General features: G+C 40.0%; 1 protein-coding gene across 1 annotated transcript; it reads left to right on the top strand.

The window, feature by feature from the left end:
* The first annotated feature begins 26,548 nt into the window (after positions 1–26,548).
* On the top strand, positions 26,549–120,639 carry MED27 (mediator complex subunit 27). Its single transcript, XM_055720715.1, has 8 exons — positions 26,549–26,788; positions 29,456–29,600; positions 63,074–63,204; positions 91,921–92,014; positions 102,234–102,341; positions 108,708–108,749; positions 117,469–117,546; positions 120,142–120,639. The coding sequence occupies exons 1-8, from the start codon at positions 26,583–26,585 to the stop codon at positions 120,274–120,276; spliced, it is 939 nt and encodes a 312-aa protein (XP_055576690.1). The 5' UTR covers positions 26,549–26,582; the 3' UTR covers positions 120,277–120,639.
* The last annotated feature ends 4,356 nt before the right edge of the window (positions 120,640–124,995 follow it).

The following is a 124,995-nucleotide window of genomic DNA, read 5'->3' as shown; positions in this document are numbered from 1 at the left end:
AGAGAGATCCAAGATTACTGCCAGAATAATAACCAGGCTTATAAAGGATCTTTCATTTGAGGATACATATTGCTGTATCACCTATAATAGCAATACGTTCTTTTTATAGTCCTTATCTAGCAATGTGCGGCCAAGGATGTCAAAGTGCCTACTGCGAGTGAGTAAGCATTTTATTAGGTGGAAACGCCAGGCTCGTAATTGTGCTCCGAGCCCGGGAGAAGGCGAGAGACCCCTGTGCCGGGGAGGGTCTCAGGTAATATTCGACAAGCGCGGCTCAGCCTGACCCCTTGTTCCAGCGGTGGCTTTCTCCAGCCCACAGGGAACCTCTGGGGAGAAGTTTGCAGGGAAAAGGGAGGAAATGACTCCAGGTGCTTTTGTTCGGGATGTTACGGATGATGGAGAGGAGGGCTGCCTGAACCCTGCACTTACCCGGGGGATTCGTCTCATCTCACCACTCTTGTACTGCCCTTTTATTCTGAGCCAGCTGAAAGCAAAGAAAGCGCCCAGCCTGATCAGAATGGGAAGGTTTGCGCTCCCCAGTTCCTTGTGCTTGGTGCAAAGACAAAATCACTGAGTCTTAAAAGGAAGAGAGACATAATATTTTGTAGTTAGGAGAAATGCTGGAAAACCCACACAAAGCCTGAGAAACTGAGCAACAGACAGCTTTGGTACAGGCAGTCCAGGAGGGTGGGTGGGGGATATTTATTTTCTTGCCCTCCCCGCACACTGCTGCTCTTAGCTGGGGGCCAGGCTAGCAGGGGCTGCTGGTCCCCTGCTCTTGGGGACACATGTACCTCAGTGAGCAGGAGAGGGAAGAGCTGAATGCTTCAGTCCCCGGAGTACTCTACATATTTTTTTTTTCTTTGTGAAAGCTGCTGGGGAGATGGCAGAGAGCATCTGCTCTGGGAGGGGAGGCTTCCCCCGGCTCCCTGCCTCACACCCTCCCGCACAAGACCTCAGATGCATTTTCTGCAGCTCAGACAGTTTTACGGGGCCCTGGGTGAATTTTGCCCTCCCTGATTAGATAACCAAAGGAGCAGTGACTGTACTCTCTGGAGAGGAGATGCTGTCTCTTTCCTGCCAGAAGGACAGCTGGAGGGAGGGTGGGATTTTCAGCATGCAAGCACTTAGCCAGATCAAGGAAATGGGATGCAAAGCATTTTAGGCTAAGAAAGGTTGTTGTGCAGGGAAACATGAGGCTGCTGTTCTGTTCGGGAGATAACGCTTCTTAAAATGCTTCTGCGTGCCAAACTGCAAGCCTGAACTACAGCAGGTCATTGCCTCTTTAAGGAAAACAAGCATGACAAGTCAGGAAAAAACCCATCACTGTCTTTGCTGAAAAACTTTGATCATTTAAATATTATTGATGCGCATTAACCCCAGCAGAGATGGGCTGGGTGATGGGAAGTACTTCACCTTGACACAGGGAAAATATGTTGCTTTCTGTTGCCTCGTCTTTTGTTTCATATATCAAATCAGAGCTTAGCCATGTGAATCAGCTCAGGAAGCATTTAAGATTTATTTGATTTTGGGGAAGGTAGAGCTTTCCTTATCTTTATCAGCTGTGGGGGAGTAAGTATGGATAAAAACAGGAGGAGCGTTTCAGGGAGGGATCTATAATTAACAACCCCTCAGAAGGGGAACTTTCCTTTTAACTTACTATTAAAATGGAAGTGTTGGAGAGTAGACGGTTTTGGCTCTGGGGATCTCCTCCGTATCCTTGACAGAGCCCTGCGAATTCCTCTAATCCCTGCCTGGGAGCACGTCTGTGCTTTCCAAACAATCCTGCCCCCACTGAGGGCTCGACAGCACTTGGGGGGCTGGTGCCCACGGGAAGTGCCAGCGTTGCCCCCCAAGAAGCCGATGGGGAGATGGGGAGAGGAGCTGCCTTCCCAGCGTGGGGCTGTGTTTCCTCAGCAGCCCTGAGCCTCACACCGGGAGGAGACGCCTTCCCCAAACGCTTTTTAACCTGAGGAAGGAACATGTCACTTCTAATGGAGCTGACAGCAGCGGGGAGGGTTTTTAGGTTAGTGGTTGAAGAACACACTTGTAATGAGTGAAGTAATTGAATAAATGCTGACAATTTGATGTGGAAAATGCATAATCAGCTAGCTGTGGAAGGTTGACTTGCTCTTTTTTCTCTCTTTCCCTAGCACTGGGGTAAACACGTTTATTCCCTTCCAAGCAGGTGATGCGCTCAGCAGCACAAACCCAGCAGACACATGCACATGCTTCCCTCCCAGGCACACATGTGCTGATTGCCAAATAATTGACCCAGTTATGCTAATACGCTATTTACATGACTGGAACTTAATAAATACATAGACAATCCATCTCAACACTCCACTTTTTCTTGAGTCACGTGCTCCTCGAACGCTCCAGCAGCCTCACTGGTCTCGCCCAGACCGCGGTAACTGTGCCTGCACCAGGGAGAAGGGTGGCAGTCCCTGGGGAGGTACAAATGAGGCCATGCCAAGTAGTACCAAGGGCTGATCACGCAGGCATAACCAGGAGTCTAACTGGCTTTTCAGATCCCAAACACAGCAAATAAATTGTGGATGTAGACAGTGGAGCTGATATATGCCAGTGCAGTGACTTTCCCTACCCAACCATCATCCCAGCTCTATGCAGATGGGAACTTGGTGAATTTCTTGTCATCAAGCCCCCAGTTTTAGTCTGACAATGGGAACAGCATCATCTGTGTCATGTATGTTGGAAGCAATGAATAAAGAGCTGAGCTCACTAGTCTATTTGCATATTGAAGATATGGAAAAAGCTTCTTTTCTTGCTTACTCTGCTGCCTACTCAAATATCTGTGAAACAGGGAAAGGAATATGGTCCTCTTTGTACTTCAGATCTCAGTGCCCTTGAATACAGGAGCGATTGCTCAATCCAGCCTCTGGGATGAGTGTAAGAACTAGCTACGGTGGTAGAAGCTCTCCATACCTGCAGGCTGGTGGGCAAAAGGCAGTTCCTGGATTAAGAACACTCATCAAGATGGATACTTTGACTTTATGTCACCAGGACACCTTCCCCACTCCGCATCCAAATCAGCAGTTGTGTTATCTAGGGCACAGAGATTTGACCTGCCAACTGTTAAATACATTACAGCGTACTCCCCCCAAATTATTAGCATGGAATGGAACACATCCAAGGGAGAGACAGGCTAAGGACACGGTGGTTCACAAGGACAATGAGCCATAGGAGCTCTTCCTTTTGGATAGAGCTGAAAGAGTTATTGCAGAAGAAGGGCAGTAGCAGCGCACAGCAGTTCATCTGTATCCTACGGGGGCACTGGGCTGTGACTCCGTATTCAAGGCTGAGTTGACGTTTGGGCTTGAGACTCTGTTCAGCAGCTCTGGATTATCTTCTTTTTAACCTGAACAGATAGTTTTCCTCTAGGTTATAGCTGTCTTAAGCAGTAGAAGTGAGATCCAGATCAGGCTTTAAGGGTTGGAATTTACATGCTTTTTCTTGTGCCTCTGGTATTAATTTCATATGCAGTGGAAAAGTAATATCCTGTCTGTCACTAGAGAGGAAGAGATGTGCGTGCATGTATACGCACAGTCATTGCTAACTGTTGAGCTTTTTCACTCAAATTTCATTTTTGTGAAAATTTCTAAATTAAAATGAAAATCAGCTGCAGAAACGATGAATGTGAAATACCAATAAGGCAAAAAAGCATGAGATGTTTTCCCTTGTTTTTGTAACTCGTGGTCTTTGTGTGTAAGAGTGTATTGCATGGCAACTGCATTCACACTTCTCTTTAATAAAAGATCCTAGCAGATGGACCCACTATTAACGTGTATCCCCCAGATTTGCATATTTCATATTCATGCCAAGATGGCACTAAGCACACATGGGATGAACAAGGCTGATATAAACACAATTGCACCAGATTAATGCAGTGATCAAAGGGTATTGTCCTAGCATCCCTGTTAGGAATCCAGTTTAATATTAGTTATTAATATTGTTAAACTCCTACTGGAGTCAAACTAAGGTCTTCCAAATACAGTCAGACAGGGCTCTTAGGTACTACAAGTTGATGAATATGTTATGAATTCCTGAGAGAGAGGGCTAAGAAACAGCATTTGCATCTGAGCTGTGAAGAAGCCAACGCTGGAAATGTGCAGACCTCAAGGTTTGGTCCAGCGTGCTGTGTAATTAGGACTCACTTGAAATTCAGATCTTATCCCAGATCCGTATCCGAGTTTCTCAGAATTCAAGTGCGATTGCATCTAGTCAGAAGACAAGCCTATCTGTAAAATCTTATCAAATATTAGGCATTACGAAGTGGTATTCCGGAGCCCAAAATATATTTGATCCCATTGTTCTAGTCCATTAATCAAACACTGGGCTGCACATACTGATAGGATCAAATATTCGGAAATATTTATGAATGAGCATTGTTGTGACTGCAAAAATTAAACACAGCAGGATTTAAACACACAAGATCTCAAAAAGGAAAACTTTATTATCTCCTATATATCTGGTGCCAAATTCAGAGCGAATTTTAAGTGAATTTTAGGTAGTCTGTGCTTGAGTAATTTACACCTTCTTCCGGCTCCCTTCAGTGTGCAAATTATACCTGCTTCCACCTATATTGAATGTGACCCATTGCACCAAGGATACTAATGAAATGATGTAGCACCAGATAATGCAGTTCCAGAGAGGCAGGGGACTGCATGTGCGCAACGTGGTGGTGCTCAGGGTGTACAGAGCTCAAACCCATGTACGATATCCTTGTCCTGTGTCCTGCATCTGCAGCCCTCTGTAGAAATAAACCCCTGCTTACCCATGTGAGCACTAACATGACGGTATTCCACCGCTTCTGCATGCTGGATGGAACCTGGATGTGGTAAAATCCTTCTTGGATGCTCCCTTACTTCAGTGGGGACAGAATTTTGCCCGCTAGATGCAAAGGCAAGGCATGGTGTTGGCATAAGGTATACAGTAGCCCCACAAGCCGTGGGTCTGTCAAGAATAAATCATGTCAAACCAATCTAATTTTCCTGTGACAGGGCAGCAGGTCTCAGAGAGGGGAGAAGCTGGAGATGTGATACATCTTGACTGCAGTAAGGCTTTTGACACCGTTTCATCTGGCATTCCCAGGAGTAAGTGTGGGAATATGGTCAAGGAGAGATGCTGTAAGGTACCAAACCAACGGGGAAAGCCTACTGAAAAGCTCTCAGCTGTTTATTGTCAAAGTGGAAGGATGGCTTAAGTATGGTGCTGCAGGGGTCTGCGCAGGGTCTGGTATTACTCAATATTTTCATTAGTGACTTGGGTAATGGAATATGGAGTAAACTTATTGCATCTGCTGACAATACCAAGCTGAGAGGGGCTGCAAGTGCTCTCAGAGAACAGGAGAAAGATTAAAAAAATCTTAACAAACCAAAGAAACAGGCTGAAAGAAATGGACTGAGGTTCGAAAAGGACAAGAGCAAAGCAGAATGTATGAGAACTACCAAAACCTGTGCCAGGAGATGGCTGTGTAGGCAGCATTCCTAAGGAAAAGGGGTAATATTGTGGGCAAGAAATTAACCCTGAGCCAACTGTGGTACCCTGGTGTGAGAAAAGCAAAGCTGACACCGCTGTGCCTAAAGAGAGTGTGGTATGGTCCACTGCTCCCATCTGTACTGCATGTTGGGGAGGAGTGGTTTTGGCCAGCAGAGTTCCAGAAAAATACAGAAAATGGAATGAATGGTCACAGTTCTAGAAAACAAACCTACCAAGAAGGAAAGAACAACTGCGGTCAATTACTTAAGGCTGATGAAAATACAGTAATAATCTCCCAAGATGTAAAGGATGCTACAAAAGTAATGAACTGCTGCCCACATTCACCGGATAGGGCAGAAGTAGTGGGATTAAACTGCAGCAAATGCAATTTGGGTTAGACTTTGGGGAAAATGTTCCATCTGTAAGAATAGCTGACACCCAGAATAGACCATCTGGGGAGCTTGTGGAATCTCCTTGAAAACCTCCAGGGATGAACAGGTTAGAGAAACTCCTGTCAAGACTGATTTAGGCAGGGTTGATCCTACCCTGGGGGAAGGAGATGGACTAGGTGACCTCTCAGGATCCCTCTTGCTCTTATTCCCCATGGTTCTACATGTATTTTCTGTGGCGGTGATATTGTGAGAGCCGAGAGCTTTATTCTGCATATTGGGTAAACATTTTACATTTAAATTGGGAAGTCTTGTTTACTTGTCAGTCTGTTGTTGTTTCAGTTTAAATCTTACTAATTTAAGTTGAATACTGAATTATAAATTACAGTGATGGGTGTATGAGGACTATCTGAGGAGACAGAACTTAAGTTGAATGCTGAATTATAAATTACAGCGATGGGTGTATGAGGAATATCCGAGGAGACAGATACTGAAACCTATTAATCTATTGATAACATTGATTGGAGTCTTGAATTTAGAATAGCATATTCCTAATTTTTAATATGTTTTAAAAGACTTTTAAAAACAGCTTTGTTTTATTGCAGTGCAGAAATTCTCCAGCTCTCGGATAGGTGTGTATTCTTAAGCAAGTACACAGAAAATAATTGATGTTGGCATATACAAAAGACACAGGATGAAACCTTGCGCTACCACAGTAAAAGGAAACCATCAGGGTTTTGAAATGAAGTCAGGCAGCGGTCTGGCTGCCGATTAATGAGCACATTACTGTTAAGTGATAGCTTTAAAAAAAGTTCCTGAGTTCTTATCGTGGTTCTTGCTCCCCTTTCCTCCACGCATCATGCCACCAGCTCGCTAACGGGGAGCGGAGCCCCACCAGCTCGGGATCCAGCAAGGAATAAGGGCCCTGGACTGTAAGCATCACGCGGGGGGGGCATCTACGACAGCTGAATGTAATTCCACAAATTAATTTGTTCAAGACCCAGGGGTTAGCACTAATTTTGCACTAAGTACCAAGAGAGCTTTAATGACCGCAAATAGCAAACACTTCAATTTTTACTTCGTCCCGCTCCGAAGCCCGAACTGCCAGGTTTGCAGTGCCCTCTAGTATCGCACTGGAGCATTAGCTTTGCTGTGCCACCTACTGAACTGCCACATCGCTGAAGCATCGCTCACTCCAGCGGGTTTTTCCCTTCAGGATTTTTGCAGAGTGGCCGCAGCCGGTGGGAGGGCAGGAGCCTGGGCCGGCTGGAGCTGGGCTCCAGCACCACCCGCCTCTGCTTCCATCCTGATGCACCACTGCTTTGGGATAAAAATGCATGTGGAGATAAAAACCCAGCCTCTGCTTAGAGGGTTGCAGCGACCAGGCTGCTTGAAATAATGATATTCCATAGTTTGTGGCAATTTGGCTCTGTGATATTGAGAATAATTTGCCTTAAAAATGGTACTTTGCAGCTGTTGCTGCATAACCACTAACTAGCAAGATGCACGCCGGTGAAGGAGAGGGAAGGACAAAGGAGAAAAACCTGAGTCATATGAAACCCATTAGACGTTAGCGGGACCACATCCTCGCCAGCTGAGGTCACTTAACACAAGGACTTCTCAGAGCTGTGACCTTCAGCCTTGCATGGATTTCTCTGTGGAGCAGACGCAGGAAAATTCCTTGGTGGAATAGGATATGGTACCTGCTGTAAGAGTGGGCATATTTATAAAGCACCTCTAAAGATTTCCAGCTGCTGAAGTAGCCTTTGGAGGCTGCCTGTGTAAGAGCGAGCTGATGTTGTGCAGCGTTATTGCTGCTCTGAACGGTGCTGTGGGAAAGGCATCGTTCCCATGGAATCGCGGAGGCAGAAGAAAATCTCCAACTCCTGCTTGCCTCCAGAACAGCACTGGGCTGTACCCGGGAGGTCTCCCCCAGAAAAGCCTTTTCCTAGGAGCTGAACTTCTACTGATTTGTAAAAAAACTGCCTAGATCATTGTTGTAGGAAATCTTGCCAGTTCCTGGCAGTGAATGAGCTGGTTCAGGTGATGTCTGTGTTACCCGGAAGTTTTTGTTATGGGGAGAACTAATTAACTAGGGATCTTGAGCAGGCACAACCAGGCTGTTGGTACATGGACATTATTAAGTTATGTTAACTAAGCAAATGTAGAAAATGAAATGTGAACGTCCCTTTTCAGATTTTTCACGTTGATTTTTTTATATGGTGGCCTGTGAGATTGCCATGGACAAAAACCTGCATGAAGACAGAGCTCCTCTAGTACCCAGCATGGCTTGGAAATACATACTCCTAGGAGCAAGCTTCCTGTCAGCCTAGGCTCCGACTTCTAGTTACTTTGGTTCCTGGGTTGTAAGCTACTGAAGACACTTGAGTCAGCCCTTCTTGACTGCACAGCAGAGACCAAATTCTGGTTACAAGCAACCACTGTTACTTTTTGAGAAGATAAATAATTTTTTCTGCTTTTAAACCATGTGTGAGGGTATCACACACATGAAAAATGAAGCTATTCTATGGAATAGTACTCAATGTGTCTGAAGGACAGAGAGAAGCTAGGAAAAGTGTTAGTGAAATAAAAAAATAGGAAAAGTAGGAGGTGTAAAAGGTAAAGAGGAATGATAAGATGAAACCATTGGTGTGTATCTAAGGGCTGAACTAAATCTTATTATTCTTACCGGCTTTCAGGAATCAGCCATTTGAGATAGTTTTCTGTCTTCCATATTGCAGGTCTGTATGGTATACACAAATGTATTTTCTGTAGTGTCACCGCTGAACCGCAGGACAAAGAACAAAGGTTGTATGGGGATAACCTGCATCCCAAACAAGTATGGTCCCTTCACACACACACCCCCCAAACCCACAGCACGCTAACAATTTCTGAAGTGCAGGATGTCTAGATGGGTTCTTTTTCATCAAAATATTTCCATGCCCTCTCATGTACTATGCATTCAATGTAAATGCTGAACTTCCATTATTGCTGGTGTGATTTCCACACACGGAACCACAAAAGCCTGAAATAAGAGGTCTAGAGTGCTTCGGCTTTAAATTCTGCCGCCTGCAACTAGTGCGCTAGAAATGAAGAGCTATCTCATTGTATATGCAATATGTAAGTAGTTTGACAAGGATGTTTCTTTACAGCTTAAGTGTCAGCTCTGAATAGATGGATTGGGGGTCTTGAAAGACTCACTACGCATCTCTGCATCATTGTTCGTAAAAACTTTAGTAAGTATCTTAAATTCCTTGCACGGCAATATAAGCAACTGCCTCAGCTTCTCAAGGGCACTATACCTTTGATAATGAATATATTTAAACAAAAGCGGGGGGAAAAAACCCTTTGCTGAATATAATAGGATGCAGCTTTTTACTTCATATTTCATGGGACATAAAGGTTCATCATTTATTGAAAATAAGATGTGGACCATCAGTAACATCCTGTCTAGATTTCCTTTTCAGAGTAAAATGCCTTTCCAGTAAAATTACAGGAAACTGCTTTTCTCAGACAAAGCCCTTGTATTCAAGCTGTGGTGCAGTATTCTTCAGACTGGTTTCTCCCTTTTGCTCTGCTCTCTGTTAGAGCTTGTTCTGCTAGCTGAGGATCTTCCTTGGCAAATCTGTTTTCTCCTTTATATTTAAAAATTATACGCTCGATGTGGGCAAATTTCCATAAGCCTTCAGGACTTGAGATGTACTGGCCAACAGACAAATTAATCTGATTAGAACTCAACCCTCAAGAAAGAGTTTGGAGGGAAGCACAGTCCAATCAAGGAATACCTGGGGTCAGCTAATGAGCAAATGCCCCTTTGGTAGTACATTCCCCCTCTTCCAGGAGCTGAATTTACAATACAAGAGCAACATCTCCAGTTCCAGCTGTCACAGGACACACAGGACACAGTCACTGCAGTTGAAGGACCAAGTCGTGGGCTGCTGGAGAGCTCATCACCTGCAGTGATGGGTGCTGCTGAACAAACCCTGCAGGAGGTATTGGTGAGCTGATGTGAATGTTAAATGTCAAATCCCAGGCACCAGCACCCAAGGAAGAGGACTACAAGTGACAACCAACTCATGCCAGCCAACGCTGAGGTCTTTGAATGAGGAGTAGAAATGGCAAATAGCATTTTCTAGCAATAGAAAAAACAGGAAAACTATCATCTGCTTCCAAGGCACTTCTCTTGCCTGCAGTACTTCTCTGATATCCAGGCTAAATCGGGCAATGGATGCATTCCCAGAGGATAAGGATGAGACCATCAAATCAATGGGCTGCACCTGCATCACCTTGCAGTGTGATATTTGCTGCTCTCACAAACTAACAGGACTGCTGGGTCAGTGGCTTGAGGGCAGATCTCCCTTCTGTGCTGCAAAACTTTGGGTGGCTCAGAAGCTCTGTTTCCTTGGAATCAATATCAGATTAATGCAGTGGCATTAGACTGGAGGCACCATGCTCTGGGAGATGTTAGCTGTAAGATGAGATGGGGAACTGAAGTGTACTTGTAATACCTACTTGTAATATTTTAACAATTCAGCAACAACTTTGTAAGGCAGGTTATTAGCCAGACTGCATGAAGCAATTCTAGCCAGTGTAGCTGAGTTCTCTCACTATGAACCTTGCCCCTGCATTTTTATTTCTGTATAAAATTTCTGACTTGAGTTCTTGCATGGTGTTGCTATGCATTATTAAACTCCCACTATTTTCCACTCCAGAAATGGCTTCATTTAGATTTAGGGGAATTTTTCATAGAGAGGTTAATCTGCAAAAATGCTATATAAGTGCAAACTATTAATTACTACTTCTGTATTTTTAAGCTGAGAACCCATGGCTGCCAGGATAGAGTTGGTGCATTGGCTCGCTAAGTTACTAAATACTCATACTCTCCCTGTGGAAGAGAAACTTGCTCCCTCTCTCCATTCTCTGACCCCCCACCCCCCACACACACACACAAAGCAATGACCAGATTGTTCATCCTTTTTCTCATTGTGAATGGTCTCCTAAACACTGAAAGATGGTTTGGGGAGTTTGTTCAGAAGATTAGCATCTCTTCCCAGAGCTGGTCTCCAACTGTATTCACATTTATGAAACCATATAAAGAACCCTGTAGAGTAATATATAACCTGATGATGCAACAAGCCAGGAGACAAAAAGAATAGCCCATTAAGAGGACAAAGCTAATCAATACTAATAGCAAAGACTAAGATTTTAAAAGCCTCTCAATGAAGTCAGGCACAATCTTACCAGTCAGTCAATGAAAAATGAAACGTGCCTGGAGGGAGGCTGGGGGGCAGGTCAGGGAGAGAGAGGAGACCCTTGTTTAGGAGGGACTTGGATGGGTTCATTCCCCTGGATGGCACAGCAAGTCCTGGCTGCAGCTGGGTGCAGTGGAAGGAGCAGCAGGCTTGAAGGGGTACAATGCTGACAGTACATGGGAGAGAAGGAGGATAACACACCTTGTGTCAATGCGTCTGTGCTCAGCCTTCCTCTCCTCTTCCCGATCTGCTCATTTTGCCAGGCAGAAAGTATGGTGGTTTCATTCCCTACCTGGCAATAACTAATTCACCCAGGAAACTGGCAGGCTAAAGTGGTTGCTTCTCATTGCTCATCTCCACAAGGACAGTTATGGATTCAGTATTCCCCAGTCATGGAAAAACCATTTTGAATGGTCTTCTGTTATTTTGAGTAATTTTTTTTCTTTTGGCTTCCAAAATTCTTTGACAATTTTCCTAGCCTCTTCTTGCTCTAGGTTAGGATCTTTGGTACATGTCCTGTACAAATTCCCTTTCATGTCATTGAAAGTTCGTCTGATGTTCCCAAAACACAAGTACTGTGGAGTTCCCTTCATCCCAGCCATGGCAATCCCTCACTCCCGCCTGCCACGGTGCCCACCTGTCTGGCATCTCCCACCCTTTCCTCACCTCCGCCTTAGACTGTACAGCTTTTTTTCTATGTAGCACCTCTAAAATGCCACCTCTGATATCCATCCACACAGATGAAATTCAGGCCTAGGCTTAATCTAGTGGTTTGTATCCCTGTGTGTCGCTAATGCCAACGTTATTTCTCTTAGGAGCGATTCCTACCTTTCTTTGCACCATTTCCCTAATTTCCCAGTATATCCCCATGGGGGAATTCCTCCATGAGTATTTAAGAAACCACCTCAGACTCTTTCAAATCCCTCCTATATGCTCATTTTCTATCCCACTGCTGCTCCCCGTGCCTTGTGCCCTCCCTGCTGCGTATTGCGCTCACTGCCTTTCACACCCCAGCTGGAGGTAATTCCACACCCAGCACCACCCTCTGCCTCTCCCCCCAGCCCTGTGAGGCAAACACTGGCCCTGGGACTCAGATCATCCTCTCCTTGCAGCCCAGGTGAGCTGGTGGACACAAGGGAGAGCAGCGTCCTCCTGCAGCGATGGGCACCCCAACGCAGCCAGCACCTCAGCCAGCCCCACTGCGTCTGGAAGAGACATGTAAGCAAGAACTTATCCCTCAGAGAAACTCTGAGAGGACTGAGCATCTCTTTGCCCCGCGTTTGTGCGGTTCACAGCAGAGCAGAGCCCAGGTCTAAAGGCATAGGCACTGCAGATTTAGTACCGATAAGGTAAAAAGGCAGCTAAAGCTTCCTACCCTGTGCGTCAGCACTGGTGCCTGACTGTGAGCTGCCTGCGAAGGAGCTCAGCTGCTGTAGTTCTGCCAGTCCTTGGCCCCTCTACCGAAACTGCTACAAAGGCAGAAAATCACTTCAGGCCAGGACTAAAGCAAGCAGCAGTGCTACGGAGTTGCGCTGGGATCATTAGGGTGGTTAATATTCAGCAGGCATATTGCTAAAAAGACAGGGCACTCTAAGAACAAAAAAAAAAAAAAAAGCAACAAACCCCAACACTTTGCATAGGTCTTTCTGGCCGAGATATTAGCAGTGACAACGTTGTTTGTACAACAGACAACTTGTATCCCATAAGACCAGAACCACTGCCATGCCACATCTCGCTGAGGCCAGCGCGGAGGAGTTGTGAAAACACTCCTGCGTAACCTCTGTAAGCTGCTGAATTAGAGATTAAATGCTTTTCACTGCTTTCCTGGTCCTCCAAAGATGACTTCTTTACTTTGGAACAAAATATTCCAGTCAAGCTGACATTGTGGCTTTGGTCAGGGGTCCAAAATAAATGGTGCTAACCAGTACCCAAGCCTGCCTGTACACATACAGATCTATTTTGCAAGAAATCTCATTTAATTCATTTAGGAAAAAAAGTAATAAATCAGTACTCCAGGAACTCTTTGAAAAGGCCCTCAACTGGAGATAAAGGCTGTCCGTCATCATAAATGCAATATAGCTGTAAAAGGAAATTTTCAATGTATATAGAGACTCTGTAGTCCAAAATGTGTTATCAGGCAGAAAAACCAAATCCCTGTAAAGGGCCACCTCTTGCTATAATGCAGGTCTTTTCTATAATAGAGTCAGCTCTGATATAGGACTATTGCTGCACTGCAAGCTGTAATAAATATTAATGTGTCAAACAGTACGACACCTCTATTCCAGGGTGGAGGCAAAAGACAGCCTTACAGAGGATGAGTCGCAGCCCTGCCAGGGAGCTAGTGCATTCCCAGGGCTTTTGGTAAAGAATTTTTATCTTTGCAGTGATTGCATCCTGCATTTCTCTAAAGAATCACTGAAAACTCCATTTTACTCTATAAGAAAGGCATGAAATCTGGCTGTGCTTGGGGCTATGCCTTGGGGGAGTGATATTTGCACTTCATGCTGTGTTCATTGGAAATCTGCCCTCATGCCAGTCCAGCATTTTGTAATGCAGCCCTCAAGGTCATTCCCTATCACCTGACAAGTTGTATGTTAAAAGCCCAACATACATCACCTTGTAAAGAGATTCTGGTATTTATATTGCATTTGTTTCTCCTAGTGCAATTACTCTACAAAGAAAGCTAAATATGTATATAGTTGTGTGTCTGTGTGTATATCTTATAAACTAATCCTTTCATTTTCTTGCCTGCATCATGACACTGTATTAAATATCTTACCTAAGCACATGTCTATGAGTAGTATTACCAGACCAAACATTTGAATGTATACTGGTCTTTAGACATAATGTTATTCTAAGCATAGGATATAAATGTAAATAAATATTATACCAAATATTTATGTTTACTATCCCATGCAACAACAGTTTATTAAATATTTACTAGCCTACTTACCTGTGCTCTTGTGGGCATAGCTGCATAACTACTTATGCTACAGAGTGTTTTTGTGGTTGATTAAAATGCATTTGTGTGTATAGCTGCAATGTTTGGTAGGCCTAGTTAAACAGCCACTTACAGAAGCAATCAGCAAACGCTCCTCCTTTAAAAAACCTGAAGCTTGTTGTTATAGATTCTGCAACATCCCTTATACGAAGCTATTAGCATCATATACAAAGCTCTTATTAGCATCATGCTAGGTACCAGTGGAGCAGCAGGTTATTTCCAAAGTGTTGGAATGCCACACACAGTGTTACTCTGAAGAAAAAAAGAAAAGCAGCCCTGATGAGCCCTGATCATTAGTTTCAGCTCAGAACATGTTGAAAGACAACTATTTTCCTTTCACGGAAATGTCTGCTTCTGTCCAGGAATAATCCTGTTAGGTTAGGAGACAGGAGGGAATCAGAAGAGTATCCCAATGTTTTCTTCAGCAGAAAATGGAGTTAACACTGAGAATAGGATAACAGTCCCACTCTCCCATAACACAGACTGAAAGGAAAAGGGGAAAGGGAATTATATACCTCGACTGCAGGAGGATTCAGGCAGCATTTAGTGTTTATTCCACCCTTGTGAGACTTACTGCTCTACAGGCAAGCACTGTTGCTACTGGTCACTCAATATACATCCCAGCAGAAGCAATTTGCCTGCAATTAGTCAGGGATGAAATTCAGTTCTTAGGCAATCTCAGGTGGCAGCAATCACAGTTCTCACTCCCCCGCTCTCTCTCTGAGCAGAGTTTCATATTCTTATCGTGCAAAAGGACTGCATTTGCCAACAGGAGATGGCCAGCCCTACTTTTTGAAAAGTCGTTGTACAAGCCTCCCAACAGAAATGACTGCTTTCATTTACATTTCCTGGTAAAAAGGTACTTTAAAACCTTGTTCATGAAGCTCACTGATAGCTAAGCTATTCACAGAAATATAACAGTAATAAGGAAGAAGCACAAGTCTTTGCTTTTTATGGTAGATTCTAAGCAAAGAACCTTAAAGGCAATAGGTTGGGTGCGGTTAAAATTTGATTAATTTCAAAGAAATCAGCTTTTCTGGGTCAAGTTATAGCCTGATGGCAGCTTGTTGCACTGGAGAAAATCTGGCCAAGCACTCCACAACCACGTAGTATCGGCCAGCAGGGCTGAGAGAGGTGAACTTTATAAGGAAGAGGAGACTGCAATGAACATGAAAAAAAAAAAAGACCTCAAAAGAAAGCCATTAAGTGCTTTTTCATCCTAACTAAGTTCATTGTGAAGGGTGGTTGGGAAAAGGGGTAATGTGAGACTTTCTTATTGAAAAGAATATTGATTGTCAGGAATCAATAGCATTAAAAAGCTGTGTCTTAAGCACCAAGCTTTGAAGGACTCCACAAGCCTTTCCGTTCCCTGTCTATTCTCCTGCCAGAACTTTGATAGATTTAGCCTGCAAACCAGCAAATGCAGTGATTTGATGGTGGCCAATATATATTAAAAAATTAAGGTGTCAAGCATGAATTTTATTACATCTGCAATCAGATGTACTTCCTTCAGTCGGCTCATTTGCAATTAAGTCCAGCTGTTCTCAGTGGAAGGACTCTTCCAAGGAAATTGCTGTAAAATTTAATAGGAGTATTTTCTTTGGTGCTTTGTTGTAAATATTGTTTCCCTAATAGGCCTGTAAGGGGCTTTGCTTTTTGTTCAATGGGCAAGAGAAGTTCTGTAATTTTTCAGGCATTAGAAAATTAATAGGTCAGTGATAGAGCTTATAAAACTTAAAAAAAACTTGTCATTGTATAGTAACAGAAAGAGCTGTAAAAACTTGAAGAAGAGGAAGGTTTTGAAGATTATTTTTTTTTGATCTGTGTAGTTTTTTGTTTACATATGAAGGGCTATTTTTTAAGTGACACATCAGACAGAGTTTGATCAATATGCTTTATCGGGTTTCTTCTGTCTAGAATCGGGTATGATAGCCAGAGAGGGGCACCAGATTGCAGACTTCAGAGTATGATCCTTCATTTCAGTATTGCAGTATAACATCCCACAAGGGCCAAAATATTACACCACGAACTCACGATACTGCAGTGCTTTAGTTTACCATCACAGAATCCTGTTTGGCCTTTAAGCAAATGATGAACATTAGAAACTTTTTTATCTCCTTGCTACTGTGTCCAAAGAGCATCTCTTTCCTTTTTACCACTTAGGCAAAGCTTGGATGTGTTTTTCCTATCTTTCAGCAATCTTTTCAGCAACATTTTCAATCTGTGAGCTTCTGTCACGCCAGGAGAACACTGCCTAAAATAAAACAGTGAGATCTGTAATTATTGACATTATTTTAAGATGTAATGCTGAAGCATTAAATATAACAAAATGAAACTATTTTGAGGGGGAATGTTGAGACGTGAATGATAGCAAATACTGTTATTGTGGATTTATTTTCACTCAAGCAAAACTCGGACTCCTTCTCTAATGGTGAAATATGACCTGGCTCTGGCAGAGAGAGTAATTTGCTAATTTGTTTAATGTTGTTATCTGTGCAGGAAAGCCTTGCAAGAAAAAGAATTCAGAATGGATCAAAACTGCAGGTTATTTCTGATTACAGAATTAAGCCACTTTTTATTCTTTAGGACAGTGATCATACTCCTTTTTTGGCAGCTGTGGATACTGAGGAGAAAACAACTTGTCCTGGTCAAAAGCTGCGTTATCATTGCTATATTGGCTTGCAATGCAAGAGGTGAATCTAATTTCCTACCAGAAACCTTCTGGTGAAGCAGTGGAAGTCCTTCTACTAGTACAGTTTATTCAAAGAACGGGAATGAGCTATACAGTATGAGAAATATCCTTTTGCTAGTATACTCATATAGCTACCTTGGCAAATCCTCGTGGTTTAGAATCCCATCTCTCATGTCTGCAAATAGCAAGAGTTAGCTGGCATAGTTTGGAACAGTTCTCCAAAATAGTGTAGCAGAGAAAGTTATAGAGGAAGTATCTGCTGAACATGTATGTTCCTGTGTACAGGCTTTGGAACAGATTGATAAACCTGTTAAGAAATGATTAATCAAAAGGGTTTGGATCAGGAAATGACAAGGGAGGCAGAGCTAGCTGCTAAGCAGTGTAAAAAAATTAGGTCTCTGTAGGAGAAGAATGTCTATCATAGAAGTAATTAGAAAATGAACCTCAGCAGCACATGATTAACAAGGAAGGAGAGAAGGTCTAGAACTTTGTAAAGCTCATACTTGGGGTGAACCTATATATATGTCTTTTATTTGTATAGCTTGCTTGGTTTTGCTTAAGTCACTGCCCCTAGAATATGAGATTTGCATGTCCAGGTAGTTCCTGCAGTTGCCATGTTGGGGGCTTTTTTCTGGTTTATGGATATTGGTCTCCTCAGTAGGAGTGGAAGGAAAAAGCAGAGGGCACAAGGAATAGGTGTTCTTGTCCAGGCAATGGTCAGTGTTTGCCTTTCTCTTTTCTAATCCATATGGGCAATATCCAAAAAGGGAGCAACCCAAAGGCACAGTGGGGACTGCGGGTAAACAGCATCACTTGGATGAGAAAGCTGCGAATAGTGCTGAGGTGCCACAGGCTGTTCGTTTATTGAAGTTCTCTGTATGCCTCTTTTCCAGCTTATATATAAAACCTACACCTGACATATAGAAACTTTCAAGGTGTCTGGGTCACATTTCAGCTAGCACCTGGTAAGAGAAACAAGCACCAACGCACCTTTTAGCTCCGTGACAGAGCAACTGCTGCAGGAAGCTGAAGATCTCATCCTGACTGCTCCCCACACTAAGTGCATTTATGGTTTGTGAGCTGTGATCCATCAGGGAGGTGCATGACAGCTTCTAGAGAAAGCTTTCTTGGTCTCTTAAGGATTTCCGCAAGCATTATTCAGCCATCAAATTCACAGCCTCTGTATCAGCACTTACCAATGTATTTGGCTTAAGTGAAGAAGAGCATATATAGAAGTCTGGCTCTGTTTAAAATAGTAGATGTGTTTGAGACAAGTCTGGGATCCAATATTGTACTGTTTGAGAACAAGCATGTTCTCCCTTGCATCTAAATGCTTTGGTTTGTGGGGTTTTTCCCACCCCCTTCAGCTTCACTCTAAACTCAGAAGGTGACCAGAATTAATCCCTGTGCTTTAAGTATAAAAATTGTTTGTGGAGCTGTGAAGGCTGGAGTGCTCCAGTCCCTCAGGATAATACTTCCCATTCTCTGTTGGCTTCAAAAATCAGAAGGAATTTCTCCATGATGTGATGGGAATCCTCAGGAGGGTACAAGAGAGCATCTTCCCCACAGGAGGTCATGGGAGATTTGCTTTAGGGACCTGACTGGCAGCTCCTACTTTGCCCAGAACATCTGTCCCTCCCATACCAGAAGTTTCCATTTGCATCTGATGTCTGGAACCCCGTTCTCTGTGACACCTTGTCGACTGAGCTACATGGGAAATGGCATTTATATGCTGTTCCTTTTGTCTGGCAGGAAATGCCTTGTGTCCATAAACAAATTATCTTCTAGCAGCTTATCGCACCACTTAGGAAGATAATTAAACAGCTTTAGAATGAAAACAAGATTGCTTGGCACCACTCGTGTCCACTCCTTTTGCATTTCTTTCTGCAATTCAGAAGAGATACAGCCAGGTACCTGCAAACCGCTTAGCCCCACACACGATCAATAGCAGAAAAGATAAATCTGCTGCAATTGACTACAGGCTGTACTGTCACTAAGTGACGATGAAAAATGATCGCTACTTGAATACACTGCGTTTTTATCTTTAAATCTTTCAATAGGAGCAGTGTCAATAACAGAGCACTAAATAATCTCTAGATAGAAGGCAAATCTTTCTTTCTTTCTTTTTTTTTTTTTTTTAGAGGGAAGATGGATGTCACTTTTTTTTTGGGTGCCTTAAATACTTGAAGTGTGGAATTAGACCTGCAAATTATAGGAAGTGATTGTCTGTTTAGACAATCTCTATCTCATTTTAGGAAAGACTGGCTGGTGTCTGCTTGAAAATGTAGCTCAATTCCACATTGGGAATGCACCAGAGTAACTGCATGTGGAATATGCAGAAATAAAATACATAAGGATTTTTTTCTCATGTTCCTTTGGGGATAATATATCTCTCTGAATTGGATACGGCTGCCAGAGATGGCCTTTCTTTACTTTAAAATATCTCTGACCTTTCCCTGAGCTAACTGGACGCAGTTTACCGTATTGGTCCAAATAGAAAGCAAAGTCTTTTTCAAATAATAGCCTTTGGAAAAAATCCAGTCTGTTCTGTATGCTGACCATGCCACACATGGCTTTGGTTCCTCCCTGTCCTCTGGATGCCATTAGGTGGCAACCCAGTGTGGCAGCAGACCAGCACCTACATGCATACGTCTTCATGTGGCTTTTGCGTCTGCTGATCTTGGTGGAGCAACACCCAAATGGGGCAGGTACGAACCGGGGAAGCTGGTAGCAATGAGGCCCCACTGCGTGTGCATATGCTCCTGTTTCTGTCCTGACAAAATGAAGAAGAGGCTTTTATTTGAAGCCAATTTATTTCCAAGTCATACGGTGCCTCCGCTATCTCCAAGTATTGATGTCCCTTTTATCCCATATTATAAGACAGCAAGAAACACACTAGAATGCCTTTGACAGCACCAAATAGATGAACTTTTTCTTTTTTCCTCATGCAGGAAATTTTCCATAGCAAAGTTTGTGGGAGTAGAAACTTCTGGGTCAATCCAGCCTGGTGGCAGTCTGATCAATGCCAGTTGTGTCCCGCTAACACGTAGAGTGCTGCAGTGACCCTAGGGTGCTCTGTGCAGGTTTTGGATGTGTGCCTGGATGTTCCACCTGGAGCCTACTCCAGAGGAAAGGCTCTTTTGGTTGCGGACTCTGTGAACTGGGTGAGGTTTAGCTGCCCTACAGATTCCAGAAATCGGGTCTTGAAGCAGGCAGCAGTGGTGTAGAGAAAGGTCTATCAATTTAAAACTCCCTTTGCATGTACTCCAGGTTTGGTTCAGATGCTTTCCTGAGTAAAGGTCAAGATGAAGCACTGAATTTCTGAAATGCTGAAGTTCTGAATATCCCAGAACTTTGATTTATTTTGCGTGTTTTGTCTGGATTTCTGTTAAAAAACATGGCTGTCTAACCTCCTTAATGGATTGATGAGCAATACTGAGTGTGAAACAGCTTGAAAGAAAACACTGATCTATGCAGTTGCTAGAAGTGCTTGACTTGTCTGGAAATCTGCAGGTTTCCATGCTCTAATTCAACCTTAAGCATATTCGACTATATTTATTTTTGTTGTTGACCTCTCTCTTTTACAGCTGGAAAAGAAATGAAAGAAAGCATGCAAGAAAAGCTAAAAAGTAAAGAATAAGACCTTGCTGTGTCAGGATGGCTGGTGCTTTAAGGAGAGATCAGCTCAGTTTCATCTGCTAAAAATCCTGCTGAGATTGATTGGTTTATGGAGAGGTGATTATGAAAGCCAGCAAGTAGCTTAATTAGGATGGAGAGTTATGAGAAGTAGCTTGGCTTTTGTAAGAAGTGCTGGAGCAAATGACTCTTGGCAAGTGGCTGGTGGAACAGGGAAAACTAAGCTCAGGAGTTAGGTGGGATGGCTGTTTGGCATGCTGAGTTCCTGTTTAGAGGGAATAAAGCTGAAGATTGCCGAAATCGTGCCTGAATCTGGTTCATGTCATGCCTTATTCACCCGAGATTACACTTTTTTCAAATAGTATTTACTAATCAGGAAGTTCAGAACTCTTTGAACTTGTCTCAGTGATAGTTGTCGTGTCAGGTTTTTTAAAGAGCCTGGGGAAAAGCAACCTCTGTTTTTCCAAGCTGCAGGTTAGAGTTTGCTCCTGGCAAGAAATACCATATATTGTACCATGAACTTCATGATATTTACTGTCATAACAGTGGATACACGGCCATCTAAAACCTTCACGCACCTTTTCAATGAAGAGCAATAACTAGTGGATGTGCTCAACCACATATTGAATAACCATCACATTTCAAGCTTCCCCTTGCCTGCTGCAAAATCCTACCTCTGCAACAAACTGGTAAGGAGTAGAATTTGAGCATTAGCTATTCAACAAATTCTGCTGACTGCTGCTAGGCAGTGAGGCTGGAATGACTGTGCCAAATCCTGGTCTTTCATGATAATAGAAGCAGAATTTTCCCCAGAGCAAACCGGTGTCAGAGAGAAAACCTGGTGAACAAGGCAGCACATTTGAAAATACAGCCCAGGCATTAAAAAAGGTAAACAGGCTTTAACTGGTTAAATTAACAGAATACACAAATATCCCAGAAGTATGTAAAAGGTTGATCCTGCAGTCTTTGGACAGGGAAAACAATGAGTTTAACTGACTCTAATACTGCAGAATTACCCATATAGTCAAGAAGAAGCAACTGGGTCATTCTGTCTCAGCCACTTGCATATTGCGGAACTACTTGTCTGCTCTTGCTACTATTTCATCCCTGCTAATGTCTTATTTAATCTGTTCAGGATAGTTGTCATTTTGAAAATGTGCAAAATATATTAAATTTTCACTACATCATTTAAAAATACATTTTTAAATATTTGTGCAGATTTTTTAAAATGGCTAGGTTCTGAATGTATAGGGCAACAGAACACAACTCAAAGCCCAATTTAAAGAAAGTATGTTTTGAGCAGGCATCAACAGATAGACTGAAAAGCAAGGCATAGGTTTTTTTTTAGATGTTGAGTGGACTAAATGCAATGTGAATTTATCTGCAAACCATCTGTGATTTCTGGTATTTTTTGATGCCTTCACAGCTCTAATTTTAAGCAGTTATGTAGCCTTTAAATAATGATACTTTCTTCCCATTTGGTTTTACATCAGATTCCATAGTTGATCACCGAATGCTTAAAGAAAAGAAGTAGCTGAGCATCCTTCTCTGCAGATTGCACACATACAGAATAAAACAGCAGCCTTTTATTTTTGCAAGTAAAATTTGACATATTTTGGGACAGAATTCCGCATGCATAAAATAACACCAGTTTTGCTGGGTACGGTTTACTTTTTGTATTTTGCTTTACACTTCTCATGTAAATTCAGTGCTGGGATAAGGTGTTAAGTTGACATCCCCAGGGACCGCAACTCCAGAAGCAGCACAGCATAACAGCAGGTCTCTTTGAATTATCTTAAAACTGGTATCAAGGGTGCCAGTTTTATCAGATAAGAGGGAACTGAAGAGCCATAATCCATCCAGTCCTTAGTGGTTCTGCAGACAAATCTATTATGTGTTGGATTTTCTGTGTGTGATGCGGACACCTTATAACCGTAAACTGAAACAAAACACTATGGATAAGGAACGGAGTAGCCACTCAAAAATTGTAGTTCCTACAGTTACAGTGACCCCCTAAGGGAGCGAGGAGGCCTCTACGTCTGTTTTGCAACATTGTGATGTGGGGGAAGATCCTTTAGAATGTAAGCCTGGTAGCCAGAGAGCCTGAAACAATACTGAGCTAACTCTAGTCGTCTGATGATAACTACATCATTGTCAGCTCCGTTCATGATTTCACTGTTTCTTCTGGCAGGAGTGTCCTGATAAGATTTTTGCTCACTAGTGTTGGATATAGTGGGAGATTCTGATCCAGGGAACCATAGGAAAGAAATAGCAGTGAAGATCAAGGCTTCTCCCAACCAAACATGTCTTACCGTTCCAACCTTGCCTAATAGGAAGCAGGACGCATTCCCTTCTCTTGGCAGAAGCCTCAAACATGAGTCGATAACCCCCCAGCTTCTCTTCTGTTTCAATAATGCATCATGTAGTAAACTCTGTGGCTAACTAACTGAAGACTGGAAAAAATTAATAGGAATATAAAACCAGCAAGTATATCTTGCACTATTGCACTATTGAGCATCACAATTATTTGGGGAAAAAGAATAAGTTTATTAAATTTGTCTGAAATTCTGTCAAGAATGTAGCGATGAAGTACAAAGAAATGAAGAGGCCTTCGTGATGAATATCAGTGCAACTTGCCACAGAATAAATATCAGCATTTATCTATCTCAGAGGAAGATAAAGATAATTTCTTATGATGTGAGTTATCCCAAATGTTGAGTGCTGTCCAGACGTTTAATGAGGGATTATCTGCACTTGCTATGAAACCCCATAGTTGCCATTAGTTTTCTCTCCTGACAAAAAAAATTAATTTCTCTTAAATGTGAATACATTTCTAATTGGGCATTTTCTTCCCTAACAAATTGTTTACAGTACCTCTGCAAGGATTCTGAAATCATCACTTTTCTCTGATGCTGCTGATTAATTACAGCCCACTTGGTTCTTCCTAGCTGCAATTTGAGTAATATTGCCTTAGCATACTTTGCTGTGAAAGGTTCATCTTAATTACATGCTCCCCAGCCAAGCTTCTGCTTCAGAAGAGAACTGTACTTCTCTTGTCAAGCTGCATGTGATGCCAGGTTGGATTGTTAGTTTCCCCCCTCCCTTTCTTTCCAAGTGAGTTCAGAGCTTCTGTACGTTACGAGACTGACAGCACCCAAAATGAAATTCTCTCTTTAGCCACAGAACAGATCCAGAACTGGCAGTTCACTGCAGTCTTCTCTGTTCCATCCCTTAGTCTACATGGCACAGTGCAGCAGTGTGTGGAGATAACTGGGCTAGCTGTAGTACCACGGTCTTAGCAGAGCAGTCTGCCAGAGCTAATTAGCAACGCTGAGAGGCAGGGTTTATTAGTTTGCTCAGAACACTGAACTAACAGCAGGCTGCTTCCAGGACTGCGGTTGCTGTTTGTGTCTCTCTCTACATGACACTGCGTCGTGCAATGTGGATACAACCCACATGCTTTAAATGTAATCTTGCTTTGGATGGAGATCACTAGGTGCTTGAACTTCTGGTGGAGAGGATACAAGATGTCAGTGCTGATGCTTGTTCAGATGTGGATATGTCTCCATGTTGGGCTACCCAAATAATTTTGCAGGAACCCACTCAACAGCTGTCAGATAGTAAGATTTTTGGATGTTTTGAACATCAACTGGATTCTTGCTTTTATATTTTACTAGTGATTTTAAGGCAAAAACATTTTTATTGGTACTTTGGAGATGTCCTTATTTCACATATTTTATATCCATAACGCCCACTTAGAATATACCTATAATGAAGATGAAAATAAGCATACTGCCTTGGTTTGGGCAAGCTGCCACTTAAGGAATATTGCTTAAAAGAAAGCAGTGAGCAATGCAGGCAAGGCAATGCCCTACAAATGAGCACACTAAATTATGCAGGCTTTTCCTTATAGATGTGGGAAAACAGGAGGAGGAGCAATAAGAGGAACAGGATCTCCTGCTCTCTTCTTTAGCGTTATCTTTAGGTGTTGAAGCAGAGTCTGCCTTAACTCCCCATGGAGCCAACATTCTTAGTGCTCTGAATTGCCCATTGTCTGTGCAGGAGAACTTGGCTCCTCATTTATTCACAGAAAAGCAGATCCCTGGAGCAAAAAATGTGAATGCCCTCTTTTGAGTTTCTAAGCCAAAGCTACATTGTGCTCAAATGGTTCTGTATACATCTATGGGTTTGTTTTCAGGCCACTGTTTTGCCATTACAGTTTAAAAACGGTCAAACCATCATCAAGCCCGCTTACTGTTCCAGGTAGGATATAAAATCAAAAATCCTTGCACTTGGGCACCACAGTTATGGGAATCTTGGAGATAGTTAAAATAAATGTGACTTTAACAGCTGAAAATAGGTGTTTAAAAAGAATAAATCTCACACCAGAGGGAAAGAAATGGAGAAGAATCATCCATTTCAAAGGGAAAACATGTAAGTTACACGCATCTGCAATGTGCACCCGGCATCTGAATTTAGCAGTGAGAGGAAAAAAGAATAATGCCATGCAGGAACGATCTTCCAGCCTACAAGTATTCCCTCATAATAACACAGTACCTTCTTGACCATTCTATTATAGTCCAAAGAAAGGTATTTTATGTGTAACATAACTAATACTATAGATCCATAAACAGTTTAAGTTGCCAGTCTGGCTGAGATAGTCTTGTCCTTTCTGCCTCTGGCTGCTATTCTTCGATTCAGTGCCTTTTTTTACACAAAGAACTACTCCTATCTTGTTCATATTTGCCTTACTAAGTGTGCTCAGCCCATTGCTGATTCTTTAAAATACACCACTGTATTTTTCACTGTTTATGTAGGCTGGACTACGTTGCTTCAGACTATTGCTTCCAGGTTTGCTTTACCTCTGTGCTCAGATACAACAGCGTTACTAAGCTGAAGAGAAGTAGAACCAACAGCCTTTTCGTTTTCTCATTCTTCATGCTAAGTAATAAGGTTTCACTTATCAATACCTGGCATGTTGTCTGAGAACATTTAGTTGATTGGATACAATTTTCAGAGCCCATCGCATAGTAGACAGAAAAGTGTCACTGAGTGGAGGGCTAAGCCTCGCTTCACTTGGCCACTGACGCATCTGCTGTTCCTTGTTGTATTCATTTCCATTTTACATATTAAAAAAGCACCCCTGACTAAAGGATCTGACTGTATGGATTGTGCTTACTGAATTAATACCTTTATGAAAGTGGTTGTTATTTACTTTAAAAGTTGAGAAAACAAAAACCCTAGCCCTGTGCTCCCTCTGTGGAGCAACTATTGGCCTGTGGAGTGCTTAATTTATCTTAGCTCTATTTATTTTAGCTGCACTCAAGGGTGAAAAGAGCTGGTGGTGGCATTGGAAACATAAGCAGCTCCTACAAAATCAAACTAGCGCTACTTAGCGCTATGAAAGCCCTCTTGAACTTTGTGGTGCTTTGCAAACATTTGATAATGAAGGCCTGTTGATCTCAGCAGTAATCATGACCGAGACATGAACTGTACCAGGGGCCCAACCTTCACATCTTCAGTCTGTCCATAAGCATAATATATAAAGAAGTATATAATATATGTATAGACGTATTCTTGCCTGCTTCCAGCCAAGCACAGCTGTTGCGGCGGGACAGGGGCCCATGCTTCCTATTTTAAATGGTTTTATTTCTGGCCCCATGCCTGGAAAACACCCTACAGATCCACTGAACATCCAGAGGAAGGAATACACCCTATACTGCGAGCAGAGAATGATGCACAGCACAGGAAAACAAAAGAAGACATTTGGCTGGGAAAAAAAGTGGATTTCTGAGGAAGGACTGGGGTGCAGACGGCAGTGCTCATCTCTCGGGCCCCGGGGGCCGCGCAGACATCTATCTCCTCATCCGCTCCCGGCACGGGGCAGAGCCGCCTTTCCTGAAGAAACCCCTGAAATTAGAGAAAGAGGATACAAAGCTCAAAAGCGCGATGTTGCGCCGCCCCCGCTCCCGGGGCAGCGCCGCGGCCCGCCCAGCCCCGGGCTCCCACCGCCCCCTCAGAGCCCGGACTCCATTTCCCAGCCTGCCCCGCGCCGCCGCGGCTTCGCGCGCTGCTCGCGGCCCGCCGCGGGAGGCCGGGCCCGGCCGGCCAAGATGGCGGAGGGGGTGCTGAGCCCCGGGGTGAACCTGGAGGCCTTCTCCCAGGCCATCGCCGCTATCCAGGCGCTGCGCTCCAGCGTGACGCGGGTCTTCGACTGCCTGAAGGATGGGATGCGGAACAAGGAGACCCTGGAGGGCCGCGAGAAGGGCTTCGTGGCCGCCTTCCAGGAGAGCCTGCACTCTGTGAGCCGCGACCTGGGGTGAGCAGCCGGCCCTGAGGGGCCTCCCCCCGCCTCGGTGTGCGGCGGGCCCCGGCGGGGAGAGGGGTCCCGGGGTGCCCCCCAGGGCCCCGCCGCCCCCAGGGCCTGTCCCCTCGGAGGCGCCGGGGGGCCCTGGCCACTCCCGGGGAAAGTTTTAGGCAAATAAATGTGAAGACGCTCCGGTTTATTCCTTCCAGCGTCCTGCGCCTTGCCCCTTCGTGGGTTTCACTCCAGAGTCTCAAGAGGGGTGAATGCTGCTCGCAGTATTTACCTGGGGTTTGTTCTTTTCTTGTTTTAAAAAAAGAGCCCTCGGTGGGGTTGCATTGGCAAGGTGAATGCTCCTGCTTGCAGGGAGATTCTTCTCTGTTTTTTTTTTTAAAATATAATGAAATGCTTTTTAGGCTCTGTCTATTCAGTAGCATTCAAGTGGCTCAAGAATGACCATTTTATTACCGAAACCTGTAAGGTTGGAAAGGTAGTGTAGGTAACTATGCTTGGTTGCTACCAGCAGGTGTGTTTTGTGTAAATAAAGTGTTGAGGCTGATGGTCCATGTGGATGCTCCCGGGAGGCTGTTGCCCTGGGTTGTGTCCTCCTGGGAGCCATCAGCGCTCTCCCAGGAGGTGGCCAAAGGCAGGGTGAGCACATAACCGCCCGTTCCCAGCACATCCTCTGGCCTCCAGAGGTTTAGCATTCAGGGTCTGGTGTACAAGAATTTGTTTCTTGCTGGCTAATAGGTCTTGCTGAGTTTTAGTTCTGGTCATGGTAATATAATTTGTTGCCTACATCTTCCCTTGTGCTGGGAAAGATGGTAGGTAATTATTCTGTCAATAATGTTATACACAACTTTATAGGCTTCTCTTGTATCTCTTTGTTTTTTATTGTTTTCCGTTTCGGGAACCGTGAAGCCTACTCAGCTGGAGCCTGTGCCATTTCTTTGGTTATCCTTGTCTGGCTAGTAGCTTTTTAAAGAATTTTCTAGTATTAACCCAAAGTCTTGTTCCCGAACAATAATAGATAGCAATTGGCTCTGACCTATCTTGTCTCGTGTGTAGTGTATTACCCTCCTCTGCTTTGCAGTTTATCATCCAGTATTTCAGTGCTGTGGAGTTCTTGTGCGATTCTGTGCAGTCAGTCCCTGTCTTTACTACACCTGAGAGTAGCTTCATCATCAGACTTCGCCAGTTCTTTTTTCACTGTCTCTTCCACTGCACTGGTGAATGTACTTATCAGTGCTTTGGTGACCATCTCTTTCCTGATTTCTTGTGACATAACTTTTTTGATGTTTTGAAGTATATTTAATTTGCCTTTTTTGAAACATAACTGCCACAAAATACTGTAACGTATATAGCATCTAAGTGTTACATATTCTATTACATATTTGGGAAGTAGTAAGGGAATACTCCAAGGTGTATTGAAGTTAATGTTATGGGTGGGCTTCAAAAGAATTGACTGGGATCCCTGTTCAACAAGTCCTTAGTTACTATGTCTGTTCACATTTATTTTATTGTATTCTTTTGTCAAGAAATGTTAAGCACGTTCCTGAGTGTTCACAGTACCAGGGGCTTAAAAAGAATGTAGGCCATGGAAACTTGAAGGAATAATGATTAGTAAAGGAGAATTTTGTGGTAGTGGTGTGGAAGTCCATTAATTGTCAGTTCCCTGATTGTTGGTCTTTACTTTTGTAACCTTCATTAATGCAAACTGAGATATTTGGGATTTGTCTTTACAGAGAGTTTCAGAAGTCACCCTTTGAAGGGTCTGAATTCTGCTTTTAATTTAGTGGACGTTCTAAAGTTCAGGGTAGATGTAACATTCAGAAGTCAAAAGGAAAGGCACCTGATTAGTCATGTCACTTGAAAAATCACATTTTAGATCTGTGTGAAGTAGCCAGTCTTTCTTCTACAGTTGATTAATGCAAGCTTTAAAAATTGCTTAACTTTTGTTATTATTAAATGTAGTGTTTGACAAATAAGATATGAAGAAATAATAGATCATTTCAGAGTGAGATTTTTTTCATGGAAGAATGGTGCTTATTATGTTTTAGTTGAGTATTTTATGCATGTCTACAAATGTACAAATTACTCTTGGAAATCGGAAGATGTTTCCTTGCCCTGAGAAATTGGAATGCATATGCTTGCTTAGAGTAATCACAGACTTTATGGGACCATCTCTGGGCTTAGGACTAATGCCAGTTCTTCTGAATATTTATGAGGACAATGTTAATTTCTAGCTCTTTAATAAAATGATGAGGCATCTGGCTGGTTGGTGTTTAAAAAAATATTTCCAGTATCGCATGCAATGCTAAAGTCAGAATTCTGTGGTTTCTGAGGGTGTGCCTTGCTCAGAAGATGTCCTGGGTTGTGGAAGTGCTTATGAACAGAACAGGACCTGCCATAGTTTGACTCTTTCCAGATTGTCTTAAAAAGACTCTTGACTTGTACTTTCTCTCCTAAGAAGCATTGAGCTTAATGACTAACAGGCTACTTCAGAATGTTTGGATAATGAGTGGTTATGTTTTTTATCAAATTGGGGAGGTATTTAAAACTCACTTAGATATTAAAATAGAGTTCATGCATGATTGCTGTTCCTGCAGGAGGATTGTGCATCTTAGATATCTGTATTGGCAGATCTGAGTTTAAAAATAATGCCAATCTCTTTTCTTTCAGTGAACTGGAGCGTCTGAGCAACCTAGTTGGTAAACCGTCAGAGAACCACCCGCTGCACAATAGTGGACTGTTGAGCCTAGATCCCGTTCAGGACAAAACACCTCTTTACAGCCAACTTCTTCAAGCCTACAAATGGTCAAATAAGGTAATGGAATACATCAGTGTATTCCTACAGAGTGTGTGATTTGTGGTACACTAGACCTGTAAGCGTTTGAGACTGTCAAAATTGCTGAGGTTTTTTTTTTTAATGAAGTTGAGGGGCATAATACATACTTTCAAGGGTAAAAAATGGTACTTTAATTGAGAGGAGACTTCTGCGATACTGAGATGTGTCAGTTGTTTAGCATCTTACGTGAATATTAGATAAAAGTATGTAGTGTCCTTGCATCTGACAGTAGACACTGTAGCAGAGGGCAGTGGGATATTAGAGCAGAGAATTACGAGCTTATGTCACCTTCAAACCTATTTCTAGGAAAGAAACACATAGGGAAGTTGCCATCATCAGAAATCTTGATGCCTTTCCATACCATTTTCTGCTGCTAAAATCATTTGCACCTGCTCTCGGAAGTAACTTTGTATTCAACAACTTTGGCATACGTAGTATTTTCAGATGGTATATATTGTTTTGAATTTGAAGTAATGTAAAAAAAAAAAAAAGATAATGCAGTTTTTCCCATTTTTAAAAAAATGTTTTTGTTGAAAGAAAAATCTTATAAGCATAATTCAGTTTCATAAATTTGTATGCTGAATATATCTAGAGACAGAAATTGGGTAGGTATATTTCCTTCTCCTCTCAAAACATAGTCTACTTGTGTGTCAAAATCAGATGCGAGGAAAGGAGCATTCTTAATAAATAAGTAAACATTACGTTATTGCAATTATTACTGGTCTCTATCAGAGCGCCGTTATGTTTCAAGTTGCCTGTTTCCATCCTGAGTTTTTTGTTCATGCTTATTACTTTTTATAGAAATGTTTAAATTAATAAGTTTAAAAGCTTTTTTAAAATTATGTTTTGAAATACTAGTGAGCTGTTACAAAGTGTAAAGAGTTGTAGCTTTTAACAACCTTATACAAGACAGCAGGAGTAAGCAGGAATAATAAATCTGAAAATGTTTAGGGCATTAAAAGAAACAATTCTGCTTTAAATTATTTATGATGATACATGAACAAGTAAGACTTTCAGACTACGCAAATACTTCGTAGGCAAATCATTGTTATACATTGAGCCAACCAATCTAATATTATTCAGATTTAAAATAGAATTCTACAATAATGTTTGTGTGAATACTGCAATAATGTTTGTATAGTCACTTCTCAATATAAATGTGTTAACGTCTCCTAAAACCAGTAGAATTGCTAGAAAGTTGGTATGGTTGAACAATGAGGGACAGGAAGGATTTTTACATAGAGATTTATTAATTGATAATGTTTCACATGTGGTTGTGTTTCTTGCTGTTAGCAGGAGATTATTAGCACTGAAGAAAAAACCAAAACTATCTTAACATTTTTAGTATTCTGTGCATTCGTATACACAGTTAAATGTTCCAGGGGAAAGCCAGTGGTTTTTTCTTTTATTTCTGTTGTCTTTGACTTCTGTTTTGCAGCCAAAATAAAAGATACTGTTTAAGTTGTATTTAATTTAAATTAATTTGTATTTAAATGCCTACTTGCTATCTAATGGTTCTTCTCAACTTCATTAGCATCCTGTCTGGGGTTTGCAATAACCAGCAGACATGGATAGGTTGCTCCTGTTTCTAACAGCAGATGTGTTGCCTGGGTGAGGGCATTAACTGCTGGGTTTACCATTAGCAGCAAAGACCCTGTTGATACTCTTGTCTGTTGCTGTTTAATTCTTCATTGCTAAAATACACTTCTTGAATAAGTGTTATTTCATTACATCTTTTGGCCACCTTCTGTTCCAATTATGTGTCTGGTGTTCTCTGTTGCTTCGAAGGGAGGATTTAGATGTGGTGATGTGTGAATACACTTTATGTCTGTCCGCATTTAATTTTTAATTTGTGACCCCTTTGTGGCTTGCTTGCTTGTATTTTTGATGAGCTGAGATAAGGGCATTTTCCTCTCCTTCGATTGTTCTTGCATTACTGATGACATGAATAGCCACGTGGCTGCCAGGGGAGGATAGATTGAGTAGAGTTTCAGGGCTATGGTGCAATTCCAAAAAGACATTCATGAAATATAGGGGAAAATGCGTACACAGACTTTATATTGCATGTTTCAATGCATTCTTTTAGTTTTAAAACATGGGGAGGCTGGTAGTAGTAGCTTGTAGGACAATAATAAGTAAGGTCAGTAATAATAACCGGGCCATTTCATGAGAAGCAAATTACTGTTCAGTTATACCAAAGTAGTATTTGTAGTACTGCATACTGGAAAAAAAAAAAAGCTTTGCTGCATTATTTTTTATCTAAAGTTGAAAGAACAGTTAGAGGTATGAAATGGTAATTCTTAAAAAAAAAAACCCCACAACCCAAACCCCCAAAACCCAAACCAAAAATCCCTAGCATTTCAAAAGTTACCTATATATGGTAGTCTCTTTTAAAGGCTGAAATTTTAGTTGGTCCGCTTGTACCAGTATTTCTGCTCTGGAAACGATAGTCTCAGCTGGTTTTTGGAGAATACAGGGACAGCAACCTTTCAAATACCAAAACCCATATGAATCTCTTTAAAGCACAGTACTACCAAATTGGTCGTTCTTTTTAGTATATAAATGTACCTAAAACTTAAGCAGTTTTGTAAATCTGGTGGTGGATCATAGCTACCTACCTGTATGACTCTTACTTTTCCCAGCAAAACTGATTGCCTGAGTAATAGCTTGTTTAGTTCTGTTTTCTTAAATTTCAGCTGAGGCTGTGCTAGTTGTCGTTCTTTGTGGTCATGAGTTACTAGATGTTAGAATAGTTATTTCTTTGTATTTGCAGCTTTGTTTTGATGTTGGGTCAAACAAATGCCATTTGGTCTTGGATGCATGGGCAAGCTTTTTGGAATAAGTGCCAGTGCTGAGTGTGAAGTGTAGTGAAGATGGTACAGACATAAATAGAAAATTCTGTTTAAGATGTGAATGTTAATATAGGAAACTAGGCTTACCTGATGCTTTTCAGCTTGTTTTATTTACCTCAATTAATACATCTAGCTGTACCTGGTTATGTATTGTGAGAAGACCTGCATTTAGGTGTAAATTTACTGTCCTTACTCTTTAGCTTAGTACAGTAGAGATGGATTGTATTTAATTGTGAAAACTTTCCTTACAGAAGTGTGTTCTCTTGGCAGTGCGTGTTATTTATTAGCACCTGCTATCTTGATATTTACTTACTGTAGTTTACCCAATAGTTTTGCAGATGGTAAAGTTGTCTGTATAATGAAAGCAGCTGTTTGGGAACACAACAGCTTGTCAGATGCATTAATTACATACACATGCAATTGTAAAGGAACTTTACTTTTCCAGGTGTTCAACAGAGCTGACAAGCTACAGCTGAAAAACACAGGAAGATGAAGTTGATCTTATTGCAAGCAACAGCTAAATGTTTTTTCTTCTTTGGTTTAGCTTCTTTTACGTATCAGTAGAAATCATACCAGTGAATTACTTTGCTGACTGTGGGGTGCATGGACACATGCAGATGGCGTGCTTAGGGACATGGTTTAGTGGTGGACTTGGCAGTCCTGGGTTAATGGATGGACGTGATCTTAAAGGTCTTTTCCAACCTTAATGATTCTGTGTAGTAGCCATAGAATAGTATATAGGTCTACTCAATACGTTTTCTTTATTCCTCCTCCTCTTCAATTTTATTTAAGAAAAGAGGTTTTCTTCATTACAGTTGAAGTGCTGTTTCCCAGAAGGATCCATATGTGCCCTCTAATGGAATACCAAAGATATATTATTAGATAAGATGAAAAATGAGCTATCATTCTGTATGAGTAACACAGATGAAGTATTATCAGAAACTTAGGAAGTTTGTGGAAATCAGTAGGGTATTTTACATGTGGACTGTCTCTGTTTAGTAACTGTAGTTGAATTCTGCTTTTAGTAGTTATGTACATAGCTTAGCTGTTGATTTTTTTTGTAATATGATTGTTGTGTCTGAGCAGCTGAAATCTAAGATGACAGTGGCAGTCAGAAAGGTTTCTATTTTGTATGCCTGCGGCCTGATACTGCTTGGAACAGTCAGTTGCCAGGTGCTTGCTTCTTGCATTATATTTGGAATTCAAGGGAAGCTACCACAGGGGAGAATGCATCAGCTATAAGTTTAGATGAAAGGAATTTTAAAAAGTCACTTACTAGACAGAAATTCTGATTAAGTTTTGATTTTTTTAAAAAAAAGAGATGTGGCCTCATACTTGTGACAGAGCACTGGAAGAACTCACTTCTGTTGCTCTTCAGGACACTTCTATAACAAGCGCCCTGATGCTGGCCTTCCTTACTCCTGGGAGCTGCTTGTGTTCTGCAGTAGGCGAGACCTTGATCTCATGTATAAGAACATCATTTACTAAGCAGCTGTGTGTTTCTTGGTATTCTCAATACTGGGTGACAGAGGGCTTTTGTGGGGGGAAAAATAATTACTTGTGAATGATGTTATTAAACCAATATTGTATACTTACCCATATATGAAATGTTAGTAAAGTTTGTGGTGGTGTGCTTGTCTGATTCAGCTACAGTAATGCTGGTGGTCAGAGTAGATGCCGGATTTTGGGAATCCAGGAGTTTGAACTCAGTCTTTGAGTGGTATAAACTTTTCTGTTCCATCTGCTGCTTTAGTGAGGTTATTTATTGCCTGTAGCGTGTATTTGTTCATCCTCTTTGCCCTTGGCAAAGCATTTGTATACCTTTGCCCTGTACATGCCCAAGGCAGTGTTTGTTAAGGTGTTTCCATTGACTCCAGTGGAACAGAAAATCTGCAGCGTATTATATGTCCACTGAGCAAGGCAAATGCTTTGTAAGGCAAGTTTCCCCTCTTTTAATGGGGTGCTGTCAAGTAGCTCATGCCCAACATTTGAGCTTTACTCACTGATAAAGATTCTTTGCTTATATGCTTTTGTTTATTTGAAGGGTATATGCAAAATGGATGAACTACCAAACAGCACTAAAGAATTACTGAATTACTCTTTCTACCAGACTTAAACATGGAGTTTTGTTGGGTAGTGGCAAACTAGGTCTTTCCTGAGTTCCTGAGTGGCAGCAGTATTAGCTTGCCCAAGTGAAAATACTGTCTTCTGTAAGTCATCTGTCCTTCCCTTCCCCACCCCTTTGCAGTAAAGAGTTTGTTTTCAGACTTTCACATAATATTATTAAGAGCAAAAATGATGGAAATTTAGAACGATCGTAGTCTTGAACAGGTGATGTTATTTTGTTTCCTTGATTTTTAACTTCACTGAAGTGCAGTGTTGTATGCTCTGCTGTTTTCAGAGTTGCATTTGTCTGTCTACTTCAATTCCAACACGTCGGTGGTTTGAACCGGTGTGCATAGATGTGAGTAATGATGGTATTGTTTTATCATTGTGAGATGGTACTTAAAAACCATGATATTGGTGTGTCTGGAAAGGCTGTTATCTACTACTTCAAGCAGAAAGCAAAAAATCAACTTTTTTGACTGTGACTCTGGGTGAGCAGGATTTAGATCAAATTATTAATTTACTCGTCTGTGAAAATGAGATTATGGCGACTGGGATAAACTTTACAGTATCAGTCAGTGTATTGTAAACATTCCAAGTGAAGGGACGCTGGACAGGAGTTGTCATAAATTTATTTAAGAGTAATATGCTGGCAAATACAAAACGAAAAAAAAATACTGTTGTTCTACATGTTGAAATACACTAAAACATATTTGGATTTAAATTTGTTACTTCATAGCTTCCTCTTGTTTTTTACATAAATTTAAAATCGAACTCTTGAGATTACCATTAATGAGTTAAAACGATTTTCTGTCACATGACAGAAGAGAAAAGGAATATATAGGTTTTGTTTATTAAATTATTTTGATGTGTTCCCTGATAAATGATTTGTATAAATTGTGTTTGTTGTAGGTCTCAAAAAAAGAAATCAATAGAGCTTGTAGAGAAAGTCCAGACTTGTTACGACTGCCCTTGGTAGCTTAGTATTGATTAGACACAAATATTGAGTTTAATGACAATAAATGACATTAAATGTTAACCATAATAGTAGAGGAACACTGTTGAAGTGAGGGGTTTTTTTTAATCTTGATTGTAAAATGAAGTGTTCATTCCAAGGAACATTAATTTTAATTTTTGGATGCGCTCAAACATTTTGAATTTAATGTAGTTTTACAGTAGCATGGTCAATGTAACTGAATTATTATGTTGGCTGTTCTTTGGAAGTTCAGGCAGCTGGCCAAGATTTTGTCCTTTCAGGACTTTTTTTTCCTACAAAAATGCAGTATTATAATATTGTGACATACTATTGCATGGAGATTGAGCTTACACTGCTGAGATTTCATCCAGCCAAACTGGGGAACACTGTCTCGTCTGTCACTGATACTACAGTACACCTGAAATCTGGCATTATGGAAAACTGGATCATAGTAACTGGATCATCTGCTTGCCCAGTGTTCCTGGAGGCTGCTTTTGAAGATCACCTGTACTTGCTGGGGTAGGCGTGGGAAAGTCAGTGGTGCAGCTTCAGTTACTGGTATTCTTAGTAAGCAGGAGCTCTGAAGAAGTTACTTAAAAAAAAGATTTGAAGTGGCCAAAATCCCTTGGTTTGCTCGTAGAAGGGAACAAATGAAAAAAATCAAGTAAGATATGAATTGGAGCAGTGACGAGTCCCTGCAAGGATCTCTCTGTTGTACTCTGGAGAGCACGGTTTAATCTGCTTTGAGAGCAGAATCACGGTTCGTAGAGCAAACCGGAGTGGGAAGGCCTTTAGGGATTACTGGCTGTGGGCTCTTTTCCTGTGCAGATAAGCCATGGGAGTTTATATTCTTGTCACTGTAGAAATAAATGATAGATGAACTGGTGTTTTCTTGTACATGGGGCACAAAATAGGAGCTGGGCCATTTGGATTCTATTCTTGCTTTTCTTATTAATTGTTGTTGTAACCTTGAACAGGATGCATGATTTTTTTTCTGTGCCTCATTTTTCTTAAGGCTAAAATAGGATAATACTACTTAACCTACTTCTTGGAAGAGTTTCTTGTCTAAATGTGTCTCAAGTGCATTGGGTTCTTTGGACAGAAATGCTTTGTAGATGCCAAGTATTATACAGCTAGTGACTAATGTTGTTTGCCTGGCAGTCTGGAAAAATGCCCTTTATGGGCTTTTAATTTTGTGCGATTTTAGGCAAATGTTTTGGTGAAATGCCCTTGCTGTTCAGAATTACATAAATGCTCTTTTTTTTTTTTTGGTTGTTTTTTGTGTTTTTAATATGACTAGGGAACAGGTGGTTACCTCTTTGCTTCCAGCTGTCATGGTTATTAATTATTGCTCAGTTGTCTGCCTGGACAGTATTGAGTTTTATTATTGCAGGGTTGGTTTTAGTGAGCAGTAACAGCAGAGGTGGCAAATTCAGGTGTTGTGCAAATTATCCTTGATATTACAGCGAGAGGGGAAAAAGTGCTTGTACCAAAATGTAAGGGTGCGGGGCTGGAATTACAATAGTCTATGTGTACTTTGCTGCAGAGGGAAGAAAGTGGGACACACCGTTTTTCTGAGGGTCTCTGACCTATGCAATGATAGGTTTTTTTAAAAAAAGTGAATATAGTGAGAGGGGGAAAAATAGTGACAGCCATAATTAAAACAGGGAAGCATAATAATCGCAACAGTAAAAGTGTAAAAGTAAAGGCAGTCACCAGCTACTGTATGCTGGATGGGATTTATTCTCCCTAGAGATCCTGCCTAGAGCAGCATCTGGGGGCACTGGGTATGGAGAACATCAGTTGCATCCTCCAAAAACAGATGGATGTATCATACCTCCTCAGCTGGGAGTCCCTGGAATCTTCAGCTCTTGGGCTCTTGTGTTTCTTTGCCTTTGACCCCTATGCTGGTTTTGAACAAAAGTCCAACTTGGGCCTTTTAAAACTATTTTATTGTTACAGTGTATAACTATAAAAGTGTTTTTGATACCTAGTAATTGGAAAAAAAGAAAATGAAGATTACCAGTTTATTTTTTCTGTGCACTACTGGAAAGATGCTGGGGCAGGTAAGAATTTGTCGCGTATGCTGCCTTGTGCCAGTGTGCTGGTTAGCTGAATTTCTCTGACACTTTATTAGACTGAGGTGTATTTGTTACATCAGGAGGAGTGATGATGAGTAACTTGTTGCTTAAAAAAAATGAGAAATTATTAGTCTTTCATTCTGGCTTGTTTTGTAGTTTGAATTCTTTATATCTGTGATCTTCCCAGAGTTACAATAGTAATAATTGACACAAGAATGCTATTGTGAAATAAGGTTACATGTGTCCAAACAGAATTTGCCTGCCTTACTGGATTTGATTGCAATATTTTGTTTCAAATCTGAAGCAGCCCGAGAGCATATGGTGTTTTTCTATTGTTGTGCCTGGTGTGTGTTGTTATTCAACAGTAGTTTTCAAGGCACTGATCAAAATAATGCTGTAAGCAGTACCAGTCTCACTTTTCCTAATTATGGGAAGTGATCTATCAATACACACTATTATAAATCACAGCCCGCTTGTCAGCTGGTGGGAATTATTTAATGCTTTGCAACACCTTTATTTGCTAATGAGTGGGGTTTTTTTCCCCCCCTTTTTCTTTGATAAGTATTAATGTTCTAGCTGTTAGCCTATTTCAGGATGGAAATGATTGATGTTGCTCTACTTTAACCAGAACACTTATGCCCACTCCTGGTTCTTCTTCCCCTAACTCCTTTTTTTCGTCCGCAAGAACTCTTCACAGAGGTCATGTTGAATGGCAGAATTATGTAATTTGTAAGTCACCCATCACTTTCCCTTTCTAAGCTGTATAACGTGGTCATCAAACCAGATTGACTAAAACTGCATTGTTTTGTATTAATAACAGACTTTGAATCAAACCAAGCCATGCACAGGCACAGAAGTGCAGTATATACATGAATAAGTTGTGGTACAACCATTAGGTCAGCAGAAAAGGCTTTACTTTTAGAAGCTGAGAAATACAACAAAGCATAACTGGAGATCAGTGTTAGCTAGGGATTAACTGAAGGACACATAGGACTGCAGAACAAGAGCAGTGTTGTAAGAAACCCTCAGACCCACCGTTCCTTTGAATTTCGTGTTTCCCTGCTGCCTCAGCTCTTGGTGGCTCGGACTGATGAAAGCCTGACTTATCATCTAGTGGGTAGTGGCCACCATGAAAGCACAGAGGATGTTTTCAGAGATTCAAAAGTTGTGTGCTGCTTTCTTTGAAGCAAATTAAAGGTGTTTGTAAAGCATTTAGGGACCTTCATATGAAGGGCATTCAAGGAATACAAACACTAATATAAAATAACTGATACAGGTGATAAACATCCCATTGATTTTCTTTATATGAAAGATTTTTTTTTATATATAGCTTTTAGAGGAAATCAAATAGAATGGAAAATTTAATGTTGTCACCCTGTTGCGCTCTGCTATTGTTGTCGGGTCTTTTTGTGTGACTGTTATTTGTTTGGGGTTTTTTGTTGTTGTTTTTTTTTTTATGCAGAAGCGCGCTCATCTCTCTAATCTTTTTTGGTAGTTACTAAAGTTGACCCCCTCAGTTCAGAGTGTTTTAATGGTTTGAATTGCACATAAGCAATACTCAAGTCTTCCCCAGTGTATCTTTGTCTGATACTGTTAATAACTGGGCTACAAAACATGGAAATAGCCTAAAAGCCAACAAAATTGAAAATACTCTGTGTAAGGAGCTGTATGTAATCAGAATTGCAGTTCAGACCACTGGTTTGGCTGCTGCTTCATGGAAATGTACATTTGGCAAAAATGTGGCAGCAGTTTTATATTGCGCTGTAGTTAATCTTGAGTTTCTGATGTTGAAGGCATGTAACCCAGAAGGTCTATGGTGATTCTTGAGATCTCTTGCTTCTTGGGTTCAATACTGATTTTTATTTTCTTGGGCGGGAAGAATAATCCCACCCTGCAGGAGTGGTGGTATTTTGTGGCTCTGATGCTGTAACAGTTGAAGAATGTGAATAAGAAATCACGGACCATGACATCAGTACCATTACTGTTTCTATCTGTGCCTCAGTTTTGGTTTTAACGGAGGTAGAGGTGTATTGAAAAAGATGTGCAGTTGATCTCAGCTGATGCTTCAGAGTGAATTTACTTTTTCCACAATACAGTTTTGCTTGATAATTTGAAGCAAGTTACAGTTTTCCCCAAAGTTGTTAAGATTTCACTAATAACATAAGCAAGCTGTTAAGTAAGTCCGTGCTTTAAAGTAGATGTGGCCATTTTTCTTCTGGAAATGTTTGATGTTGCAGGTGAACTTTGTTTCAGATCTGGCTGGGATACCAGGTTTTAGGGATACTTGAGTTTGGTGTTCTGCTTTCTGCAGGAGCAATGATGGATGACTTTTCTGTAGAAAACCAAGACTTTGCTTGTGTTGCAAAATGCTGCATCACAAGAAATGGATCTGGTGTTTTTTCTTCCTTGCTGCCCCCTGTAATTATACTTTTCTGTCTGGGGTCTGCTGGGAGTAGAAAGGGGGAAAACCAATATCTTAAACGTGGTACTAAGAATTGCAGCCTATGTAACTTCATGGCTGATTATCAGGCTTGTTCAGTAATTGCAGAAACATATCTTGGCTCTCCTGGAAGTTTGAGTAGTGCCATGGTTGGGCAGGTTTGGGGGTTGATAGGAGAATAGAGATAAGAATATGAACATTGCACTCGGAGCTACTTCATTCCTAACTCCATTTGTTGTTGCTATGTTATCTTGGTATGAGCTAGCATTTAAATCTATTAGAGTTGTAAAATACTGAATTTCTGGAGATAAAGATGACTTATCAGTACATGTTATCACTTTCTTTGCTGATACAGGGTTAGCTCAAGAATGTATAGCAGTTAATTTTACCTAATTTTAAGTGCCTCAGTGTAAGGCTTCCAGTTGCACAAGAAATAAAAAACATGAATACAATAATTTAGGCGCTGACATTTGTTCAGTTAGTGTAACTAGAAAAGATGTCCTCTGCATTAATAAAAGAAGATTTAAGGAAAGCTGATTGATTCTACCAGGTGCTAGTCTTTCACATTTTTGATCTTTTCAGAGAAAGATCAAAAGTTTATGTAACCTGAACAGCTGTTATCTTGTGCTCTTTTGTAAGGTTCTTGCCTTGGTGTAAAGCATTCAATTGTGCTACGGTGCTCTGCTGAGTTTGCTGAGAACTTGAGTACTCAAGTTAAATACCTAATGGTAGATGATATGAGTCCTGTGAAGGGTGAAATGGTGCATGACTGCACTTGCGTGCTTGCCTGGTGTTTTACTGAGTTAGAAATGCATTTCTTGGAGCCTGCATTTTTTCATATGCTCATGAATTGGCTTGTTACATGATAACTTTCCTTCAAAAGCGTGTATACTGACAAGCCGACAGTAATAACCAATAGACTTACTGGGTAGAATTAGTATTTATCATTATTATGAAAATTAATAGCCATGTTGAAATGCTAAGGCTATTTTCAACATTACACTAGATTTGGCCGGAAAGCAGAGTATAATGGCAGTATCTTACAGCATTTAATAAAATCATGGGGGTCTTTGATGTTCAGAGTTGTGTTTTGGAGGAAATAGTTCTGTTCAAAACCAGCAACAGTCTTGATGAATTTGGTTGTTCTATTTGGATTCTCTTTCTGTAACTGGCAGTGATGTAGTATGAGGTGCTCTGTATAACTGCATGGGCCATTAGACACAAAGGAATTGTATCCAGATGTGACATTTCACAGTATATTCTAAGATAGATCTATTTACTTCTCGTTATATGAAACTGCAACTCCTGTGGAAATCAATATTGAAAATACCTACTAAAAGCCTCCTAGGATCTGCAAGCATGCACAAAAAGGAGCTGTATGCATGTACTGTTATTCACAAGGGGTGGGTTAAAGTGAATTATTTTAATCTTTTCATGTCAACAGCAATTGAGTATGTTTTCCTTATTGCAACATCCTGTTATTGCTACAGATGATGCAGAGAATGTGGACTAGAGCAGAAAGAGTCCTCGGGTGTCTTTAAACTGTTTTAAGCTGCCCATGGTTTGAAAATATTCAAGAATCTGTGATGTGAGCTGTTTGACATTTTTCCTATTCCAAATGCTCAAAGGAATAAATCTACATAAAGAGTGTTAAAAATGAGAGAGTCTTTGCGACAACGTCTGGAATCTCAGAATGTTACTTTATTTCTCTCTTTTGGCTGACCACCACTATAAAACAGCTGAATCAAATACATTCTTTTATGTATAAAATATATTTTTTGAGTCTTGACAGCTTGTTTCCAGTTTTAGTCTAATTCGGTTTGAAACAGCTGTTCCTAATCTCTGCAAAACAGTTTTTTGATGGAAATCATGACATTCTCAACTACTGCAGTGTTACTGGGCTCTATGTCATTTCAGAAGTTGGCTTTTCTTTATGTTAAAAGAATTCTTCATTCAGAGAAAATGTCACTTTTGTATCAAAGAAGCTGCAGTTAAAAGGATAATAACTTCCTCCTCCCCCCAAGGTTATCTCTCCATGAGGTTGGATATACGTTTTGTTTTCTACATGACTTAAGAAAAAACATCACTGTATGTTTTACCATTAGTTAGATTTTTATTCTAATGTTCCCTGCCCTACCCATATGCTTTCAGTTGGGTTCTATTTAGAGTTTTCTCTGCAGTTGTCTCAGCACTCAGACTTAACAAGTTCTGTGGCTTGCCTTATGGTTCAGTTTTACTCTGGAGTCAAATCTTGTATTTTTCAGAATTTTCAATGTAGCATTTTCAGTTTGCTCAGTGCCATCTTTTTTTTTTTTAATTTGGTGGGGAGGTTGGCTGCACTGCTTGGTTCCTCTTCCAAAGCTGTTTGTAGAAATTTCATAGATCACAGAGCTGATCAAGTCTGCAAGCTCTCTTGTGCCTCATAAAGCAAAACCTAACCTCTCATTCCTAATTTTCTGGTTCTTTTGGACACTGTAGCATGTAATATAGAGTGAAGTTAATGATTTTCTGCATAAAAACTTGCTATGTAGTTGACTGTGTGAATGCAAGCGTATGATAATACTGTGTGGTACATACTCTTCCCTGGCCTTAGTTGCTGAATGAGGTTTCACAAGTCACTTTGTTACTCTTGTCTTTCCCATCTATAAAAGGGGGATTGTGCTACAGAATGAGTACTCTGAGAAATCTGGGAGAGAAGCTGCGTATGAGTAGGATCACTAGTGGTTGCTGATCTTGCTTCTGAACCCACTATGGACAAATACCATCCTGAAGCCTCTTTTGGGTTATTTTGTTAAAGCACAATTTATCAGCTGAAATAAAACTTAACAACTAACATGGCATGAAAGCTTTACTACTTAAAGAGCTGTTAAATATGTTTTCACTTCCAAATTCAACGTTTTGCCTGGCAAATACTTTCGAGTGTTTATAGTTTTCCTTGCATTATTTTTTTTTTCCCACAGTCTAAAGAACCTGACTTGGGGCTGCATTAGGATTAAGTGAGATTACTAGCATCTTCTTTCCATCCCTCTTGTGTACCTTGTATGAATACATCCTAATAACTATTGATATTGCATTCATCCTGCAAGAAGCTAAGACCTTTAGTGTCTGCTGATACTGCAGTTTTGATGTTGTGTTTTTCTTGCAAGTAAAATCAATTGAGACAAATCTTGGTAACTTTTACAGCAAGATAAAATGACTATGCCAGGCAGCCATTGGAAATAAGTATGGGTATGCTCTTAGATCACATAGACGGGGCTGTTCCAGCAGAACTGGTTGGTTGATCTACTAGATTTAAAGGTCAACTGTAATCACATTTCAGAAAGATTGAAGAAGATAGAAAATTGCTACTGTGCTGTTCTGAGTCATATACCTGCTTCTGGTGCTCTTTGCTTTTCCCTTGTACATCTTAATTTACTCAGCTAGAGCATCAATACATAAAGGGCACAAGTCAATGTGCTTGCTCTCTCCTGTCGATGAGGGAGCTAGTTAGTTGCATTTCCTCCAAGCCAGTACCTTCCCTCTGGAAGACCTGAAGCGGAAAGGAGTTGTCTACTACAGTCTACAGATATGGAAGAAACAAATTTCTTTTTCAGGGGAAGGCTGTGTGGAAAGCTGCCGTCTGGCTGTCTTGTTAGATGATCCATCCAGTTGCTAGAGTTGATGCATCCAGGGGGTGGTACTATCTGTTCAAACACAGATGGGAGAGAGAATTGACATAACCTTCTTAATGAGTGGAGACCTTTGATTGTGGGGAATCCAAAAACCATCTCATTAGTAGTGTTTTATGCGGCAGCTTGGTATTATACAGATGTCCATGGAGACCAAGCAGCTTTGGAATATTATGTTTTGCAAATACGGTGTGATAAAGTCACATTTCCATGTAACAGGCAACTGTATCTGTGTACAGAGGTGAATAAATTTCTTGTTAATTTTTTTGCATCAGCCCAAATGAGACAACTGCTTTGCCATAGCAGGTTGCATGAACTAAAAGCAGCAGGGACATAGAACATTCACCTGCTCGGATACAATTCGTTTTCCCCTGCAGCAAAGCAAAAGGAGTCCTGAATGAGAAAGGGCGTGATGGGAAAACAGGTGATTTAATTTAAATTGATAAACCAAACCACATTATTCTTCAAGGTTTTTCCCTCGTGAACCATATTATTGCTATATTAATTTGATAGGACTTTGTTCCTTGTCAAGCTTTGCTCTTTTCCTGTACCAATATACTTGCTGTCCTTCTGTTTGGATCTTCCATAGAGCAGCAGAGGAGAAATGGAGTAGCCTTTAATGGCATGGGAACTGTTCCTGAATCAGAGAATACTGACTGCAAATGCTTTTAGCTAATCTTCAAACAAATTTTGAAGCAACTTTATGATTTTGTGTGGCTAGTAAATGCATATTTCATGATGGTCGTGATATAGTAAGTATTTTGTTGCATTAACAGTGTGCTGAAAGATGACTCTTATTAAGAGTCACTTTCCCCAAAAAATCTGTTGTAGGGAATGTTAACTGTTTTACAAAGGTTATTTGTAGCAGGACTCCCAGAGCCTAAATTAACTCAGAGCACTGTCCTTAGTGCATTTTCATATGTGCTAACTTGCAAAATGTAGTAATTCCCAGATGTATAGAAATCAAGGGTCTGTGGCTTTTCTGTAAGCATCCATGACCTGCTTTTAAAATAGACACTGACATATAGCAGTGGCTGAAGACTTGAGTGGTCTGAGGAGACATTTATTATGCATTTATTTAAGGTAGCCTTTTTCAGAGATTCTTGCTCTGATGGCCTTCCAACTTCAGTATGTGTTTTGCTTTGTCAGCTACAAACTAATGTCTTATGTTTGCTATGCTTACGGTAAATATGGAAAGAATATTTTTTTAAATAAATAATGGACCAGGTGAAGTTTTCAGAGGCTCACATGATCAAATCAGAGTAGCAGCAAATCCTTTGTGGTTTTTCCCAGTGGCCAATGAAGTCAAACAGTGCCTTGACTGACTGATTTGGTTTTTGTTTTCTTGCAAGTTGCTTAAATATTTTTTTTATTTTTTTTAACCCGTTGATAATGTCTGTCTTCATTAAAAGGGTACTAAGGGAAACAATGAATTTTCAGAAGTGTAGCAGTAGTGTTTGTAGGGTCCTGGAAACTTGATTATTCTTTTCATGTATGTAGTTGTATGTAGAAAGACAGTTTTGCAGGGGCTTCAAAGAGGTTAAAAAAATGAACAGAATACACCCATGCAGTTTCCAAGCTACAAGTAATTGTAAGATTATAGAAGAGTGCTTTTGTGTGGAAGGAAGTTTGCAAGGTAAAAAAACCCAAACCAATTGCCAGTAGGATTATTACAGTGTCATATGGACTTTATTCCTTTTTCTTCTCTTGTTTTCTCTTCTAATCACAGGTCTTTATCATCCTTCCTTTCTTCAGTTTGCTAATTGTTGCAGCAGATTGCTGTTTTGAATGAAAACAGTTAAATACAGGGTCCATCAGTTGCCAGTGTAAAATGGCAAGGGAGAAAGAAAGAAAAGGGAAGAAAAATCTTATCAAGACTATATAAGCAAAGTAGGTATCAAATCAGTCTTGATAGAGCAATACCAGTAGCAGCAGTCATGGGCAGGCAAAATGCTGGGAATATACATGCAGGTTCTGTTCTAATTCTTGTTGTACAGTTACTCCTCAGCCGTAAGTCCAGAAGAAGAGAAATGTATTTTGAAAGCATCTTCCTTAAAAAGAACTCGCTTTAATTTCATACTTGATTATTACTTTTAACGAACAACAGTAGTTGGTTGCTTACTGAGAGCGATATTAAGCTTGTGCTTTTGTGTTTCTTTTCCAAACTAAACACAAGTGCAGTCAGTTGTGTTTTAATGCTGACTTCTTTCATAACGCTGCTCAGTTTACACCATCAGTGTTCAGGCAGTGTGCTATCCCTGCGCTTTGGAAGTGGTTCAAACCAATTTATTCTGCTTTTTTTTTTTTACTCCAATTGTCTCCAGTTGTAATTTGTAACAACATGTGTATGTTGGTTTATTTACTCACAACAAATTGCAGCGTTCTCATCAAGGGGATTTGTGTTGGAATTTGCATTCCAGAAGTTGCAGCCTCATCATTTGGATTTCAGAAACACTGATAGGTAATGTTACTGAGTAAACAGTACCTGGAGATTACTTTAATCAAATTCCTGAGCCGTGGAAAGTTTGGAGGTGGAAAATATTTCAGAGGTATGGCGGGGCGGATGCTTCAGTGAAAGGCCTTTTGTTTCCACTGCCTTATACTAGCATCAGCAATTGTGTCAGTGAGTTTTGATTTAAGAAAAATAATAGACATATTGTACAGTAAAACACTTGTTTTAATGGATTTAAAAAAGAATTAAAGTGGTCTTGTTGCTAAAACAAAGCATATATCAGCATAATCTGTAGCTGAATAGTGTCACCTGTCATGGTGTGCAGGGCAAGATGATGCTCCTCTGTTAACTCCAGCTGCCAGCCTTGGCCTGGTTTATTGTAGGAAGGTCGCACAGGAAGAAGAATCTTATGCTTGGCTTTAAATGTAGGTTTTCATCCGTGCTCTGATTCCCTAGAGAGCGTATGTATATGTAAAGAGGTTCCTGTGGTCAAAGAATTTATAATGATTTGACCTTCCTGAAAAAGTTGTAGGTTAGATTTTTAGATTATTAGAAGTCTTTGCATGACTGGTATATTGCTTAGTCATGATGGCCTCAAAATGTAATACTTCAAATAAATTAGTTTGAGCTCCTTATGCATGTGTCAGGAAAGTCCTTCATGTGTTTATGTGTGCATGTGCACTGCGAGTCCATTGCCTCTGAGTATGTCCTCAAGGTCTGAAACAGGACTTCCATTGGAGACCAGCCAGGTGCTTGTCTGCTTCAGCATGTGGTTGGAAACTTCCCCTGGCAAATCCTGGTTTTATTCCACAAATTAAGTAAGTCTACCAGAAAGAAACCCAAAAAATAAAACCCCCACAGCTTGGTAATGCTGCCCAGTTGCAGTCTGTGCCATCTCCATGGTTTTGAGCCTGCCTTCGTTACGCAGCTTGCACTCAGCACACTTTTATTTAAAGCAGAGCTAAAAGTAGAACTAAATAGCTGACGTTCATAGCCATTCAGTATGATGCAGAGTTACTGGGAAGGGGACGGGACAGGAAGAGGAATGTTGCTAGTGCTACGTGGGTTACACGCATTTATTCGCACAGAACTATGCAGGACTGTCCAAACCCCTCCAATCTAGACCATGCTTTATCAAGGAATATAAACTAACAGTAATAAGTCCTATTTTGTTCTACTCTCATTTACTTTTGTTTTCTTTTATACCCTGAAATGATGCATTTCAGTTTGCTGTGGCCATTGCAACAAGAAGGCAAACTATTGCTGCTATGTTATTGCAGCAGTCCCTGTGCTGATCGCTTTTCATGGAGCCATCTCCATATTGCAGAGCCATCTGTGTTCCTTACTGTCCAAGCATTAGGCTCAGTAGTACAAATTACTAACAGCTCCATGGCTTTCAATTGTTCCTGTTTGTTTAGTGTGCCAGCAGCAAGTCTTCAGTTCTTCAGCACCATTTATAAGTTTTCCTTGCTCTTTTTATTTTGTTTTAATGCCTCAGGCAAAATCTATAGTTGAGTGAATTGTCAGTCATTCATGTTGCTGAATTATTGGCTTGATAAAATGAATTTTGGGCGGTAAGTAGGTAGTGTCCTCATTTACAAAAGATTTTGTAACTAGGGAAGTGATAGAAAAAAGTTAAAAATCATGGTTTGCGAAAAGCAGTATTTTGCTCCCCCACCGCCCCAGTTTCCTTAAATGCACACCAGTTTGTCATATTGCTGGTGGTATGATCTCGTACAGAAAGATCCTTTCCGGCTGTGTAAGTACGTGCACTGCTGAAGAGTTAAGGGTACTTTGGAAAACTTAATGCTGAATTTGTCAGCTTGTGTCTGTTTCGAAACCCAATTGTAATGTAAGGATTGTATAGGTTTTTTTAATGTAATTTCCTTGTCTATCTTCTAAGACCAAAACCATGCAGCTTTGGGGTTTTTTTTCTTTCATGTAAGTTATGTTTTTACATTCTCAATTCACTGTTCAGACTAAACTATTCACTTGCAATAGTTCTCTGATGTTCTGCCCCCATCGTACCTGGAGCGATGGGCACCATGGTGTGCATAAGGTGTTTGCTTCTGGACAGCTCAGAAATGTTGGGAGGAGAAGTGCTTGCTTTGGTTTTTGAGGTTAGAAAGGTACAAAGTGAGAATAGAGGATATAGCACTTTGTGGCTGTTTGAGACTGGTGAGCTTTGAAGAGCGGCTGACCATGTACATTGGATGCATTGTGGTGTTGTGGGAAGCAGCTGGTAAGATGAAGTGGGTGCTAGTTCACAGTACGGTGGTACTGAAATTTCAGTACAATGGAAACCGTGTAGGGAGGCTGGTGCCATTCCCTTAAGTCACCTGGACTTTTTGGGGTTTTCCACCCCAGGATAAGAGGGGTGGTTTTGATAACATTCCATCGAGTGAACTGAACAGCAAGGAAAACATTTCTTCCTTCTACGGATTTCAGATACAATGTCAGACAGCTCAAATCTAGCTGAAGGCTGTGAGTCTCGGTAGCATCTGAAGCCTGGTAAGCTGCTGCTATTTCGGTCAGGCTGGGAGGTACAGCAGTGAGGAGCGGTGCGTGGGGCAGCCTCTGCTGCAGCGTGCTGTCCTATGGGGTATTCTGCCGTTTGCCGTGGGCAACCTTCTGGGGAGCTGTGAGTTGGGGGATAGAGGTGCAGGGTGGGAGAACCCCTCAGAACCTCGGCATTTTTCACGATGCTAAATAATATTGTGATGCTTTTTTTTTCTCTTCTATTTTTTGTTTTCCTTGGTGGTGGGAAACATTCAGAAAAAGAGAAAAAGGCCATTTGTTCTGCCCAGTATATCCCTGGGGCTTGCAGGTAGTGTGGCCTTCAGTAGAGAAGGGTGAAGCAGTTGAAACGGTCCTGAAGTTTGGCTTATGGTTTGAGGGAGGAAACTGAGCTCTTGGTCAGGTGAAGTTGTATAGTAGAATTTTCTGTTCCAATTCAATGTTACTACCTCACTTGTAGCACTGTGGTCATTAGTGCTCTTAATTTACTTCCCAGTAAATATGCCAGACAAGCCACTGTGGCCACCCACATTAACTTCCTATTTATTTTTCTTATGATGGCCACCTGAAACAATAGATTGATGTCTGCAATTTTTACTTCATTAGTAATGAAGTCCGCAAAGCAGTAAAGGGGAATGTCTGTTTATTTGGTGCTTTAAACTGGGGTACTGATGAACCACTGTCTTTTGATCCGGTAAGCTTTTCTTATTTCTGTATCTTGATAATCACTAGGGTATGTCCAGTTTTAGATGAGGAGCTGACATGTCTGTGGGTTAGATGGTAGACATTTAAGTGGTAATTGGGTTATTGAAGGGTGGCTACAAGACAGCTGATGCATGGAAAGTCAAATGTACATCAGTCTTCTTTGAAATCCATAAAAATTAATCACTTAGGTTCTCCTGTGGCTTTAACTGTATCCCACAGCAACTTAAAAACTGCTCAGTCTCGAAGTCTTAAAACTCTTCTGATAACATTAGTGCGAATTCTTAGCTAAATAAAGAATCTGTAGTGTTTATAATTTCCAAAAAATATTTTTCAAATTCTCTTGTGGCAATTAGTTGTAGGAGTACTGTAGGGCTTGTGTGGGTGGGGACATTTTTTTGCTGAATACAGTGACAGCTGCAAGTTCAGTCTTCAGAACCCGGGGTTTGGCCCTGACTATCATTCTTTTCCCCCCTCTATTCCTATTTCAAGTCCAGTAAAGAGAAGCATATGTTTTCTTGCATCAGCTCAGTTGGTGTTACCTTGTGAAGCATGACAAGGTCGTGTGTTCGTATGGCAAAAGAGGAGATCTCAAATTGTGTTTGAGCTGTCTTAGACCTGCTTTTTTGCTGTGATGTATTAAAGATTTCCATGATATACATGGTTAAATTTCTGTTCATGTAGGTATGCGTGTGTTGATGCTACACTGCTGCTCCTGAAATTGGTACTGTTATATTATTAATATTGCAGATCATGCCAAGAAGGTGTCTTGCATTTAATATAGAACATAAGAAGGTTTGCCTACCCCAAATGAAGATCTCAAATTGGAACTGAAGATGCTATCAAAATTTAAAAGGGACAAGGTCAGCCTGAAAATCACGTTTTAAAAAGCAGAAAATCATCTATTTTTAACAACAAATTTCCTTACCTTCCAGTACCTGTACTAACGACATTTTCAGTTATTAACACTTGAAAATGGTTTTAAGCATTATTTTAGTTGTAAAAATACTTAGATACCATTTGTCTAGGTGCCTGTTAATTTGAGGTTTTCTAGTTGAGAGACATGAGAACTGATCAAAAGCATTTGTGTTCCTGTGCTCCTTCTGTATAATCAAACAAGTTCAATTTATTTCATTCATGAAAGAAAAGGTAACGGATGACTCTTTGTACCAACATCTTTATTGTGGGGGGCTGGGCGGGGGGGTGGAATGTGGGTAAGAAGGTTCTTCATTATAGCAAGCAAAGACAAAAATATCAGTAACTGAAAACAGGAGTTCAACAAACACAGACTGCAACTAAGGTGCATGGTTTAAACAGTCATGGTAATTAAGCATGGAAGAATTGGAGAGGAATAGTACGGGACTTGCCTTCCCTGAAAGACTTGAAAGGCGAGCACATGCACATTTTGTTTTTTTGAACTGCATTTGCTAAATCATAAACACAGAAGTAACTTGAATTAAGGTAAGAGGCAAGACTAAATGTTCACAAAGGTTCTTTTAGAATGACTTAATATTTTCCAAGAAGCTTGTGGAAAGGATCAACTCCCAGCTGTCCAGGGCCTTAACCGTAATGTAACCTTTATCTTCCGTCTGTTCTGTGCTGGCTAACTATATGCCTTCTAATCTGAGGACCCAAAATGAGAAGGGTTTGTATCCTTGAAAACATGCTGTCTGTCCTCCAGAGTGTAGAATTTAATATCAAAGTTCAGAATCTCAGTTTTTAACTTATTTTCAGAGAACAGCTGGCAAAATGTGCCTCACTTCCAATTAGTGGCTGCTCAAGACAGAAAGTAATGGTTAACTGCTACTGACTAATCCTGTATTTCAAATGCTATAAGTTGAGGTAGAGTTCCCAACCTTGCCAAGACCTGGCTTAAAGCCTTTTATGGCTGCTTCGAAGACTTGACGAGCACCTGACTGCAGTTAACATCTATAGAAACTCTACTACAGATATAGTAAGTAGTAAAAACATTTAGTATTCTTAAAAATCTGAGATTCCTCAGATCCACACCCAGCATGAGTGGAATAACAATTGTGAAGGTAAATTTATAACAGTATTTGTAAAGAAGCAAGATAAAGCAGGAAAACGTCATAGAAGACATCTGAGAAGATAAGCGTGGGCATTGTGTGAAATACTGTAAATAACATTCTGTGCATGAAAATGGATGCTGAATAACATCCATGCAATCCTGCAGTCTGTGGTAATTTGAGGTCCTCCTTAAAGATGCATGTCATCAAAGGCTGAATCTTTAGCACAAGCAGACTGATTTAGATTGCATAGGCAATATGGATTCGAACATTTCCTAGTTGTTAGGTTAAAATTGTTAAGGTTACAAATGAAGAATTCAACTTTTTAAGCATATATAACAATACATGGAAAAAACACTACTTTTCTTCTTGATAAGGAATGTTTCTTGGGTCAGTGCGAAAGCTTGCATCTCAGTGTAAATGGTGTCTTATAAATACCTGGATAAATACAATAAAAAGCTTTTGAAGATAATTTCTTCCTTTTGGTTCCAGTGAGATAGGGGTGAATAAAATAATTGATGTGCCCTGTTAGCTGTCGACCAGGTTTCATGTGGCATGTCTTTTCTTTGGCATGCACATAGCAGCAGCGCATTTTAGCACCTCGCCTACAGCATCCACCTCCTGACAGCAAAACTTGTCAATAGAAAAGCATTCTGCACTTCATTATTTCTACAACCTGAGCGCATTTGCAAATTAATTGATGTGTGGGCGGAAAGGCATCTGCTATTGTAGAAGCCCTTAACTGTTGCAGCAAACCCAGAAATAAACTGGTTAGCTGTAGTGAGCTGATACGCTGCTGCAGGTGTTGAAGCTGCTAAAGTGGCTTGTTGTCCATTTTTCTTGTTGTCTTTGATACTAGTTTCTTTAAAAAAACAAACCAAACTCTACTGAATTGTGACCATGGAAACAAACAGCGCTATAAAGATAATATCATACATACTTAAATATGGTTAGTTAACAAGTAGTTTCGTATTTCTTGCTGGCTCAACACCAAAAGAGTTTTAATTAGGCCTGTAATGAATGACTGGGAGTGTTTTAAAGGCTATTCATCTTGTGGTGTAATTGAGTTAATTATAATATCATTATAAGCTCCCATGAAAATAATATGAAGTTTATTCCATTTGTTCTACTCCTAAGGATATTTCTGAGGTCCCCTGGCTTCATCTGAAATACTCCTACTAGAAGTCTTCAACACTGATAGAGAAAACTGTAAAACCACTTTATGTGCCATTCCACAAACCCTTCTGTTGGGCACATTGTTCTGTCCCTGGTTTCGAGCTCTCTGAGCTGCTGCTTAACCTGCAAACTGCGAGTAACTTCTTGCAGTCGTGTGACTTTTTTAGCTTTCACTGCGCAGCGTAGTATTTCCTTGTTTTTCTGGTTTCTGATCAGTTAGCTTACCCAAGTGTGGCAGATGAGAGTAAGAATATGCGATCTATTTTCAGAAATAAAGATTACAGCAGCTTTCGAACTGTTACTCTTTGTGCTGTGGTAAAAAAATGTGTAGCAAGAGAGGTGTTTTTACAAAGCATATGGCTTTTACACTAGTTCAGGCTACAGTAAGTTTTGGATTTGATTGTAAAACATCTCTGTGCTTTTTGCACTCTAGTCAGAGTGTGACATCTTCAGCAGATGGACAGATAAACTTCCCACAATCCACGCCTTTCCTTTCAGAAGAGGAGATGAGTTTCTTGTTTGTAAAAGTTGTTGAGGAAAACCTAATCTGTATAACTCTATTGTATGCTTAGATGTTGGGGTGTGAAAATTGAATGGATGTGCAGCTAAGCGCAGGGGTTACTGATATTTTTGGGGCTGTCTTTTTGCAGATGCAAGGTCAGCCCTGCTTTTGTACGTACTTCAAGCCTTATTAGAGCATTTACTTTTATGCATTTTCAGAATGGTGTGCTTAATCATGGAGCAAGCATGTTGCTTGAATCCACGTTCTCTCTGATTTGGGTAATATGCTGTCTTGTTTGCTTTTTGTAACCCTGCATTATCAGAATTGGTTTGGTTTAGTGTTTTTTAAATTCTATAATCAAGAGTTGTTCCAACCTTAATTAACCCTGCTGGGATGGTAGAACTGCCTTTTTTTCTTTCAGTAACTTTGCTGCTCACACTTCTATATTTTTCCATCCTCTTGACTATTACAGATTTTGTAAATAGTTTAGAAATGCCAGCTTGTGATGTATGAGTCTCTTTAACATTTCTTTGATTTATGTGCACTGTGCTGAAAAAAGGCAGAGGAAGCATATTATTCTGGAAAAAAATGTTGCCAGTCTTCATTTTTTTTCAGTCTTAGTTAAAAGCTACACTTTTATCAATCAAACCTGATAAGATTCTTTTTTATTCCTAAAAACATTCATAACTTAACTCTTTGAAGTCTAATGAAGTAATTTGATTAAGACTTTTATAAATGTCTACCTATTTTTGGATGTCTAACTTGAAATATCTTTTAAACTGATTTTTCAAAAGTTGGCTTTTTCGTGCATTACAGCTTGATCATATAGAAGTAGAGACATTAAAAAAATCACTAAGGGTAGGAGGGTTATGTTTTTAATATAAAGGTTGGCCATATGTTGCTATTATTAATAGTGCATTGCACAGACTGATGTAGTAAAACACATTTTGGTCTCTACCAGCATTGAGTAAAATGATTTTTCTACATAGTATACACATGACAAAGATTGCAGTTTTTTGATTATCCAGTTTCTCATATAAGTGTCCTAATTAAATGCAGAGAGCTGATTTTTTTAGTCTGATGTTCTATTTTAGATACAATTTCTGAAAGTCCATATTGTAAGCCATAAATGGCTTCTGAAGGTTTTTTTTTTTAAAAAAAAAAAAGTTGAGTTTTGGAGTTCTTCGTTAATGTGTAATACTGTTTTAGCTGGAGAAAACTTTCAGTGAAAGTTCTCAGAGAAGGAGGAACTCACACTGCTGCTAGTGATGAGCAGGATTCTCTGTCTCCCAGAAGTCAGTGTAGGGTTGAAGACAGGGTTCAGACATATGTCATTAATTTTTGAACACAGAAAGCTTGAGTAAGGGAAGAAAAGCTCCTTTTTTGATTGCCTTCTGGGGAAGGGAAAAAATTTCAGGTTTTGTTGACCATTACATTTCGGCATTCTGCTTGCAGGCACAGTGGTTATGGTCTTTCCCAACAAGTATTCTAGAGATGCCTGTTCAGTATTGGATGCAGTATGTTTTAAAGGGGCGAAAGTGATGTGTTTCTTTTGACATTCGTCCTTCAGAATGCAGCTGATCTCTTAACTTCCAGCCACCTATGGTGATTCTGCAGTTTGTCTGTACAAAAATCTGTGCTGTTACAAGGGAGGCCAAGAGTTTAAACCTCTTCCTCTAACCACTTGTAGGTGACCTGTATCAGTTGCCATTACTTGTGTGTAAATGTTTTCTGTGGGTTGCTTTATACTACCTTGGAAGGAGTATAAATTAATCCGATCATCAATATTCTGAAATGATACTAGGAATGTTCATACAGGGAAATAGGCCACATACATTCTGTTCCAGATCTAACTGTCCTGCTTCAGGCTTTAGTTGGTTGTCCTTGCTAGTGGGCTGGAAATTAGCATTCCCAGCAGCATTGCTTCGAGATATCTGCTAGATGTAAAAAAGGATATTAGCAAAAGTAACCATTTAAGGAAGAATTCTCTTCTAATTTGGCAAGTTGAGTTCAGTTTAAATCGTATTCATGCAACCCCTTCTACTGGGACAGTAGTGTGATCACCTCTAACAGAAGAGGTTAGGGGTGTTTGGTGTAGCTTGGCAGAGCACATCCATCTGCCCATGGCACACCTGTGTCAGGGTGAGCTGTACGCTGGAGTTCTCATCTGTGAGTACAACCCCCCTTCAGAAAGGCCACGGGAGGCTGAGTAAAGCCAGGTTTCCGTCTGCTGGCAGAAAGGCCCATGGCTAGGCTAATAGCTATTGTCTGGCACGCAGTATGGGTGTTAGCTAGTTTAAGTAGATTGTGCATTTTAATTATTGTGCAAGTGACCAAAGTTGAGGAAAGGCATTTAACAGAAGTTAAAATAATTAAATTTAATGAGCTAGGGGACAAAAAAAAAATTAGCAGCCCAAGTACCAGCTGGGGTTGTTACTGCTACATTGCTTATCCACCAACGGATTTTCCTCTCATCTGTTCGACTGTTGTTCTCCCCTTTGTCTGATTGTGCAACTGGACTAGTTGGATTCACGTAAGCTGCATCTTGTAGATGTTGTATTGAGAAGAGCATTCATTTCTTTATTTGGCTGAAAAGTAGTTTGTTTGCTCTAGTGGTAAAGCCCAGCCACAGTGCTGCAAATCATGGCGTGCAAGACAATTTGAAGAGTGTTTCTGTAGCTGATTGCAGCCCTTTATTGTGCCACTCAGTTTTAAAGCATCTTCGCTTTTCTTACATAAGCACCTGAGCATCCTCTGTCACGGAGGCAGCAGGCCATTCTTTATACTGACATAGCTGCCACCTGAGCCCCTGACACTAAAGATTCAGTCTGAGGCTTTAGAAAATACTAATCTTTGCGAGAGAGCAGTGTCTTCAGTTCAGAGTTCTGGTGGCTCTGCAGCAGCACTGTGGGAAGATACTAATTGTGTCCTTTTTCAGTCTTTAGTTTTAACGATGACTTTTCACTGCTACAGGCTATTTGTCCTATGCAAAGATAATGCTTCTGTCAAAAAGGAATTAAGATTTTCTGTTGAGTATTGATAAAGTACACTTCTTGGCTCTTTTATGAAATCCATTAACTGAACACACAGGTATGAGTATGTCACATAGAGTGAGACTAAGGCCATTTGCCTTTCAGTGGACAATCTCTGTAGCAACTAATACCGGTGAGCTCAGCGTTACTTGAAAAACACTAGTTTGTTGCTGCACGTGGCTTTATTTTGTCATTTAGATGCAGAATGCAATGTAATGATTTTCTCTGTTTTTTGTGATTCTGTTGTGTCTGGGTTGTAGTTGCATATCCAATGAAATGTTGGTTCATTTAGTTACCTTTCAGGAAATATGTCTGTTCAGGCCCTACAGAACACCTGGAGGTATTCATAAACATTTTAAGCATAAAATACAGTTACTCTTCTGAAGAAGTAAATAGAGTGGTATGTAGCCCCAGATTATGATTACTCTGCCTCTTTACCCATTTCAAATACTAGATCTCTTTTAAAAATCTCAGAGCCTGTTGGCTGTTTAGTGTCACTTTGTGTTGATATCATCCAAAAAGCAAGAATATGTCACTGATACAACTTCAATTGATTCCAGAATACTTAAAAACAAAAAACCAACAAAAAACAACCAACAAACCACATAACCCCCAAAAGCCCCAAAAACCAAAAACACCAACGAGGAAGAAGAGGAGGAGTGGCTTTTGCAGAGACTTTGAACAGCGCAGATAATCTTATTGGCAGCAAGGATGCAGATGCTGAAGTTTTGACCAATTCCTTGAAGAAAGTGCCGCCAGATTTGCTATCTCTGCATGGTAAAAAGCCAAGAACTTGCAAGCAGTATTGGAGTGAGGGAACATTGATGCAGTCATTCATCAGCAGAACTTCAATGTTTTCAAAGGAAGAGTATGGGAAGAACACACTTTAAGGTTGAAATCTGACACTAATTAAAACAGCGCTCTCAGCAAAAATAGGAATTCAAAGACAATGCAATAAAAAAAATGCAGCAAAGACAAGATGCTAAAGAAAACAGGGATATGTATCTGCATTTTCTACTCTTGCATCTTATTTTTATATACATTTTTAATATATATATGTCTAAACTTGTTTTTCAACTCCCTAGCCTTGGGAAGGAGGAGGAGAGACCCAAGGGAAATGCAGGATTGCCTGTGCAGGGGCATGTGCAGGTAGATGTCCTCAGAATGCTCCATATCTCCTGGGTTCTTGACCAGGGTGAGACAGTGGTGCTCTGCATCTGAGTGCAATGCAAATAAGAGCCATGCCATGTGAGAGGCTGTTAACAGAAGTGTGAGCTCTTTGGTTTCACAGTTTAGTGGGATCAGGGTGTTCAGGAGAAGATGTGACAACTTTTGTACAGGGATTTAAAAAGAATAGAATGGGGGTAGACTTTCTTCCCATTGTGGATAAGTACTTGTTGCTTCAGTATTCTTGTAAACTGGAAAGTGTTTGGGGGGCATAAATGCTTTAAAAAAAAAAATAGAACAAAGTGTCCTAATTAAATTGTAAAGTAGAGCGAAGGCACAATGTCTAGCTTTCCCATTAACTGAAAAGCCTGCAACCCAGTCCCACAAGAGGAAAACCAACAAGTAAAGAAATTGGAGACTGCTTTTTTGGTTGATGTTCTTTTGGCCAAGTCAAGAATTCAGCTACCGTGAAATGATCAAACATTGTTTGGAGAAAAAGAGAATTTCCAAACCAGCCTCATTATAAGAGAAGCTTAAAAATATCAATTAAGATAGTATAATTTCTCTCTTGCCTACTTTAGTCTGCAGAGATGAAACTGTGGGAGTGTCCAGTTTGCTTGCTCATTGCTCTTTTCAAAAGAATGACTAGAGTTTTATCTTAATAGACAAATCCCTTGTTAGCTTCAAGGGAGAAATAGCTTAATGATGAGGAGCAAAGTACTGTGCATCTTAAAAGGAGGCAGATGTGCATGCATTCACCAGTATTACAGTGAACTTGGAAAATTCCATGATGGGAAAGTATCTGTCAGCCACTTCTGTAAACTCCATTTCTTAGAGTCATAGAATGGGTTGGGTTGGAAGGGACCTTAAAGATCATCAAAACCCAACCTCCTGCCACGGGCAGGGTCACCTTCCACTAGACCAGGTTGCCCCAAGCCCCGTCCAGCCTGGCCTGGAGCACTTCCAGGGATGGGGCATCCACAGCTGCTCTGGGCAGCCTGTGCCAGTGCATCACCACCCTCACTAGAGAATTTCTTCCTAATTTCTAATCTAAATCTACCCTCTTTCAGTTTAAAACCATTAACCCTTGTCCTATTGCTACAGGCCCTACTAAAAAGTCTGTCCCCATCTTTCTTACTTACAAGCTCCCTTTTAGTATTGACAGGCTCCTATAAGGTCTCCCTGGAGCCTTTTCTTCTCCAGGCTGAACAACCCCAAATCTCTCATCCGTTCTTCCATTTCTTGGAGGAATGGAAATATGAAATACATATTTAAAAAATTGCTTATATCTGAGGAAATGCTTTTCTGTTCATTTATATGGTCAGTAAGTATTTACACGAGAATGGAAAAAATACGCAACAAGGTAATGTGATTACAAAGAAAAGTCAGTCTTCTGATTTCACTTCTTAAACAAAACCTATTGGTCCTTAAAAAGCTTTAAATAACGGTAATATGTAAATTTAAAGTCCAACTGTGAGTTGACTTATCAATTGTAAATGCTCCAAGTGATTTTTTTGTAGGGTTTTTTTTGGTTGGTTGATTATGTTGTCCCATTCTCCCCCCCTTGCCCCGCTCCGACTCTTACCTTCTTCCTACCCAACCAGTTTTTGAAAATTTAAATGGCCTTGGCAGTAAGTGCACTGCAATGACTTGTTTAGTCAGCAGTCAGGACATGCAAAATCTCCAGCCCATGAATTATGTAAACTAAAGACCTTTAGACCCAGCATGATTCTAATGATGAAGCTTTAATTTTAAAAGTTTTAAATTAGCACTGTGTACATGTTTGTAGTTTCATAACATACCCTGGAGAGTAATCCTATAGGTCTATAACCTGTCACGATATGGGCAGTACATTGCTGTTGAACGAAGGGGCTTTACTGCATTGTTTGGGTTTAAGCCCTTTGGCGGTAGCAGAAGTTCTCTGTCTACTCCAAACCTTCAAGTTTATCTGCAGAAGATAGTGTGATCTTGCAGGGGGATGGAGGGGTTCTTTTTTGTTTATTTTGATTATTTTAGAGGGTGCCTTGCCTTGTTTCTGCTAAGAGAGTAACTGGGGTAGAATAAAGAAAAGATACTGTATGATTAACTTAAAAAAAAAAAAAAGTAATGCTTTCAGAGCTAAATCCAGTCTGTATTTCTCTTAATACACTTTCTCTGTTTAAATATTTCATGTGAAAGCCAAAGAAATCTTATGTGAATGAAGAAATCGCACTCCTTAGTTACAATTGTGAGAAAAACGACTCTGAAGTGCTCTGTTATGATGTATTTCACTTTGTGAGGAAAATTGTGAGCCATTAATATATGAACGTTATTATATATACTCAGGAACGCTATGGAAATATGAATTATATGGCACCTGTAAAACATAACCTTTTCTTCTAGAAAACATAAGCCATGTTGCCATTAACATAGAAAAATAATGAAACTTTAAAATAATGCAACTTCTGGTTTTATTTACCTTCAGGTAAAGCTTTTGTATGTATTGAAGTGTTATTTTCAGTACTTTTCCTACATCCTTGAGAACTAGAGTCTCTTTTGATTTTAAAATGTGAAATTTGCACATCTACTTGGAACCACAGTTTTAAGAGAAATATCAGCTATCATGAGACTCATCATAAAACTGTACAAGTTGACACTGGTGTATATCATAGCTGCTAAGTGTTATAAATTGATGTTGTTGTTGGGTTTTTGTGTCTTAGTTTTCCGCAATAGCTTTTATGCTTCATCTGCATGTATTGGGGGAAAAAAAGATCAATCTTGTTGAAATTTTGTGGAGGAATATTTCATTAGGAAGTAAGGAGCTTAGCTTCATGTAAACCAGCTGGAATTCCCCAAAGCTGAAAGACACGGATGCTTCCTGTAATAAAGCCTCTGAATGATGGGGAGTTCCTTAGCGGCTGATTAACGAAATGGTTTGCAATACTACCCAGTGCTGCACCAATACTCAAGTTCTGTGGGTATTCAGCATGTTTTAAGGATAAAGCTATTGCTGTTTACTCTTCTGCTGGTTTAAATGAGCACAGTTGTTACAAGCATGGAAGGTTGTTGGGAATACACTTTCAGAGGGCAGACGTGACCATCCACAGGTGCTCAACCTTTGGCTGCGTTGGGTTGCAGGGTGTCTTAGACCTGCATGGGCCACCCCCCTGTAGACACTAACTGAAACGCGTGATGGTTCTGCGGGGTGAAACCAAAGGCTCATACGTCACCCTGTATCTCCTCTCCACCAGTAGCTGTAAGTACGTGCCTGTATACAGTGCTCATCCCAGGTCGCTGGCTCAGGGACTTCTTGAGTGAAATGTGGTTTCTGTGTGTTTATTAGCCCTTGAAGGGTTTGTGTCCCATGAGCTTATCTCTGCTTCCTTGCATGAGCCTTTTAGCACCCATAATGTCCTTTGATAGTGTGTCTTGTGTGTGTTCCCTAAGGTGAAGAGAATGTGTTTGGAAATAGCGTTCTCTTGTTAGTAAGCAAAAAATTTTGGGTGGTTTGGTATGTTTTTAGCTGAGATGTGCCGTCATGGCTGATGCTGGCAGAAAAAGATGTTTATTTTGCAGGAGGGAGGTGGAACTGAACGGCATGTTTATTATCCACCAAGACCGTTCAGTCTCCTGGCTATAGTTTTGATGCTAGTGATACTGCTTTGGCACTATTTTCAGTATTGTTTCTGTTTCTCAGAATAGATGATTAAGAAACAATTTCCCAGTCTCTTCAGTTAACGCCCCTCTGCCCCCAGAAAAGAATGCATTCTGTGCAATACAGTATGTGATACTTTAATAATGTATAAATCAAGTTGGATAGAAGCTGTCTGTCGGTTTTATTAACTTTGACCTTTTCTTCCATTGTAAGGATGGTTTGGTAAATATTTAATGGCCCTTATAGATTTTGACAGTTGGACCTGCATTCCTAGGAGCAAAGGTAGATTATGAAGAAATACTTATAATTAATAAAAATAGCTTGATCACTGGGAGTCAGCCTTGAAGGACAGAATTGTTTTTTAGAATATATTTATTTTTAATTCCTTTTTTTTTTATGCCTGACCACTAAATGTCAGACTAGCCAGGAGGTTATGAAATGTTTTTGAAAGGTTGCATTTAAAATTCATCTATGATTAGCACCAGTGATTACCTCCATCTCTGAGCAAGTGTCCAAATGATGCTATTTACTTGAAATACCTGTCAGTGTCATTCTGCACAGTAAACGTAAGTGAATGGTGTCAACAGCACAAAATGGCAGAAGGAGGGCTGCTGGTAATAAGATGCAAGAAGAAAAGGGAAAAGCATGTTCCTGGAGTCAGAAGGTTCTGCCAGAGCTGTCTTTCCCTTCAATTCCCTGCATATTGCACTCACTGCGAATTCTGGTAGTGAAGATTGAAAACTAAGCCCCTGACACTTTGAAACATTGCCTTTCAAACATGTACTGTCCATTGCTCTCATTGATTTTTTTTCATTTCAGAAATCTGTCGGAGCAAAACAAATTTGAGCAAAATTCATTGGTCTAAGTGGAGCTGTTGGGGCAGCACAGCCCCCCCCTCTTTGGCACCGCATGGCTCTCTTCCCATTAGGAATGCGATGTGTCTTCATGTTGTGCCACGGCCAAGGTCACGTGGCAAAGCAGCCAAGTAAATCAGGAGCCTGTTAAAAAGCTCTGAGCATTGACGTTTGAGTCAAATTGGCTCACAGGATAGCGTCACTCATTTTAATAGCCATTTTCTAGTAGATCACTTTACCAAGCTTTGTTTACCTCCTTTTCAGTCAGTACCCTGCAGAGTATCTTTGCCTAAGACCGCTTTATTTTCTGAGCGTTTGTATGTCCTGTTTTCCTAACTGTAACCTTTTTTTTTTAAATGCAGACCATGGGGTTAGAGTTGTTAGCATGTTAAATACTTCATCTTTTTTCAGAACAAATCTTTAGACAATTTAATGAACACATTGATGTGGGGAGTAAATGATGAAGGCAATTGCATCTGGCCAACACTGAATATTTCTTCTCCACTCCCTTCTCTTTAAAAATGGGGAACTGAGAGTGTAAATTGAAAGTGTTTAGAGCTGAGCTTGTAACTTGTTGCACTCAAAGCTGGTTTCAGGACAGACGCAGCACTATAGCTGTTCTTACATCTGTGAGCAGTGGGAATGCACTCAGAATCTTGCAGATTCATGTTGTGTCCTTCATAAATTTGTCTTTCATTGGCAAGTAAGATAAAAGGTTAGAGGAGAAAGCTACTGAATGTGAATCTTTCTGCAATGCTATGGAGATGTGCTAGCAGGTATTTTAAAGGCTAGAATTTTCTTTGCAGTGGTAGAAACTTCTTTGCAAATATTTTGGGGTTTTATGTTTAAGAAAAAAAAAGTCTTGTTTCTAAAAAGCTGGTTTATATAGTGAAAGAATTGCATCTTTCTTCATCTTATCTTCTTCCAAAAAGCAAGGATGTTTGATCCCTTGAGAGAAGAAACAGTCTTAACATTCAAAAGCAAGCCCAAGTTTCAGGAGAGTTAGGACTTGAGAGGAAGTCTTTGATTCATCATCTTTCTTGCCCTATAGCGTAATTTCCTTGTAATATCTATTTCACAGCAGACTTTTTATATGCTTTTGTTCAAATCATCTTCCATCCAAGCAATATATGTATATGAAATACCATACATTAAGTTACTGACTGGCTGTAATTTGAATTAGGTGATAACAGATAGTAGAGGCCTGACGTAGGTAGAGTACTGCAGTGGTGTGTATTTTAATATATGTTGTTTTTTATTATCCAGTTGCAGTACCATGCCGGGCTAGCATCTGGCCTTTTGAATCAGCAGTCTTTGAAACGTTCAGCCAACCAGATGGGAGTATCTGCAAAACGCAGACCAAAAGCCCAGCCAACAACTCTTGTCTTACCTCCTCAGTAAGTAATGAAATATTTTGAAGAGTTTGTGTGGTGGTGGGGTGGATTGGTTTTTTAAAAGCTTTTATTGTATTTATTTATTTAAAAAATCATCATAGTAACACATTTGTGTTTCTTTTTTTGTTTCATACGAGATGAATTATTCTTGTTGAATGGGTGGGGTACCCTATGGAAACAATATTTCATTTTTTGCTTTTATGGAGGCACTGTGACAACAGAAAAATTGCAAGGATTCTTAGTAGGAGGTCATAAAAGTTTTTGCAACACGAGACTGTCATTGAGGAATGATGTTCCCCTGATTAGTATGACTTGGAGCTTCAAGCAGGACTTTTCTGAAGGTCCTAAAAGGCTGAAGCCAAGAAGTCTTTGGTGTGAGTACTTTCTTGACAAACGTCTGTTCTGAGTCCATCTGTTCACCATATGTTAATTTTGCATTGGATCTAAACCTCTTTTACAGGTGACAAGCAATTATGAGGACACTTAGAAACTGTTTGAGGACACAGAGTATCAACACTTTAGGCAGTCTGTGTACGGATGCCAAAACCACAGATGTCCACAACTAAGCTTATAAATTAATAAAATGCTTAAAATATTTAGTTACATATAAGAAAATGATTATTATGTAGAAAATGAAGTGCTAAGCAATTATTCATTGTACTGAGCATCCTTGTAGTTTGTGGAAACTGCGTGCTTTTTTTTTTTTTCACAAAACAAGAGTCACTGATGTCTAAACACTATGCTACTAAAAACTTCATAGCTGTAATAATAAAAGTGCCTGTTGTCACCAGAGTCCACAGGCCTAAGCTGATGAAGGGATCTAGTTTTTCTTAATATGAAATAAGAGAATTGAACACTTTATGGATGCTTGGATTAGTGGCCCTTTAAAGTTTAGGGAAAAGCCCTGTTGACTGTTTTTTCTCCCAGTGATGTTGGACGAAGAAGAATGGTTAACAGGGCAGCTCTTGCAGAACTACATGTTTGAAAAACAGATGTTGCTTCTCTCATATCTGTGAAATAACAGGGGTATGTTTTGACAAACTGGCTAAATAGTTTTCTTCCTTTGTTGGGGTATCAGGTTTATCCGGAGCTTAAAATGGACTTCTCCAAGAAGTCTATAAACGAGAGTACTGTGATACCAGTTACCACCATTTTTATTCAGAGATATTAAAATATTTTGATGTTTTAAAATCATGACTTTTCCAGTTACTAGAAATATGTATAGCAAGAGAGAAAGAGCTAGCTTCTATTTTTGCATAGAAAAGTCTGTACTTAAACGGTGGCAGCTGTATAAATCTTAATATGAGGTATATCTTTTTATCTGTAAGTGATTTTTCCTGCAGTGGTGCATTTACCTAGAATTTGCAGATAGAATGAAATTGTAGTGTGGTAACGAAAGTTTAGCTAGTAGTTGAATTATGTTTCAGTATCTTATTACCATTTCCAGCATTATTCACGGGGAAAATATGTTTATGCTGAGCTGCCCCTTTATCTATCGCTGGTTTCCTCCTCTCTGGCTTCTCTTTGGCCTTTCCATATTTGTCCTTATTTGCTATCTTTATGTGTCTTAAGAAAAGAATAAGTTATATTAAGGCAAATCAAATACCTGTTGAGCTTAATATCATGCCTCCAACACAGGGCAGAAGTAGATTATGAAAAGACTTATGAAAATAGGCTTGTGAAAAGTATTTTTTTTAAAAAGTGTTACAAATGGATTTTAAGATCTTGATTATGTGTAGTTTCATGCAAATAATGATGAATCATGCTGTCATTTTTCCCCCCTCTCCTTTCTCTTCATTCTCTATAAAATGCAAAAGAAAACATCCAGGTGCAGAACCACATATCTCCTTGAAAGGGTGTGCTGCATACTAATTTTCCTATGGCAATTCAGAGATTATTATTATATTTTTAGCTTTATTGATTAGTCAAGAGAGGGGTAACTGTTTCTTTGCTTTTTTTGCTTTGATGTATGCTATTAAGTCCAATGACAAGTTTTTGGGCTGAGTAACAATGTGCTATGAGTCAAGTATATATTAAATGTTGTTCAGAGGAACTATATTATATAGAGCTTTTCTTAAACCTAAGTAGTTAAAACCAGCTATATGCCAATATGTCATTTTAGGATAGCAGATTGGAGCAAATAGCTACACTGCAGTAATCCTTCTCAGCCAGCAAAGGAATGTGGATAACACTGTTTCAGCTCAGGAGGTAACATAGGTGATGATTTGGACAAAGAACCTGATAAAAATCGTTTTATTTTTATGCACATTTTGCATATGGATAGTTTGATATTAAACGTGTCTTCATTTGAGTTAAATGTAGCACTAGACAGCATGTTACTGCCCTATTTATTTATTTATGTTCCTGTTCCTTGAAGAAACTGCATAGGTAACCTTAGCTGTTGTACATCACGTTCCTCATGGCGATGATGCAAGCTGAGCAGTTACCTTGCTAATCCATATCTTTGCTCTTTACTGCTATGGTGAGGCTTGAGTCTTATTCCACAGACTGAATGTACCCAGATGGTGTCCCTTCTCGTAATGATGGTGATACAAAACTCGATTCTTGTGCTCTGTCAACTCATTGTTCACTTGAGCCCTTAATCTCTCTCCCTGCTCTGCTTTTTCTTCTCCTTGCCTCTCCTAAATGGCTGGTGGTTTTGGGGGGTTTATTTGAGCTTTTTTTAAACAAAACAAATGCGAACCCTAAACCTTTTCAGCCTGTCTTGGAGAATCAATCATCTCTTCCTACTTTACACTCAGAGAAGGGGTTTTACTAATGGCAGAGTTGATTCCTGGTGGACCCACTCATTTGTCCCTTGTCAGCCTTAGGCCGTTTTTTGGTGTGCTTTGGTTTGGAGGCAAGAAGCTCTAGTTTTTCCACTAGTAGATGTCTGAAACAGCAGCAATTTTGAATCAAAAAGGTTTTTTTAAAAATGGAAGAGCTCTGTCCTGTGCAACCACTACCAGGAAAACTTTCATTTTCTCACTGTTTTCGTTATCCGAGGGCTTCTAAGGGTGCTGAACAGTTTTGAAGAGAGGCCTTTTAGTGTTCAGTTTTGCTTTTCAGTATTGGTTTTCACTGGCTCGGAAAGTGCAGTAAGGAGTCCTAGATTGATATGCATCTCACTTCTAGCCAAATGTATCTGTATGAGAAAACGACTAACTGCTGGCTTCTTTCCCTCCCTGCTTTGTCCCTCCTGCCTTCTATTAACAAGACATCTCCCTGTACTTGCTAATAGATGCGTTCCCTCACATGCTTCTCATCTGGCTGCTGGATCCTTCCTTCTGTTAAAGGATCTCAGAGCAGTGTTTGCTGAAGTGCTGAAAGCTGTCAGCTTCTTCCAAGTGACTAGGAAAGTATATACATGCAACCCTTCTCCAAACCAGGATGGCTTCTTCTGGTTTGAACTAAGTAAATATGATAAAGAATGATGGCTCTTAGTTTTTTCTTTCCTCTTGAAATGTAGTAATCGATGCAGTTAATTAATCTTGTGTTATTTTGCTTGGCACCACATCTCAAAAGTGAATTCCCAGGTATGAAGTTGTTGTCGTGACCCTGCAGGAGCAGAACGCTGCAGCCCAAACAGTCTGGGGGCTGAGAACGGTGAGCATACAGAGGTATTCCCTGCCATGGACCACCTTGCTGAGAGCCCAGCAGACTCTGGTATGTCACTGTCTCGCTGGAAAATGACAGCAGTGAGTCACTGTGAGATGAGGAAGAAGAAAGAAAGAGGAAGCACAGGATGTTGACTGTGTTCTTACAGTTGTATTCATTGGCACACACAAGAGGATCAGTTAGTTTTAATGGGAATTTTTAGGGGTCTCGGCTGAAAACCTTGTGACTTTGATAGCTCTGTTGTGTGGAGCTTTCTCAGTGCTCCCAGATTAATCTTGTCTGCCTGGAAGGAAATTGCCAGAACAAGAACTTGCTCACCACAAAAGGTACTGAGACTCTTGCCCTTTATGGTGCCTTTTAGGGTCATTTGTTGTGACATTTGTGGTTTTGGGGAAATAAGTACACTATAAGCAATAAATAAGTGGAAGTCTGGTTCTTGTTTGACAACTTCAGGCTCAACGGACAGAGAGGCTTGAGTAAAATAGTTCAATTTTTTGGTTTAGAGCTCTTCAACTTTTCTTGTAAATCTCTTGGGGTCTGATGTATGCCCTAACCTGACAATGAAAACATTGTAATAGATGAGTAAAAATCTCAGTGAATTTGTAGTCTTGCTAGGAGCACACCAGCAAGATAACTTGTCCTTTATTTAAAAAAAGAAACCCACAAACAAAACAAAAGCCAGACCCAAACCAGTGCTGCCCATGATATTGTTCTAGCTAAATAAGCAACAAAAAGCTGTGAGGATAACTTTTCTTTTAGGAGATAATAAGGACTTGAGGGCAGAGTGCTGGGCAGAGACTCAGGAGGGCCAGGCCGTTTCTGTCACTTGTTCTGGATGAGATGGAAGAGGTCTCTTCTGCTCCCTACACCTCAGAATCCGTGTGGATTCTTCTTCTAGAGAAGATGGATATATTCAAAAGGAAGTCCATACTTGCTCCATCTTTGGTGCTACATTAGCAAAAGACGCTCTTTAGTGAGTGGTCCTTAGAAAGTTAATTTATTGGCTCAGCAGGTTTCTGTTCATCTGGCTTTGAAAAATAGTTTACAGATCTCCCAAATTCTGTGTGTGTTGTAGGTTGATTCAGCACCAGCACAATCAAGGTGGTGTTCTTTCATAGCATTGCTGCCCTGTCAGTTTTAATGGTTTTGTCATACAAGTAGTACTGCAGAGATTCTACTGTATTTTTTCAAGAGCTTTCTTCAGGACACACAAATTGACTTCTGAGGAAGGAATTTAATGTAAAATAGTGGTGTAGTATTCAAAAAAAAGTTGCTCTCCTTAAGAGTTACCTGAAAGGTGTGTGTGTATATATATGTATTTTAAAACCTATACACCAGTCATCAGATGTGCCAGAATAATTTGGTACTTAACTTGTGTAATTTATCATCATTAAGAAAAATCCTGATGAGCCCTTTGCAAAGAGTTTTTGGAGGAAAGGGTTTTTTTCTCAGCATTTTGTTTTATGAAGCAGCATCTAATTGCTTCCAATGTTCAGGGATTTTCATTATGAAAGAAAGAGGCAGATTATTCTAAAGATAATGGCAAGGCATGCTTAAGCCAATAAATGTTCATGGGTTTTGTATTTTTTAAGACTGTATGTTTAAATTATGCTTATCTAGTCTGTCCTCGCTGTGTTACAGAGGTCTGAAATCCCAGCTGGGGCTTCATACTTTGAAACCAAGAATTCAACGTGCTGGTTCAGTGTGACACCTGGTATATAGGCTGTGGCGGATGTGGTTATTTAACATGCAAGTGTTGTTATTGCAATAATCCCATTCAGTACTATGAGCTGTACTCTTAACATTTGGGCCTCTTCTGAGAAGTATTCGAGAGTGGAAGAGTGAAGTGTGAAGTGTGCTGTGTTCCGTTTTGAGAAAAGTCCTGAGAAGTTCTTTGTGCGGTTCTGAAATTCTTCTTTCCTCCTACTGGCAAAGCTGCATTAAGTATCAATATTCATTAAATACCGCAGAGATGGTAATGTAATAAAGCAATAATCCTCAGGCCTACATCTATACTTACCTGCAGAAGAGTTGAGGTTGAGAATATAATTAAAGATTAAAACTCTGTTTGCATTCTGGAACATGGAAATATCTTTTTGTACATGATGGGGAATTGTATTAATAAGGAAGAGATCAGTTTCCAATAACTTTCAATACTAGGAGCTCATTTAATATCTCTGTTCATGTTTAAGTTTCTCATGGTATTCCTTTAGCCTGACTTCGGCAAGACAGTGCAACAGGAACTGTAAAAGAACATGTTGCTGAAATATGTGACCCCTTTGCTCCACAAATTAATCCCTTTTTATATGAAGAAAAAAAAAAAATTTAAATAGTTCTTTGTATTGTAAGACAATAATATTTACAAGAATAGGTTTAATTACTTTACAGCTGTATACCATGTAGACCGAACATTAATATTTGGTATCTTGTGCCCAGTTTGAATCACATCATTGTGCTGTTTTCTTTTTATTTTTAGTAGATTGATGAGCACCTGTTCTGCAGATGTTTTGTGGAGCTGTTTTAGTGTAAGGTGCAGTGTGTTGCCATACAGTGAGATTGCTTTTATCCCTAACCAGTGTACTGATTTTAGTGTGTTCAGAGTTTATGTGCACACCTTGCAGGATCTTTTGATACTAGTCTCTAATATTTCACCTGTTTCAACTAAACAGAAAGTCTTTTTAAAACTTTCTATATTGTATTACATCAGCTTGTTAAATAACTATTACTTTCCCTTAAAGAATCTTAGCCAATTGGTTCTTTGATCTTTTATTATTTTTTCCTTGCCCATGTGTTTGGTGGCGTTGTATGTGGTCAGTCTTTCTTAAATACTTCTATGTCTTGTTTTTTAATAAGCTCCATAATTTTGCACTGAAGGTCCAAAATACTGGCTTCTGGACTCAAATATTAGTATTTTAACTACCAAAGCTAATCTAGCTAGGTGGGGTACTAGTTCTTCATAACCTCTGGTAAAAAGGATTGTGCTCATTAAACAGGTGGTTTTGTAAGTATTTATCTAATCCCTAGAGGAAAATCTATTGCAATTATAAAAGCCACACTGTGTGTTTCAGGGTGAGTATTCCATTCTTAACACGGTGCTGGTGGAGCGGTTTGATCTAATGATGCAGTTGGATGGTATGCATTCCTCTGGAATTTTTCAAGGCAATACAGAGTGTGTATACATAGTATTTAGTTTCTTTAAAGGAAGACCATAGAATAATAGCAACGTATTCAAAACTGCCGCCTACAAAACTGCTTTAGAGAATAGCAATGTCCTCAAGTCATTTTTCAAACCATGTAGACTATTACTGAAAATAATGAGCAAACAGGAAACCACAGGATTGACAACTTTGTTACGGGAGGATAAGTGCTGAGTTCAGATCATAATGAATTTCAGCTGCTATTGAAAATAAGATAGTTTCAAGTTACTTTAAGATACAGCCATGTTTTGCTTTGTTTTGTTTTTATTTTTCTTCAGGTTTCCCTTCTGCCTACCAAGCAGAGATGACAACAGTTGCTTTTAGATGAGTTTTACAGAAATGAGACTGGACCCTGATAGAGAAAGAGTACATCTTTCATTTTAGTTTGAGAGACCTTTGACTACTTCTAGTTTCCTTAAAAAGAAAAATAAAATATTGTATCCTAGGGCATGGGAGGAAAAGCTACAATTACATAATCCTAACTTCTTCATTTTCTTCTCAACAGTTTCCCCACCACTGAAAGCTAAGAAATCTGGTTGTCTGGATTACTACAAAGTATGTTGCCACTGTGGTATTAGAAATTACCATTTAAATTACCCTTAAACTTAATGGCAACATTCAATAGATGCCTTGAAGCTGATCTGGTGCTTTCAAGATTCAGTAGCCAGGACACTCAGATCTCCAAGCTGGGGAAGCATCTGCCATGACTGAACCCCTATTATATTACAAATTATGAGGGAAAAGTCCTAGTGATATCGCATCATTCAACTTGAACTGAATTTTATCAAGAGAACAGCTGTGCATGTGGGTGTCACATTGTTCTTTCTGGTTTTCAAATGTAACTCAAGTGAGTTAACCAGTCCCTGTTAATGGATGAAAGGTGATTCTAAGCTTTTAGAGAGGTTTTTTGTTTTTATCCTAACGGTCCATGTCAACAGAAGTGACAAGCGGTTGGTAGACCTCAGTGGCCAGCTGTGCTCGGGCACAGAACAGTGATGGGCTTGCTGTTGCTTTATCCTGCTGCTTTTTGTGTGTTTTGTTTATATACAGGGGGAGGGGAGAGGGAAGCAATCTGCTATTAAATGTAATAGCAATCAGTCTCTCGTTATGTGGTATTTACTATTTAGCACTCAATATAATGTAACTGGAAAGAAAAAAATCCAAAGTACTGTTTTGATTCATGAGGGGCTTTATTGGACAACTCCCAACGAGATCAAACCCAATAACAAAAACGAGGGATTTACCATTGATTAGCCATCTTACTATTTGTTGCCAAAGATACTTTACCAAGCTCCGCTCCAAAAAAAAGCGAGAAGGGGGTAATCCAGTTGAACTTCCGATTTCAGTGTAAGAGGTAAATTTTAAAATAAGGTGCTGTCAATTTGTTTTATGTGTCTGTTTTGTTTTTGCTGCGGTTCATTTGGGCTATCTATCATGTTAATTTTGTAACCTGTTTAGATACCACAGATACATACAGAAGTCAGGCAGAGGATTGTTTGTTTGTTTTTTTCCCCCTTCTTTCTTTCCCTTTTCCATCTGCGGGGCTCTTGAGTGATCTCAAGAGTTGATTGTCCTTTTCTGTCCTTTATTAAGGAGGTATGTAGTTTGTTTAGTTAGGGACAGTTTTGAATAGTGGACCAACACAGATGTAATGAGAATCTGAAATCTGAGGAAAAAATTTGATCTGGTTTTAAAAGTTTGGAGATGATTAAAATGCACTATAGCACTCAGTCCTACAAGTGCATCCAGCATCTCTGACTTCTAAATTTTTGTTTGGCATATTGTAGTACCCTGTAAATCCAGTTGTCTTTACAGTGTAAACTTGATCACTCCAACAGTATTAAACCAGCACTTGGCCAATAGGAGAAGCACTTTTAGAGTGTTAATATATTTTGGATTTTCTTTTCTGTTTATCTCCCATCAGTAGAAGTGTTGGAGCCCCAGACAGAGCTGTATGACTTGAAGTTGAGCAGGATCTGAACTAGACCCTTACACTGGTAAGAGGGAGTAGTTCTGTGATAAAACTATTGTGGTTTTAGCAGATTTGGTCCCAGTACATGTGACATGAGGAGTGGTGGGGTCAGGAGACACTTCCCTGCTTTGTGCTTGGTGCCCCCTGCAGCACTTGGTCCATGCCATGGGGTGACTTCTGTGGAGGCTCACCAAGTGTTGCCAAAGGTCTAGTAGTCACCTGGGTAGATTTCAGAGCTGCCACTACTTGGGTATGACTTGACTTTATGTGAAAGTGTTCTTTAGTTTTGTTTTGGGGTTTGGTGGTTGTTTTTTTTTTTAACAGCTGCCATTCTTGAGTCTGGTGACGCTTGGTAACTCAGCACTGAGTCAACACCTTTGCTGTTCCATGCATCTTTAGAAATATGATTCTTTAAAAAAAATTTTAATCTTGATTTAATCTCCTAATATGTTGATATATCTGACAGCAGGGGTTTCTGTAATAATCTTCTTTGTTATGCTAAATAAATGCTTTTTTTTTTTTTTTGGCTGTAGTTATATACTGAATTTCATTTCATTAAGTACTATACAGCTGCATATTTTTTTACAAAGTAATTACAAAAAACCAACAGGCATTGATCAACACAGATTGTCCAAAGAAAAGATTTTGACTAAAACTAAATGTTCCTTATTATATTCATTAACAGGATAATAATTTCTATCCATGCAAGTCCAAGAGACAAGGACCTTGGATGCTGCTTTATCCCTAGTAAATTATTGAAATGTGCATTAGTTGTTTGTAAAACTTGACAGTGTATCTTAACACAGAGGAAAATCTCTTTTATTTATTCACTTTGAACAAGTACTCTAACAAACCACTATGGAAAGAGAGTGCATGTAATTAAGACTTCATAATTTCTTTACAGAACGTAGAGCTTCACTTAGTAAGTAGTGTGCTGTGAGCTGTTAGGGACTGATAGCCTTAGCTCAAATGTCCTGTAGTGAACACCTCTGTGAGCATGTCTGTCTTGAAGACATTAGCCAAAAGAGGCCTGGGGCTGATTGCTGTTGATGTTTTGGTGTCATATTCCACAAAAATTCCAGCTAAGAGGCCTGGGGCTGATTGCTGTTGATGTTGTGGTGTCATATTCCACAAAAATTCCAGCTAATCCCACAAACAGGATTGCTGCAAGTGTGATGTGCAGCCCTGTGTGACTGAGCATGGTGATTTGAAATAATTTCCATCTACTTTGCTGAAGATGAGCTGGAACACTCCATAGTTGGGGAATGAAAAAGCTTTAACTTTTTGGAAACTCTGGGCGATGTACTGGCCTTGATCTGCATGTTCGTTTTCCTTAATGTGCATGGATCCAAAGCAGTGTGTAGCCATTAGTGAATGCTAGTGTTGCTGAGGATTGCAGCTCTGTTTTAAGAGCAAATTTCTGACTCTTTGATGTATGTTTGCCTTAAAGGTAATGTTTGTGTGAGAACTATGCCATTAAAAGGTGGCAATTAATTAAACGTTGTTCCACAGTCCCAACCATTAGAAGATACCCTTGCAGCATTTAGGGCAGCACACTAATATTGCACTGTAGGGAATCCCTGTACTTTTGGTAAAAAAGAAAGTGAAGGATGAAGATTTTAATGTGTAATTAAAGACTGCAAATACTAGTTTAACTGCTTGTTTCTGTGTCAAAAAAAAAAAAGGAACACAAACTACCAGTGGTTGGACTAATTAGACAGTGAAGAGCAAGCTAGATAAGAGGGGAAATTTGTGTGAACTTAGTAATGATATCAAAGCTTTTGCTAAAGCTGTGATTTTATCATAGAATTGCTTTAACCCCCTATTTTTTTTTAGCTTTACTATTTGGGGGAGGGTGATTAGAGGCTGCTTTACTGCAGCAGGCAATCAATCTGAAAAGAATAAATTAAAACTGCCGCTTGCCAAATTCAGAACTGCATTACAGCAAGTGTTTCCATCTGCATTGGTTGTATATTCCCTTGTCAAAGATGACAAGCAGAAAGAGCAGAGTTGTAATAAGGTGGAGGGAGAAGGTCTTTATATTTCAGTGGCTTAGCAAGAAGGGCATTATTGCATAATCATATTGTATAATGTGATGCAATGTGAACATACTGTGAAGAATTTATTTCTGTACTTCAACAGGATTCCAAGTAACTTTTAGCTATTTGAGAGGAAAATTAAACAGCTATACTGTGAGAGGGGATAATAGTACTTCCAAATGTGAAACCTGTACTGTTAAGGAGAAGGAAGCCCTAGGTATATCACAATAAAAAAAGCTTTGAAATGTTGAAGTTGTATCCAAAAAGAAAGGAAATTTAAGTCCCCTGTAAGTACAAAAAAAAGAAAGTTTTCCTGAGTAATGAAGTGCCGATGGGAATTTACCTGGGGACCACAGGGCTGTTCCCTTCTCTGAGGACCGCAGTGGGCTGCCGCGAGCGGCTGTGTTCAGCACCCATCAACTGAGGGGCCTTTGCCTTTGAGAAGGACCGCTACGTGCCCTTTGTCACTGGAAAGGATACAGAGTGGGACAGCTGCTTTACTCTGCTTTCTTTACTTGATGTTAAAAATAATTGTTATTACTTTTTAATTTCACTTCAGGGCATTCTTTGGTATTCATATGTTTATGAGGAACCCTGTGGACAGGTTAAAGGAAAAAAGCTTGGGTAGCAAATTCTACCTGATGACTTCATAGAGTTTTCTTCTAAATACAATCTTAGTTTAAAGTATTTTGTACAATTATTTTGCTAGTCCTTTTTTTCCCAACTGCCAGTGGAAAAAAGAAATAAAATACCCCCATTAGAAGTTTCACTGGGTAAAGTGACTTAGTTTTCATCCCTTTATAGATGCTGCTCTACTGTTATTTTCATTCCTGATGATTTAATTTTGCAAGGTACTTCCTCTTTGCAGCATAGGTTTTACCTATTAGTGACACTGTTTTTGTAATTTCAGTACTCAGTAGTACATGTAAGTCATCTTGAAAACAAGTGTTTTAAGTGTAATGCACATTTCTAAATGCACATAGATACATTTGCTTCATTGTTAGTTTATTTCCTGATTCTTAGTCTTGCATGGGTAACATAGGGAGTAGAACACTGTGGACAGGGAGGACCTTGTTAACATTGCCAGACTTAGTTTTGACTTTTTCCTGTGGCTGCATGCAGACTCTTTATTGTCCGAGAGTCATGGCCAGGGGAATCCTGCAGTGAGTCCTCTAATTTTAGCAACCAAAGGAATCTCCATGCAGCAGTTTTTGCATTGAAATTAAATTTTTCTTCTGTGTTGCTCAGGATTGTTCTTACAAATTCTGTTTTGGGAAAGAAAGTAAGAATTTTGCCACAGAGATCATGATATAGTTAATCACTTAGCTAACTTTCGCTGAGTTTACCTGGGCACCTTGAATGAAATGAAATAAAGATTACATTCTGTGTATGATCATGTTCCTATAATACTTTGTTTCCATCCCTCACAAAATACAATAGTGGAATGGCATTCGGCCTGTTCATTCTGTACAATGTATGTTTGAAAGCACTTAAAGATACAGAGATTCCAGAATAAGTCCTGGCAGAGCAAATTACGATTTTGTTGAGTTGCCTCAGTTTCCCCACATGAACTATGTGTATTGTATCATCTGGGAACTATGCAGGAGCGCTGAGTGTGACTCAAGTAATATTTGTACAAAGCTGGGGTAAGAGAAGGCATTAACTATAAGGCAGGTGCTTTCATCCAGGGGAAGAGTCTGTATTTTTGTCTTGTCTTGTCAGTTGTTCAAGACCAGTTAATTTTTTACAAATTTCAAAGTCCAGGAGTGACACGTTGTGAAGAATGAATGACCGCATAATTCCTACTTGCAAGACCTAATAGGAAGCTCTAACTATCCACTGTCAGCGTTCATTCTGATAAATGAATGGTGATGTATTATTCTGTATCCTTTGTGTTCTTGCCTTTAGGTGTTCATTTCAGTGATGGAAGGCAAAGTGCAGACACATGAAATAATTATACGGCAAGCTTGGCTGGAGCCTGTCAGTCTGTGTCAAGCTCCCTAGACTTCTTGAATCTCTATAAATTGTTGAGCTCTTTTGCTGATTGTTGCATTCAGTGTTTGGTGTTGAAATCAAATGTGCTTTAGAAATGGCAAAAAATACCCTATTGTTTTGATGTATCTTAAGTCAGAATTTAATATCTGTGTCCAAAATAGCACTATAAAACTGAGCTCCCCTCAAGCCAAAACCCAGACATTTCTACTTTCCTATTTTACATGCAGAACTTTCTTTCATTTTGGCTTTTGCATTTTGACAGTTGCTCAGCAAGGATGATGCTTTTGCTCATGACAAATTTCTGTGCACCTTGTGGACAAGTCTTATAAAAGAGCCTTTTGTGAAGGATAGAAAGACAAATCAAACTTGGATCTAAATTTGGGGCTAATCAGCTGTGTGGCGGGCTCATAGTTTGAAGACTCATAGTCATATCTAACAGTACTTTACCCTCATTATAAATAACACCGAAGTGAAAATATTTATTGCTTTAGCTTGCTTTTAATGGTTCAGTTTTAAGAAAAGGTGTGAGGCTGATTAGCCGTATGTTGTTGAGGGGTATTGCTAGCAAGTAACCCATAAACTTGAAAATTTAAGAAATAATACCTGTTTGGTAATTATTGATTTGGTGTTTCAGTTACTGAAGTGCAGTCTGTCCACTGAGCGCACCGAACAGCCTCTGTAGTTGTAATCCCTCCAGCTGCTCCTGCATGTTCATTCTTCAGGTGCCGCCTCTGCTAGTCCTCTGCCAACTGTAGCTTTTTGTAATTTTGTAGTCAAGCAGACTTTGATGGAACGGTCTGCTATGGCAGTGGGTACTTCAGGCCCTCAACTCTGAATCCTCTTTGATTTCTAGTTGGAGACTGAGTTGGATGGGACCTCAGCAGGTTATCCAGTCCTGTTCAGAGATGGTCTCTTGTCACAGCTAGACCAGGTTAGCAATGACATTGCCCAGCTGAATCCTGAAAACCTCCAGGGATGGAGGACTACACTTGTAGCTATCATCAAGGCAGTTCACCTGCTTCTAAAGGTCTGGTTAATGCTGTTCCTGTTTAAAAACAGATCTGCTGAAAACCCACATACTGAATGTGACTCTGTGCTAAGGAGGGGATGGGGGGTGGCTGATGGTGGGAGAAGGCGGGTATTTTTAGGAAAAATACGTTCAGTAGTAATGTAGGTTATAGTAGCCTGTTTAAAAAACCCAAACAAAACAACAACAAAAAACCCAGCAAGAAGCAGATGAATTAACTAAAAAGTGCTACAAGGAGGACTGCTTGGGATTTAAAATAATATTTGTATTATTTTTTTTTAATCTGAAATTTGGCTTAAATCAGTTCATATGATGATGCTTCTGTGATCCTTTCTGTTTTGAAAGTTGTTCTTTATTTAGACAAGGTTACTTCAACAATGTGATTTTACAGCAAAACAGATAAGCACATCTAATGCTATCTAATCTTAGGTATTTCTAAGGAAGTGAAATGAATTTCTTGACGTGACAGAGCAATGGTGGCTTTTGCATGCCACTTGTACAATGAGCTTGTTGACAGAAAATGCCAGGTAGAACTATTTTTACATGTGAGTATGCTTTTAAAATGAAAATGTATTTTCAGTGCAAAGATAGCAACTTTAACACCACAGACAGAAAATCAATTACAATTTTTGCTAGTACAGCTAAAATATTATCTGCTGCTACTAATTTCTTTTTGTTGTTCCACAATTGCTGCCTTCCCTCTGGTTTTTATTAAGTCATCAATGGGGACAGAAATTCTGATATTGAAGCCTAATATTCTTCTTTCTTTCCTGCTATGTACTTGTGCATCTGTCTGCAGTATCATGATTGAATCATCTGTATGTATTTAAGCCACTTAATTTTTATTGTCTTGGGCATCATCCTCTGCCAGCCAGGTCTTATGCAAATGAACCAGTTTGCCTTTGTTATTAATTGCTTTGCTAAAGTGTTAGTATATACTGGATCTTAAAGATCTGCGTTTTGCAAATCTCTCTAATACCTTCTGCTGGAGTTGTTCACCACACATCTTAAAATGTGGGTGTAAACAAGCTACACAGAGAAATTCGTTGCTGGATGGCCCTTAGTTCCAGATATTTCCTTATCTGTTAACTTGTTCTGGTTGGTTCATTCAGAGAATTTCAAGAAAGGGGTTTTCTCTCTTGCATAAGCTCTGTCCAGATAGTTGAGTCCATTCCCATCTCCTGAATGTGAAGGATAGGATATATTGAGAAAAAATCAGCTCTGATTTGAGTGTAGAGCCTCTGTGTCAATTAGCACTGAGTTAATGTGGCACGTGAGGGTGGGAAGTGCTACTTGACTGCCCTGTGATACTGGGAGATGTGTGTACACACACGGATTTAAGCTAATGTTTTAGGGTTTGGGTTTTTTTTTTAAGCCCTCGAAAATAGTAAAATGAACCCTTTGCCCATATTTTCTGTCTTGTGCTGTTACAGACTTCTCAGTAGGTGCAGCTTACAAAGAAGCCTGTTTTTGCTATAATGGGATGGGTTGCAGAAAGTCAAAGTAGCGCACCTCTTGGTAGTGCAGCTGAGGATGTAACTGCATTTAATTTGTTTTCAGTCAGGCTTTCTTTTTCTGCTTTCCCCTTTTCATGCCTCCTTTTTGGAGATGATGTGCAATGTTTGTCTCGTGTCTTTTGTCAAATAGTTATACAATACAATCAATGGCTAATATTTTTGTCTCCTTTTTAAAAATACCTGTGAAGTGCTATTAAGAATGTGTCTGACATTAGATCAATGCAAGTGTTTTGAGTCTACAGAACACTTGCATCATTGCAATTAGGCAAAAAGTGAAGGAGATTAAACAATTCAAATACAGGAATGCATGTCAATACAGTGAGTGCAAAGTGAGCATGAATGGAGAGATCCCTTGGAACATCTGCAAATTCACTGATGTTTAGAAAAATAACTGCAGGACAGTCTTTCGAGGTGATAGACACGATTTGGTAATACTTTATCTGTTTCTGGAAAGGATCCGCTTCAACCGGTTGACTCTCAGTAGCCTACATGTTAGATAATTAATCGTATAATTTGCTGTCTTGTAACTAGGTGAACCCGCATCCTGGTAGTGGCATGAATTTGAGATAACGGTTTCCTAACGATCGAAATAGCTGTAATAGCCCCTCATGGTTGACTTCAGCTCTCCTCTGGTTGCCTTTAGAAAAATCTTTGATATAAGGTTACAGGTAGTGAAAGTTCTGTCTGCTAATACAGGTAGTTTGCACCTGTATGTATTGATATAGCTAAGTCTCATTCTCTTCTTTATACAGCATATTTCATTAAAACGCCGTACTACAATAATACATTGGTATATGTTGTAAATGTTTGATATCGAACTATTTTGTAACTTACTCTGTGATGAAGCAGAGTTTGTTGTTTTTTGTTTTTTAATTGGATATGTTTCTTTGTTTATGCTATCATCAGACCTTTTCCTAGGAAAATACAGAGCTCTCTGGGTGCAATACTTCAGAAGACTTGCCTAGAGAGTTTTTAAGCAAAAAAAGTGATTGAACTCTTTTTCACAAGAAACCTTTAAGCTTGGACAGTGTAACTGTGAATGTAAACAGCCATCTCAAGAAAAGAAAAAATACAAAGTGAATTTAAAACAAAAACCCCGAAAGTAACCTTGCCTTAAAATACACTATCATTTATGTTCATATTTAAAATTTTGTCTGTGTGCAGGGAATGTTTTCAGTCCGTGTAAAAATCTAATTAAATCTTCTCATGGTAGTGATTCATAGCTGACCCTCTTTTTATTGGAGCATCTTATTAGAATAATAAACCACTCCCTGCTGGGAGACACTGTCATTGACAGACAGGCGAGACAGGCTGCTGATTAGAAAAGGTTGATCAGTCTGGTATTGTCTTCAGAGTCTGCAAGAAATCTTTTATTGTCCCTTTTGTAGCAGAACTTCTGAGATGCTCTTTGGCAGAGTCTGAGTTCTTGCTTGTGACCATGTATGCGCCCATCCAGTGGTGGATCATTTCATGTCACTCATTCACATTGCAGTGGGCAGTCTGTCTTTTTGTGTTCCTTTTTCTTTTTAATTAAGGACTGTGAACACATAGAGACTGTTCCTGTTTTAATTTGTACCTATTTACTGTTGGAAATTATGTGACGATTTGGAATTTCTTTACTTTGGGTAACCAACTTAAAAGTCTTCAAAGGAATTTGCCTTTTACAAGTTTTGAACTCGATATTTATGAAGTGGATGCTCAGAATTAGCAAAACGTATCTAGGAACAAAGCTGGGCAGTGTTAATAATCATGTTTGTATTTACCTAAGGAGATCTTCATTCCTTGTTTTTCACTTGAGCAGTTTTCTCTGTTAGTGTACTTAAATGAACAGAATTGTATTATTTTTTAATAGGCTTCATGTTTCTCCCTGATGGCACCAGACACAGTAGTGCTGAAGGAGTTATTCTGCTTTACATATATTTGGCATAAAAGCTGTTTCGTGTTTTGTTTTTTAGGGAAGCTCTGCAGGTGAAGTGATGCAGGTGTAAGAATATACTCGTGGGCAGAACTGTATGGGCTTGCCATGGTGGTGCTTTGGCTTTAGCCCAGGTTTCAGCCCTGTGAAGTACTTTAAACTCTGCTCTGCCTGTTCCACACGGGGGAGGAACACAGGCAAAGCGGAGACTCCAGCGTTTAAAAACCCACGGTGAACATAAAGCTTGTCTAATCTCCGCTGTGGTTGCACCTGATCCTTGTGTGTGAAAGGAAATAACAAATGAGAGGGAACCTGATTACAAGAGTGGGAAGATGGCCAGAAAGGTGCAGCAAGTTTCTGCAGTCACTTTGCCGAGGTGTCTGGACTGTGTTTGGCAAGTCCAAGACTAACTGCCATGATAAGCCCCTTCCTTTAACCAACTCTGTTAAGAGAAATTGGTTTGGGTTTTGGTTTTTGTTGTTTTTTGTTGTTTTTTGTTTTGGGGTTGTTTTTTTTTCCAGAAAATTTGCTTAAGGGAATTAGCCCTCCTCCCCCACACTGACTTTCAGCGGAAGCCATGCAATTAATTTCCATGAGCCCTATAAAAAATCCCAACCGAAGGAACAGCTTGTCATGTTGGAGGCAGAAGTGATGAAAGTGTATTTTTTAGAAAATAATATTTTGAAGGGCTTCTCTCCAAAGTGTTTATGCTGGGAGAGTCTTGAGTTTATAAATGCCTAATTGTACTTGTTATATGCAGTTTTCATACTGGATTGTCAAGATGACCTTGAGGGAGTTTTTTGATAAACCTCTGAGTTTTAAGATAGATTTTTATCTCTGTAGTATCACAGGCAGATCGAAATACTTGGTCAGAGCATAATCCTGAAGAGAAGAAAATCAGGATTAATTATGACATTCCCTCAAGAATATTTAAAGTAGGTGATCACAAAAGTTGAAATGGGTTTTTGGTAAAAGTTTCTGTAATAAATCGCACTGGGCTGTACAAGCGATCATTTGTTACAGTATCTCATCTTTTCTGTTTCCTTCACCTTTATCTCCCTCTTAATTACAGAAGAACAAATTGATCTTAAGTGTCCTTAAAGGCTGATATCAAGTATTCCAAGTACCCTTAGAACTAGTGCTAGTTCTTGTCTTTTTGCCATAGTTTATAATTTTAATAAAGCACTAGATCTTGAAGTGGATGCTCTTTTTGAGTGACTGCTTGAAGTCTATTGGTGAAGCGTAAAATCTGAGTCTTTGATTCCTAGTCCTATGTATTTCAACATGTTTTTCTGTAAGAGTAACATAATTTTAAAGGAAAAAAATTAGAAATATGATAATACGACACTGAGGGCTTGAATGCAATGACAGAGGCCGTATTTTTAACGCCTTCATGTCTATGATGAGGGTTTTTTGGTTGTGCTTTTTCTCTTCCCTAATTTTCTCCTTCAGGCACTTCTGTTATTTAAACACGTGTCGTGGTTTAACCTCGGTGCGAAACCAAGTTCCAGGCAGCCACTTGCTTGCTCCCCTCCACCTAGAGGAATGGGGAGGAGAATGGGGAAAGAATGCAAAACTTGAGGGTTGAGATAAGAACAATTAAATAATTAAAACAAAATAGGAGGAAACCCCCAAAACAATAGTAATAATATCAACAATTATAATGAAAAGGAGGGAGAGGGGAAGAATAAAATCCAAAGGGAAAGGAGAAAAAAACCTAAGTGATGTGCAGTACAGTTGCTTGCCACCCACTGACTGATGCTCAACCAGTCCCTCAGTAGCAATGATCTGGCCTCGGCCAGCTCCCCCCCAGTTTATATACTGACCATGATGTCCTATGGTGTGGAATATCCCTTTAGCTAGTTCGGGTCAGCTCTCCTGGCTGTGTCCCCTTCCAGTTTCTTGTGCCCTTCCAGCCTTCTCACTGCCAAGGCCTAACAAGCTGAAAAGTCCTTGACTTAGTATATACCCAGCAACAACCAAAACAATCAGTGTGGTATCAACATTGTTCTCATACCAAATCCAAAACAGCACTGTACCAGCTACTAAGAAGAGAAATAACTCTACCCCAGCTGAAACCAGGACACTGTTTAGATGTTAGCATGGTTACGAGCTTGGGAAATCTTGCAAAATACGCAAGAGCCTGGTGCAGGTTGTAGGGTAATAGCACTGCACTTAGCTTGGATCTGTAGGAATGAAGCTATTTTGCGTAGAAGCTGAATGTCTTCATCCCAGTAGGTTCTAACAGGACATGAAACATTAGATATGATAGTGTTAATAACTGTACAACATCACACACCCTACATGCATTAAATAACGAAGGCTGAACCTCTGATACGTGTGCTGATGCTATGTGGATGCAGATGTGGCAGGGATGATAAGTTACTGTGTTTTTAGGTGAAGTTAAAAGAAACATATGGTAAGGATGAGAAATTCCAGCAAGACAGGTTTTCAGAGTGCTGATCCATTGCAAATTTAAATAATGTTTTAAAACCACATGATACTGCCTGCAAACCATCAGAGTGTGAGTTAAGTAGGGGATGCTTTTTTTAAAGGCAGAAAATGTCAGGGCTTTGGTAACTTAACTGATACAAACAAAACCTGTCTTATGAAATGGTCAACTCTGCTCTCCTGTTCTGGTATCTTAGCCATTCTCCAGAGGGTTATAGCCTTAATCCTCCTGTCCTTCCTCCCATCTTCTGGAAATCATGTTGCCTTCAGTAAGTTCTGGGACTTGATGTGCCTAACATAAATGTTCAGAAGGATCTCTTCCTTTCAGCGGTGTTTGTCCTATGGTCAAGCATAGTGTCTAAAAAGGTCTAACTGTGCACAACATGCTATGTTTCCTGTTCATCAGTTTCTCCACCCAAAGGTAAAATCTCACAGCTTTTGATAGGAACAGAATACATGATAGGTATCATGCATCATCTGTTGCTTTTCATAAAAGGAGGTAAGTACTGCCATTTCTTCTCTGTTGAGGGAGAAATAAAACACAAAGAAAGTAAGTGAGAAGACTTTGCTATTCAAGTAATTCTTCAGTAGCAGAGCTGAAAATAACATCAAGTACTGAAATCTAGTTTTGTAAGACTGAATTCAGGAACGACGGCGTGGAGTAATGTGCCGTGTCGGGATCCTGTCGGGCAGTCTGCCCGCACAGTGGGACCTTTCCCACCTGCAGGGAGCCCCATTTACTTTGTTGGGAATCTGGCTGGGCAGGCAGGCTGAAAACCAGCCCATCGCATCTTTTCTGGAAGCAGGGCTGAATTTGGTGTGTTATTTTGAGGCCTTTGTCAAAGCGCTGTCTGGTATTTACTGAACATCAGCATGTCAGCCTTTAATCCTCTCTCCCTTGCTGTGATTGACTAGCGAGTGCAGGAGCCGTGGTTTCACCTCCTGGTGCAGACCCAAGCAACCTCGTATGATCTCTGCTGAACCACAGGTAATGGAGAAGGTGGGGATTATTCATCCCTGAAACCCCATGGGGGAGAACTGCGTGTAGCTTGTGCAAACATTTTGTTTTATTTTATTTTCTAAAGGCTAGCTGGGTCTCTTGGCTTGAGTTTCTCCTGAGGACTTTTGGCACAGATTTACTGTATGGAAATGTGTGTGCGTGTGCAAATTAGGCTAACAGGTGTGGCACAAATTGCTTGACAATTTAGGAGTAGTTCAAGAACCATCTTTGTAGATGAACACTGATGAAATATTCTCATTCTCCTCCAGGCCCCTGAAAGTTACTGTTGCTAGCATTTGCTGTTGGGCTTTAGAGCAACATCCAGTTTCATGAAAATGTGGAAATACGAACGATACATGTGTGCTGTGAGGTCTTGCTTCTGAAATTCTGTTTTTCCTGTCGAGGTATGAATAAAGGAGTTAATGTTTTCCATAAAGCACAGACTAGTAACAGGCTCAGACAAGATCCTGGTGATGACTGTAAAGTAGATGCATGCTTGTTTTGTTAACCAGCTTTCACACAATCTAATATCCATGTTCCTCTCTTGATTATTGCTATGAATTAAAAGCATTTTGAAGAATGTTCCACATAAGTACAAAGAAAGTTATTTCAACAGTCTAATAAAATATCTATGGGAATTTGATTGCAAGGTCTCTATTTGCAATTTGAACTTTTCTTTATTAAAGTTACGCTGTTTAAGGTGGTGCACTGGAATTTGATACTGCGAGCAGATGTCTTTTCGCTCTGTCTTAAAAACCAATCTATGCAGTGACAGCATGTGTTTTCAGAATGCATTAAAGAGGTGTTCATATTTAATGTAGACATGCAGATGTCCAGAGACTGAGTCAGGGGCAGGTTTGCATTTTCATAAGCATTCAGCATGAGAACCTGCATGCATTTGTGCCATCACTGTCAGCTTGTACCTTTGAGGACATTCCTTGCAGATTTACACCACATCACTTGTCAGTAGATTCACAATAGCACTGAAGAACTCAGAATTGTTTTTGTTGTATAAACAATAGAATAACACTTTTTATCATAAAACAATACTTTATTGTTGTAATAGGATGACTCCAGTGTTCAGTATTCCTGGCCCATGATGCATGGTCCCAGCAGGAGTTGTGCTGGAACACAGTGTGTGCAGCCACTCAGGGAGCTGAATCATGAAACCGGTTTAGATTTAAACTAATACATTTTTCTTCTTTTTTTTTTCTACTTTTTTTTTTTTTTTAAAGCCAGATCAGTTGTGTGATCCAGCTCTTCAGCACAGCACAGTTGAGGGGGCTGTATGCTGCAGCGTGCGGGAGGGATGTGTCAGTGCCTTATGTCACTATTGGTGCTGAAGACTGAACATTGTTGAATCACAGCCTCAGGTTTCTAAACGTCTTTGTAAATTCAACCTTAAACACTCTGTCTTGGCTCCTAGAGAACTGTCCAAATGACTTCACATGCATCCTTAAGCGCTGTACCAGGTTTGGCCTTTTGTGAGTGAGAAGTGCAGATGGTTAAGTGTTTGATACAGCTATATGTGCATATGCTTTTGAAGCAGACCACCCTGTGTTTATATGTAAACACTTCTAGACTATTTAGGCATATAACTTAATCTTTTGCATCCACTCAATAATGAAATGTATTTCCTCTATGACCAAAATAACATCCATAGCAAAGTTGAACACAAGCTGACTTGCAAGAATAAGTGGAAATCTGTCTCCTTTCAGGTTTGGAGTTTAATCTTTCAGCGCTTTCGGGTTCATGTTGTCTCACTTCTCTGCAGGATGGAGTGAAGTTGGTATGAATCTTAGCAAATTCGTTTGTTAGGACCTTTGTTCAAGGTATCTTGGCAATACAATCCACACGTTCTGGCTTGCATCTTTCCACACCTGTGGGTTCCTGTTACCGAGACACTCCACGGCCGAAACTCCCTTGTACCGCTCATATGTTGTAGCCCCAAGATTGAAGAACTGTGTATAACTCAAGAGAAGACTCAAGTTTGTCCCTTCGGCCCTCAGCTTATCTCATGGTCGTTAGGAGTCAGTTATTTGAAAGAGGCAACATTTTTTCTTCATAATGTGTTGTGAATAAAGATTTTACAGCGGGAACAGAGGCATTTAAGGAGTAGAAGAGACAGAGTTAGTGTGCAGAGGAGAAGGGAACAGAAGGAAAGGTGAGCCAGGAGGAGTCTGGCTGGAGTCTTCCACCAACAGAAACTTTGAAATTGCGTGAGAAGAAACAGGAAGCTTCTGAAACAGTTTGTTCAGAGAGGACAAGAAGACAGTGTTAACTGTAAGAGAAGACAGCCTGGCAAGGAAGCTTGTAGTTGGCGAAGTTGGTCAAAACAAGCAAGAGATTTCAGTACTGGACCCAGGAAACTGGAGCATTGTTATAGAAGATCTACAGAAGAAAAGAGTAAGAGCCTAAATTAATGATTAAAAAATCCCAGTAAAACCTGTGGAATGTGAGGAAAGAGGCAGAGACTTGCAGGATTGATGTGTAGATGTCATGGTTTGTGCCAGCTGTCTGATTTAGTCTTGAGGCTTTAAGACACTTTCTCAGCGTGAGAGTTGTTGAATTTCTTTTCACAGTCTTCCTTGCTTATCCAAGCAGGAAGTGTCATTGCACAAAAGCTGGCAGAGGTCACCGTTTCAATAACTATTGTTAACTGATGCTTCTGAAAAGCCTTCTATCAACTTGAATTTGCTACCTGCAGAGATTTGCTCAGCAGGTAGCTGAAGCAGATTAAAACTTTAATTCACTGATTAATAAATCATCCTAGAACTGTGAATACCTTGTATGTTTTCAAAAAATACTTATCTAATCAGGTTGCCTGGAAATTATTTAGGCTCTTTAGAAAATCTGTAATATTTAAAATTCTGCCACTGCTAAAAGCTGTAAATAATATATTGAGCCTGGTTCTGCGAAAAATAGCTGTTGCCTAGGTCTTGGTAGAGTGCAGGCAAGCTCTTTGCACTGATGCCTTCATTAGCAAACACTGCATATGCTAGTAAGAGTCTGCAGGGCCAGCCCATGTTTCTGAAATACCAGACATGTGAAAAGAAATTATTAGCTGTGTTGAAAATAGTAACTGGAAAAAAAAAAATAAAATCTGGGAGCATGTAAATACTGTGCTAGTAAGTGAGAGAATCTGTGGAGAGTTTCCCCTGTGTTGTCCAGAATATCATGAATCCACATTCCAACAGAATCGTAGAGTTTCTCTTCATCTCATATCTGGTGTTTTCCACTGAGTAAATAAGGAGGAGTATGCTCTTTTATATTACAAATGTGTATTTTCCCCCCTCTCTCCTCTGTCTCCCCAAGATCATTTTAGCAAATATCTTCTTTCTTCTGAAAGACCTCCTCAAAAATTATTATTAATATCTATATTTCTAAATCTTGGTAAATGTCTTTAAATTGTTGTATTGAGTGGAAAAATGAACAGCATGCAAGTTAAACACTGTGTGGGATAAATGCTATTTAAATCTTGTCTAAGCTGTTAAACATCACACTAACATTGGATTGCTGGATCTAATCCAGTAAAAATAGAAAAAAAAAAAAAAAAAAAAAAAAGAGAGGTCACATTAGAGAACTAAGCCATCTGTCCAGTGTGGAACTGGAAGGCATTTATAATGAATTACTTTTCTGTATTACTGTCTTTTGGGGGGCCTTTACATGAATCGAAGAGATGTTATGAGACCATTTATCTACCAAGATGGTTCCTGAATTATTTCTACCTTGTCAACCTGATGTTTTAGTCTGAAACTTCTCATTTAGCATTTTGCATAACCATTTAGTCTCTTATAAACAGTATTTTTGAACTGGCTTCAAAAATGGTTTCTGTCAGTTCCAGGCATTGTTCGTCTAACAGGGACTAAAGGATTTATGTACACGCTTACTGGCACGATGGCAGAGAGATTTTTCAAAGAATCTCTGTTGCTTTATTCTAATGTTGATTTTTTTTTTTGTATGTTCATAACAAGACCTCATTTGGAGTGTAACATTTTGCATTAACTTTGGTTTTTGCTAATATGCATGAAGTAGATTGTTGTGGTTTGACTTTTGCAGTATTAATATAGCATGTTTGTAGAAAAAAGGTATTCTACTACGTTAAAATGAAAATAACGATTTATAGGGTTGACAGCTTTGGAGAGAATCTGATATCAGATCTGATCTTACTGGCTGGTTCAGTTGCACATTGAGATGCATAGCCCTGAATGATACTATTATTATTTTTTCAAATAAAGATTTTTCTTTCAAAAATACAATTTGAAATCCTCCTTAAAAATCATGAATCTGTGTCATGAAGGAGAGAAAGAAGAGAAAAAATGGGAGAGGAAAGTTGGTACAAGCCTGCTATTGAAGCTTCTTTAAATATCCTCCCTCCGAGCAGTAAAATTACATTAGCAAAATTGCTTTAGTACTTGATGTGATTTAATGGTCGGAAGTCCTGTTGGTCCAGTTTGTCACTCTTTTCTGACTGGGCTGCGTACAGATCTGGATTAGGACGCAGGTGTCGATGAAATTTCTTGAAGCTTTTTTGAATAGAATGGGTCTAACTTAGGATGTTGCAATTATAAGGTGTTAATGTATCGCCTTTTGAGGCCTAGAAGAATAAGTAAGACAAATTCTGTCTATAAAGAGTTTAGGTACCGTGCTGTAATTGAATGTGGGGTTACTGGGTGTGACCTTTAGTGGACTTTTTGAGCATCCTTCGCATGATAAAGAAGCAGTGGGGAGGGAGTTTGTCTAGACATTGTATTCAGCCCTTCGTAGGTGGAACAATGCCTGTTCTAGGACAAGAAGAGAAGCTACCGCCACATAATTTCAGCTTGTATTCAATTCTGAGAATTCCGTGAATTTTTTTTCTTAACATTAAGATATGCCAAATGTTGAGCAAATCTATTTCCATTTACTGTTCCCCGCTTTGAGTTATTTCTTCTGGGTTTGTAAATGCTTGTTCCAACCAGCATCTTTTGTAAGTAGGAGAAAACTGAGACGTGGTAAGTACATTAAAAGTTAGAAGTGCTTATTGGCAAAGTAAAATTAGACTTTCCTTAAGTGCCACGCTTCTCCAAGACAGCGTAAGAGGTTCTGTAGCATAAATAGGAACTATCATATTTTTGAGCTAAAACTGATTGGACAGAGATGTGTAGATTGTGACTCTGCTTATTTTGGCACTAAATTAATGTATTTCAGTTCTGCAAAGTAAGTTCCAGACAGCAGCTTTTTCTCTGACCCTCCTTCCAGACAGCCTCAAGAGTGCACTTTATCTTGTCTTTATCATATGTTCTTCAGTTTTCTCTGAAGTCATCACCAGTTACACTTTTACATTACTTTGCTGCATCTGATTTATCATATCCATCCCTTTGCAAGATGTTTTACCAGATGTCCTCTCTGAAGGGCATATCTATAGAAGAATTTTGCCTTGGATTAGGTTGTTTGTCATTTCATATTTGAGGCTGCCATGTAGTCAGGCTAATTTAGTAATTATATATGCATCTTTGAAGAATCCTTCTGTTCTGATAAGTCCTTGTGAAGCCCTGATGTCCACTTGAAAAAAGGCAAAGGGGCAAAACAGTGATATGTACATTGATGCTCTTTTATCTATCGGTGTTGGATATTCTCTGACATCCTTTTGACTGCAAAGAGAAGAAAAAGGCTACCGGTGTTGGGTGGTCCTGGTAGAATTGCTGAACCTCGCCAAAGGAAAATGCTATATTTCCTTAAATATGTGGCTTAAATTTTTTTTTTTGTCAGCTGACCTATGAAGAGTGGTACAAAATTAACAGGCTTCTAAGTTCCGAAGTATCGTAGTAACTAATCTTTAAGTTCTTTCTAGAAGTTGGTTAATACAAACCAGAAGATTTATATTTTACTGTATGGATGATTTCACTTAAAGGACTGGCTTGTGATGAGCTTCCTGTGAATTCCCTGTTCTGTTTTACATTGCTCTGGTAGTACAGGGTGACAGTTGGGTTTGGGTCAAGTTTTAAGGCATGTGATCAGGACAAGTTTTACATTTAAAAAATAATCATATCTAAGAAAGAGTTGAAAAATTGATTAACTTCAGCCAGCCTGGATCACATTTTCAAAGGGTAAATCTGCATGTCCACAGGGATTTTTCAAAAGGACCTAAGCAGATTAAATGCCCAAGTCCAACTGTTGGTTATATGATTTTAAAATAACTTGATTTTTCCTTCCTTAATGCCTATAGACTATTTCAGTGTCTTGTTTTATGCAGCTTCATCTTTTCTTTGTTTTTGATTTCTTATTGCCCCAAACTTGGAAAACTAGAGATGTTATGCAATAATCTGTGTCATAGCATGCAAGGCTATAAGACACATCCCTAACCACAAAATAATCAAGAAACACGGAATCTTTCCTTGCCTGTTTCACAATCAGTTGTCTCTGTTCACGCACAAGCAATAGCTGAAATTATTTGCAGAGCCTGGAGTAATTGCATTTACGGAATAGTATAAAGTCTCATGCTATATAAAAAAAGTATAGGATTCAGTAATGTTTAAAATTAGTTAGGTGCGTACTGTCAATGTGTAGCTTACTCATCCTGAAGCTCTGTCTTACGCGTCTGCTCTTCCACTGTGCTAAGGAAGTTCTTGGCTTATGGATGTTTTGACTTTGCTTATCAGCAAGCAAGCTGTTAATGAGTCATTCAAGTGAATGGGAAAACTTTTTTCTGCACAAGAAGTGCGGATTAAGATTTTTATGCAAAATTGTCATAACTAATTTCATTCTTTTGTTGCTTTCAAAAGTGGGTTGACTTTACCAGCCATGTAAGTTTAGCTTCCTTGATATTATTTTATTTTTTCTGATGATTTTTAATCCTTTGCAAAATAGCAATTGGAGCGTAGCACCCTCCGTTTTTCAGAGGGGAGGGATAACAACTAACAGTAGAACAGAATAACTTTGAAGAGCAAGAATTTAACTTTTTTTGCCTTTATTTAAACAGGTTACAGGGAAATAACTAGATGTTTTCAGTTCTACTGTTATTCTGAGTGGGGCAACCAGTTTTTCCAAAACCGTTTCTTCAGAGCCCATAGGTTAGCATGGGAAGAGTTTAATCGATAAACTCGTTCATGGATCTGATCAAGTGGCAGAGTTTGTAGATGCGGCTGATAACAAGGCAGTAGTGCTCCTCCCTTCTGCATGCTTCGGGAGAACTGGAAAGTAGTATGGGAGGAGGAATTAATGCACAGATGATACAGACTGTCACATAAACTGCTACACTGCGCATTTCAATGTGTCCAGGGGAACGGCTGAAGGATGTGACACATGCCCATGGGATGGGGCGGTGTGTCCTGGGAAACAAGGTCCCCGAAAGGAAGTTTTCACTGTTAATGGACATCAGCTCTTAACATGATACCAGGAACCCAGACAACCATATGCCAGCTTGCCGTGGCTCACATAAGTAGAGGGATCATACCCAGCAGAAAGGATGTTATTTTACCTCTGTGTTTGACCACCCTGGAGGAACTCCTGGAATGTACTGGCCAATTTCAGTGTCACCGGTGCATGAAATAAAGCGGAAGGATTCAGAACAAACCCCCCCTAAGAACAGTCTGAAGACTTTGATAAAACGTGTATCTGTTTAGTTTATCAGAGAGAGAGAGTGAGTGAGAAGGTGACATGCTGTGAATTCCTACACTGGACAAGGAATTTTGATAAGGTATCCTTTGACTCCTAGAGGGGTATAGCAATACGGTGGCAGGAGTTTGAGGCTGACAGACTTGGACTAAAAATTGAGTGCATCTTTTTAGGGGAAAAGTAATTTTCAAATCAACTTACATGGGGCTTTGGTTTGTTTCCTCTTATCCGTAACTTTCTGAGTTATGCTTGCATGCGTTTTTGAAGAATATGCAGATACCAAAGAGAAGTTAATTCAGGAAAGTCCTGTGGACCTTGGTAAAACGGAGCATAATCTGAGTCTGTGACAAAGAGCATGTGTGTTCATTCTGTTGTTTTGGTTTGTTTGGTAGATACGTTGATGATGTGATCAATCGAATTGACAGGATGTTCCCTGAAATGTCTATCCAGCTATCCCGGCCAAATGGAACCTCTGCGATGCTTCTGGTAAGTTGGATCCTTTAATCTGTTGAGATCGATTTCTTAACAGATTGAATTACTGTTTCTAAAATGCAGGTTATTAAAGATAAAGGGGCTCTTCCCCAGAAACATGCTGTTCTTCATTTGTCACAGCAATTTAGGATCTTTCTTGCTCTTAGGCAAATGAGTGATGAACAAAATTTCACCTTTAAATGAAAGATCTATTACTTTTTATTGTTAAATGTGATTGTAGAAATATGAGCGCAAACTCAGATGTTCACTGTGTTTTTCCACAGTCTTGGCAATGAGTGAGTCTTAATCATGATAATTAAAAAGGAAAAGAGTGGTAGGAGGCAGAAAAGGAGGAGGAAACCAATATGATTTAAATTTGTTCAAATTGTTCTTGGGTCAGTGAATTTCTGTTCTGTGATGAAGTCAAGAATTTGCCTTCAAAGTAAACGAACAGTAAAGGCTGGATTAGAGATAAACAAGTCCAATACATTTGACTTATTTCTGCCTGACCAAGCAAGATTTCATTCCAGAAGAACCTGTTGTTCACATCAATTTTCACAGGCAGCTGTTGTGCTTATAGCAAGAGAAGACGTTAAAGCTTTTACTTTTACGACGGCAACATGGAAGTGGAGTGTGTAGCGTGGCAGTTTTCCTCTAGGAGGGTGAAAGGCAGAAGTCACGTCTTTTGCCAAAGTTTAAATAAAACTCGAAATACACTGTATACCCAGGTCAAGAGCTGAGACCAGACAGATCAGTCTTTTCCATCTTGGTTTTCTCATAGCACTTCCTCTTATTTTTTCCTTTCTCACTTAGACTATTACAACAGGCTTGGGTGTAGTGTACACGTGTGTATATTTCTTGTTCCCAAGAAAATGGTAAAATTAATCTGAAAATCAGATATTTTGTCAAAACAAAATTGTTGAGTCAATATAAGTCAATGTTAATATTGGTGCTTAGATTTTTATATTGCTTTTAGAGTTTTTTGACTTTAAACTACTATTATGGTTAGATTTTTGTCTGTATTTTTCAAAGGTTCTGTTAATTTTAGTCAGTATAGCTGTGATTCTGTTTAGTTTTAATTAATCAACTCTCTAGCATCCCATTATTAACTTTCTTTGAACAGCCCCAAATTTGCAAGAGATTAACTGAGTCAGAGGTTAAAATAAACAGCTGGCATTAAAACGTAATCTGCAATTGTTGGATTCACCAAGTGGAACAATATATTCCAGAAAAGAATTGAGTTCATCAGTGCAGTCTTAAGAGGTTATAAGTCTCGGAAGCTTTTGCATTTCCTCTTAAGCTGACTTTATAACTGTTTTACTGTAGAAAAATGTCTGGTTTTATTTCCTTACTTTGAAACCCCTTCCCTACTCTCAGAGCCCCTCTTTGCATGTAGTAAGTACCTTCCGCTTCTAATGGCTTTTTGAGGTCAGAAAATAGATGATGCTTTTTGAGATTCAGGCACAGTTATGAAATTAGGTAAATTACCTTGGATGTAATGATAAGGAGTAAGGTGGGGTGGAAGGGTGGTCACTGTAGAAGAAGCCCCTTTTACAGCAGTAGTTGTTTAGTGAATTCCATGTTGTAGTTGCTCTAAATCAAGGACATTATTGTTGCTGCAAGATAGCATCCCTGTATTGAACCACTGGTATGCATATTTTCCTTGGATCAGAGATCAAAAAGATTGTTTTTAAAGTATTTTTGTATGTGATTGTGTGATTGGTTTATCATTTTTTCTTCTAGGCAGGTTTTCCCTCTTTCCCATCTGTCTCAGTTGATGTTGCCAATATGGCACTTTCCATCTGGCCCTGACTGCTACAAAAGCTTTTGCTGTTTTCAGCCACAAATCAGTCAGTGGAAGGTGCTGCAGGACAGGCAGTGTGAAGAGCACCTCCCCCAGAAGAAGGGAGGTTTCTTCAATACTTGTGATTTCTCACTCTGAACTTCACTCAAGTTAGATTTGGAGTTGCTCCCTGGCGGCAGCATGGTTTACCACAATACCAAAGGAGTTCAGATAATGCTTACTTTATTTAAAAATATTTCACAACCATACTGTGTGCCCAGAGTTAATTAACGGTATTATCTCAACCATTTTCATCCTTTCACTGTTCGTGTCATACTTGCCGTTGCTTATGAAGATCTTTTGACACAGAGGTCTGTCTGTTATATTAAAACCACTTTAAACTCAATCATTCCATTTACCAGAAAAAACATGTGTTTGTCTTCAAAGGCACTGGTAAGCACTACATATATTTTAAGAATGTGCAAATGATTGGAAGGAGATGGGGAAGAAGGGAAAAGGGGAGTGCCTGTGAGATTTTTTTTGAAGTTTCAGAATAGCTGGAGACTTTGCCAAACACAGCATCTTTAGGGCTAAAGACCTAATACAGAAAGTTTCAGCCCCAGACTCTACAATTTCATGTGCACATGGAAATCGGCATATGTCCTTAGCTGTAGAGGTGGGACTGTCATGGGCTCAGATTCATCCAGTGTTTCAAGAGGAATAATTAGGAGCTGTGTGAGCCTGCTGGTCAAAATTGTCTAGCAAGTAACCTTTGTGTTGAGCTGGGTTCTCCTTAACTGGGGTACAGCTCTCCCATTAGCTGAGAACTTTAAGGAAAAAGCAAAAGAAACTATTCCTGAGAGCATGAATGCTGTGTCTTGAAAGGTTGCTGCCTCCTGGTCCTTTGAGGTTGCTACTTCCTCCAGACAATAAGGAGGGGGGTTTATGCTTTAGATTTATACACAGCAATTGTACCTCATTAGTCTGGATTTATGCTACACAGACCAAACACATAAATAATTGATACCTTTCAGAGCTGTGTGAAATCCTCCACTGATTTTAAAAGCAGTTTATCATGGCATTTCAAGGTGCTGTTTAATCCCAATCTTCACTAGTGATTTTTCAATTAATCTTTTAATCGCACTATGCATGAAAAAGACTAAACATAGACTTATATCAGCTTTAATAACAGTGTTACGCAAAATTAATTTCCAGCAGCAGCAGAGGGAACTGCAGACTCCTTAAGGTTCTTGTGAGATTTTGTTGGTCAAATGCCAGGAATTGTAAATAACATAAACCTCATCTTGTATCTTAAGAAAACACAAACTGATTTTTAAATAATGAAAAATACCTAGATTTTTGCGCTTTTTTTGAATGATAGTTGCATTCCTAGAAATACATTATTTTTCCAATAAAATAATTTGATGGTGTGATTATTATGTGATTGTTTCACACACCTTGTTTCCATTATCAAAACTCAGAATATTTTTTTTCTGTGAAACAATTCCTGTGTACAATTCATTCATTTGTTAAGATCAGAAATGTTTTAGAGAACAGTAAACATTAGCCCCGGTTTTCCAGTTGGCAAATATGACTTCCTTAGGTCATGTACCTGGCTAGTCCTCATCAGGTGTATCAACTTACTCTCCTGTCTTCATCTGGGAGCTGCTTTGTCTTTAAAATTGTATCCCCAGTGTTTGTAAAGCTTTCTAAAAGCACTACTACAGAAGTAACAAACACCGGGTTAATATTCTTAAAGATAATGGAATAGTTTTCTGTAAATTGACCTGTTTGTTAGGCATAATTATATGTGTAACTTCCAGTTTGAAAAATGGAATTGTTTCTGCCAAACCAAAGCTCATGGCAGAAATCATTATTTCTTCTTTTCATGTTACTTTACAAATTTTTGATGATAAATTAATTTTATAAATTTGTACTGATGTCTAGATTTTTAACAGATCTCATATAAAAAAAATGAAACATGTTTTTATACAATTCTATTCATTTTCCATAAAATCAGACACATTGGCATTTGAACTTTCAAATCTTGTTCCAAGCATTCTAAACAGTCTGATTGTATGGAAGTGGGCTGTATTAATTGCAAATAGGCTAGACATCTGTTCACTAAAACTGAATAATTTCTTCTGTCTCATTTTTGTTTATCAGTGTTTTACATAAGATCATTATTATTTTCTGTTGGAAAAATGGATTCTGAAATTGATTATTTGCCCATTATGAAAGGCCACCAAACTGACTTCTGTGCAAGAGACCCTGATGTTAGAGAACTGGGAGGGGGAGAGCAGAATTTACTAAGTGATTTGGAATCGGTATCGATGTCTTGCTTGGTTGGAAACAATGCTGCTGTTTTCAAAACAATCTGTCTTCTCAAAACACTTAGCAGTGGAAGTGTTCCTCCTTACCAGGCTGGTGGTTCGTTGGGGAACTGGTGCCTGGTAGGCATTGGATAAAGGTAGGCAGGTTCGTGGTAGGGCTGTAGATCTGATGGTCATGTTTGGTGGCATAGCCACCTAATTTTAGGCACATAGGATGAATATTCATTTAGTGGTTTACTCCCTTGGAGATACTAGCTACGTTTTGGGGTGTTTAAGGATCTCTTGTGTGAGCTGGATCTTGAGGAATCACTTCTGCACTCACAGTGGGACGGTTGTGATTGCAGTTTTTCTCGAGGTGGAGAACCAGCATTTAAAAAGCATTAATCCAGCATTTGAGGTCCCATCTGTGGAGGCAGAATGTCTTGAATCAAGAAAGTATGTGAGCAGGGGATGGCAAGTAAATTTTAAATTATTCTGTGTTTGTGTAATATACAAATGAGGAAGATGAGGAAGAGTCTTTTGATGGGAAAGTGAGCGAGAAAAAGTAGAGAAAGAGCTGTGAGGAATGTCCTCAGCTTTGCCCCCTCCACAGGGTCACAGTGCCCCAGCGTTGCTGTCCAGTCCCAAAGGTTCACAGGTCTGTGTTGACATTCCCTTAAATTTATATTCTGCAAGATCAGCCATAATTTTCATCCCTGTAAAATTCCCAGTGTGTTATAATTTAAAATGGAAAAAAAGAGACAGAATCCATTTCATCATCTGTAGCAATGCTGGGCTACTGTCATCCTTCTGTAAGTGTGTCTGGCCACTGGCAAAATTTGTCTTTTTAACCTTTGAACGATATCCTGTGCCGGTTTGTCACCCTATTAAGACGATATGCCATGTTACCAAGGGAGAGGATCACCAGCTCATCCTTAATATGATGAAATCGTTTTAAGTCCTTCATTTATGTTGACTTTTTATCGTGCACTATTGCAATTAGGTTAGACTAATGAAAGGTAAATTCCATCCTTTAGATAAAAAAATAAATCCTTGTAAAGAATCTAATTAGTATGTTTGTTTATTTAGACTCTAATGGCTTAATTGCATCTTATCTTGCTATTTACAAATAGGCATCATTAAAGAATAATGAGCATGTGAGGCAAAGCGCAGCATTTGTACTAGCAGCAGATGAGACCTAGGAAAAAAAACCCCTACTAGTCAAAAGTAAAAAAAAACCAAACAGCCAGACTTGACAGAACCTTATTTTTCAATATATATATAAATATGATTTCCAGGCATTGTACTGATCAGTAAGATAGATACACAAGTGGGAGGACAAGCTTATGGCTGGCTGTATGGCGAGGAGCTGCATGGCCTTTTGCTGGCTGTATGTACAGCTTGGTTACATCTCTTCTTTCATGTCGCCTTATTATTTTTGAAGGTGTATAAAAAACCATGTACCAACTTGTACTCCTTTTTATACAAGCAGGGAGGTACCCACGTTAACGGAAAATAATGTTTTCTTTCTTCTAGCTCTGCATTGCAGAGCATCTGCAGCTCAAATCAGCAGCAAATTCCCTGGAATGCTGAGAGGAAATCTGCAGCTTTGGGAATTTTTTGAAAAGTGTTGGAGCATGGTGTTTTCAGCATACATTTTACTAATACCAAACTTTTAAATTAATTTTAAGAAAGAGTATTTCTGAATGTGTTTTTTAAATTGCTTATAAAAGGACTTTTCATGTGGTATTAGTTTCAACGAAGAGGCAAAATTAAAGGGGGGCGGGGGCGACTTCAAGCTATTTCCTCCAGGCAGAATTCTGGCATGGTAAATTAATTTTCATCCTTTTCATTTTGTCAACTCATTTTGGCCGTGATTCTGACTTATTTGGAGAGGTATTCTTTCTTTTCCAACCATAAGTGATGTTAAATGGGAACTTTTTCAGCATTCTTACAAGAAATTATCTAAGCCATTCTCAATGATTATTCTGTTTCCCCCCCCCCTCCCTTTCTTGGCATACGGTGTCTGTCATATGCTCTTTGAGAATTATCTTGGTGATAGACAAAATATTTTTAAAACTGGGATATTTTGAGAAGATTTTTATTTCATATATCTTTGTCAGAAAAGCTGCATAATATTGCAGATTTCAATCAGCTGCCTGTCCTACCTTCTTCTGGAGCTTGCCATTTTAGGAAGCAGGGGATTTATGAATAACTTCACTGTCTGAATTTAGTATACTTTAGTTAAAAGGGAGTTAGAAGTACATTGTTATTACACAGACCAAAACAGAAGCTACAGAAGTATTTAACTTGCAACTGTTTCATTTTCAGCTCACAGAACTGTGGGGCATGTTTTTTCATTCATATTAATTGAATTTTAAAGTGACCTTGTACATGTATTGATTTGAATTAAAATTTTCTACATCAAGGACGAGTTGGCATATATCCTTCAGGCAAAATACTAAAAAGCCAAGTGCTGTCTTAACAGGATATCGACAGAAGAAGTTGAAATTTAATAGGAGAAGTTGGCTTAGAAAGGAAATTGTTGCCTTTTTGTTACAATTGAAAGGTATCTTTTCTGTGTAATGGAAGAAGTTTGTTTCCATTGGTATTTGTGGGAATGCAGGGACATTTCAGTGGCCATTAAACAGGGACCATCTGGGTGACTCTTTACCTCTAGGAGAAGAGGCCTGCACTACTGGAGCTCAGAGTAGAATTATCAAATTACTTTTTTTACCAGAGCCATTAGCTTTTTATTACCTCCTTTCAGGTGATCTGTAGGGACACAGTCGTGTATGACTATAGGTGTAAATTATATTCCATAAGTAGATCTTTTCTGAACAGGGACTCCGGTTAGCCGAGTTGAGCCCGTATTGAAAGAAAATGGTTTGCTGGAAAATGTGATTTGTAAAATACAGTTGAGGTGACCAAAAGCATTAAGTCCTGAAAACAATTAAGGGGGGGGGGGGGGGAGTGCGGGGGGGGGGGGGGGGGAGGGTATCCTGTTTATTGAGTATAACACAGAATGTGCTTTACCCTGAAAATAGCTGTGGAGCATACTTTTGGCTTCCAAATCTAACAACATCTTCCAGTCTAGTGATAGGCTGTTGTTCATTCTTTGTACTACTAGCCTCATTCTTTCAACGCTGTTAAAATGATGAACTATAATTTCTCTGAGCTATGCTTAGTTACAAAAATCAACTGAAAGTCCTGATCTCTTTTTCCAGCCAGTGCAGTATCTACAGGAATCCCGTGTCAAAACAACAGTGGCACAAAAGTTTTCTGCTTCAGTGCAAGAGCACTGTAAGAGCTAATCCCAACAACCTGGCCAAAGCTGCTATGCGTTCTGTATTTGTATTACCATGGTGCCTGTGTGCCCCTGCTCCCAGAGAGGACCCCTTTGCACTAACCGGTGTGTAAGCTGAGATTGGAACCATAGTGCCTTCCTCGGGGAGCTTGTGGTTTAAGACACCCCTCTCAGGACAGGTTTACACAGCTCCTTACGTGTGGGAGACAGCAGAACCCTGCTTTTTTGGCATTCAAGCGAAGTGGGTGGTCGAGGCTGCTGTTCTGGACCAGTCTGCAGAATATGACCTTTCGGTGCTGTGTGATGGGTGATAGCTGGGCTCTGAGCTGTGACAGGTTCTGGAAGTGTGGAGTGAATCATGGGAAGGGTATGAAAACAGATGACCTGGGAAGAGGCAATGAGCAAATGCAGAAGCATTTTTGGAAGATTTGTACTGGTAAATCTTGTGGGAAGGTTTGAGGCCAGCAATAAGTATACGCAAGCACACTGGAGTGCCAAACATGGGATTTTTTCAGCTTGTTACATTCTACTGTTCACTCTGAGGATTTTCAGGCATGTCCCACACAGGGTTCAGATCAACTTAATCCAATTTATTTTTTTCTACCTGGCAGCAATGTGAGATACCATGCATGCAGTACATAAGGGAGGGGGAAAGAAGTGAGCATCAACTAAAATGTGTGAAGGCAGTGGAGCTAGAAAATATTATACGTAAAGCTGGGTCTGGGTGTTTGTAGGGCAGCCTTTTTGCTCTTCCATTAAGAAGACTTGTTGTTTAAAATTTCTTCTTTTCCTCATTTTAATTTTACTGTGTATGGTTGATGACTGACATGAAGTCATAAGACTCAGTTCTCCCAGTAGACCTATGTCCTAGCAAATTGCCGGTCTTACTAAGGTAGAAAAATAAAAACCTGTTAACTCTAAATGTGCTGACAACTTTTTTTCAAAGTGACTCCATTTCCTCATCTTAGCAGTTATGACAAAACTGTCTTTCTGATTCCAGTGGATGATCAGCATCATAAATGGGGCACCTCTGGCTTGTGACTTTGTATTTTTAACTTGGTTGATACGGTAAAAGGTGCTGAAATGACTGCCAGTTTCCTTTAATTGCAGATCAATTAGATCTTATTACAGAGTATCCTAGCAAGATACTACATGTAGACCCAAATCCACAGCTCCGGATATTGTAATATGGTGTTCCACACATGTTCAGAACCCCCTAATCTATTGTAAGAAGGTAGGAATCGGAAAAAGCCAGTCATGGTATGTGCATGGCTCAGGCCTCGGTAGAAGTTACCCCCCTTCAGCCTGGAACATTTTTCTTCAAAAATTTTTTCTGAACGTTTTCTTTTGTGTTCTTGCCTAGCAGCCTCTCTTTTTCAAGTCTTATCATTGACTCGGGTTTTTTTCCCTTCTCATTTCCCTGTCCTCTCTCATGCTGTCAACTTGTTCTTCCCTGTCATGTAGACCCTTCTCTCCTGCTTTCTCCGTGTCCCATGCCGAAGAGTTGTCATCAGTTCTTTCTAGGATTTGTGATTCTACCCTGCCTATACAGTGATTATAATAAGCAATATTTATGGTAGTTTGGGTAACTGTTCTGCAAAGTTCTATATCATCACCCCATTCCTACCACCATTTGCCCTCCTAACCCTCCTCCAGCATGATGGTCCCTGCATCAGCTTTGAGATGGAGTCTTTGTGCTAGATTTTGTCTTCCTCCTTGGTGGGGAGAAGCATCTTGGCACTTCAGACTTGACCTGCCCTTTAGTCTCTTAGTCAGCATCAGGCTGAGGTTACTCGTGTTGCAACAAGGTGGTAGGTAGGAGTCATTAGCAGAGGTTAAAAAGGAAAAAGTGGTAACAAATCTATAAAGATGCATGTTGACTGATTTCCTTGGGCATGGATTTGTCTGCTGAGGTTAGCAGTGAAAACACAATTGTTCTAGTGTGTGTTAATCCATACTGAATGAAATAGTGGAACACAGTAGAAAATGAGCCGCTGCTCGTTGGGGAATGTTAAAATGACCTAACTGTTTCTTTTTTATCTCAGTTTTATGCTTTTATGGGTGAAGAAAAACTCTGTAATAATCTCTGTATAACAAAACACAAAGAATTATTGTTAGACATCTTAACAATATTGGAGTGCAAGTTCATCTTTGAAATGTAAATTGATTTTTAGATTAAAATGCCTTCATTATTGCATTTTGGTCAATAATACAGTTTAGGCTTATTCCGGTTGTTATGCTCATGACTTACCCTATATATTTTTCATGATACTAGTTTTATTCTTTACACTTTACCACTTTCACAAAAGAAAATGAAACCTTTGAAAGTGTAACATTTTTACTTTTTAGCTATACTTCCCTTCTAAATTTTTTGTTGGACCTAAAATATTTTCCATTAAACTCATGGCATGCTTTTAAAAGCCAGCATGAAAAGAGTGATTTTTCTTTCAAATTATTTTTCTCTAAGTGGCCTTGTATTGGAGAGTATCAAATACATCGAAAATAATCACATTCGCTCATTGTTTTTGACAAGTTATTGAGTTGTGGTGTTAATAAAATTGAGAGAGTTGCTTGGCAGTGTCATGTCTACACAAGGGAATGCTGTGAATTCATACATTTTCAGTTGCAAATGAACGTTTGTTTGTTTTGCACTTTATGGTTTTATCTCTTCCTCATAACACATACTGGTTTTAGATCTTTTATTTTGGTCTGTCTATAAAATATTGAAAACTGAAATTGCATCAGCTTAAGCTGTTAACTTCATGGTCTTATGAATTCAGACACCACCAACTCTCCTTCAGCTTGTTTTTGTCCTTCTCCTGTTCTTCACAGGTTACCTTAGGAAAAGTGTTAAAAGTGATAGTGGTGATGCGGAGCCTCTTCATTGACCGGACAATTGTAAAAGGCTACAGTGAGAATGTCTATACTGAAGATGGCAAGGTAGGTTAGTGTATATCCAGCAACCTTAAATTTTATTTTTATCTGGTATTTAAAGGACAGAGAACTCCAGGAATCCCATCACAAGTAAGCTAGAAACATAAAACTGTCAAAAGACTCTGTGGATCTTTTGCAGAATGCTCTGGTTTACATTTATCATACTTTGCCTGGATTTTTCATACCCAAATGTCTGACTTCTTTCTAAGCTTTGAAGCCCTTGCTTGAATTTCTAATTTATCACCTTAGACACCAGTTGCCTTGTTAGTAGTATCTGCTGAGAAAACATTTTTTCAGTGTACCAGTGCATCAGTAGCCCAAGGTTCAGATTTCTCTTTTTTGAGAGCCATTGGGAAATCTTGGGCTAGTTTTGTGCTCAACTTGATAAACGCAACGGTGAGACTCTTGGTAGGTAGTCCTCAATAATTTGCTTGTCCGTAATAGCACACCTTGAGCAGCGGCTATTCAAGCCAGTGTTACCTGTTTCCACAAGCCATTTGTTTAATGAACAATTCACCCTGCTTGAACCTTCCAGTTTCTTCTGCCTGCACAGGCTCCATATGGCTCTCTTTAGCACATCAGGAGATGGTGACGGGACCTGATGGCCTTCAGCTCAGCTTCTTTCCCTTTTCAGGGTGGAATTGTCTCTCTTACCGAGACATCCGCCAGAACTCTCCTTTGCCAGTAACAGTACTAAATACTTCCATGTTTCACATTTTCTCTCTGGAGCTTTCTCTTCTGATTATGAAGCCTATTAAAATAAAAAGTTCATTATATCAGGATGCGTACTTGGCACCCATAGGCCATGTTATAATGAGGTGAGACTTCTTTTCCTTTCAGAAGTGGTAACTGTAGTTTAGCGCACAGAAGCACGTTGTGTGCTGACCCAGAGTTCAGCGGCTCTGAGCTTGAACCTCTGTTCTCTAGAAAGGGCCAGGAGCTGATGTGCTGAAGTAAATAGCACAGCTGTATTTCCCAGGTGAGAAGTTCTCACTCGAAGGGCGGGGGATTGGCCTAAGAAGTAGTAAAATAGAAATTGCCTGATTTTTTTTGCATTATTCAAATATGCAGGTTTAAATACTGCTTTGCCGCAGAAGCAGCTGCACTATACTCCCTGTCTATTAGCATATAAATACAGACTTGGAGCACCAGCCCCTCTTCACCCCAAGTTCTGATGGGAAGTGAAATGATAGTCTGCCTAAAGAGCTCTGGCGGTGCTTGATGGATTCCTGTGTCACACTTAATTTGGGTGTGCTCCTTTCCTCTGATGAATCCAGTTTCCTTTGAAGCTCCCTTGAAATACAAGAATGCTATATGTGCTGAAAAGCATAAGTAAAAGAGTTCCTTTCTGAAACTCGGCATCTGGCGTTGGGCTTCTGTTTAGCTCAAGGTTGACTCTCTGGAGAGCCGTGAACCGTGTCTCTGCCATAGTTTGCTGCGAGGGGGAGAGCAGGACTCACCGAGGCCAGCTTTGGGCACAGGGTACTAACCTTTGTCTGCTGTCAGTGGGGAGCAGTTCAGCTTCTCCCAAGCATCGGTGCTAACACCTGGCTTATTTTCTTGCTTTAAGCCAGTCTGTAGGGGAGTCTGTTTTCTCCCGATTTAGCTTTCCGTGTCCAAAGCCAGGCTATGTGACTGCTCCCACGAGACTGTGTGAACCTGTGACCTTTACGTGGCAGTTTGCTGTTCCATTGGGCCATCCCAGGGCTTTTGCAGACCTGAAGGTCTGCATTTTTAGAATAAATAGGAGCATTTCATTTGTCTTAAGTAGAATTGGACTTGCAGCCACTCTAAATCATGAGTAAATTTGGCTTGGAAGCTTGAATAAATGCGTAGCTTGCTAGTTTTGCCAACTGGAGCACATATTGACAAACAGTAAGCTCCCTCTTTTTCACTAATTAACTACACTGGTAATTGGAGAACAAGAATAAGATTGTGCTCTTGCAATGATTCGCTTTCCTTATTGTGCCTGCTGGGAATGAGCGATTACAGTCAATTGCAAACATAGTCCATTCCAATTCCTTCCCTGTCACAACAGATGCTGTTGGGGAAGTACTCCAGTAAGGTTTCACCGTACTATTCCGGTTTCTCGGTTTCTAGCATGATAGAGGGAAGAATGCACCAGCAGTCAGAAGAGACACAGAAGAGTAGGAGAAAGATCAGCAAGTATGATCGTTATTAAATAACAAACATACAGAGAACCCTCAGGATCCACAGTAGGAGGTGATCGTTTTTCCAGAGAGCAGTTTACACAGTAACTGCTGATTTGGGGGTTAGGTTATGTATTCCTAGGAAGCATTTAATATTTGTAAATAGCAGCGGTAAGATTAACTAGGTGATATCGTACAATATGGCATCTTTTGTCTTTTCTGTAAGCAATGTTGGAGAAGGGACACTGGCTAAGTCGTCGTGCTTTTTTACACTCTAAATAGCTGAACGAGGGTCTGTCGAGTCATCCTCCTAAGTGCACGAGTCAAAGTCCTTTAAGTAACAAAAGTGAAATTCAGTGGGGGCTGCCCTCCAAGTAGAGCGGGGTTTGGGGCAACTAAATATATTCAGCAGTATTCACCAAAAGAAGGAATGGCTATCGTCGGGAGACTGGATGATCACACAGACAGTAAGTGAAAAATGGCCCGTGCACAGAGGAGGCCAGTGATTTTGCTTGTAGGTCAGGGGAGCAGTCATTGATCTCTGAAAGTGCAACTGTTTTAACAAATTTTGCGTTACTGGGAAGAAAAAAGGAAGAGATGAGTGCAAGCAGCACAGGTGTTGATGGTCTTCTGGTCCATTAACGTCGGGCAATTCTAGAAAAAAACAAATATGGGTGTTTCTCATAGTTATGGAACTGTGCATGGTAGCACACTAGCAGTTACAGAGGAGAGCTGACAGTGCAGTGTCCGGGTTGCTTTAGCTTGATGTGTGTTTGTACGTTGTGCTGTGTAGGTTGACAGGTGCTTCTGTGAAAACTTCACGTGGTTTCTGCTGTACTGAAGTCTGGTTAAATTGGGTATTCCCTCTCACGGATTTAAATACTTCCAAAATTAAGGTGAAAAAAATAGAAGTCTTGCAGTGAGTAAACTAAGACACTATGTTTTGGGGGGTTATTTTCAGGCTTTGCCTGTACAAAGAATCATTGCATTTCTTAAGTGCTTCATGCACTTCTCTCGTGAATTATTCACAAACGCTGCAGAATATGTCTTTGCCAAATTGCCAGCTGCATAACTTGGACATTTTTGGTGACACTTTGCAAAAACAATAGGTGAGATCTGGCAGCCTGTGGTGGGTTCTGTACACTGATCCCTCTGCAGTTTCTCTTGCTTGCCGTACTAACCCATTGTGTCTACCACATACTGATGCATTTTAATTAGCCTCGTGGTTTTAGTGATGGCACTGTGCCACCCTTAATTTCAAACTTTGACACACTCATTGTGCATTGAAATTTAACCGTGGATAGTAATTAATTACTAGTGTTGTCCTGATTCCTGAATAAATGAAGCTATGCAGCTCACCCTTGCAGGGCAGGTGTATTGTCAGCTGAGCCATTAGTAGCCCTAGTCTGCCAATAAAAACAAAAACATATTGGGATTTTTCTGGCATAACAACACCGTGCCTTGCATTGGATGCGGAGACCAAGAACCACCTTGACAGGGCATATTTAGAGTGGGTACTTAGCATTGCTGCCTAGCCAAATTCCTATTTTTGCATCTGTTAGACTTAACTAAAGCAACATAAGTGTCTCTGTTGAATTATCGTGTTAAGGAACTTGGGTTATGTTAATGCTATGGCTTCATTAATTACCCCATATCAATAAGAAAAGGCAGCTTTTAGCCTCCTAGCGTAAGAGAGGAAAAGAAATAGTGGTATCAAAGGAAAGCTTCAAAGACAGGCAGAGCTGTCTCTCGGGTAATTTCTGATCCCTGCATTCTTTCCACTTCAAAGCTGGATGTGTGTGTGTTTGGGTGAAGGGGGGGTTGAATCCGATTTCTCTAATAAGTGTTGGCACCGGACCTGTTTGATATTAGATGCAGGGAACATTCTGATTTGTTATCGCCTTTGAAATCGTTCAGACGACCTTCAGAAAATGGCCTCTTGTTACTTATGCTGGGGGTGGGTGGGGAGAGTGGGGCACTGGGAAAAAAAGCCCCAGTTTAATTCTCATGCAGAGGATGCCCTGAAAGTGTGCTTTCAGCAGTTTTTTAGTTACAAATGTGTGTCTTGATTGAAAGTGAAAAGTTGAAGAATAATAGACCTATAACGATACATTCTTTAATCTGCCTCTGCCTTAATCCTCAGTTTCAGGGGAAAGGTGGGCAGTCATTTAGGATGTATGCATGTGGTTGGGGGGTGGGGTAGTACCTTTTTCTTTTTTCTTTTTCTTTTTTTTTAAGTTGGAAAACATCATGTCTGTAAGACAGACATTCATTACTTTTCAGCATTTCAATCTTCATGCCAGCTAATGAAAATTCAGAACCTGTTGGATTTATCTTAATGCACCATCTGAAGTGGACTTTTTTTTTTGAGTTTAACTGGAGAGGATCACATACTTCGTTTGATCACTAGAGATTAGCAAAACCATATATATTCTCCAATTATAGCAACTCTGTCTGCAGTCCAAAGAAAGCCTTAAATTAGATGAAAACAGTTTTTTAAAAATGTGCATTGATTTTTTTTTGTTTTGAAATGTAGACTTTTCTAATATGGCGATGCTTCCTTCCTGCCAGGGAAGTTGTTACGGTGTAATTCAGGTGTTTATTCCAGTGTAAATGAAGCTCAGGTCCAAGTCCAGGCTGAACCGCTGCTTGTGGACTCACGTGTGAGTGGTGTTGGTGTTCACACTGGCTGTGAGGGTGGGACCAAGAGGCTGTAGTTGTGGAAGGTTTGTAGGTACATGCCTCAGGGTGCTTCTGTCTTCATCTAACCTGGAAAAGGCACTGAGACATCAGCTGCATTTTGTCTTACGGCAAGGGCAGAGGTACTAAGCCATGAAACATCTGTCCCAAAGTGGTTTTTGAAGTCTTTAACATTGCCTCCTGTCTAGACTGTGAGGATCGGGGATTCGAGGGTCACTTCTGTACCAGTATTTAGAATTGGGCTGCTTAACAGTGTTACTCTTAAAAGAACGGGAACTAGAAGTTCAGTGTTCTGAGCATTTCTAGCAATGTGAATTAATTACTGGGGTTCAGCATCCTTCCCCCTTTCCTTCTTCAGCCACCTCTAATCTGTTTTACTCGCTTCATATGACTTCTTCATGTCAGACTCTTTCTGTGCCTTTTAAAAGACTTGTAATTTCAGCTAGGACTTATGGGCACATAAGACAAAATGAAAATAATCAGTTGTACCTTACAGTAAAAGACATAATCCCCCCACTGTGAGAAAACGTGTCCAGCCATGTTACCAAGCACTAGAGGAGCTATACCTGCTTCATAAATTCACTCCAAAGAAATTATTTTCTTCTGTCTAGACTAATATTCCTGAGGCTAATGCTGTATCGAGCACCTTTCCTATGACTAGTTTTGTGCATATGAAATGGTTGAGTACACTGGGATCTGCAGGGGAAAAAAAAGTGATTTGCAAGTCTGGGATTGATGGAAGTTCCTCGTTTTGCCTGCTGCTTTTCCTTGACAGAGTACAAGATATTCCACAGGGCTGGGCTAAAAGAGCATTAGCACGTCAGTTGAAATTGTTTAACATGTGAGCCATTTGGTTGTTTGATAAGGACAGCCTTACCTTCTGGTTTCTGGGGCTAATAAAACTTATTTGAATTTTGTTCTTTTAGTTTATGAGCACATATTTAAGTCGTGGATTTGTGCAGTTCTCTACAACCTTAAACTTCTTTTAGTGTGATTTTTGTCTGCAAATGTAAATGTACTTTCCTAAGGGATGTTTTATTTAGCCCCAGTAGACCAATGCTTTGGCTTAATTCCGCTAAACGTTCTTTGTGTCGTTTGTAACTGAATCACTTATTCAGACACAAGACAAGCATAAACGTAGTAAAAATGCCCTCATTTTAAAAACTGACTGAAGCTGGTGATTATTTGCATAGATCAGCCACAAACCCATACGAATGAAGATTTTGCTGTTTTTAAAGTGAACACATTAATGCAACAGGTCTTGTGCATATATAATTATTTTTTTTAATTTAAACTGTGATGAGCTATGTTCATTCTTCATTGCAATACAAAGGAAATCTTGTATCATTAACTCCCTTTCTTGGATTGCAACAGGCAATGGGTCAAAATAGTGAATACTGAGAAATACGTGCCTGTAGATCTGTTTGCCAGGGCTTTTAATTTGAACAGCTGCTTAGCTTCTTTTTCTCCCTAAAGCTTCTTCTTTACATGTACTAATATATAATTATTTTTTTTACTGTAGCTTGACATATGGTCTAAATCCAACTATCAAGTTTTTCAGAAGGTAAGTCTCACATAATTTCTCCCTATGTAATGTGTATAGGAGATGTGGAGTTTATTTTTAATATCTAGGCCCTTGTGTAAAAGAATTCAGAATTTATTCCTCTGTCATCACAACTTGCAAATAACAAACAATAATCTGTAATATCTGCTGTTACTGAATTTGGATTTATGCCCCATCACAGTTCCAGTCTATGTTTTGGAATAAGAAATTGGAGATTATACTACTGTAACCTTAAAATTTCATGAGGAATCTTCAAGCATTCTTTTTTTAGTTTGAACCTTTGGGGGGAGAAAGGACTGTTTCAGGTTCATTTGGATTTTGTTTAGTTGTTTGCATTGGTTTTGGTTGCCCCCCTCTCCTGAGGACCTGAGTTTAATAAATCAGTAGAACTCACTTCACAAAATGAGCTTGGAAATTTTTTCCATGGCGTTATTTTGCCTGCTTCTCTTCGCACGGTGGTGTAAGCGAAAGGAGTAGCTTACTGAAATGAACGCCATTCCAGAAAGTAAGGAAGGACCGATGAGAGAACAGGAGCAGTAAGTTAGAAAACTACTGAGAAGGTTAAAGTGTATTTTGGAAAGATCTGTATCTTGCTATTTGCTAGGCAGGGAAGAGGAGATTTCTCTTTGAAGGCCTCTTGTCAAAATGCTGTAGGTTCAGGTTGATCCGGGTTTAAATTCCAGTTTCCTTACCTTCAAGCTACAGTTCAAGGAGCTGGAGTCTCCAGCTGGTCCACTAGCTTCTTTTCATCTACTTTTGTTGTTTATGTAACAAATGGGGGTCAGGAACTCGAAAGGGCGTAAAAGCAGGGGTCAAAAGTATGGCATATTGGCTGTATTTGTGCATCTTCTTTCCAAGTTTTCAGATGCGCTCAGAAGGGAAGACATTTGACCTATGATATTAACCTGCTAGAGATCAAACAACAGTTTTGGGGGAGGTTGGTTGCTCTCCCTCTCTGCCTAGCATGGAAGGAAAAATTCTGCTGCAGTTGATTCTTCACCCCAGAGATTAGTGGATTAAATATGCTTTCTTTTTTTTCTTGCTCCTCAAAAATATTTAGTGTCAGGCAGAGTAATACAGCTGGAAGTAAAACAGCATATATCTTAGTAACTTAACAGTATGCTTTAAAGTAGTTTTTGCAATGAAATAAATTTAAGGTTCTGTAATTAAGTGCATCATCTCAATTTTCCCATGTGTGTGTTTGGTTGTAAGCTCGTTTGGGCATAAGATTGTCTTCCTGGCTGTTTTGGCTTAGAATACCTCGGAAGGGTTAAGCCCTATTGCCGTAATTTGTGCTAAATGGTAAGAAATCATGAGGGTTTTGTTATCTAATTGTCAATATGCAAGATAACAGAGTAGAGTAAATGTACAGTTCACAGTTGAGGACTCGGGGAGCACAAATACGTAGAGTAAGTTTCTCTTCAGGTCCAGGAGATGACCTTCAGACCAGAAGGGGAAGAAGTCAGTGAGAAAATATGAAATGCCCCTCTTACTGCTGCCGGCGTGGCTGCATTACAGATACATTTGCATCTTTATTCTGTTCCTAATTCTCTAAAATAAAGTGGTACAACCTGAATGTTAAGATCCTGTTCTCCAGTTCTGTCTTGGTAAATACTACCAAATGTATTAATATTTACTAAAAAAAGCCAGAAAGAAAAGACTGCAGGGGAAAGGGTTACCTGTAATGGGTTGAACAGCTGTCTGCATTTTATTTTTTTTATACTGTTATACAATTTGTTGCCAGCTTTGTCACTGTTACCGTGGGCCACTTAACCTCTCTGGGGATCGGTTTTCTGCTCCCCATAGGCCGGGGTAATACTTGCTGACTTCACAGGAGCTCTTACTGACTTGGTTGCATAGTGCTCTCAGATTCTTGCATGAAAAATGTGATAGAAATGCAAGGTGATGGTACTTTCTGATCAATACATGCTGTACTATTGAGCTGATGGTTAAAGAAGTTAAGGCTAGGACCTAAGTCAAGTTTTCAAACAGATGGTAGAAAATGCTGTGGTTCAGCATAGTAAGTTTTCTCTGCGGTGCTGTCTTTCGTTTGGTTTTCTCTTTATTCTCTGAAGCTGCACTTGTATCCATGTGTAATACCCGGGACTAGTGATTTAGCAGTAGTAAAATGAAGGAAATAAAGTAGTGTTAGAGAAACTATTATGCTCTGTTACCAGTGTAGGATCTGTACTGCAGGATCTTCAGAACAAATGTTTTCATGCCATTAAAAAATCATCAGTAAATGTGTCGGAGCACATCTGAACGTTCTTGAAATGTGTTTCTCGTGGCAGTCACCAGTAACGCGATACAGAAGTGCTGCACTGAGAAGGAAAAACACAGATGAGTAACTGCTCCCACTGAGGAGGCTGGGTAGCCCTTTCAGCTCTGCTGCCTTTAACTGTAAAATCAGTCATCCCTCTGAAGGGCAGGGCCACTTCGCTTTAAAAGCTGGTCCAAGTTCTCAAACTCTGTCTTCAATGATAATATAACAACATCTGGAGCTCATAAGATACCTGCCTGTGGTAGCTGCAGGGCTGTCAAATTCTCACAGGGTTGCAGCGTGACTTTCTAGGTTAAGGACCAGAGACCTCTGATCTTCAATCCAACCCTGTCAAACAAAGCTAAATTTGTCCTGACTTTTTGTTTGCAAACGTTGGCTGTGTCAGCAAGCCTTTTCTCTCTCCTCCTTGTTAGGCAGGATACCCGAGTGTGTATAATTTGCTGGGGGATGGCTCCCGAAGGGCCCATTACTGGTAAAGTGTACAGTCATTTTCTAGGTTCCCTGGAGACTCCTTGAATCTGGTCCTGGGGTGAATAAGCTTTATAGGCATTGAGTCCACCAGCAGGGTTAGATTCAGAGAATGGAGCAGGGAAATGAGAGAGGGAAAGACTGAAAGGGCAAAAGCACAAGGAGCAAAGAAAAGGTTTTTCAGACTTCCACGTTGGTCTGACATTTAAACTCCACAGGAGCGGCAACTGTTTTGATCTTAAACCTCCTTATTTTAACACCTTGCTGCTCTTGATCCACCGGTGCAAGAGGAGGAACAAAACAGGAGATAATAGAATATTTGGGGGCTTAAATCTTGCTGAGAAGAAGAGCGTATGTGAGGGCTGCATTGTTCCAGGTCGCGGTGCAGAGGATTAAAAAAAATACATATTATAGAGAATGGTGCAGTATTCATAACTTTGCATTCAAAAAAGAGGCAAAAATGCAGAGTAGTGGAACTGCTGCAAGTGGATCAAAATGGGAGATGGTGCTAAACATTGTTTCATTTCTCAAGCTGCTCAGTTAAGAGCAACATGGCAGGGTTTGTTGTGTAATAATCAGTTTGGCTGTTTAAGCCATCTGTGTAGGCTTTAAACCCATATTTTTCATTCTGACCTGAGGATCCCATTCTTATTTTCACCTAAACAGTCTATCAATTTTAGCATGCTGCAGACTGCTTTGTTTTGGCTTGATATGCTTCTTCCCAAGGCACGTTTTGACCTCAACTTGAGAAGCTGTTTGTGCCTATCCAGCTGTTTGTGAGCTGTGTGATCCCAAAGCGACGGAACTCGGGAGCACAATTTTCACCACTACAAGGGCACATAAGTATTGTAATGTATGAAGATGTATTCTTGTCAATAATCTGAGAATAAAATCACGTGCAGGATGAATGCATGCATGAGACAGATATTGGGCTATTGATGATGTCTGTTCAAGGAGAGGAGATGGACTGTTCCAGGGTCACCTGCATGGTTGCTGCTGTGCGGGATCGGTACTTGGCCCAGTTCAAAGACTCCTTAGGCAAAACAGAATTTTTATGATCCAGTCCAAATAAGCAGAACAAGTGAAAAAAACCCTCTGTGAGCTCTGAAAACAAGTGATAAATTTTATGCCTCAGACTAGTGAATTGGGAGTGAGGAAGGGTTTGTAAAGGATTTGTGTGGAGTTCATCAGTGCCTGTTCATAGAGGCACCATCTGTCATCCTTCCAAGTGCCTCTTGGGCACCAGGTTCTGTGCACCAGATTCCCTCCAGAGAGATTCAGATGTGTTCCTGGAGAGAAGATTGAGTAATGGCAATCTTTGGAAACGAACAAAGGCACTCATTTCCACACAATAAAAGGTCTAAACACTAATAAAATAACAGCCCTGTTCCCACACTTTTTTTTCTTTTAGTGCTGTGATCATCCTCGAGAACTCATTGCTACAGGCTACTGTTAAGGCCATGAACTTAGCAGGGTTTTAAAAAAAAACAAAAAACAAAAAACAAAAAAACCCAAACAAAACCCAGAAAACTTCCAGGGGATTTAGAGAATCCCTTTATATTAGATGGAGTTGTCAGTGCCATACTTGAGGGAATAAACTAATAAGTAAGTGGCAAGGAAAGTTATGACTCTTAAAGGAAGTTTTGCACCTATTTTTGCAAAGCATATTTACTGGCAGCAAGATAAGGTAGGAGAGACATCTTCTATAATGTAGTCGTGTGATGTTTGTATTTTTATGGTTTAGTTTTTATGCCCTGTAGCTTCATATGTTTATGGACCATACGTAGTCTATGGTGGGGAAAAACTGCCATAGGTGTTTGCTTTCGTGCCCCTTATTCCAGTTAGAGGAAGCACTTGTTCAGCTTCCTTAGCCTGTGAATTGTAGAATGCTGGTTGTTTGGGTTTCTTTTAAATGAATTTTCAGTTTGGGGAATGCTATGTGACTAACAAGTATCATCAGGGCCCAATAATGCCATTTTTTTTGGATGTGTCACCTTTGGAAAGCACTTTTCAGCAGAGCAGTACCATCAAGTGGGTAAAGGCATTCTCTAGAAATGAGTGCTGCTGGCTCGGTTGAGACAGATAACAGCAGCTTTGTTTTCAGCTTGCCCCTGGGTGCTGGTCTCATGAGCTATTTATAACTTGACGGAGCAGGCAGCTGCGAGAGGGGAGTCGGGAGCCCCCAGCCCTCCGGTGCCGCAGAGCAGCAGCGTGGGTGCAGCAGGTGGCTTCTTGCCACGGCCGGTGACCAGGCAGCCCCGCTCGCCTGCTTGTTCGCCAAGAGTGACAAGTACATAGGATTTAATTTGCACAACGTCGCAACAAAGATTAGGTTCGATCCGTATCAGTCTGGTTTGTATTCCTGATGTGTACGGTGCCCCGGATGGGGGAACAGAGGTGCATGTAAGAAGTCCATGGTTGTAGTCAACTTGAATTTGGAAGCAAAAAGGAAGAGGAAAAAAAAATCTCAGGCAATATAATTAGCTGTTAACAAGAAGGGAAGTTTTCTTGTTCAAATTGAGTCTCTTTGCCAGATTCCCACCCGCCTCCCATGTAACTGAAGTCTCTTTTGCTCCGTGTCAAAGTGCTTAGTTAAACAATAGCTATTTTATTTAGCAAAATTATGTGTCAGGAGATTGCCTTGTCTTGCCTTTTTTGGGGACAAAAACTCTTTTCAGTATATGAATTGTGAAATACTGAGCTTTTCTGCAAAGTCTCTTGAAAATCTATTTCAGGGTCCAGAGCAACAGCTATCCCAATCAGTGTGTGCTCTCCTGAATATGTTCCCATCTAAAAAGAGGCAGGGAAATTAGAAAGTGACTGATAACTTAGATAGCAGTAGGTAAAATAGAGCAATAAAAGTGAAGTTAATAAAATAAAACTCCAAAATGTACAAGATGTCATCCTCCATCCAGAATAAATTAGTTTGTGATTCCAGCTTGGCTGGAAGAAAGAGCGTGTCCCTTAAGCGAGCTGGCGCATATGCAGTTTGTTTTGCTTTGCTTTGGTGTGGAATTGTATCGCCATTAGTAAAGCTGAGTATTGATTTTTTTTTTTATTATTATTTTTTTTATCTTTTTTCCCCCTCCTCTTTTCTTCCCCCCCGCCCCTCTCTTTTTTAATCTTGGCCAGTTTGTGCCCTCTTTCATCATCTCTGTTATCTTGGGGGGGTTAATTCTTCCTTCACTCCCGTGCACTGGCCAGTTTATCATTTGTCCAGCTCTTTTCTGTTTGACATCATGTTCTCTGCTGGGCTGAGGGGGGGGGGGGTGTCATTCCCCTAATCCTCTTCCTCAGATTTGACACCTACTTTGATCTTTTTTGGAAGCACTTTATTAGCACTTGCTTATGGTAGAAATCGCCTCCTTTTTGTTCAGAAAACATTATTAGTGTTCTAGCAATGCTGGGATGGCTTTTATCTCCCTGTGGAATCTCATTAGCTTTACATTACAATAGGAACAGCATATGTGCAACTTTGCCAAAGTGGCCAGTCAATTTAAATTTGTTAATAGCAGAATTTTTTTTTAAGCAACTTTCTTCAGTGCCAACAGAAAGCAACTTTGTTTTTCAGGAAAAAAAATATTACAGTTTGTTAGAAGTAGAAATATAGCAGAAGGAGAGCGGCTGCTCATAAATATCTTCAGAACTTTCTATTCTTTGACATGTCTGGTACTATCCTATAAAAGCACCATCTTAAAAGAAAAAAAAAATCACGTAGTAGGGCTTGGATTATAGTCATTTCTGAACACTACATGAGATGTGTTTAAAAGAAATTACTGATTTGACTTATGCTGTGCTAATAATGCACAGTTAATCATGTTGTTTCTGATTTTTTTTTTTCCTATGGTAACATGTAAGTGGCTTAAGCACGCTGAGGTCCATTTTGTGAATATTTTTGCAAACTCACCAGAATGTGCATGGTCCCAAAAGTTTTCCCTGCCAAATGTCAGAATCACATGTCCTTATTCACACTGAATGGGGCTGCTTTTGGAGTTAGTTGTGTACGAATGATGGGGAACAGAATTTGTTTCTAAAATTGTAGTACAACTTAAACTGGATTCAGTGTAGGCCAGACTGATTTGATGTAGTGTTGTGCGGAGGAAGTTTGTATGGTGTGAATTAGAGCCTGTCTGTACATGGATTTATTCAGGAATATATCTTTTACAGCTTCACCTCCCTGAATAGCTTCAAGCATGAGCCTCTTTCTCCAGTGAAAGTTTGAGTGCTTCAGCACAATTCACATTGCTGAATTAGACTGACTACAAATCGGGAACAAGTGGAGTTAGCTGGGAATAGCAATTGTAATTTCCGTTCACACTTCGTCTTAGTCAAAATGTCCTGTAGTATATGGACAAACCCTGAGAAGAGCACTACTTCTCCACGTTAAAACTAGAAAATACAATTTAATCACTAACTAGACAAGGACGTTGTTTGTTGGAAGCTTTGATATTACCAATGAGGACCATTAATGGATTTACAAGATGTGAAAGAGCTCTTGGGGTTGTGTTGTTTCGAGTTCTTTAGTAGTCCAGCTCAAAGAATTTTGCCAATAATTTCTACATTGAGCCTAGAACTTCTGAGTTCTGGGCAACGAGTTGTTGACTGGGCTAGTAACTTGGGAAGCCTGACAGGCTCAGTACTATTAGTGAATTGTATCACGGCTGTCAGAAACTGTCCCCTTCCAGAATAATTGAAAAATAGTAATAATTAAAAAAAAAAAAAGCAACAAACAAACAAACACACACCTACCCAAAACTCTACCGAAGCATTAGTTCTCCCAATTTTTCTTTGACTATTCTTGTTATTATAAATCGATATTTTATATGTATCGTGTCTAGCAGTAATTCCCAGATGTAAGATCTTGTTAAGGCCCCATCTTGGAAATTAAAAAGCTTTCTATCAGAAATCTTTCAGTAGTGCAAGTATTTATCAAGCATAATCATGTTAATCGATTCCTGGTTTCAGAGGAAATGAAACAGAGCTCGAAGCCTGTTTGTTCAATGTAAGCAAACTGAAGTAGGACTATAAGAGTTAAATATTTTAAGGTTTCCCATTTATCTCCCAAATCTCCCAAAAAATGGAGAGGAGCATACTAATATTTTTCTGTTAAAATGCATTTTCAAATTGAGGTATTTTATTGTGGTGGTTTGGAATTATTTTTTTTAAATAAAACAGACCAAAATCAAAGCATTGAGTTTTTTGGAAGTCATAACCCTTATGCTGATATGTTAGTTTTCCAGAAGTATTTAATTTAGCTACATTATTGACAATGATTTTTCTTTTGTTGAGCAAATCTGCATAGGTTGAGAGAATATATTGTCTATAGAAATGCCCAAAGCAAATAATGAGAACGTAAGAAGAGAGGACCGAAGTGCTTTCCTCTGACATGGTTTGCTTAGTGACTTTGCTTCTTTGTGATTTCACAGAATACATGGGATTTTAATCACAGAAGCATAGATTCTGCTCTTACGCTGTAGGTATGTGAAAGTTAGGCAAATTATTTGTTATGGATGCTTCTATTTTATGTGGTACAGGAGATTATTTTTTTCCTTTTTATGGCTGGGTTGGTAGTCCAAAGTGGGAAGAGAAGCATTTTAGTTCAGTGTTGTTCCATGTGGCATAGAGCTGGATGCCTTCCTCATCACTTGGCTCACATTAGCCACTGGTTTAGATTCTTCTACCACGCTATTAGGTTTTATTATGTTTATGAACTTCCAAAGGTGTGTTTGATTTTACTGTGTGCATACAGTTATTTATCACGATTGCTTCAGCTGATTCTTGTGTGACATTGGCAGAGGGAATGGAAACTAGCTGGCAAAAGCTACCCAAAATTACTTTGAGAATGTCTTCACAGTCATGTAATCCTTGGTTTGGACATCCCTGTGGAATATAGTGTTTTCCTGCAGATAAACACTGCTTTGTCCGAAATACAGAATGAATAAGGGTGTGTTCTCCTTTTGCCTGATGCAGGTGACAGATCATGCGACCACTGCCCTATTGCACTACCAGCTGCCTCAGATGCCAGATGTGGTAGTTAGATCGTTCATGGTAAGTGTATTGGAAAATACATTTTTCCACGTAGACTTCAGCATGCTTGCAGTGATTGACATCAGGCAGTTCCGATGCAGTTGCAGTTTCCCCTGTTTAAACAAGCTTGGCAGTAGAGCTTGACTGTAGTTCTTTGTATCCCATACCTGGACAAGGATGAAGAGCTCGTTCTGATTACCCTGGGGTAATTGGTGTTGGAAGACTGAGCTGTACACGATTCTTCTGTCACAGGTCTCACTATTAGCTTGATGATTCCAATTTGCAAAGCTGGGCTGGCTCATCTCTAAAGGCAGTTGGAAAAACTCTCTCAGCCAAATTCTTTGTTATGGCCCAGCTCTTCCACACTGTTTGTGCTGTACAGGGAGTTGAGTTGTGGACATAGACAGTCTGCTCCGCTGGAAGCTCCCCGGTAAGAAGAAATTCCCTGTTAGTGTGTTCCAGCTGAGGCAGCTTGCTTGTCAGCTTGCCCAGTATGAAGTGAGGTGCGTTAGTTGGAGAAGGATGGGAGGCAGCAACACAATGGGGGAGAGTCCATTTTGCTGTGTCTGCTCTCAGCCCAAACGTTGTTCCTGAGGAACTGCTGGTCCTCACCCAGGACAACAGCAGGTGGTTTTGAGAACTGAGGAAAGGCTTCCTGAACTATTCAGCTGTTTTCTTACCGAATAAAGTTAATCAAATACTACCCTACCTTGATAGGCAGATTCAAGTTTATTGCCTTTAGTTCAGTTTGTATTTAGAACTGTATTTGTGAAATAAACTTGCGTATAAGCAGCCCTGTTAACCAGAGGGTGAGAACAAGGGTTTATGATTTGGAATTCCTCCTACCAGGATGAATTTTGGCAGCGGAGACTTGCTGTTCTCTCTGCTGCGGCCTCCCAGAGAGGTTTCCTCTGCAATCCAGACTTTTCCCTTCATTTACGTCCATTCCGTTAGCCCTTCACCTGGAGCAATAGAATTGAGACCTGTGGAAACAAACATCTCATGTTGCCATTCACGGTATTTAAGTGTGTACAGGAGCACTGGTTCTTTTTACATCTTAAATTCCCACTGTGTAATTTCAGAACAGTCAGGCTCCCTTACTTGCTGTGCTGGCTTGTTTGTTTAGTAAAAAGGCCGCTAAGATGAGAGATTTGCAAAGGGCTTTTCTCTTGGAGTGTATCTTAAAATAATAGGGTTTGAAAGGTGAAAGCAACTTCTACTGGTCAAATCCATGTTCGACATGTTTCTGAAAATTAATGTTTAATAAAATGGGTAGCACATTTGTTTAAGCCCTGGACCTGCCTTATTGATTTGATAAAACACTACTAAAACTTTTATGAAAGCAAAACCAGATGTACACCAGGAGCATCAATATGTTGCTCCTTTCACATGTCAGTTGTTCAATCCACGTGACAGGGTGTAGCAAAGCCCTAATTTTCTGATGGGAATAAAGAACGCATCTGGCTTGTTGGGTTTTTTTTTTTTTCCCCCTGTCAACAGGTGTCTCAAGTGCACAATTTAACTTCATTTACCTATTTTTGTATTATGGTTCAGAAAATTCGATTTCTCTGTAGTGCAAGCAAAGCCCATCCAAACTGAAGTAAATAACAGCAATTTACTTGTAGTGTTCTGTTGCCCTTGTCTCCATATTTACTGCTAAACCCAGAGAAGATCTAGTTCTTTGGGAGGAGAGTTATTGACAGCCAAAAGTTTGGTTGCTATAGAGAAGGCTCTGATGAAGATGGAAGGATTTGTTTCAATAAACTCATCTGACCTCTTCTTCAGAGAACAATTTTCTCTTATCGATGTAATTCAATAGGACTTTAAATGACAAGATTCATGTGCATCCTTCACAGTATAAATCTGCTGGTCTAGGTGGTTTTTAGTTGCGTATCTCCTTGAGTTGAGAATTGAGTTATGTAGTGCTCATGGCTATGTATGACAATGGGAACCATCTACTTCAGAGGCAGGAGCTTTACCTAGGAACACCTGAACTTACTCTGTGGTGTTCAGCACTAGCCTTTTTTTTAAAAAAAAATATTTATTTATTTTATCTATCTATCAGTGTAATCAGATTTAAAATGGTACAGTATTTTTATGACCAACGAGTATTGATTTTCAAATTGCATTAGAGAGGAAGTTAGTTAGCTTGCCGTGAAGATCCTTCTGTCTTCAGCTGTGAAGAGTTCAGACTGTTGCAGTGTGATTGCAGCAGGGGTGTGATAGATGATCATAGGAAGAGACAAACCAATATTCGGTTGAAGAAGGTACCGATCAAGAACAATTATATTCCAGTAAAAGTATGAGGAGCATTAAAATACTTGCCTTCTGTCATGACTCTCTAGCTGCAAATGCCTCCTGCCCAGAGCACATGAATTTCTACTGACAAATTTGCTTAAGTGACTAGAAAAGCAAAAGATGATTAATAAAGTGGGAATTCAGCTATACAGTGACCTTGTAATCTTCAGCGTGTTTCTGTTTATAAAATCACTGTATACCTCACTGGGGCCTCACCAAAGTACATTCTCTGTCCTTGCTATCACTGTTTGACAAGAATGATGACAAAGGGGAACGTCTGTATCCAGTTTTCTGAATTTCTCTCCCTTTTCCTTTTAGACCTGGTTAAGAAGTTACATAAAGCTGTTCCAGGCTCCATGCCAGCGCTGCGGAAAGTTTCTGCAGGATGGCCTGCCACCCACGTGGAGGGATTTCCGAACACTTGAAGCTTTTCATGATACTTGCAGGCAATAGTAGCCCAGCCGTTGGTAACACGAGTGAACAATCAGTTGGGCTTGGAGTAGAGCTGATGGTTTCATGGGTGGTTCCGTTCCTGAACCTTTCGTCCTGTGCTAAGTAGGGAGGTTGTGCTGGTAACATTTGACTCTTTTCAGCCTGCAAGGCACATGTCAGACTGATGCATTTTGGAGAACACGGTAAGAAGCTGTGTATGATTGCTTGATGCTTCCGAGCTGAAGTGATGTGTCTGGGGAGGTCTGGCAGTGATCATCGTTATTGTAAACCTTAATGAAAATATCTGTGTACAGTTTGCGCTTGGTGACAGAGTTTGCAATGTGGAAGACTTTTATAAGCTCAAAATAAATTTTGTATTCCAGAGTTTGTGCTATATATTTCATTATTTGATCAACAAAATCCTTGGGTTTGCTGTGGATTTTTCAATGCTGCTCTTTTTTCTTTTTCTTTTTTTCTTTTTTTTTTTTTTTTTTTTTTTTTAGAAATACTGGAAACATTTAAACATGCATGCTGATGTGATGGGGGTGGTTGTTGCAAGGCTTCTTATCTGACTGCTGGGTTTTTTTTCTGGAAGAGATTATGGCATTGATTAAACATGGAATTTCAAAGGCCTGTGGCAGCTTGGAAGATGCAGTGTACTTTCTAAAGCAGGGGGAAACAGATGTTTCCCTTTACTAAAATTGTAATGAAAAATGCTAGCAAAATCTGTGTGTATTAAGTGGTTAGAAAATGTGTGATGAGCAGTGACAGTGTGTATAATTCATCATGGTTCAGAAATGAAAGTAGTAAAACAATTCAGCCCTAAACACAGCTTCTGCAGTGCAGAGATGTACAGCATGTTTCCTAAATGATTTAAAATGTACATGCAACATGCCAGCGAAGAGGAAGATCCCTCCCAGGAACAGTTGCACTTGGGATAGGTGGGAGTATTCGGCTTCTGCGAGCCTCAGCCATCATTATCTTCGCCTAAAGACGGGAAGGTCCCTAGTCCCATCCCAGCTGAACTCTCGCTGCCCTGGGGCTGGAGCAGGTTAAGTGTCTTCTCTGGTATTTTCTTGAGGCCTGTGAGTTTCATCTGTCATCTCCTCACAGCCAGTTTGATTGATTCTGCTGTCATTCCCACTAGCACACTCTTGTTTCTTTTACAAGCCACAAAGGCTTGGGTAATAAGGTTGCTTTTGGGAGCTGGTAAGGGGAGGTCTGGAGGAGCTTTGTCACTCAGTTAATTTTCAAATAAATCGACGCTAAGGTACAGTGCTGCAGGCTAATTTTTGAGCTTCCTTCTGCCTGTGTGAAAAGCTTCTGTGGCAGAAAGGAAAAATGCTCGTCTCGGAGGCTTTGGCAGTGGCAAAGTTTGGTTTGGTTTTCAGCAAGGAACGCTGGGTGAAGTTAATCAGATTTAGTATAGAGAAGGGGATAGGGAGGACACAAAAATGGGGCAGGAAGGGGAGGGACCCTTTTTTTGGCAGCTGATTGAAATAAGGGGTTCAGAGACTTTAAAGCACTTGTTTAATTTAATTTGACTCTACAGCATTTATGAAACAACCTGTTCCTTAGCTGTGGAAGCTGAAAAATGAAGAAGCTTGAGTATCACCCTGTATTTGCATGATACTAAGTTAACTGTGTTTGCTGGTAACGTAAAAGACTGAGCTCCCAAAGGCAGCAGCTTCTTCCTGCGAGGACAGCGTGTGATGTGGGAATTTCAGCTTTCTGGCTGTAGAAATCTGTGCAAGACTGGCTCATATAAAAGAGGAACTTGAAAGAAAATACGTGTTCGTGACTTCCTTTGGAGATGCAACATTGTGTATGAAGAATGAGCATATTCTTCTTTGAGGGTGTTGGTAAGTGAGATCTGATGCCTTTTTTTTTTCCAACTTGTTTTGGTTATTCCTAATCACCAAACAGGTGCATTGCCGTAGCAGTGGGATAATGGCCATTTCACACCCAGCTGCAGTGAAGTTACCTACTGAAAACTTTCCGCACTATTATCTGACCCAAGTAGCCTTCTCAGTACAAAGATCACCCAAGACAGAACAGTGTGTGCATCTTGGATGAGAGAGCGCCTTGTAAATAAGCAGCACTGCTACCTGTCCTGTTACTGTGCTAATTAAAGCCCTGGGTTTCTGATAGTGTAAGCATTTTTTTTAATTAATAAAAAGGTCATAATATGATATCCAACCTGCTTCAGGCACTGCTGTCTGCTCCGTTCTGTTTATACTTAAATAATGGTGTAGAACGCAAATCCTGAAGTTCACAGAAGTAGTTTATGTGGAATCGTGTCTTGGCACTTGGAGATAATTAGTTGCAGAAAACAGCATCAGCCAGTCTTTGTGTTAATTGAGCCTGAAATTTTAAACCTGTAATTGGCGAGCCGGATGAAGAGGCATGAAATTCACTTGTAGGTACCTCAGAACAGAAATACTTGCCTTACAGAAGCGCCACGCAAACGCGTTTGTCACGTTCCTTCCCCCAGAAAGCTGCGGCAGAGGGAGCCTTCCCCCTCGCAGAGGCCCTGGCAGCAGCGCTGGTTTCTGTCCCTGCAAGTCCTCAGTGCAACAGGGTGGAATATTTCCATTTGGGGGAGTGGAATTTAACTGTCTAAATTCTAAAGCCTCCGAACTTCAGCGGTCTGGATGCAGTATGTGCGTGTCTCTGCTTCCTGCCCTGAAGCTCTGAGTGCTCGCGGCCGGTGCCGGATCGCCACGGCGAGGTGGGATTCCAAGGCAAGCAGGATGCCTTGGAACGCCGAGTTTTGTGTGTGAGGAACAGAAACCGGGAGATCTCTTCTGGCTAAAAAGCTATTCTCACAATACAGTGTTTTGGTGTTCTTCTTCCTCAGCTTTGCAGCTTGGGTACTGGGTGTCACTATTTTTCTTTTCCACCCTTGGTTAAAAGGGATGGGTGACAAAAGCGGTTTAATTGCAGGGTGAGCGACCTTGGGTTTTTTTAATCATTGGAGTTTGTTGCAGCTTAGAAAACAGCTCAGATCTAAGGCACACAGCAAGGACCATGATCCCTAAGGAGGAGTTGGCTCTCACCTCTTCTACAGCACCTTCCAGAACTGCATTTCTCCTGGTACCTATTTCTGCAAGGCAAGCGCCGCTGCAGAGTGAGTGGCAGCCCGATGGAACAGAGAGAAAAGGAAACTAATCTACATGCAGAGACAACAGTGCTGCTTTTAGTGGCTCAGGTGGTCTGTGTTACAGAGCTGCATCGTTCCAGCACTGTTGTTTATAGTGCAACAGTACATTAATCTCACCTAATACTGCAGGAAGAGTCGTTGCCTCACCCTGGTTAGTATTGTCTTGGTATCACTTACCCTCCTTGGAACGCGCCGCCTTCTATTGCATCCCTGATGTGGAGAAATCCCATTTTTATTTTCCCATGTGCAAACCCCACCTACTGCGCTTGTGGCGCTTGCAAGTGCTAAAGGTTACAAAATCCATCTTTTTGCTAAGAAAGCAACTTAATTAATGTGAAATTTTCTCTCGTGGAGGGAACCTGCAGCAGATACGCAGTGCATATTGCAGCCAGCTCCCCCCTTCCCTCCCAGCACCCCTCCCCAAACCACTTTAATTTCTCTGCCAATATTGGACAAATGTAACAGGCTGACTTTTTAATTTTCTACTCCCAAGTCTCCCTTGTCCCCTCATGCATTTTTCATCACAGCTCATGGCTCCCTCCCTGCCTGCCCTGTGAACAATATTGATCGACTGATTAAGCCATCAAGCTATAGCAAACAACTTTAATTTTCTAACCAAAGCCTTTCAGTTCTCTTCCTTTTCTTGCGTATTTGTTACCTTCTTCAAGTTTTTAATGTCTACTTGGAAACAAATACTTTTTTTTTTTTTTTAATTAGTTCCTAGGTTATTTGGGAGCTACACACCACCAAGAGCAATCCACATTAAAATATTAACCCAGGAAATAAGAGCGGGATGTGCTAGGTACGGTTCTGTGTTTCAAAGCCAGAATCGTTCCTGCCCAAGCTTTTGGAGCAGGGCTTGTAGAAGACCTCGGGTGCTTGTCTTTTCCCTTTGGTCTCTCCCAACAGCCCTAAGCGTGGCTGGGAAGCACGGAAGCAGCCCACAGCACCCCTGGCCATACCTGCAGCGCTCGGGCTCTGGGTGCCGGGCTGGGCTTCTTCAAGGTCTTGGATCACAAATTAACATTCCGGCTCAACCCACCAAAGGCTCGTCAGGTTTCACACCCGCTGCTGCCTGCGTGCTCTGCACGCCGCAGGAGTTCCTGCAAGCGCGTACATGAGAGCCGGGTTGTCTCCTAGGATGTTTTTAAGCCGTGGGGATGATGAAGTGAAAGGGGATTGACCCGACCTGAAGCTCAGGGCTGGCACATGGGTAGCAGCACCTTTCTGGCAAACTCAGTGCATGTGGTTCCAGTGAGGCTTGTCAGAATCGTTCTGTGGGTTTGCAAATTGCTTTTCAAGGTAAAAACGCAGCTTAAATATCAGGATATTGGGGTTTCAGTGGAAGCCGTAGGGCTTTGTGCTGTGCGGTGGTGCTGCAGTCCTGTCTTAGGTGCTGGTCCTTTAGGTAGCACTGAGCCATGAGCACACAAGTGGGGAATTGCAGCATGTGCTGGGGGTCCTCATTTCCAGCGCTGGCTCGACTGTTTGTTCTGATGTCTCCAGATCTGTAAATTATGGAGACAAGCAAAACCTTCCAAAGGAACCAGGCCACAATGGATGGAGGGCTGCATAAA

This window comes from Falco cherrug, chromosome 9, assembly GCF_023634085.1.
Source record: "Falco cherrug isolate bFalChe1 chromosome 9, bFalChe1.pri, whole genome shotgun sequence".
In the NCBI taxonomy this organism is placed as follows: Eukaryota; Metazoa; Chordata; class Aves; order Falconiformes; family Falconidae; genus Falco; species Falco cherrug.
The sequence above is the reverse complement of the archived record's forward strand: the minus strand, read 5'-3'. Positions and strand labels throughout refer to the sequence as shown.

What these genes read in the sequence shown, in the direction of transcription:
- MED27 (XM_055720715.1), top strand. Translation starts at nt 26,583, where the DNA reads ATGGCGGAGGGGGTGCTGAGCCCCGGGGTGAACCTGGAGGCCTTCTCC. An exon ending in TCTATACTGAAGATGGCAAG is followed by an intron (nt 102,342 to 108,707) that starts GTAGGTTAGTGT and finishes TTTTTACTGTAG; the next exon opens with CTTGACATATGGTCTAAATC. An exon ending in TGGTAGTTAGATCGTTCATG is followed by an intron (nt 117,547 to 120,141) that starts GTAAGTGTATTG and finishes TTTTCCTTTTAG; the next exon opens with ACCTGGTTAAGAAGTTACAT.